The 144,179-nt window shown below is 43.3% G+C and overlaps 3 protein-coding genes across 4 annotated transcripts; 1 reads left to right on the forward strand and 2 right to left on the reverse strand.

Annotated features, from left to right (window-relative positions):
- The first annotated feature begins 494 nt into the window (after positions 1-494).
- Positions 495-16,221, forward strand: ATP6V1E1 (ATPase H+ transporting V1 subunit E1). The gene is made up of 9 exons (XM_066633326.1): positions 495-626; positions 5,318-5,383; positions 6,319-6,428; positions 7,824-7,890; positions 10,575-10,664; positions 11,898-11,966; positions 14,529-14,623; positions 15,172-15,259; positions 15,656-16,221. The coding sequence occupies exons 1-9, from the start codon at positions 594-596 to the stop codon at positions 15,716-15,718; spliced, it is 681 nt and encodes a 226-aa protein (XP_066489423.1). The 5' UTR covers positions 495-593; the 3' UTR covers positions 15,719-16,221.
- A 337-nt stretch (positions 16,222-16,558) lies between these two features.
- SLC25A18 (solute carrier family 25 member 18) lies at positions 16,559-30,994 on the reverse strand. 2 transcript variants are annotated; one of them, XM_066633324.1, is made up of 10 exons: positions 30,813-30,994; positions 29,020-29,121; positions 27,787-27,909; positions 27,358-27,413; positions 24,711-24,801; positions 23,744-23,862; positions 22,205-22,394; positions 21,527-21,681; positions 20,206-20,281; positions 16,559-18,991 (listed from the first exon to the last, which is right to left on the reverse strand). In XM_066633324.1, the coding sequence occupies exons 2-10, from the start codon at positions 29,040-29,042 to the stop codon at positions 18,853-18,855; spliced, it is 972 nt and encodes a 323-aa protein (XP_066489421.1). In that variant the 5' UTR covers positions 29,043-29,121; positions 30,813-30,994; the 3' UTR covers positions 16,559-18,852. The 2 variants fall into 2 exon arrangements, with proteins under 2 accessions (XP_066489421.1, XP_066489422.1); XM_066633325.1 differs by lacking the exon at positions 27,787-27,909.
- Positions 30,995-45,730: 14,736 nt separating this feature from the next.
- On the reverse strand, positions 45,731-92,568 carry CECR2 (CECR2 histone acetyl-lysine reader). Its single transcript, XM_066634161.1, has 17 exons — positions 92,504-92,568; positions 90,648-90,781; positions 89,870-89,974; positions 88,373-88,422; positions 84,541-84,710; positions 81,032-81,109; positions 69,565-69,721; positions 66,461-66,590; positions 66,174-66,211; positions 65,968-66,059; positions 64,768-64,894; positions 63,945-64,345; positions 62,121-62,249; positions 56,739-57,561; positions 50,602-52,006; positions 46,438-46,537; positions 45,731-45,791 (listed from the first exon to the last, which is right to left on the reverse strand). Exons 2-17 carry the CDS (start codon positions 90,695-90,697, stop codon positions 45,786-45,788), a joined length of 3,861 nt encoding a protein of 1,286 aa, XP_066490258.1. The 5' UTR covers positions 90,698-90,781; positions 92,504-92,568; the 3' UTR covers positions 45,731-45,785.
- Between the last annotated feature and the right edge of the window lie 51,611 nt (positions 92,569-144,179).

Here is a 144,179-nt window from a genome sequence, read left to right on the forward strand (position 1 = left end):
TCTGAGTAGATGTGCATAGGCTTGGGCTCTCACAGCACCATCCTATGCATCCCTCCGCAGCAGCAAGTTCCATTGTGGTCAATGGGGTTTGCTCCCAGGAAAGTGTGGGACTGACTCCTGGGACTGACTCCTGGAGACATGCATGGGACTGGGCTCCAAGGCTGCAGTTCTAGCCACACTTTCCTGGGAGTAAGCCCCACTGAACTCAATGGAACTTGCTTCTGAGTAGACATGCATAGGGGTGGGCTGTGAGGCTGCACCCTATCCCTATTTACCTGTGAGTAAGTTCTATGGACTATAATGGGACTGGCTTCTGAGCAGACATGCGCAGCACTGGGCTCTTGCTCAGATGGCAGCTCCATTGAACTCCCCCTCCAACCCTGAGCAGAGGGCAGAAAGGCCGCAGGCGCGCCGAACTCTTCCTCTGATTGGTGCAACACTGAGCAAGGAGGGGCGGGGCTATGACGTCAGTGGGGAGGTTGGCTGCAGCACGTGACCCCAACCGGATTTGATTGCATTCCATCCGAGCCTCCCTCTTCGCACGGATCTGCTCTTCCCTGCCTGCCTGCCAGCCGCCTGGGCCTGCCTGCACCATGGCGCTCAGTGATGCCGACGTCCAGAAGCAGGTGCTGGGGGCTGCCCTCTGGGCAGGGAGGGAGAAGATGCTCAGGGTGGAGGGGGGGAGATGAAAGGGCACCTTTGGGGCAGGGGGTCACAGTGTCTTCCCTGGCCTGCCACCCTCCCTCCTCTCGCCTTGTGGGCTTAGGCTGTAGCCCTGCACACAGTTTCCTGGGAGTAGGCCCCATTGGACACACTGAGACTTACTTCTGAGTAGTCACTCACAGGAGTGTGCTTTCAGGCTGCCATCCTGTGCACACTTTCCTGGGAGAAAGCCCCATTGGACACACTGGGACTTACTTCTGAGATGCATAGGATTGTGCCCCTAGACAGGTTTAAGTGGGGAGTTCCATTGGGCTCAGTTCAGTGGGTCTCACGTCTGAGTAAACGTATGCAGACATATGTGCATGCGTTGCACTGCCCTCCCAGGATGCAAGTCCTGTTGTGTTTAGCAAGGCTCCCTCTTCCAGGGGGGTGTACATGGGACCACTCCCCCGAACTCCACTTGATGAGCCCCCTTCTCCCATTTATCATGTGTGTTCACAAGACTGGGCTGGGATAGGGCGAAGCATGCTTACTTCAGTATTAAAGCACCAGGAACAGCACAATCCCATGCGTGTCTACTCAGAAGTAAATCACATTGTGTTCAGTGAGGCTTACCCATAGGGAAGTGTGTGTAGGATTGCAGCCTGAGTCTGCCAGGTCTCACTCCCACTGTTGAACTAGGGACTTCAGAGTAAACCTTCTGAGAATGGGATTTGGGGCCCAATCCTGTCCAACTTTCCAGTGCCTGTGCAGCTGCAATGCAGCCCTGAGGTAAGGGAACAAACATTCCCTACCTTGAGGTAGCCTCCATGACTGCCTCCCTACTGCAGGATGTCGGGCATGCCTCATTGGTAAGGATGGATGCAATGGTGCTGGAAAGGGCTGGGCCACTTGTCCTCAAACTGAGATTTGTGTCATGTTGCTTAAATTGGGGCTGGGACAGGAGGAAATAGCTGAACTACTTGAGTTGGGTAACAGTCTATCCTCCATATCCTCTTTACCCAGGCTTCACACACTGGAGAGAACACTCTGTTCCAGAACACTATTCAGAGCGCGATACCATAGTCCTCAGAGACTGAAGGATGCCAACTTGAGTTTTTCATTCCCTGTCTTATGCAAGATCACACTGTTGTGTTCTGCATGAGTTAATGTGTGAATTACCTTCTCCCCAAGCCAGATCACGAAACTGGTAACATTCTAGAGCAGTGATTTTCAACCTTTTTCATCTCAAGGCACACTGAGAAGGTGCTAAAATGGTCAAGGCACACCATCAGCTTTTTGACCATTGGTAAGGCTCACCATGCTGCTTGTTGGGGCCTCAGATCCCCAATGGCCCTATTAATATATGACAGTCCTCCAAACTCCTGGGGCACACCTGCAGACCATTCATGGCACTCCAATGTGCCGTGGCACAGTGGTTGAAAATGGGATTCATTTCCCCACAGTGGGGAAATTTTCTATGGGTTCGTTTTCAACCACAGTAGTTGAAAATGGGTTGAAAATGGCTGTTCTAGAGAAGCCCAATCAGTATGCACTAATCCCCAAAATGGAAACTGTTTCATCTCCTTTCTTATGAGTGTGCCAGGATGTTGCTAGGGGCACTCATCCTAACTGCCATGACCTTGAGTGTGTGCCCTTGGAGTGAATGGCTTGTATGCAGTGAAGATGACTAAGAAAATGTCTGGTGGTAGACAGATGGAAAATCTACATTACCCCCACAAACAAGAAACCTCGAGTTCAGTGCTGATAAATCTGGGATAGCCACCATCCTTCTTTAGTCTATATTTATAATTTCAGTTTTTGAATGAGTTGTGGCTAATACTACTTGCCAGTGACACTGGCAACCTGAGCAAGCCATAATATGGTACTACAGTTGTGTATGCGTTTTTCCTCTCTCTCTCTCTTCCTGTCTGGTTTCCAGTAAGAATAAGTGGATGCTCTACTAAGGTATAATTGTCAAGTTGTACCTGAGAGTAGACCACAGTGCTTTCTTGTAGTTCTAAACTGTTATTAAACTTTGACAGCCATAAATTACTTGGGACCAAGACTGCCTTCCTATCCAAATGAAACTGCCCTGCCTCTTAATTTCTACCTGGGGGGGGGGCCTCATGCATGCCCCCGTTATCAGAATTTTGATATGGCTTTTTCTGTGATGGGCCCCTACTTTGTAGAATTCCCCGCCATATGAAATACGTTTGTTCTCCTCCCGATTGGTGTTCAGCCAGATGTTGAAGACATCCCTGTTTGCTTCTAACATTTCTTACCTTATACTGATGTTTTTTTTCTTATCAATTATGCTGCATTTAAGATGTTTTTATTGAAATTGTTGCCTCTTGTAACTTTTATTATGTTTGTAAACTTCCGTGCATCATTTTTTTTAGAAGGATGGGGATAGAAATTTTTTAAAAATAAAGTGGATCAATTAAATTTTGAAGATAAAGCATACTGTTTTCTCAGAGGCTGATGAGCTACTGGGAGAGGGCAAAGGAATTGTCCATCACTTGTAGTGTTCACTTCCAGCTTTGGTGCCCTCCAAAAAGACAAGATTGGTTTATTTCAGCATACTATAATGGGTTGATGATAAGCAGAAGATTGCTTATGGGATTTTGACATATTGGAAGACAAAGGACTGGTGTTTGGTCCATAGGTTTAAAACTAGAAGTACCTGAAGTAAGTCTTGTAGCTGCATGTCTTAAATATCTGTAAGAGAGAAGCTGCTGTAAAATGGAGGGAGGGGGCAGGGTATACTGTGGGCATTCATGTACCATGGAAAGGAAGAACTGGAAAAACCAATGACTAACACTCATGTTAGCTGACAAAAAAGGAAATTCCTACTGGAAGTGGAGTCTTTAGACAAAAGTTGGTATCCTGTTGAGTAAAAGAAGTCTGAAATTTTTTAAAATTGGCCACCTTGAAGCTCCTTTTCTGATTGTTTTCTCTGATGGCATGTTATGTATTTAGAAGTGACAATGATAAAAACTTTAATGAAAAATGATGCCCTACAGCCATCTGCTAACTCATAATAGATATCTAAATCCATTATGATTTTTCTAATATTGTATACTACTTCAAGGGCTTCAGCAATAACTACATAAGAACAGCCCCGTTGGATCAGGCCACAGGCCCATCTAGTCCAACTTCCTGTATCTCACAGTGGCCCACCAAATACCCCAGGAAACACACAAGGCAAGAAGAGACCTGCATCCTGGTGCCTTTCCTTGTGTCTGGCATAGCCCATTTCTAAAAGCAGGAGGTTGCACATGCACTTCATGACCTGTAACCTGTGATGGATTTTTCCTCCAGAAATTTGTCCAATCCCCTTTTAAAGGCATCTAAGCCAGATGCCATCACCACGTCCTGTGGCAAGGAGTTCCAACTACACGCCGAGTAAAGAAATATTTTCTTTGTCTTAACTCTCCCAACACTCAATTTTAGTGGATTTCCCCTGGTTCTGATGGTGTTTGAGAGAGAAAAGAACATTTATTCACTCTATCCTTCCTATGCATAATTTTGTATGTTTCAATCATAGCTACATTATGTATATTAATATTTAGCTAAAATACGTCCACTCAAGTTAACATCTCATATGCAACCTCTATTTGTAGTGGAAATTTACAAGACATAGTGTATGTTTGGTTGTCCTTTAGAGCTTGTCCTGTTGACTGTAAATAGTGCCCTTGCTGATAGAACTACTCTGAGCTAGGTTTGGAATGGAATACTGGGCCAAAGGCTGCAAAGATCCAGCCAACACTGGTCAAGCAATGTTCCTTCAGAGGTAATAAGCAGAGTATACATGATTTTCATGGATACTGCCAAAGGAGGTTGAACACCTTGTACAGTACATGTTTGTACATTAAAAAAAAAAAAAACAGGAGGATTCTAAAGCAAATCTTTTTTAACTTTGCAAGCAGTGCCATGTATTGCTGTCTGAGATGCTGACTGAGGAGGAGAAACATGATTGGTAGACTCCTTAATGCTTCATGTAGTCCTGTGGTCCCTAGGAAGTAGAGTGATGCCTGCAGAAGCTCTCAGCCTGTCCCATTGGCCATGAACAGTACAGCAAAGTTCAGTTACAGTGAGATCCGTGGGGCAAGAGTGCATTGATCTGGTCATTGTGCATTTGTAACACTTGCTTATACGTGCCATCTGTCCCAAAATTATGGTAGAAGAACCCTGTACAGTTTGTGACACATTAAGCTGAATACAGCCCATCGGGGGTTCAGTAAACATACTGTCACCTGCCTGGAGCTGCAAAAATGGGCAATTAGGAGGCAGCAGTACATGGTTGGTAGGCTGTGTTCATCTTTATGGTTCATAAGCTATGTATATACCTATGCCATGTTGCTTGTTGCAACATTTAACTGGTCTAAATGTGTAGTGTATGTAAAATAATGGAGCTAATACACTTGCAGTTCTTGGACAGATTGAAGCAATAATAGCCTGTATATGTGAGGCAGTTTTTCTTTTTTTTAACAGGAATTTGCCAAACTTTGTAAAACAGCTTGGTGGTCCATTTTTCTGTCTTGGTATTCAAAGGAACACATCCAAAAAACCACTACTACTTGGTCTTATGATGATGGGGAAATTGTGTGGTGTTCAAAGACAAAAATGTTTCACCAGCTGTGAGAAATTACAGTTCTTCTTTCTGTTGCAGATTAAGCACATGATGGCTTTCATTGAACAGGAAGCAAATGAAAAGGCAGAAGAAATAGACGCGAAGGTAAATAGATAGTAGTCAGGTCTTTCCCATGTCTGGAATTCACACAAATGACCGTGGCCTTTTCTGATGCCCTAAAGCTAACTTCTGCTGAACATAGCATTTCATTATTTCCTCCATTATCCTTGAAACTATTTTATGGGGCCTAGATGTGGCTACACACCATCTTTTGACAACCATGGAGTAAGGGTTGGTCAGGTTTGTCTTGCTGAAAAGTGATGTGTAACCTGATGCTACTCCAGTTTAATCAAAAGTACCATTGAGTTCAGTGGTACTTCTAGACTGGTCCACAGAGGGTTTTAACAGCCTAATATTCCTCTTTGGTTTAACTCTTATCAATACTGATGTTAACTTACATACTCAAATAATTGTTCTGAATACACTGAAATGTTTAAAGGTCATGAAAGTGGATGCTGTTACTACCTTCAGTAAGACATTGAAGCAGAGAAAGATGTTGTATAGGAATGGACTTCTGGACACATCTGGCTTCAGATGTCTGACTACTCCATATTTACTGGAGTTTTGCAAGACATTTGCATGGTTCTCAGGTTTGCAATATGAGTAAGATTCTCGCCCTACTTCTGCAAAGATCTTTGAGTGCAAATTCTGGCACCTCGGATTATGCATTTTGAAACTGGTGGTAATCTGGCCTTCCTGGTAAGGATCTGTGTAATACTGCATGATATATACCCTATTGAAGTAAGTCTTGATATATCAGATCAAGATATTGATATTAAGATACCTGCTACTCTTGCATTGGGTAGTTGGGTGATCAGTAAATTGTGGTCAGTTTTTCCAGAACTCTGCTTTGTATAGTTTCAACTGCAATTCCATGAAACCATTTGATCCAAAGTTCAGGCTCCCTGCCTTGCTTTTTTGCTTTAGTAGCAAAAGGTGCATTTGGCCTGAATGAGATTACAACATATTCTTCTTTGTAGGCCGAAGAAGAATTCAATATTGAGAAAGGTCGCCTTGTTCAGACACAGAGATTGAAGATAATGGAGTACTATGAAAAGAAGGAGAAACAGATTGAACAACAGAAAAAAATGTATGTAATGCGAAGTGACCGAGTCCATTCTAGGTTCTCATGCCTCTGTGAATAAGTAACACCAAGAACACATTTTTGTAGCTAGTGCCCTTTTACAAATCTTGTGAATATGCATGTAAGATATTCTACATTAACCATTTCTAATCTCAGTGATAGCCTTTAGAACAATCTGGACACATGTCTTTGTGTTCCTGCTAACAGAATGTTCTCTTTACTTGGACATTTACGGGCAGTCCTGTTGGAGATTGCTTGTTTCCCACAGAAGAAAATGGTGTCTGTTTTGTAGTATAGACAGCCATATGTATCTATGGGTCACATTTTATCTCTATAAAGAGATATAAGGACAACGTACATGATGTGTATTTGTGTCACCCCCATCCCTTTTATCCTCACAACAATCCTGAAAGGTAGGTTAGGTTAAGAGAGAGGATTAGTCCAGGGTCATTTAGTGAGTACGTCTTCCTGGTTCCTGTCGTTTGCAATAATTACTACACTACTCTCAGACTTTATCCAAACATACGTCATGTAGGTTTGCATGATGACATTGCACAAATAAGGTGACTCGCACATGCAAAAAGAACTCAGTGTTAAACAGCGTGACTGTCTCCTGTGGAAGTAGCTTAAGGAATGATGGTAGAGAGTCACTGTGACACAGTGGCTGGGGATACCTGGATTCTGATTCATGAAGGTCACTGGCTGATCCTTGGGCCAGTTGCTCTGTCTCACACCTAACCTACTCTGTAGGACTGTTGTGTGGAAAAAACACAGGTGTATTCCCTCTAAGCCCCTTAATGCTCAGTTGTAATTGAAATCCCTGTCCTTAGAAAGATGGAGTTTTCTCTCTGCTTTATAAGTCAGGGGGACATTATCCAGAGACCATGGCATCTCTAGGAAGAGAGAGGAGACCTCTGAATGAAGTTCAGCCTAAAAACAAGTACTTGTGTATGGTCTATGGATTTTGTTCAGCAAGCATAGCAAAGGTCTTGAAGATCTAGCATTGTTATCAAGTGATCTCCAGCAAAATGAATTGCAGTCAGAATAACTTAGGTTGGAGCTTCCTCTCTCCCTTGTGATTCATAATACATGAGTAGTAAAAGGTGTTGCTTATTTGGAGTTATTTCACTCCTGTGTCTCAGGCAAGCTCAGATAAGTCTATAGACTTGTTCAGCAATGCAATTATTGCTGTTTAGAACAGATTATAGTGTGTGGTGTGGTGCTGGGGGTGGCAGCTTGATGGTGGATTACAGAACTCCCAGCAACAGACTGAAGCAGGAGGATCAGGCCTTTGGGTCATGGACTAAAGAAAACCTTTTGTTTGGGCCTCTTTGGAGTCAACCTGCATAATCTGTGCCTGCTGTTTCATTGTCTGAAGCATGTTTTTTGGCTGACTTGCAGTCAGATGTCCAACTTGATGAATCAGGCAAGACTGAAGGTTCTGAAAGCAAGAGATGATCTGATTGCAGTGAGTATATGTTTCTCTTTGTAAGATAATAATGGGGATTCTTGTAACTTGTTGGACCTAAACCTATATCTCAGTTTCACTCTCATAACATGATCCTAGACAGGATTGCTCAGAAGTAAAAACCATTGTGTTCAATAGAGCCTTCTCCCAGATAAGTGTATATAGGATTGCTTGCTTCTTGTGTCCTTGTCATAGAAAAGTAGTTATTGCTTGTATGTCATTCATGTATACAGAGGCCCAGAACTTTGCATTTGCACATCTCTCATTTCCTGCTATAACAGGAGGAACATGGAACAGAAAAACCATTTTTCTGTTTAATTCTCCATTTCAGCCAGTGAGTCTTTCCCCTAATCAGCAGCTAATAGTTGTACAGAAAAGTAGTGGTCTTGAACTCTGACTTAATCAGTATAGGCAGGATGGCAGTAAAGAATAATGCCTTATCTACGTGATAACTGATTTTGTTCACATTCTCAATTAGGTGGGACACTTTTGTGTCCAGATTGACCATTTTAGACTACAGGTGGGGGGGTCACATAACTGTGTATCCCCCATGCCTAGAATTCCCTGCGTATAAAAAACACTTGCATGCCAGAGAGAAGAGCTCTAGCCAACCTTTGTCTGGCATGTTGGTTTTCTGTATGCAGGGAATTCTAATGACAGTGAAGCATTCAATCTTGTGAAGCCCCTATAACCTATAGCAGTTATAGCATGGACATGGTTTATCCCCTCAGTGGGAACTAGGCTAAACACTTGGCCTAGTTTTTGCTATAGGACAACTAAGTGACATTGCAATATTGTTTCACTACTGGCTGAAGGAGACTTTCCAGAGCTAGAATTTGCTTTGATGTCTTGTTGGACCATATAGTATATGGAAAATAATTTCTTGACTAAAAAACTCAAATGTTTCAGAATATATGGAATTAATATTTTATATCTTTTAAATACTTCCACTGAATTTCTGTTCTGGAATAGGGAACATTACAAATGATAGCCATATTGTTTAGTTCAGAGATTGCACTGCTATAATATAGATGCAATTTATTTTCTAGTCTGCTAATTGGGTTCAAAATAAGATGATTTTTATCAGCTGGGGCCTTCCAGTACATTTGGTCCTCTATGCAGAATATATTGCCTACTCCATTGTAGAACAAGAAGGGTGGTACTCCATAAAACAGGCCCTTTCTTCATCAGAAGTTAAATTCCTCAATTCCTATTGTCCTTTTAAACCAAGGATGTCAAACTCGTGTCTCCCCAGGGGCCACACTGGATTCATGCACCTGCTGAGGGCTGGTGGTCCAGAGTTCCAGGGCCGCTGCCCCCCTTGTCTCTGAATGCAGCCAGAGCTACATTCCGGTGCTGTCCAGCAGGTGTTCTGATGGCCAGGAATGCCATGTGCAGCCTCTCCAGCCCTCACAGTGATGTTCTGAGGTCTCAAAAGGCCTTAAAACATCACTTCTGATATTTCCAAAAACCTGAAGTGACATCTTTCCAAGGTCTCAGCACATCATTCTGAGGTCCAAGGAGGCAGCACACAGCCTCCCCGGCTCTCAGAGCACCCTCCTGACATGACCAGAGCACAGCTGCAGTTGCATTTGGGAGGGGGTGGCCCTGGAATTTTGTGGGCCACCTGAAGAGGTTCCACAGGCTGCATGTTTGACATCCCTGTTTTAAAGCAACAAATTGTGGTTAATGATTGTGATGCCAGAATTCAGTTAATACAGAAGTGTTAATACATCTTCTTGAGCAAGAGATGGAAGGAGGCTAAACAAATCATTTTGCAATCTAGCTCCTTCTCTCTGACTTTGTTTTATTAGATGGCTCAGTCACATGCCTCTGCTTCATGAAATGTTCATCCTTCCTCTTTTTTTGTGCAGTTGGGGCCCATGGCTTTATATCTGCTAGGGCTGTGATGAAGCTTCTGGAAAAATAGTATAATGCAAAGTCATGGTTAACATTTGGAATAGTGAGGTTCAGTGGACTGCCTTTGTGATAGAGGAGTAGGGAAGTATGTGAATCTCTGCTGTGAAACACAGAGCATTCTCAGCTGACTCAGTGCCATAAATGCAGCATCTGGAGCACCTTGTCTTATAATAGTGCAAGATTTTTATTTTTCACTACTTGACATGGTGGATCAGAGCCATCATGTACACTCCTAACATGATGTGCAGAAACAGGTGAAATATCTGTCTTGCCAGTTCCCACCTTTTCCTTGCTATAGAGTTGTGCTTTGCATGAAAGCTTTACAGGAAGCTGAACTAGATGGGCCTATGGCCTGATCCAGTGGGGGCTGTTCTTATGAGCAAGAAGCAAAAACAGGATGGAACTGTGCAAATAAGGACAGAGTTGTAGAACAAAGTGAATGAATTGTAATCTGGGATGTAATTTTCATGGCAGGGAGACGATGATGATGCCTTGTCATAAACAAGTGTATAAAATAGAACTGACACTTTCAAAGTAGTGCTCATGGCGGTAAGTTCCATTTTCTCCGCTTCAGATTACTGCCCTTCAAAAGGCTGCTGCTTGCATTCTTTTCTCTTGTAAAGCTTGACAGGTTGTGGGACAAAAGCTGCAGTAGTAATCCAGGCCTATGGACTGAGCACATCTCGGGGGAGGGGGACAAAAAAGCCCAAACCTCAGAGTTCATCTACTTGGGCATTAATGACCAAGTCTTTCTCTTGCTCTAGGATTTGCTGCAAGAAGCCAAGCAGAGACTGGCTAAAGTAGTGAAAGATACTGGCAGATATCAAACACTGTTGGATGGGCTGGTTCTACAGGTAATGTTTCTGGACAGTATTGTTTGAAAAATTTATATCCTGCCCTTTCCATGCCAAAGCAAAATGCCCAAGGCAGCTTACAGCGCTCCATAAAGTACAAAAATGTCATAACAGGTAATGAGCATTAAAAACATTAATTTTAACATTGAACAGTGCAACATGCAACATAAAAATGAAAACAAAGCAAGACCTAACACATTTTGTCTAAAGAGGCAGTCAAGTCACAGCAGTATTTCAGAGGTGCAGAGGGCCAATATCTACTCAGCAACCAGACGAAACAGGTATGTTGTTGAGTCTTCACAGATAAGCCATGAGGGAGGGAGTAGTTCTCAATTCCCCCTGGAAGAGAATTCCATACTTGTGGCACCACTACAGAGAAGGCTTGCCCCCGAGCTGCCACCCCTCTCACTTGGAACAGAGGCAGCACTTGTAGAAAAGCCCCCTCAGGTGACCTAAAAGGGCAGGCTGAAATGTATGGAAAGAGGCAATCTTTCAGATAGCATGAACCCAAATCATGGAGGTTTGAACTAGCACTTTGAATTGGGACCAATTCAAATGGGCAACCAGTGTAGCTGCTGAAGCAATGGTCCAGCAGAGTCACATTCTGTAGTGAATATAACCACCCAAGCCACCACATTCTGCAGTAATTGCAGTTTCCAAACTGTTTTAGCAGGTAGAATAATGTAGAGCGCCAACTGTGAAAATACCTTGCATCTTATTGTACTCTTAGCCATGGGTGTAGATCTGCTGACATTTTTTCCAAGAATGTGTAGCTTTTATTCTTAGAGGAAAATCTAAATTCTAAGAGACTTGACATGCTCATTAGGAGCTATATTGAAGTCTGCTTTAAAATTCCTCTGTCCAGGAGGTCAAATCAGAGCTATTGTAACTCCTTAATTCTGGAGTCCAATGCCTTGAGGGATGTGCCTCAGCTGAAGTCCCGCACTCCTTTGACAAACTGATTAACCTTTTTCGTTGCTGTGCTTGAGTCCAGTGTTGGTTTTTATTTGACTTCTTAGTGATGGGTTTTAGTTACCCAGGTGCTTTTGTGACTGTTATCATAAACGTTTGTTTTTCCCCTGTATACTGTTTAACTGCTTAGATGGTAATATGACATTGACTGTACATGACATTACTGGTTACATGACAAATTTGAATTGTGGCTTACAAACTTAAGTTGACATTAAGCTTCTTATTATGAGAAAGAAATGAATTCTCTTTTGTTTTATAAAGGGATTTTATCAGTTACTTGAACCTAAAATGGTTGTCCGTTGCCGAAAACAGGATCTGCCTTTGGTGAAGGTAAGATTGCTTTGAATGAAATGGACTTGGGGTTTGAAAGTGGGTCTCCTGGGGTAGCCTTTGGCAGCAGTCAAGATCTCCAAAAGATCCATACTTTGATCTCCCAGCATTCTCATTTTTAATCTGTTGGGTGTGGAAAACTGTTGGGTGTGTGTCTCCAAATATGTTTAGAACTGTGCGGAGAAGGGGAATGCCTCTTCCCTGCACTTTTCCTAAACAATCAAAACTTTTCTTCCCTTCTCCATGTGTGGAACTCCTTGCCACAAGAAGTAGTGATGCATCTTGCCAAGATGCCTTTAAGAGGGAATTGGACAAATTTTTGGAGGAAAAGTTCATCTTGGGTTACAAGTCATGGGAGGTATGTGCAAGCTCCTGGTTTTAGAGGTAGGCTGCCACTGATTGCTAAATGCAGGGAGGGCGCCAGGACGTAGGTTGTGTATGTTGTCTTGTGTGCTCCCTGAAGCATTTGGTGGGCCGCTGTGAGATACAGGAAGCTGGAATAGATGGGCCTTTGGCTTGATCCAGCAGGGCTCTTACTTTCTTATCTTACTCCCAGAGCTCCAATTTGTCCTACTGGAAAAAAAAAATCTAGGTAGCACAGAGCTAGCATATGCAGTTGTTGACATCATTTTGGAAACTGAACAGTTGGTCATACATCCTCTGTGAAGGTGTCCTGTTATCAGGCATACTCTGAGACACATGTAACATTTTTTTTTATTAATCAAGTGGACAGTAGTTTATGGCACAACTCAATGGAATGAAATAAAGAGGAGAGGCAATGATATAGGTACTATATAGATCTTGGGGCTAAACTTAAATAAAAAGAGGAGGGGATAAAAAAAGATCCTAGACTCACACCAAACAAAAGGAGGAGGGAATAGAATTGCAAAGTGTATCATGAGTTTGATTGTATATGAAACATAAGATAATAGTGTGTATTAGGGCCAATGGTTGGGGTGCCAAAGGCCAGTGTTGCCTATCTGTACCTGCTTGGATAAGGCTTAGATTGATGGAGGGATCATAGGGTTGTTTGCCATGTCACAGCAACCTCCTGACTCAAAGGAAGTAAAAAGGCAGGAAAGGGTTTGATAAGCAAACTCAGAGGGCTAGGCAGTTGCCTTGGCCAACTTAGGGGAGAGAAGCCAAGGAAGGAGGCTGAGATTGCTTTCCCAGGGGAAGGCTTCTTAGGCACTTCAGTGGGTGCTGAGCCATGGCTTGTTGCACTTTGGGAGAAGGAAAGCTGGAAAAGAGTGGCCTGATGTCTGTGCTGGTTAGCACAGCAGTTCTTGGGTCATGAAGAGAGTAGAGTGCTTGTTGATGGGCCACACCAGGTGGAGGTGTGCAACACCTGTTGTGCAACACCCTGAAACAGATCTGACGGAACTTCTTGATGGCTCAGGAGGCCAGAATCTTGATTGGCATGTGGCTCTTGATTGAGTTTCATGAAGTTGGTGAGGGACATTAGAGCTGAAGGCATCCCTTGTGTGACAAAGTCAGGAAGCTCCCAGGATGTGGCATCACTTGCAGATCTGAATAGATGTCCAAACATGGTATGGCTTGTCATAGAATTTTGAGGCAGGCCTTCTCATAAGCTAGCAAGTGGAGAAGAAGGCTTCTTCAACAAATCAAAGTTTGGTCTTTTGCCTAAAGACTTGTGACACTTGATGCATCCCTTGACATCAGCCTAATCAAAACCTAAGATTTGCCGGGAGCATGCTTTCCTAGCAGGCATCCAGCACCTCACACATGTGTATATAAATGTGTCAGGCAACCAGCTGAGTAGCACAAGAAAATCTGTCTTCTGTTGAGTCATGCTGAGTTGATCCATCTAGCCCAGGGGTGCCCAAACTCTGGTCCGTGGGCCATTTGCAACCCGTGGAGACCCCCAGTCTGGCCCGCAGGGAGCCCCAGTCTCCAGTTAGTCTCTAGTCAGCTGGAGACTTGATGGAGACCTTTCTGGCCTGACACAACTGCTCTCAGCGCGACAGCTGAGTGTTTGACCTCTTGCACGAGCTGCGGTCCAAGGGCTCCCTATGCTGCTTGCTGTTTCACTTCTATGAAGCAGCAGTGGCAGCAAAGGAAAGGCTGGCCTTGCTTTACACAAGGGCTTTTATAGGCCTTCATTCATTCATATAAATTCAATCTCTAATATATTCATTTATGTAAATTTATTCAAATTTTAAATGTAAATTCTTTTTTCTCATACCCCAACTCAATGTCGGAGAGATGATGTGGTCCTCCTGCCATAAAGTTTAGACACCCCTGCTCCAGCCCAATACTGTCTCAGTTAACTGACAGTAGCCCAGGTCTTTCTCACACCTTGGTACCTTTTGGAGACACCAGGACTTGATCCTAAGACCATAAGGCTGTGGTTAAATCTGAGACTATAAGAAGCTTGTGTTCTTCTGCTTAGATATGGGTGACCAGAGTTCTTGCAATGTCTGCCTTCTGAGAAGCTAACTAATAATGTGGTGGCAATATTAGTTTGGATCTATGGTCTCCTCTGCCACAGAAGTTTGTGTGTGTTCCTTCCCACTGAAAAATGTCTAAATTCTGTTTCAGGCGGCAGTTCAGAAAAGCATCCCAATCTACAAAGGTGCCACCAAAAAAGATGTTGATATTCACATTGACCAGGATGTTTTTCTGCCAGAGGACATGTAAGAAAAATACTAAATAAAATAAGACTTACTGGAAGAAAATATGATAGTGGCTGAGTAGGTTAGAGTGAGCTTGCTGGTCTTGATTGAAAAGTGTCCAATGCTTAGTGCTGTTTAGTGGAAACTGTTGTTGCCTCCTACTTAATAACATTGGGTAAATTCTGTACTATACTGTTCATATCCACCTAGAAAGCAGTAATAGCATTGGGTAATCCATTTGTAGTTCCCAGATCAGTTCTTAGCCTGGAAACAGGTGGAATTTGATTTAGGCCCGAATGGGTGAAAGCATCGTGACCTGCTGGTCTGTCTCTAAAGGTGATACTGCAATCCAAGCCAAAGACTAGAGAGAATCACAAAGGGGAGAGAATGTGCTTGCTGGTGGCTCTCAGATGGGTTGTGTTGCCCTAAATCTCCCCAGGGGTTCTAAAGCATTTGTTAGTGTGTGTTTAAAAATTCCATCTATGCTATAAATTGAGACTTAAAGCCTTTGTTTGAGCAAATTGTTTCTTCTTTGAGGCTGCTGATTAGCACGTTTTTCTCTCTTCTAGAGCTGGAGGTGTTGAAATTTATAACAGCGACAATAAAATCAAGGTTTCTAATACACTGGAAAGCCGACTGGACCTGATTGCCCAGCAGGTAAGCTTGGGAATAGGCACTCTTTTTCCGAGTTGGCTGTGCATTTTTATGGCTTGTGTTCATCACAGAATCTGATCATACTGCTTTCAGCACACTACCAGACTTAGTGTTTCCTGAAAATAAGTGTAGTGTTTGTGAGCAACAAAGAGAACTGGTGCAGAGCTCTGGGGGTGCTATTGGAAATGCCAAAAGCCCCCCTGGCAGTTGATTCTGCTCAACAAAATGTGTAAAAGTGGGACTTGCTATGACAAGCCCCAGAGTAAGCATTTCTCAGTGTTATGTGAGCAAGGCATTGGGTCATCAGTATTGGCATCCTTGGTGCATCCTTTTTGGGCAATAATTAAGGATTTCTCAAACAGCCTGTAACTATCTTCTGTTTTCCCCTCCCCCCCACAGATGATGCCAGATATCCGAACGGCACTTTTTGGTGCCAACAACAACAGGAAGTTTATGGACTAAATTTCTGGGGAGCAAAGGTGGAATCTCTTCCACTGCCATAGAGAAGGAAGATGCCAGAGCATCTCTAATAAAACCATCACACATGCTTTAAAATGTGCTCAATGGTATATTGTGTTGTCCTGTGTACATGTTTCAGTTAAATTATTTTGTGCATATGTGCTGTGCTTAGCCTGATTGGAAAAGGGGCTGGAAGACCTCTGTCCTCAGAAAAATGGTACAGTATGTGAACTTCTTAAAAAGGAGGTATTCGAGTTTCTTGAGTTCAAGGGGGGATCAGTGGTCAGTCTCTGCTTTGGCCTCTTCCCTCAAGGCATGCCACCAATCTGTGCTGCTTGTCCATAATTTCGTTCCTCAAATAGCTTCTCCGTACTCTGTTAAACCAGGAGCATACATTTCTCTCAAGGGTCACCATGAACTCTTGTTAAGTTGGTCAACTCAAGACTTTTGTTCTGTATATGTGGTTAAAAAGAATTATAAATAAATATATATATGCTAAAATAAAAGGAATGTGAGAGTATGTTGCTCTGCTTTGTTGCCGTGATATGCCTATTCTTGCAGGTACAGTAGCAATTACCTTCCCTAAGTTTTTTTTTTTTTTAGTTAAGAGCATAGAAGAGACTTGCACAATGGTGGGGATGCTTATAAGAGACCTCAGTTAAATTGAAATAGTAGACTTTATAGCAAACCAAGAAACTCTGCATACTATAATGTGGTTTGATTTGTCAGAGATAAGCTCTAGGTTGTTTTCCAAAAAGACCATTGTTCAGTGAAGGTGTGTTGTAATAGCAAAAGAGGAACAACATGAGGGTTGGGAGTTTTGTATGAAGATGAAAGAATCTGTAGCAATATAAAAATGTTTATTTTATAAAACCAGTACAATTCAAGTTATTAAGATTCTGTCTCAGTAGTTCTCCCTTAAAGCTCCCATCTCATGATGTATGGAGAAATAATATACTAGAAATGATGTTGTATTCACATGTGGATTTGTTCCCCCTTCCAGCTATAGATTAGTGTAGCTCTTTTGCTTGTTTGTCCACAGAAAAGGAACTAGTGAAGAGTCAGTCTCCTGCTGGCTAAACAAAGTGTCATTTTTCTGTTCTCTAGGTCCAGAGCCTTTTAGCAGATTTTACTTTCATCTCTTTCAAGATTCTTTGCATTAGCAGGCTACATCTTTTAAGAAAAAGTGAAAACTTGTATCTAGAGGCAGTCTAAAACAGTTTTATTTGGGGGGGGGGATGTTGGTGTTATCAAAAAACAAAAATTGGTGAAAGCAGTAATATGGTGTTCCAAATCAACATTTTAATTTTAAAGCATTTTTATGAGGTGTAATCACTGTCATATAGGTGCTATATATTTCTTCTTCACTGTTTTAGACTGCCCTATATCATCAAGGAGTTGATCCATGACTTGGGATGCAAGACAGGGCAATTTCTGTTAGCTGTATCTTTAAAACTGTCAGCTTACTCTCAGAATTTCACTTTGTCTTCCAGAGAGAGATGCTGCCAAGATCCTTCATGAGTATTCATTTTCATTGCTGATCTAATGAGGCTAATAGGAGATAAAATACCTTTATATTTAAGCAACTCTATGGTGGGGGACTGTTTTGGTTTGAACAGATGTGATGGCACCGTACTAGACTCTGGAGAAAGCCCTTAGAAAGGCTCAGCCCCATCAGTTTGTGCATTAGCTAGCAGCTGCTATAGAGCTGAGCTGCTCTACCCATCACAGATGTAAAATTGGTAGAGGAACCTGGTTATGTTCAGGAACTACATTTGAAATGTATAGCTCATTAGTATATAACTGCCACATAGTGGGAAAGGGTGGTGGCAATGAAGCTTCTAAAAATGAGATTAAGAAAGTGGTGGAAAAAATGTTAGAGGAACTGTATATGAAAGATGTTCAATTGGCACCAGGCCAGCAATGGTTAAAGTTATGTGTGTATAAAGTGTCGGTTTAAGACCACCTTAAAAACACCAAAGAAAGTGCTACATAAATACACATGAGTAATTTCTTTTAGATGCATTTTTTCATGGATTTGTTGGCAGCAGGCCTGTGAAAATAAGCAGCAAATGCCCCTGTCTAGTGAAGCACATGCTTCATATGCAGATGGCCCTACTCAGAGCCATGGAGGGTAGGCTTGCCAGGGCTAATTCCTTAAAGCAGGGGTCTCCAAACCCCGGCCTGGGGCCCAGATGCGGCCTGCAGCAAGCCTCCTTCCGACCCCCCTGTCAACCTTATCCCCTGAAAGCCTCTGACCCACTCAACTGAACATGACCTGAACTGTGCTCTGTGGCTGAAGGGTGTTCTGAGGGCCAGAGAGGTTGAATGAATGAGCCAATTCATTCATTTATTCACTCATCTAAGTTCCATTTCTAATTTATTTAAATTTTATATTTAAATTTTTTTCTGGCCCTCCACATCACGCCAGATATTTGATGCAGCCCTCTGGCCAAAAAAATTTGGAGACCCCTCCATTAGAGGCCTGACATTAAATGGAGCCCCAAGAAGGGTTGTCACCCAGCTTCAATGATGGCTGGAGGCATGTTTACCCTATGAGAATCAACTGGGAATAACCTGCAGAGCTCCCAAATGCCCTGAAGCACATGAGGGCAGAGGAAGATCAGGTATGCAGGTGCTAAAGGGACTCTGTTAAAATCTTCCCTGGGGCTCCCCTCTCTGCAGCCCAGGCCCTGCTTAAAGGGTCTTTGGTGCCAGGGTTGAGAGTGCCTTTTCTCTGCCCAAGCCTCAGATTATATTCTGCACTTACATAGTATTCCTAATTTAAATCTCATCTCTCTGTATCAGATTGGTTCTCAGTGGGTCTGGATTTAAAACTAACCTGGTCCAAATAGGAAGAAGCACATAAAGCCCAAACATAAGTACATAAGTGTACCTAAATGTAGTAGGACCTACACATAAGTGAATCTGTTTAGAATTGTACAACATATGATGCAAGCTTTGCTTTAATTTACCTTTGTTCTTCAGCCACCTGTTGGATATAGGATACCATTAGAAACTGATACACAGGTGGAAGTGGCAGAGGTATCCTTATGAAGCCTTGGTTGCTCTTCCAACAGTTCTATAGAATCTGTGCAGTCTTAATCCATGGTCAGTGCAGCTGGACTGAAACCTACTCAGAATAGTCCCAAGATATATTCTCCAATGCCAATGAAATAAACCCCTTGAGCTATGCCAAACAGAGGCGCTATCACCAGTGCCCTGCATCCAGCCCCTTTCATGAAAGCAGTGGGGCCCTCACGAATCCAGACCTTTCTGTAGATGAAAAGCATACAAGTTGGTGGGTTAAGCAAGTATAGCAAGAGCAGCTTTTGTTCCTTTCAATAAGAGACTTGTGTTAAATCAATGACATAGTTCTTTCTGTGTACTGCAGCCTTCTGAGAAAGGTCTGGAGAACCTTTCCCCTGATTGCTCCCACTAAGCCTGAATTCTGCTAGTGGGAGCGATTCTACCCTTTATCAACCAACTGGACACATCAATTTTACAGTGGTTTCCTACTGCCAACACAGGCTGTGACTGATAAATATGCATCCCCAAATACATGTCTCTTGCAACAATGTCTTTCTTTGGGATCATGAATGTGGAAGTGCAAGTCTGTTGTCAAAAATGTGAATTTGGCTAGTAGAGCACACACAAAGTACAGTATGAAATCACTTCAATTTTCTGCCTCACCACTGTGCTAAGAACAATGTGTATGTTGATGATCAGTGCTAAAGACCAGTGGTCTTGGTCAGGGCAAGACTGACTTCATTACTATAGTAAAAGCTTCAGAAGCAGTTTCCTTTGTTTGCATTACAATAACATGTAGTATAAAGGGACAATAAAACCAGACTTTAATATTAAAAAAAAACAAACACAATTTAACACTCACTGGATGCTCTATCACCATCAGAGATGGGGATTTCATAGGAACTATGGGAAAAGTTTTGTCTGCTGGAAGTTGTGCTTTACCTACACATCACCTGATAAAGACCCCTATTAATTACATGGTCAAATATACTTTTCTTAGGATTGCTTTGTTGTCTTCATTTTCACTAGGTTGTGACTAGAAAATAGCTACCCATTTGTATCACTCACATACAAAATGTGGACATTGCAGAGGTCTTGTACTTAATCCAAATTCCCCATTTTATCTTCTTTTGACCTTACATATTTACATAGTTATAGCCATTCTCTGGCTCTCAACACTGGAAATGGCTCTTGAGCACCTTGGCTGAACACAGCCTCTAGCAGGGTACTCAAGCAATTCTTGCAGGAACTTGCTCCATTATCACTGTTCATCTAGGAAGAAATTAAATGAAATGGGAAGGAACAGTGTGTCATTCTGGACCCCTCTTGCCTTACTTCTGTACAGAAGGATGCACAAGTACTAACATTTGGGTCTCAGCAAGAAAACAGTGAAACAAATAAGTTCTTATTGGAAACAGTTTGATAGTAACAGGTAGGAAGCGATACTCAGCTCTGCTTACCTGGCACAGTCAATGAGCCCGCTGTAGGTATCCTCACCTAGTCCTTTCTGGAGAGTCTGTATTCGGGTTTTTAGAACTAAAACAAAGAGTTACTGATTTAAATTTCAACCTATTCAAGTTTTTCTACTTTCCAAAATGTTTGTTTCTGGTCATGAACAGAGAAGGCCCTAGCAGCAGTCAAAACAAAGAAGCCAGGCCAGATCAGAACAAAAATTCATTATTCTGTTTTGCACAATGGCCATTCAGACGCTCTGGGAAGCCATATGCAAGACATGACGAAAACCATTCCCTGATATTGCCCTCTAGCAACTGGTGTTCAAAGCACTTATGTGTTCAATACATACTCTTGGTCTGGAGGATTTATACAATTAATCACAACTAGGAGCCACTAATAGACTTAGGCTGCAATCCTAACCTCACTTTCCTGGAAGTAAGTCCCATTGAACACAGACCTGGTTAGGATTGTGCCCTAATTCTCTGTGAATGTGTCTAATCGCCTTTTAAAGCCCACTACACTAGCAGCCATCATCACATCTTGTGACAATTCCATACATTACTTAGGAATTAGTTCAGCAACCTGGTGCCAACACTAACTGGCTCTCCCTATCACTGGACTGCAGCAGCTGAGTTATAGCTTAGTGCTGTTCCAGGAAATATTTCCCTCTCTCTTTCAGGCTGGGTGGTACCAGGGAATCTGCTTAGTTGTCAACACCCAATTCTCTGTGTAGAAACAAGCATGTACGCAGTCACGTATGAAGTACAGACTGTTTTGCAGCCACTATCTAGGGGAAATGCAAGCGATGAAACAATCCTGGGAGAAACTTGGGCTGGGTTGAGGAGGCCTACATAGCTCACCTGAAGAAGAAGAATACAGGTATTTATATACCGCCTTTCTTGGTTGTCAGATTTCTCCTCAGACTTTAATTCAAGGTGGTTTACATAGGCAGGCTGTTTAAATCCCCGTAGGGATTTTTACAATTGAAGAAAGGTTCTATCTTTCAAGAACCGCACAACATTTCAGATGGATCTTTTATGATCCGTTATCACTTTCTGGCCTCCAGATTCCTCCCACACAGGCAGACAAGCAGCTCCTTCATCTCGCCAAAGAGCAGGTGGAATAACTCGGCTCAGCTTGTCAGCTGTTTCAAGGTCTCGCTATTCATGGTGCCGGTGGCCTTGAACTGGCGCCCTTCGGATGTTATCTTCAGGCAAATGGAGGCTCAGACCTCTAGACCAGACCTCCTGCCCAGTGCTGTGGCCTGTTTAACACTACCCATCACCCCCCTCTTCCCTTTTGACAGTTGCATACTCTCACACTTACCATCCAGTGGGGTCACTGCCACTGCAGCCACAGATCCAGCCACGCAGCCAGACAGGAACGAATGCAAGAAAGATGCCTTCTCTGCAGATGGCTTCTGCCCCCGCTTGTTGATATTGGCAAAGAGCGGAAAATATATAACGGAAAAAGGCACATCCCTGTGAGAAATGGAAGGGGAACATTTTTATTATATTATTATATATTATAATTATTGTTATCCCACTTGTCCTTAAGGGGTTTGGGGTCACTTTTCAAAAAGAAAATACAGAAAATACAGAGAAAATGCTTTCCTTGAGATACTGTGCATGCGAACAGCCACAAGAAGATACACTATGCTGGGATGGATACCAAGAGTTGTTTTCCTCCTGCCAAATACAGGAGTTAAAAAGTTCCCTCTTTGCCCACATAACAGGAATTTTATACTCACAACCTTCTGGTGAAGTGGGATAAACTGAGAAATAAGACTGGCTCAAGGTCACTCAGTGGGTTTCGTGACTGAATGGAGATTTGAACCCAGGTCTGTCAAGTCTAAGCCCAACACTCAAGCCACTAAACCACACTGCAGTATCTCAGGGTGTCTCCAGTAGTCTGAACACCAAAGTCCCCATGCTTCCATACTTGAGGCTACCATGGCTTGCCATTCTGTAACGTATGCAAAGGGAGTTCCCACCCTCTCTTCACCTGAGCAAGGTGGCCCCCAGCCCTTTATATAGGCCTGCTAGTCCCTGCGTCTGCAGGAGATTTCTGGCAATTGCAGTGGCAGAGGGGCGTCTGGAGACTGTTGTAGAACCAGCAGCATAATGTTGTCCTGGCGGTGAATGAGAGGTGGCAGCTGGTCCATCACATCCCACAGCCACCTGCTGGTGAGCCGCTAAAAACAAAAGAAGAAGCAAATTGTCTCCTCATTTCTTTCCAAGTCACTACATGCTTTCCCTACAAACACAATCTACAGGAACATATTTCCATCCCATGAAAAGGGATGGACTCGGCGTCTTTTGGAGGAAAGATCACTGGAGACTTGCAGCTTTTTTTTCCAGACAAACCAATAACTGTACATAGCATTAATGAGAATGTACTGGCCAGTTATGCCCTTGCATCTGCAGCGCTTGGCCCCTGCTGTCCCTGTGGAAAGCATTTATCTGAAGAGGCAAAAGCTTTGCCCTGGGATCTGACAACTCAGTCAGTCCTCTGTTTCCCTCTCCTACTCCAAAGCAATTTGGGTAGGGCTTGTGGGCCACACTTTGCCTTGGCGTCCAAATGCAGGCAACTCCCCCCCCCCCCCCACATACAAACTTTCTTCTCTTCTTTCAAGCTGGTGGATCTGTTTGGGTTTCTCCTAAGGGGGGAATCGATACTTATAAGATCAAGAAAAGCCACAGAGGAAATCTACAAATTGCATAAGTACATTCTGGTAGCATAGTTGTTTTGCTCCAAAAAAGGAGCATGGATGCTTACTGGGAAGCAAAGCTGAAGTAGGGATAGGGAGGACAGGGGCTATTTTGGAATTGACTACAGTTGTGGGTTGGCAACAAAGCCAGCCAACAATCATGGAACACTGATAATAACTTGCTGTATCTTATGTATCATTTTTTCCTGGATGTTTGTCTTCCCCACAGTCCATCTTTTCACAGTAGATGCTGACATCAATTAATTTAGTTAGGAGAAGCCTGTAAGCTCTCTTCCATTACTGGCAGAACTGAAGACCAATGCTCTTCTTGAGCACTTAAGCCTGAATTTCAGATGGTCACAATACATGTGGGTCTTACAACTTATGGTTGCAAGGAAAATTCAGCAAATTTCCTATCACCTCCGACTATTTGAGCCAGGCCCTCGCGCAAGCCAGGCCCTTCCTGTGGATCACCCCAGCTGTGGTGGGCGTCACCCAGCCCCCCCCATGGGGACAGGGTGGGCCAGTGTCCCACCTCAGTTAGCACCTAGCAGCTGACTTAGAACTGGTGTGGACCAGGGGGGATCCGACATCCTTCTGTGTCTGCCAAAAATCAATTGCAGGTGACTGGGTGTTGGGAGACCCTCACAAAAGGACTTAAATGGAGCAAATTGAGCTGCAAAGTTAAGGGGATTAGCAAAAATGCCCCCCATGCAAGAAAGGAAGTGCCTTCTGTTTGCAGCCTTGGGAAACAAACCAGAACATTTGTTGTAGAAGAAAAACAATCCTCATGACTATTGTTTTCACCTCCATTGTCCCCAACACGGTCTCACCTAGCCGACCAGCATCCTGGAGTTGAATTTTCAGCATTTCCATTGGGGATGTAACCACCACCTGGCAAGTTCCAGCTCCACAACCTGCAAGCATCTCCCGCACCAATGACAGCTCTTTTCTGTTGAAAGTAGCACAGATGCAAAATACCCAGTCAGACAGGCACTCACACAAGTAGTTCTAAGGCTGCCAACTCACCAGAAACCAAAATGGCATGTCCTATTCCTACACCTTCCAGAGCAGCCTCATCAACAGAAATTAGCGGATGAATTTGTTCATCGCCTGCAGTAAAGCACCTGCACCTGCTAATGTTTGCCATCATATTACTGTCAAAGGTACAGGAGCAGGGATCCAGTTACAATGCTAGGAACCAGACTGACTTCATTCATGACTTACACATAAAGGCAAAACCGTCAAAGGCACATCCTAGATACTTGCTCTGACCTCACAAATTTTGAGGGTTGTCCGAGATATCCTCAACTGATGCCTAAAATTGATGGTTCACCTGACCCTACTAGAAATATCCTTCACTTTCTCTGTATTTTCAAAACCTAACAAATCTCATAAGGTACAAACATAAGAAAATAACAGAAGCATAATTTTAAGTTCACTTCAATGGGAAAGAAAAGCACTTTGGAACATCTCAACGCATGCATTCTCCCTGAGGTGGCACATGTGCATGTATAGACATGTACCCATGCATGTGTACACACATACCTACAACCGCATCTTTGGAGTAGCCACAACATTAAAATTTAAATACAACACAGTGCAAAATTCCCCTTGTATCTCTCAGGACTGAAATGCATATGCATAAATACACAGGGAGTTCTAAGTAAAATTAGCCATTAGTTATTTTATTTTTCTCTGTAAACCGCTTTGTGAACTTTTAGTTGAAAAGCGGTATATAAATACTGTTAATTAATTAATTAATTAAAATTAAGGCAAGAGCATGTATTTTTCCCTTACCCTTCCTGGGAGAGCAAGTGTCGGAAGATATCATTGGCCGCCAACTTGATAGCTTTTTCAGGAGTGACAAGAGTCAGGTTTACAGCAGCCCCTGTGAGAAGATAGGAGAGGCAATCAACAGTCTTGCTTTGTGACAAATTAAATATCCTACATTGAATACATCCCCATCCATGCACCCATTATCTCACAGGTTTAGTGAAGATGACAAAAAACAAAGGGTTTTAATAGCCCTGTTAAAGTAATAGCAAACCAGGTAAAACACACAGTGCTGGACACCAGCCTAATTCATAGACCTTTCAAAGTTTCCAAAAGATACCCTTTGCTTTATGGGAGTGGCTGGAAAATAGACTCAAGAAAATAAACACTTGGTTGGCCTTAGATATTGTAATAGGAAATAAAGGTAGTCATCCTTTCTTAAAGCCCAATTCTATGCATTTCTACTCAGAAGTAAGTCTCAGTGGGGCCTACTCCAGCCTTTGGCACATTAAATTAGACCCAAGTTTTGGTATATTGCCAAAGGAGAATCAGAAAGGTATTGCAGCCTCACTTTAATCTTGTGAATTGAATTACAAATCAGAACTTGAGCTGAGACCCAGGTTGACTTTATATCATAGTGGGAAATCAGAGTTTCTCTCTAGAACACTCATTAGGCTCTCTATGGTCCTTAGGACACTCCCCCCCCCCCATCTCAAGTAGTAAAAACTAGGGAGGGCTGAACTGCATTCAGCTTTGCTCAGTTGAATCAGCCTTAAGAAGAGGGGATAAGAGTGGCTCAACCACGAGGCTGGCTGAACCACTTGCTTTGAGCAACAGACCGGTGAAGGCAGTAAACAGGCAGGGCTGCAGCAGACCCTGCACTTATCTGCCAGCTCCCCCAGCCCACCACCAGCCCAGTTGTTCTATCTGGTCACTGTCCCATCCTCTTCTCAGGCATTCTCCTTGGAAAGGGTGCAAGAAGAGGTTGAAGATGCTCACCTCCTCTTTCATCTCTGCCATTGCTGCAGTCCCTCTCCTGGAAGGAGAGTTCTGGGGGAGAGGGCTACCACTTTCTCCACTGCTTTTCCTCCCATACCACTTTTTGTAAAGCGGTTAGGTGCGGAGGACACTGAAAAGTGGAGAAGTTCTGGTCCCACAGTGTTCCCTGTCTGCCTACTTGACACAAGTCTGTGGAGAACAATGAGGGCAGTACAAAGGTGCAAGGGCCATGCTGGTATGGGTGCTGTTGCAGGGTGCTGTCGTGCACACTGGCAGGGGTGAGATAGCTGGCAGATTTGGAGGGCAGCAGAATTTGGTGCCATTTCAGATGGTCGATCAGTGGAAATCAATAGTTGTAGATCAAAGAATCCAAGATCATCTTGTAGGTCCAGGATCAAGGAAAGCCACAGAGCAGGGCCAGCTTTTAGGCAATTGTGGCAATTTCACCCAACTGGGCTCCATGCATGGTGGGGGCCCTGCACTGCCCTTCTGCCCTCTGCTACTTCTAATTGGCCTAAAATTGGGTCACTTAGGAAGCAGCTCCCACCCACTGCTGCTTCCATTGGCCCAAAATTGAGTCACTTCAGAAGCAGACGAAATTGGGCCAGTTCCAATTGGCCCAAAATTGGTGCCATGCAGACGACAGCATGCGCACCTCCCTCTTTCCTTGCTCTCACAGCTCCCAGCACCATCCTCTGCCCTGTCTTGCTCTGGCGTGGGCTGCTGCAGACAAGGCTGTGACAGGTGAGAGTCGGGGAGCGCTGCGGGCTGGGCACGCACCTTACCACTAAAGCTACAGGAGTCCTATCCACCTGCACAGAAGTAACAATTTTTTTTTTCTTGGTCAAGCTAAAAAAATTAGTAGAGAGGGGGCCCCACAAAATTAGAGGGAGCCCCACAAAAGTACTTCCAATTGGGCCCTGCAGTTCCTAAGGCTAGCTCTGCCACAGAGTGCTGTAAATGGCATAAATCAAATAATTCTGGTAGTTTAGTCTTTTCTATCTCTCTAGCAAAGGAACATGGATGCTGGGAAGTGATGCTGATGTCTAAACCGCCCACTGCTAAAGGCAGTATCTTGTTGCAGGAAAAATATAGTTGCCACAGAAGCGGCTTCCTGGCCTTAGCAGAAGTGGTATGCCAGTAAAGAGGACTGCGCCTTTATCCACAGAAAAAATAAGAAGGAAGATGTCATTGCCGTTTGTGATATCTTTAATATAATTTCTCTCCAAGCGTACAATGTGTCTCGCACCCCTATAGGATCTTCTGCTTGGGGAGGGATCATAGCTCAGCGGATTAAGCATCCATATTGCTTGCAAGTTCAAACGGCACTAGGAAAGAGCTCTATCTACGTTCCTGGAGAGCTGTTGCTAGTCAGTGGAGACCATCCGAGCTAGATGGAGCAAAAGTCTGAGACTTGGGGAAGGCAACTTCCTTTGCTTACATCCCCACGGAGAACTAAAAAGGTACAAAACCACTTTACAGCCGTGTAAATTCATTCATGCACATAATATAAAAAATACTCAATGCAACTCCAATATGTAATTTGCAATATCAAGCAATTTTCAAAACATGGGTCTTATTTTCAATGGTATAACAACAAACATTTAATTTCCCACTCTTTATTGCCACAGTTCAATAGTTAAAGAAGTTCTTCTATTTCTACAGTAGCTACCTCGGTACATGCCGAAGAATCCCTCGGAGCGGATCGTCTTCACCAAGCAATCCCGCCTAGAACGAAAGAGGTTCAGAGAAGCAAGACTGAGTCATTGCAAGACCATGACTGACCTCAGCTTGCAACTGTCATCCTCAGGGGCTCTGCTCTGTGTTCCCCCACCAACCTGGGGAATGGTAGTTGGTTATTTAGGACCCGGCCTTTGCAACAGTGCCACAAAGACCATGGAGCTCCATCATATTGTACAGGGAAGTGATCTCCAGAAAGCAGAAGGGGAGAATGAGGAAACAAGAGACAACAACTTGGAAACATTTCAGCTGTTCCCATCATGTTGAAAGGATGCCCAGTTAGAAAAATTCCCTTATTAAGCTTCAGGACTAATTTCCTGCCCATCCTCCCATCACTCCAGGCAAGTCTCAAAGTGCATACATGCCAGTGTAGACTGCTTTTCCCTGCTGGTTCTGAAGACGGGTTTTGGCCAAATCAATAGGAAAAACACAAGTCACGCCCACAAGTCCTGCTACACCTCCGTTTATTAGCTTTGCTGGAAGACTAGGAAAAAAAGAAAGTTAAACAGAGTGCAGGCAGCTGGTTTGTGTTCAGGTTCTCTGTGTGAAAGCACACTCAAAAATTCTGGTATTAGCTTTCCTATATGGCATGGTCAATCTCACAGGGTAAATGTACGTAATCTGTACTGACATACTGGCAGTTCACCAGCCACATCTGCTATGTTTTTAAATCCATGAAAATAATAATTCATCCCTGGCTCATTCTGTATATTGCATTTTTTAGGGGCACACCTAAAATGTCAAGCATGAATGCAACAAACATATTCGCAAACGCATGCTCATCAGGGAGTTGCTTTTGGCTGCAGTTCCTTGTTGAGCATACGCTCTGTGGCAAATCCAGGTGTGTGCTACCCAATGTGAAAATGGCATTGTTAAATACACCAAAGATCGTTGTTAGCTATGGGAAGAATGTATATCTCTTGCTGGTAGGTTATGAGAGCATCCATTTATCAGAAGAGAAGGGAGAGCGGCCAGCCTGATAATGCAGTATTTACAACCTCTTATTTGAGAACTAAAAGCAAACATGGGTTTAAAAAGCAGGATATTAGCCACAGAGTTATAGAGCTGGAAGGATCCTCCAAGGTCCTTAAATCCCTTGCTAGAAGTAGGAAAATCCTTTCTAGAGCATATGCTACTATGGTCTATGCTCAGAAGGCACTACTGCTGGCCCATCCATGCAGTCACCCAATGCGGATTGAGTCAGCAGCAGATTTCGAGGGTCCAAGGGGGAGGTGGATTCAGGGTGACTTTTACCCTGCGGCCACCACTGCCTTCCTCCAACCTGCCACCAGTATAAGGCACAACTATCTGCTTCCTGCTTGCTTAAGTGAGAAGCAGCTCATTCCTCTCTTTATGCGTGCCCATGAAACCCCAGAGATGCAAGACTTCCAGTTTTCACAGCAGCACACAAGGTGGAGCATAGTAGAGTTGGTGGACCTGAAACAGCATCAGGCAGCATTCTGGGTCACACTGGCCCAGCTCACATGCATCCTATGCTCCAGCCTGCACCTTTCAGACAACATAAGCATCATTTGCATTACTGGAGAGCAACATTCCATCTGTCAAGGCAACAAGCAGTAAGAACAGCACTGACCTAATCTTCTTCTTGTCACTCATTGTTCCTTGAGGATGTTGATCTTTGTTGCTGACTCAGGCAAATTCCTTCAGTCACTTTCCCTGCTCTGTCTTTGCTCAGCTGGAAAAGAGGATACCTTTATGGTCTCTTCACATATTCATTGTCAGGGATACACATTAAAGGTAACAAATTATGGTCTCAGTTCAAAAACAGGATAGCAGTTTATCACCTCCTGGAGAGGATTTCGGAGATCTTTAGTGATGTCAGATGAATTCCCCTCCCTGAACTGCTTTGCACTACAGATATTTCCTGAACTCTTTCTGGTGGGAGAAAGTCACCCTACTCCTTCCATGGACATATACTTGCCTTAGATTCAGGGTGATTAGAAAAAGGTTGCTCAATACCACTAGAATCAGATGCACAGTGGGATCTCCAGCACATTTACTCTGAAGTGTCACTGAATTGTTGCTCTGCAGCAGGAAGAAGCTATGAGCTGGTGGAGAATGAAAGGGGCTTGCGATTCATTTAGAAACCCAGACACATAGAAGCAGCAACCAGGGAGGAGTTTTTGTCCTGAATGCAATTCATCCTGAAAACTTTTGAATAAGTGCTTGGGAAATGGGGTCTTGACCAAACAAACAAACAAAAACACCACCATCCTGTACCTTGGGTGAAGGGCCCTCCATGCAAGGTGGGAAGGGAACACGAGAATATGTCCCGCCCAGGGAAAATGCTTCAGAACATTATCCAGGCATTGATCACTCAAGTCTGTATCACCTACCACAGTGCCTCTGTCCACATGAATACAAATTTATGAAGCAGCTTATTAGACTGGGCTCTGCAATCAGTGTGATAAATTGGTTCTTTGATTTAGCCTGGAGGTGGCAGCAAAAGATCTTTGGAGTGCTAGAGAGCAAGAAAGGCAGGGCATGTTCATAATATTTATGTGAGCAGGTTGGGCATGCCCTGAGGCTGCCTTTGCCATCACTCAACAAAACACCCGGTGCATTTATGATCACAGTAATGATCATAGTCTATTCAGCTGAAATAAGCTATTATATAATCTCTTTTTGTCCAGCCATGCCAAAAGATGTTAGGTAACAACTGCGCAAGCCCAGAATGAGTCATATGTCAACAATGAATCATATTTAACCACTTAGAACTATTTGGTATCGTGGTTGCTATAACAGATCTCTGCTGCTGTCAGTGCACAACCCAAAAAGCTATTACGGGCTTTGAAATTAGTTGCATTCCTATGTAAGCACTAAACTTGCAGAAGATCTGTCACTACACGGGGGAATAGTTGCATCTGAGATAAGCAAGCAAGCAAATGCCAGACAGAATGATGAATACAACAATAAAATACATGAGAAGTGCTTTGGACACTTAACAAGTGCTATTCAAATACTAATTTGTTATTGCATGGATAATACGATTTCAGTTTAGCCCTCCAAAGTTATCTATTTAACTAAACAGCAGCTGATGAACAAATCTCTCATGTAAATTAGTTCTATTACAATACACCAAACTCCACTTGGCCTTGAAGTTTATGGGGTGATCTTGAGTCAACCAATTGATATCCTAACCCACCTTACAGGGTTGTTGTGAGGATAAAAACATGGGGAGAACCTTGTGCCATACCCTGTGCTCCCTGGGGTAAGACTGGCATAGAAATGAACTCACATAATAATAAAGAATAGCATGAACTTGTAGATTGTCCCTGAAATAATAAGTATATGCGCCTGAGAGCAAAGGACACTTGTGCATTCAGCGTTGAAAAATCAAGAGAGAAAAGATGGAACCTTACCCACCTTATTTACAGGATTCTGAGCTCCTCTCTTTCTCTTTTCTCTCTCAGTTCTAAGCATCTGACTCACATCTGGATTCTTCTAGTGAACAAACCCCATATCCGGCTTAAGGGACAGTCATACATTTGCAATAATTTTTAAAACACTGTATGGAAAGAAAGGAAAAAAACTCATCCCATTGCTGGTTACTCACTGAGCCTCTCCTCTCTCAGTGAGTCTGGCAAAGACAAAGATGCCCCAAAAGGCTTCTCTTGTTGAGCAGGGACAAATGGGTGGAGAACATGCATGTTTTTAAAAAATACGTTGAGTATTTAACCCTAACTTAAAAACAGGTTTTTAGGCAAACACAGTCTCCATTTCAACTTGCTTAGACAAGTCCTGCTTCCCCAAATACCAGCTGTAATCATATCTGTTGTTACAAGCAACAATGCTTTTTCCATCACATGGTGTAGTGTAGCAACTGTGAGCCCCCATTTCCACTTCAGCTAGGAACTCACGAGGTCAGCCATTTTCAGCCACTGTGCCATGACACACTGGTGTGTTGCAAACGGTCTGCAGGTGTGCCACAGAAGTTTGGGGGCGGCCATGTATTAGTAGGGCCACTGGGGGTTGTGAGCCCCCTCCAGAAGCATGATGTGCCTTGTCAATTATCAAAACACTGATGGTGTGCCTTGATAATTTTAGTACCCTGTCAGTATGCTGTGAGGCAAAAAAGACTGAAGATCACTGCACTAGGTAGTTTCCAAACCTTAGTCATTATTCTGTCCTATCTTTTAAGAATCTTGTAAGGATTACCCTGCAATAACACACATGGGAGTACTTGAATACTCAAAAGCTCCACATAAATGCAAAGGATTATCATTGTAAGAGGCAAAGCATCACTTGATCAGCACATCTGCATAATTTCAAACTCAGGACCCAATACTATCCAGCTTTCCAGTTGCGGAGGGCTCCTTAAGTTAATGCACTTGCCTTGGGGGTGCATCGGAGCTGAAAAGTTGAATAGGATTGGGCCCTCATATTGGTTTCCTCTATTAAATTCTTGGTACAAAGTAGTGTAGACCAAAGTACCTTGAGCTCTACAGATCTTACTTATCAAAGTGTATTTTTTGCCAATCACATTACCTAGAGCAGAGGTCTCCAAACCTTGGCCCAGGGCCAGATGTGGCCCGCAGCAAGCCTCTTTCCGGCACTCTGCCAACCACTTGTCCCCTGAAAGCCTCTGGCCCACTCAACTGAACATGACCAGAACTGTGCTCTGATTGTGTCTGGAGGGTGTTCTGAGGGCCAGAGAGGTTGAATGAATGAGCCAATTCATTCATTTATTCACTCATCTAAGTTCCATCTCTAATTAATTTAAATTTGATATTTAAATTTTTTTCCTGCCCTCCACACCATGCCAGATATTTGATGCGGCCCTCTGGCCAAAAAGTTTGGAGACCCCTGACCTAGGGCAATGGTTCTCAAACTTTTAGCACCAGCAGTGGTGTAGCTAAGGGGGTGCAGGGGGTAGCACCGGGCAACATGCTTTAGGGGGGCAACTAGTTGCTAAAATTGTGAAAATCTTGGTATGTATGAATAATACAATCCTGTTATATATCACTGGAAAGGTAATTTAATGCAGAATGCAGTTAAACAAACCACATTAGAATATCTGTCTTCTATCAAAAGTTACACCCAATTAATCAGAAAACAAAAACACAACTGCCTTAAGGAACAAAAAGTGGATTTATTTAACTCAAAACTGACCTATGAGACTGATCGTTCTGGATACAGTATGGAACCAATAAGGTGTTAATATTGAGGAGGCAGGTTCCCCCCGACATGTGCACTTTTTAAAAAACTTGGGTGTGATGTCACTTCCGGTTGTGACATCACTTCCGGGACATCATTTTGAGCTCTGCACTGGGCTACATGTTCATTACCTATCCCACTGAGCACCAGGACCCACTTTTTAGAATGAGAATCTGTCAGGACCCACTGGAAGAGATGTCATGACCAGAAGTGACATCATCAGGCAATCCTGGGCTGCAATCCTATCCATACTTTCCCAGGAGTAAGTCTCATTTACTATTGTTGTTAAAAGCATATACATAGTAGCCTGTAATATAGTAGATTTGTAATATTTCCCCAAATGCAGTCACATACCATGGTAGCATAAGTCTACTATATTAAAAATAAAATATTGAAATGAATGGGGACCCACCTGAAATTGGTTCATGACCCACCTAGTGGGTACCGACCCACAGTTCAAGAAACACTGACTTAGAGGAGTCACTGCCTCAGCCTGTTGTAAACAAAACAAGGTCTCCAGTGGTATCTTAAGAACTAACAAATAGATTGCAGTTAGAGCTTGACAGTGGAATCTGAAGCACAGAAGTATGTCCCACTATGTACAATGGAATCTACTCCCAAGTCAGTGTGTTTAGATTGCAGTTCAAGTTCATCATGTGTATGTCACTATAAAAAAAATAGTTTTAAAGTGTCACAGGATTCTTGGTAGGTTTAATATAGATTATCTATTAATACATAAGTGTAAACATCAATATGCAGTGTTAATATGTTTGCTTCCTGCTTTTACCTCCAAGTCAAACTAAGTAGGGATGGTCAGTACAATTTATGCAACTTTTTTTATCTCAAAAAAAAAAATATCTTTTGAGATATATCTTGTCATATGTTGTTTAAATGAATATCTTATATTATTATATAGAAATATCAGTAATAATAAAGATAAGTGAACAGAAATACAATCCTATGCCTATATAGTCAGAGTACCACTAAGTTCAATGGGGCTTACTCCCAGGTATGTATACATAGGATTGCTGCCAGGCAGCCCAATCCTAACAAAAGTCCCGCACTGTGACAGGACAGCATGAGAATAGTGGAGGTCTCCTTGGGGCAATAGGACATTTTCCCCCTTACCTTGTGTAAAACCCCAGCAGCCACTGAGTGGGGCTACTCAGATGTGCACCAGCAATATCACTGGTACTATCTGAGTTACCCTGTGACAGGCTTGCAAACCTGGGAAGGGAGACAGGATATGGTGGCCACTGTTCCTGCCCCTCCCTAGCCTGATATGCCTCCTCCCTGCCCTCCCTTCATTCCATAACACCTCCCCCACCCTGTTCCATTCTCCTCATCCCCACCAGCCAGTGGAACACCGACCTGTGTGTACCTTACCACATGTTTGCAATAGTGCAAGCACCTGTATTGCCAGCAGTAGATGTTTAGGATTGGGCTGTGAACCTTTTAAACATTTAGTGGCAGGCTTTGCCTTTAAGAAGTCAGCTTCTGCACAGTTTGGCACATACTCAATATCCATGTTCACATGACTACATACTACTGTGCAGCAATTACATTCTTTAAATAACTCATCTTAGAATTTTTTTTCAAGAACATCTGTAGTAAACCAACTTTCAGAGACAGTTCAGCTGTTAAGATCTTCAGACTTTGGAGTTCATGTTGAATCTTTGAGTAGCATAAAGTTTCAGTCAGACATGGGACACATGCTATGTTGTGAATGGCACTTATTTCCATAGAAAGTCCAACACTGAATTTTGTAGTTTGCAGTGAAGATACAATTTCAAGCAATTAGAAGTTTTATTCAAAACTTCCACACCACTGAAGGTAGACCGTATTTTGCTTTGCATTTCTGATGTTTTTGTATTATTCAAAAGTATTTAACATAAATATTTCACATGGTATATTAGCTTGTATGTTTGCATTATACAAACATGGAATTTTTGTATAACAAGCATTTGCAGGAAACCTGTGTGAAAGTGTAAAAATGCTACTATCATTCACATGGGTATGAACTGTGAAAAACCTATAGCTACAATTTTCATATATTTTTCTCTATACCTGGCTTTCCCAGATTCTTACATGGAGTGCAAAAATTTGTTAACACTGTTAACGAGTATGAGTCACCTTTAAAACCCACACACTATGTACTGTGCCACGGTGAGTTTTATACTTAAAATAACAATAAGGCAATATCCCATGGCACTTGGGCAATTCATTTCCTTCTCCAGATTCTCTCTCTTCTTTAAATACAGTGTTTCAGCTCTGTCTGTTCCTTCAGTACATTCCAGCCCATCAATCCACCTGTTACCTCAGGGAAATATGTTTCTTATGTAAGTTGTATCTCTCTGTGACACATTTGCTCAAGGACAATTGTCACTGAGAAGTAAATGTAATTTCCTTAGGAATGTTTGGGGGGGGGGGGGAGGTGAATGCAAGATATGTTTTGCCTTCTGGTGACTGTTGTGATTGGCATCTTCTTCCTTCTGCACTAGTAGTAATAAACAAGGTAAGTAATAAAACAAGGGAAGAAGAACCATATACCACTTTGAACTCCTCTGAAGGAATGGCAGGACATACTGGTACCTGTATTAAACAAATACATGGTAACAACAGAAGTGAGATTATTGTGCACATTCTCCCCTGCAGAATGGAGGGGACCACCATGCACATAAGGGAGGGACCACCGTTCAAAGTAGAGCCCATGTTTTGCATGTTGGAGTGCCCTGACTCAATCCCTGGCAGAGCTTGATGATAGCCGTACCACTGTTTAAAATTCTGTAGTCAGCCACTGCCAGTCAGCAGAGCAAGGACTGAACAACATGGACAGTGGTCTGACTCTCTTTAAGGCAGCTTCCTATGCTTATACACATCCATCTCCCCCTTCAGGCTCAGGGAGGTCCCATATTCTAATAGTGGTGCAAGAGCCCACTTGAATGTCACATTCTACATGTGTCTGTGGGGGGTGGGACCTTTTCCTATGTTCAAGTAATGACTGACTAACCACAGATACAGTTTGGTTAGTTCTCCTTATCCACTCCCTTTTCTCACCCTGGAAAGAATTGCAGCTGCAATCTATAGTGCTCCAAACAAAGTCAAAGAAATCTGGCCTTTTGCTTGTTTGGACCATGAAAATTACTTTGCCAGCTCCTGTCCTTCAGAGGATACTTAAGAGAATGCTTGCAGAAATGACTCTATTGTTTTAGGCAACAAACAAAATGCCTCCACCTCTGCCTAACTGTTAGGCAAACTGAGATCAGCCAATTAAGATTTCAAGGGAATACTCAACAGGCATCCATCTGTCAAATTCTTCAGTCTCTCCCCTCCAAAAAGGTACCTAATAATTTCTTCTTACAATCTGAGGTCAGTTTTAGGGACAAGGATGCTGTACAATGGATCAGTGATGCTCCTTGGTGTAATCTGAAGGTACCAAGGAACTAACTGGCAACTGCTTATAATAAAGCTGAGGGAGCAGCACTTTTTGATGGCTAACAAGAAGATGGTCCATCTTGTGACTGGCTGTTTGCAGTACCTTAGCAGTGGGAGACATAAGTCTGCTGGTTGCCCAGCCTGGAAGACAGCAGCAAAACAAAAACCTTTCAAGGCATTCCTTAGGGAATGAATGGATAACAAACATTCAGGGCTGGTGTTATCATTAGGCCAACTAGGCAGCCACCAAGAACGCAGACCTGAGAGGGTTGCAATACTGAACTTTGAGGGACACAGTTTTGAACAGATTAGTTTTTTTTAACCAATGTAAAAAAATGAACTGACTTAAAAAAAAAAAAGATACATACCACAACAGTGCTAGGGAATATGACTAAAAACTTATGAAGAATTTCTACTTCAGTTAGCCTTGTCAAAATAACCTGGCACCAGCCCTGTGAAAACCACCAGATGTGGTCAGGAATAAATTCCCAGCCAGTGATTTACAGCAGGAGCAAAGCCCGACATCTCTGGTAGCAGCTTTGGTGCCCTGTTAGAGGAAAACATGTAACAAGAGCATGTGCTAATACTTTCAAGTGGAGTTGCTGTCCTGGTGACATAGCTGATTACTAGGATAGAAGGTCCCTCACTTGTCTCCTTTATCTTCAGGCTGGAATCTGCTACCAAAAAATCACTAATCTGACCTGCCATTTTTCTAGGCATGAAGGACTGGTGCATTAGGAAAGAAAGTTACAAACTTGTTACGATCCCTAGGCACAGAAAGTGAAAAGGAAGCCAGTAGGCGGAGACCATGTAGTTTGGTGGCTGGTCTGGCAAAGGGGGAGCCGAGGCAGCTCCACCCAACAGGAAAGGCAGCACTGCAGTGAGCAACTGAGAGAGGCTACTAAAAGAAAGCAGCTATTCAAACTTCTTGGCTTGCCCTTTAACATATATGTAGTTCATTCATCCTTAAGGTGCTAGAGCTCAAGTTTATTTAAAACCCGCTTCCGTGGATCTGGAAGCCTTTCTTATATCTCAGATGTGTTGACTGTGGTTTCTTAATGGTGAAGAAAGATTCTGTATTCACATGCACTGTCTTTTTTCATTATCTTCATGTATTTTGCAGCTGAGCTATTTTGATGCTTAATTCAAACTAAGTTCTGGTTCCCTACAATGCCAATTTTAGCCAAATTTGTTCCCTCTTACCACTGAATGGAGCAGCTAAGAATAGAAAACAAACTCACTTTACAGATGAGAACTTGAGAGTGGAAGATAGTGATATGCTGAGATGTGGTGGCTTCTGGTAATGACAATCTGGCCAAATAGTTCCTTCATCATATTCAAAAGTTCTTTTTGTGTAGTACAGTGTTTACCAAACTGTGGGTCAGGAGCCAATTTTTGGTGGGTTGCAAAAAGTTTTTGAGACATTAAAAAAAACCAACCACAAGCACCTTTGCCCGGTTTGCAAGAAATCTTCACTCCCCCAAATTAAAATCACATTTTAGTAATTGGCATGTCGTAGATCAGACGTGAACCGTATTCCAGCCTTTTGTCCAGCCTGGGAGTCCTTTAGTTTACATGCAGTTCTGCTCTCCAGTTCAGCCTTCTGGGTACCCTGGAATGATTGTAAAGGTTTGGGGGAACAGTCCTTTAACACCATTTCTAGGGAGAGTCTAGAAAATGTCTATACACTCTCTCTCTCTCTCTGTAAGGTCTCTAGCTGCCTCGTGAGCACAGGATCCCAAGTATTATTAATAATTTATTATTAATAAATAAAATTTCTTTCTAGATCTCTTGTCTAGTGCGTCATGATAGATTGTCATTCTAAAAAGTGGGTCCCAATGGTAAAAAGTTTGGGAAACACTGGTGTAGAAAGAATAATTTTCCTTGCAAAACTACTTCAGGCTGAATTAAAAGTGATGCTTTTGCCTCGGTTTGAAGAAGAAAAGTAGGTGTCATATACATTTTGGTGAATATGATACGCCTGTTATTTTTAGATTCTTAGCTCTTTTGGGACAGAAAACCATGTTTTCATTCCTTTGCAATGTAAACTACTTTGAGAACTGTTTAACAGTGGAATGTTCATATTCTAAAAAATAAGGAATTACAGATGCTGTCTATTGAAAGGACTTTCTACCTAGGAGAAAAGTATTAGTTACACTTTTACTCTGGATTTATTGACACGGCATCTGCCTTGGTAGACAGCAATACACTTTTGTTGAACTGTATTATGTATCATCTACCTGGTATCTATTTAGTCGCTTCTTACGACAAGTACAGCCAAACTGGGGTTGTGGAGGGAGAGGATTGCAGAATTGTGGATAGAGAAGAGATTGATCTCTGCGCATGAGCTGGAGGTTGTCCATGACTTTGTGTACCTTGGCTCAGTGATCTCCGACACTCTTTCTCTGGATACCGAGCTAAACAAACGCATTGGTAAAGCAGCTACCACATTTTCCAGACTCACAAAGACAGTCTGGTCCAACAACAACCTGACGGAACATACCAAGATCCAGGTCTACAGAGCTTGCATCTTGAGTACACTTCTGTACTGCAGTGAGTCATGGACTCTTCGCTCACAACAGGAGAGGAAGCTGAACGCTTTCCACATGCGCTGCCTCCGACACATCCTCGGTATTACCTGGCAGGACAAAGTTCCAAACACAGTCCTGGAATGAGCTGGAATCCCCAGCGTGTATACAGTGCTGAAACAGAGATGCCTGCGTTGGCTTGGTCATGTTGTGAGAATGGGTGATGGTTGGATCCCAAAGGATCTCCTCTATGGAGAACTTGTGCAGGGAAAGCGCCCTACGGGTAGACCACAGCTACGCTACAAGGATATCTGCAAGAGGGATCTGAAAGCCTTAGGAATGAACCTCAACAGATGGGAAACCTTGGCCTCTGAGCGTTCTGCTTGGAGGCAGGCTGTGCAGCATGGCCTTTCCCAGTCTGAAGAGACACTTTGCCAACAGACTGAGGCAAAGAAGGGAGGCCCATAGCCAGGGAGACAGACCAGGGACACACTATACTTGTTCCCAGTGTGGAAGGGATTGTCACTCCCGAATCAGCCTTTTCAGCCACACTAGACGCTGTTCCAGAACCACCATTCAGAGCGCGATACCATAGTCTTTCGAGACTGAAGGTTAAGCAAACAGGAGTGGGGCCATAGTGGCAGAGTATTGCTTTGCATACAGATCCAGTTTCATTTCCCAGCATTTCCAGTTTAAGAGGATCTTGGGTTGTCACAATGCAAAAGACTTTGGAAAGCCACTGCTACAACCATGGGATTAGATGCATCAGTGATCTTACTCCCTATAAAGCAGTGCATATAAGTTCATACACGAGATGAAGGACATACAGACCAGGACCAGCTGCTATTTTAAGAACATACTTTATACAAAATAACCAATTCTTATGGAAATAAAATCTACAGATCTCCAAGGATCAAGCTTTTTTTAAAAAAAGGATCCTTAAAAAAATTACCCAAACACACAATATTAAGCTAACTATTGAGGTAACAGTCGCTCTCAGGGAATCAAGGGAATCAGTAGACCAAGACAAAATATACACAATATAAAAATAAATAGCATTCCCCTTTCCAGTATTGACCAGGAGAGTTCAAACCCAGCTCTTTGCAGCAGCAAAAGAGGAATGGAAACAATCCCTGATGCTGTGCTCCATAGGTAGGGAAAGTGACCAGGGCTTCCAGGAGCAGTGGAGAAGGCAGCTGAGTGAGGTACCTGAGCCCCAGTTGGGGAAAACAGAGGGGCACACGAGAAGGAATTCTGTTAGTCACTCTCATAACATGTGTTAGCTCTCCAAACAAGCGACTTTCTTAACAGCAGCCTCTCACCACACAAATGAGTTCAGTCTGCTATGGTATGGAAGGCTCAGTCCAGCTCCCTTTCAAATCTATTTGAGGAGAAGTCTGTTTATCTAGTCAAATGCTGCCATGTGCAGCCTGGAGTATGTCAGGTTCCCCTCAGAGTTTGTCAGTAATATATTTTCACAGCTTGATGGTGAGATGCCTCTGACAGCAGCAGTTCATCGTCCTGTTGATCAGAAGATGTTTCAGCTGTTTGACAGAGAAGGATCCAGCTTGCAAGGTCTCCAGACAAATATCAAAACCAAACCAAATGCCAGCCTTATCCCAGAAGAACACTCTCCCTCCATCTTCTTATGACCCAAGCAAGCAAATTATATTCTTTACAATCTTAATTACAATAATACAGACTCTTCTAACCCCAGACCACCCAGAAAATGTTTCAAAAGTGATGGAGATTGGTAAAGAATTACTACAGCTCCAACCTTTCAACTGAAAAATCAGATTACTCTCAGATCACAAATGGATATATTCCCCCAGAAACAAGATTTCTCATTTGCACTTCTTCTAACCCCTTTCTTTTCTTCCATCCTAATTGGGGGAAAGTCTCTTACAAGTGAGTAGATAAAACTCACTGAGACAGTAAATAGTGGGCAACAGAGGAAAAGTACTCAAACTACAGAGCAAGAGCAATAGAGCAAGGATGAATAATTTCTGCAAAACCTAGGAGCAAAATAGGAAGACAGGCCTGCCTCCTGATCTATGCAGTGATCCAAGTTGCCAGGCCAACTTTTTTAGATGCCAATAGTTCCTGGATTTTTGAATTTCTGCTGTGGAATTTTATTGCTAAATAAATGTGTTAGACTACATTATGCACTAGATTAAATTGCTGAGGGAGTTTTCGAGAACTTCTTGGGTGCACCAGCGACACCTTGTGGTCAGTTAAACCATAGCAAAATCCAAAGGATTGCTAACATGACCATTTATAGATAAATTCCATAAGATTCGCCATAACCAGGACTCAAAGGATTCTGCAAATTTCCAGCCAAATAAATTTTGCAGCACTTTGGCAGCCATTACTTATTCTCTAAAAACCATCTGGTTTGTGGTCAAGGCGAAAACACATACTTAGCAGTAACAGCCGTACTGTCTGACTACTTGTACAACATTCTTGCAGAACCTTACAAGAAGACACAATATACTATACTATGCTAACACTAGAGCCTGTTGAGATGTCTAACTGGAATGAAGCCTCAAGTCACCCTATGAATGAGGCCAATATTCTCATTGTGTTGCTAATCAGCACATGAATCCTTGTCAAGAAACATCCATTTCACAGTAAAAGCTAAGTCTGAACATGCAGTTATTAGCAGGAACCCCTTTTATGGCTGTTGCCAGCTAATGAAGGTTCTCTGGCCCAAACATTCCCACAAGGCGACCACAAAGGTTGGCTGGCCTTGATTGCTAGTTAAGAGTTTGGGATCTTCTTTGACATGCTAGACTTTGGAGATGCTCAAAAACAGCGAAAAGCCTTGTTCCTTCAGAATGCTCCTGAAACATAATGAGATCCAGCTCTCTCCCCAGGGTCTGGAGAAGGGTGTGGGATTTATGCCTGCAGTCATGGTGCCCAGCAATAGCAGCTTCAAAGAGCCACCAGAGTCCATTGTGAATGCAGGGACAAAGCTCTCCACTCTTCTCTCAAGCTTGGGCTTTGTAAGTGACCCAAAGCAGTAAAGAGTTGGTAAAGTCTTCGTGGGGTGAAAATCAGGGATCTGACAGAGAGGCTGTCCAAGCTCATCAGACCCTATGGGTGCAATTCTAACCAACTTTCCAGCACTGGCATAGCAGTGCCAGTGGGGCATGTGCTGCATCCTGCAGTTGGGGGGCAGACACAGAGGCCTCCTCAAGGTAAGGCAATATTTGTTCCCTTACCTCGGAGTTGCATTGCCCTTTATGTCAGAGCTGGAAAATTGGTTAGGACTGCGGTCAATGACTACTATCCATTTCAGCTGATTCACATGGGAACCAATGACACTGCCAGACATGGCCTTGAACAAATCATAAATGACTATGAGGATCTCAGCCAGGAACTGAAAAAATTTGGTGTGCAGGTGTTTTTTTTTTTAATCAATACTCTATTTCTGCTGGTATGCAAAGAGGACAAAGAATACTGGAACTGAATGAATGGCAAAGATGCTATTTATAAAAAGGATTTGGCTTCCTTTACTTTGGGCTACATTTCCAGTATAAATGTCTATGAGGACAGATTGAAGGAGAAGATTTTCTCCATATTTAATTTGGAGAAGAGACAGTTAAGGAAATTATAAATATCTCAGAGCCTGTCATGTGGAGGAGGGAGAAGATTTGAATCCACTGCAGGATTCAGCATACACCTTGTTGGCACAGCTGCATCAGCATTGGAAAGTTGGGTAGGATTGGGCTCATAGAGTTGTCAAGAGCTATAAGATCGAGTCTAACCCCCTGCCAATGCAAGCTGTCTACAACCACAACATTCCCAATAGATTGCTATCCAACCTCCATTTAAATGCCTCCAGCAATTGATAGTCTACTACCTTCTGAGGCAAGCTGTTCCACTGCCAAAGTTCTTCCAAAAATTTAATCAAAATCTTCCTGGTCATTTTAACCCATTTGTCCTTGTTCTGCTCTCCAGAGCTGAGCTTGGGAGCTGTCTGTTACCCTGCACATACCTGATCTCATCTGATCTCGGAAGCTAAGCAGGGTCAGGCCTAGTTAGTACTTAGATGGGAAACTGCCTGGGAATACCGGATGCTGTGGGCTTATACCATAGTCTTTCGAGACTGAAGGTTGCCAACCATGCATGCTCTCCAGAGCAACCAAGAACAAATCTTCTTAATGTCCCTTACCAGCTGCCGGGGCCTGGAGCATACAGGGAGTCCCGCAGAGCCCTCTGCAGGGTTCACCACAGCTTGTAGAAAGTAAAAAAAGCTATTGTGACCCACTTCTAGTTTTGCAATTGCCGTATTCCCTGACCCCACAAAGACTTATTCTGGGGCTTGAACGCAAAGAGAGTTTGAGAACCAGTGTGATACACCAAGCTATCCTGGATAACATTCTGAAGCAATTTACTGTCAAGCTGAATGATTCACCAGCAGTTTGCTACATAGGGAACCTCTCACAGGTTCCCTCTAGAACTTACCTCTGTTCAGATATCTGCTCTTCCACACAGAGCAAACATGCAAGGGGCTTCTCAGGAATGTGTCACTTATCCCCATCTGCATGGATGATGCATGCACCAGCCCTGTCTTCAAAGAACAATGTTGAATGTGACGATTTTCTCTCCATGATTGGAACTCTGGAGTGTTCCAGGGTTTCAATGCTGCAGGGAGAATGGAGTGTGGGGCTACCACATACTTAATCTGGGGGCAGTGCTAAGAAGCATGTTTCTGAGAAGCCCCTAACATATTTAAATGCAAATGCATGAACAGGGTACATCAATTGATGGTACAATGTCACTGGCTAATGCAGCCTAGTGTTACCTTGCACATGCCCGATCTCGTCTGATCTTGGAAGCTAAGCAGGGTCAGGCCTGGTTAGTACTTGAATGGGAGACTGCCTGGGACTACTGGGTGCTGTAGGCTTATACCATAGTCCTTCGAGGCTGAAGGTTGCCAACCAATGCAAGAGAATGGAAGAATAGCCCCTACTAGAAAAGGCTAGAACAGTGGTTCTCAAACTGGTGGGTCATGACCCACCAGTTCGTATAATGCTTCCCTGTCCCTTTAAGGGGTGGGGGAAGGGGAGGGAGGCAGCGACGCGATCCCCAGGATCCTGTCGCTAAGGGGGGGTGATTTGCACTCATGTTATGTAGGCAGGGCTGCAGCAGGTTGCAGGAGGTGCCGGGAACCCTGCGCAGCACTGCACAGTGCTCCCTGAGGTTTGGAACATTAGCTAAAAGTGACCGCAAAGCACTTCCGTTTTGCAGGAGGTGCTTTGCGCCTGCTTTTAGTGAACTTTCCAAGCCTCGGGGAGCGCTGTGCAGGGTTGTGCAAGGCTCCCCGCACCTCCTGCAATCTGCTGCAGCCCTGCCTACATAATATGAGTGGAAAGCATTCCCCCTTGCCCCCCTTAGCGATGTGATCCTGGGGACTGTGTCGCTGCCCTAGCCCCTCCTCTGCAAGAACTTACTGAGGGAGTACAGCTCCCTCAAAGTTTGAGAACCTCTGGGCTAGAACATAACACCAGCCCCTATGGCATTTTCAGTTGTACAAAGGATCACTCAAATTTGAAGTTTTTCTGATTTCTGATTTTTGTTTTTCTCTCTCTTAGTTTGTGCATAGCAGGGGTGCCCAAACCCCGACCCTGGGGCCACTTATGGCCCTCAAGGACTCCAATCTGGCTCTCAGAGAGCCGCTAGTCTCCAATGAGCCTCTGGCCCTCTGGAGACTTGCTGAAGCCTGTGCTGGCCTGATGCAACTGCTCTCAGCATGACAGCAAACTGTTTGATCTCTCGCGTGAACTATGGGATGAGGGCTCCCTCCACTGCTTGCTGTTTCATGTCTGTGATGCAGCAGTGGCAGCAAAGGAAAGGCTGGCCTTGGTTTTATGCAAGGCCTTTTATAGGCCTTGAGCTATTGCAAGACTGTCATTAATTCATATAAGTTTCATCTCTAATATATTCATTTATGTAAATTTATTCAAATTTGAAATGTAAATTGATTCTTTTTTTTCCCGGGCCCCTGACAGTGTCAGAGAGATGATGTGACCCTCCTGTTAAAAACTTTGGACACCCCTGGCATACAGGATTAAAAGCTCTCTTTAAAAAAAAAAATCTCTGCATCCCACATTACCAAACAGAGCCTCTCCCCGAATTTCAGTTATTACCAATGTGCTTTCACAGGCGCCTAAGAGTCAAATTACACTGAGATCAAACAGTTCAATACACATCTTTTTGTCTTATGCTCATATTATCATAATTCCTTTAAAGGAGCTCTGAGAACTTCCTCTGTCCCACCATCAATGCTCTATTACCCTCACCTAAAGAAGTGTGTAGGGTGGGGAAAAAAGATAGTTTTAGAGATCAAGGTTTTGACACATGCTGACATACCGATGATTCCCAGTTAGATATAACTGAGAGAAAGACTACTACAACCCACATGTTTTTTAGATTTTCCTGGAAATTCCAGCTCCTGTTTCCTTATTCCTGTCACGACAGGAAGTGGCAAGGTATCCAACCCATTGACAGGAAAGGGAAGTACCATGATTTCTCCTGAGCAATTCCTGTGATTCTGAGGCACTGTGACTTGGCAGTGCCTCAGTCCCAGACTACTGATAGGTGGTGCCCTTTTTATTTTTTAATCGCAAATAGTTCAATTATCATATTTACCCTCTCCTGAATGATTTCAGTGTGACATGATTGTAAACAGTTTATGATCATTCCAGTGCTGCACCCACAACCTTTTGGGCTTATCCCCCCCCCCCCACATACAATACATTCACCAACAGAAAGTTTTCTTTTTCTTTTCTTTTTTTAAAAAGGCAACAGGTTAAAAAAATCTGTAAACTTGATTCAGTTCCAAACACATATTAATACAAGTACTATCCATAGTCTCCTGTCTTTCACCCTGAAAAATATACCTGAGTTTTATTAGTCCATGAAAGTTTAAAGTCCCTCAGAGTTCCTTTAAACCCTGAATGAAATCAAAGTCTCCAGTCAGAAACCAGTCAATAGTTTGAGACACTCCCTATATGTCACTGTGGACAGCCACATGGCTGGCCCACACCCAGGACAATTCCATGCTAACAGAAAACCACTGAGGCACTGTGTCCACCAGACCTTGGAAGCTACAAGCTGCTGAGAAAAAAGATGAGAGGAGAAAGCAGGTCCCCCTTTGCCCTTGTCTAGCTGCAGTTGGCTCTCATCTTTTTCAAATTCTTCCATCCTTGGACTAGCTCTGAAACAGATAAACAAAGGAGTGATTATTACTTGGTTCAGATGGAACTTTCAAAAAGACAAAGCTCCACACAATAGATCCACTTAGATAGTACAATACCAGCTCACACTAGCATGCACCTGATTTCAGTGCCTCAGAAAGTCAAGACATTGAGGAACATGCATCAGTTACTTGATCAAGCCTCAACAGAAATCATTACTGATTTTTTCAGAGATGCAAAGGAGCCAATATACATTATCAAAAGCAAGAACTTGAAGTAGTGAGCTACAGTTCTTGCCTCAGTTATGAATTGGACAAGTTCAGGAAAGCCCCCCTCAGCTTCCCAACATATGGGAACAAAAATGCTGGCCTGATATATACCCATTTGTTATAATGCTTACTGGGTTGTAGCCTAAGTCATGACTAAATCCCAATGAACTCAATGCAACATAATCATGATTAGCTAAATTTAGGATACAATGTCATGTATGTAACTCTTTTTGAAACAGCCAATGCACCATATAAACTATTGCCATTTTTCAGATGACTTGCAATTAACCTAGTATGGCTTGTTACTTGTGAGCAAAAAATTCAATCTGAGAAAAACTGAGCACAATCTGAAGATACAAAAGGTTGTCCCCCAAATTTGTTCTTTGCTGGTACTTACTTGATCCAGAGGCAATGCTGATGCTTTTGGGGGTGGCTGCTCTTCCTGGGCTGGTGTAGCTGTAGGCACCTTTGGGAACGGGGCTTGGTGCATGTGCATTCTGAAATCATAGAAGATGGAGAAGGAAACTTTAGTGACCATATACAATATGCACACAGTTAACAAGAAATCGTGTGTGCATTCACAGACACATTCAGTTGATGGATTCTGTGTCTGGACATGATCCAAATCTAGTTAGGTCTACAGAGTATCCACAGTTCACAACAGAATCTGATTTTCATTCAGTAACTGAACAAGGCCATCCTTTTATTTCCTCTGTCCATTGTAAGACATTTGTTTTTCAGCTTCCAGTGCTAGAAGCGCTAGAGAACCATTTCCCCCTTCTAGCATTCTAGGGTCACATTTATTTTTTACCTTCTAGCATGCACACTATGCTAGCAATCTTTCCTGTGAGCTTGTACTAGAAAACATGGCTGCCTCAATGAATAAGCTTATCCTATTGCTCTGTCCGCCCCGGGTACCACCCTTGGAGGAATGACACCACAAATGCCCCAACATCGCTAACTTCGTGGAGGTTATGAGTAACCCAATCATGCTATATACCGTTGGATGCGGAATTTCCAGGAGAATGCAATGCAAAAATTCAGAATGAAACATCTTCTTTCCATCAAAAGTTATGGCCAAAAAAACAGAAACAAAAAAATGCATGGAACCCTATGGAAAATGTAACCAAGCCATATCGCATGTTTACTCACGAGTAGGCAAGCTTGCCATAGTTCGTCGGAAAGGACAGGCTGAGAGGAATCCAATGACACCAGAATGCTTCCTATCTAATGAAAGCAGCCCCCCAAAAACACCCAAAAAGGAAGTCCCTCCCTCCAGGTAGAGGAATGTGTTGAGCTCTTTGGAAAGTGAAAGTAAGCCACACAGTCACATTTATTCGCAAGTAAGCAAACATGCCTTGGCTCCTGGTCAAGGCAGGCAAAGGGGAATGCAAGTCTAGCTGCATGGTCCCAATCTGATGAAAGTGGAGCTCAACAAATGCTCCAGAATGCAGCACCTCCCAAAGAATAAAACAGGCTTCAGCTGATAAGTCCATTTTATTTGTTTTTAGACTTGTAAAGCCAGGTGGGTCCTGCTAGTGATATGCTTGAAATATAAGAATTTACACTGAACCGGGCACTGGGGAGGGCTTAAAATCTCACTGATATTTTTTTTTGGGGGGGGGGGGGTGTTCTTGCAGGCAGGCTACAGAGAAAATTCACTTGGTGGAACAGGGCTGGCTTCCCCTTATTTAATCACAGTAGAACCTTTTTAAGTTGACCACCCAAGGGACTGGAGGAAATTGGTCAACATAGGGAGGTGGTCAACATATGGGGAAAAAAGGCATTTAAATATTATCATGTTTAACTCCCAGGACAACAAATGCAAGGCCAAGTTATTATTTAGATTAGATTTTTAAAAAGTTTTATTGCAAATATCAATGAGAATTGATCCACTTGTGATGCTTACTATTTATATCATCTATATCTATATCAAGAGACCGAGAATAAACAGCCCAGAATCAGTATTTAAAAAAACCCCTAAAATCCATAAGCTTAAAAAAAATTGTAAGTTAAAAAAAAATACTTGGTTTCATAGCAGACAGGCAGACCAATGCTATCCCTTGCCAGCCCATAGCATGTAGCATGTTACATAGCCCCAACAGCTAAAAAAAAACAAAACACTTTTTTACTTAGGTTGCCTGGCCTACACTGGGTCTTCTCAGATTCACTAAATGCCAGAAGGTGTTTGATACGGTCCCTCACTAAAAGCTGTTGAGAAAACTCCACAATCAGGGAATAAGAGGACAGGTACTCTCATGTATTGGGAACTGGTTGAGGACCAGGAAAAAGAGAGTGGGTGTCAATGGGCAATTGACAAAAAAATTGGAGAGGTGGAAAGTTGAGTGCCTCAAGGATCTGTCCTGGGACTAGTGCTTTTCAACATCTTCATAAATGACCTAGAAATGGGGATAAGCAGGGAGGTGGACAAGTTTGTGGATGACACTAAACTTTTCTGAGTGGTGAAGACCAGAAGGGATTGTGAAGTGCTCCCGAAGGATCTCTCCAAACCGGGAGAACAGGTAGCAAAATAGCAGTTGTGTTTCAATATAAGTGTAAAGCAATGCACTGGTGATGGGAACCAAAGTGAAAGGGCAGTGGCTTCACTATGCACAAGCAACCTCATGTCCCTCACAACTTGGTACATGTCCAGGTACAATCGGCAGCCAGCACAGGTCTGTCGGCTATGTGCAGTGTGTCCACCTATAAAAACCCTTTCGCATATGCGCTAACAGGCGTAGGGGAGAGATTGTTGTGTGGCTTCTTGCTTTTCCAAGATGGGACAAACCAGACAAAACACAGGCCCACAGTATCGCATTCAGTGGGCAACTTACGGAGGGTAAATTAATACTCTGTGCAATGGTCGAAGTGGTCAAGATACAACTTACGGAGGTGGTCAATATAGAGAGGTTGGTCTCCCATAGTGTATATGCAGTGTCTGTCCATACTGTGAAAATCAGGTCAACTTAAGGAGATGGTCAATATAGTGAAGTGGTCAACTTTGGAGGTTCTACTGTATTTGTTTTTCTTTAATTTAATTATTTATAATTATTTATTTTATTGTGCTTGATTATGTCACTTCCTGCCATGACATCACTTCCAGTGGGTCCTGGACAGATTGTCATTCTAAAAAAAGGGTTCCAGTGTTAAAAGTTTGAGAACCACTACCTTAACTCAAAACAGGTCAATCAGACATTCTTGGGGGAGGGGGGGTAACACCCTAGTGACCAAAATTCTGGAAATCATGGCTTTTAGGAATAATACCATCATGCTATATACCATTTGATGCAGAATTTCATCCATTGCTTTTGGGGAAATATTTACTGCATTTTTTTTCTGGCCATTATTATTATTCATTTCAAATCCTTAGCTGCTTTGAGGAAGGGTGGTATAAAAATATGAATGAATGAATAATTAATTAATAATTATGTCATACGGAGTGACAAAAATTTATGGGCCCCGGATGCCAAATGACCTAGCTAGGGGCAGGAGGTCTGGTCTAGAGGGTAGAGCCTCTGTTAGCCCAAAGGTAACATCAGAAGGTCGCCAGTTCGAGGACACCGGCAGCTCCCTGAACGGCTGAGAATGGCGAGACCTTGAAGCAGCTGACAAGCCGAGCAAAGTGATTCCATCTGCTCTTGGTGTGAGCAAGAAGCATCTTGGCTGCCCTCCATGTGAGCGATGGAGCTGCTTGTCAGCTTGCAAGAAGTGGGAGAATTGGAGGCCAGAAGTGAGACCAAACCAGGAAGATCCATTCTGAAATGTTGTTGGTTCTTGAAAGAGAGAACCTCTATGATTGTAAAAATCCCCTTGAGGGATTTAGAAACACCTGCCTATGTAAACTGCCTTGAATAAAGTCAGAGGAGTAATCCGATGACCAGAAAGGCAGTGTATAAATACCTAGTCATTATTATTTATTTATTTTAGCTATGCCACTGGGTGGTGGAGGAGGGGATTTTGAATTTGAACAAAAGAAGCCATCCATTCTCGAGATTTTAAAAGTATTGCACAGAAGTTAATAACTTTAAGATAACTTTTATAACTGTAAGATGTTTTGAAACCACCCTGAAGTACATTTGACTCATTTTCCTTCTGTTCTTTAATAAATCATGTTTCTAGCATGCTAGTGACTTCAATTCCAGCTATTTTCTAGCCAAAAAATGAATGCAGCCTTTGTGTGTTTCATTTCTTTTGTAGGTACATACAGGTGGAGCAGAGAAGAGGGAAGTTTACTGCAAAGAAATCCAAGTTAGCATTGCAGGTTTCCTTCAGCCTTAACTACTGAACTATTAACACAGTCATTATGAACACTTTCCCTCCTACAAGACCCAAGATACCCTATTTATGAATTTGCTAAAATGAAAGTGATTATGCAATACAGAAAATAGCTATCATATCTATCTCCTCTGTCCCTGAAAGGTTACTGTGATGCAATCTCACAGAAAGCAGCAGCCTGTGCAATAACAAATTCATCAGTGCTAACAGCTGTTTGAAATTTTATCTTTATGACAGCAGCCACCATTCAGTGCTCCCCCTCCCACTCTCACCCGTTTCATCTTACCCTGGTGGTCTATACATATCTGGGGAGAGTCCCCCCATACCACTTCCATGTCCTGTCTGTTCCATCATTAAGGCTTGGAAGTGTCCCACATTCTCTTCCTGGCAACGGTACAAATGTCCCTCAGAAGCAAGGCCATTAGCTTGATTGGTGGTTGAATGATGTGTCAAATGAGCATTCACTGGTGACCCATAAGCCCTGGGCTGGAAGTGACTGGCTGGATGCCGTGATGTATAAGGAGACCCTGTCTGTAGCATGACACCATGTGGCGGGAAAGCAGATGGGCCAAATCCAATCCCAGAACTCATGGGTGGTGGGGGAGAGGCATATAGGTACTCTCCTGCTGCAACTGATCTCTGCCTCTTGGTGGCTGCATTATGGTTGTCCAAATCAAGAAACTCTTTGGGACTCTCTGGTCTCTCTTGGGACTCATCTGGTTTCTCAGTCTCTGGAGGAAGCTCTTGTCCACTGCTTGGGACTTCTTTGGCACTTGCCATGTCCACTCGGTTAGGGGAAGCCACAGCAGTGCTAAGCACCTCACAGCCCTGCATGCCACCACCCATGGTCAGAGTATCTGAGAAAGGCGGCCTTGTCAGAGGTGACTGGGCAGGGGGATGCCCAGTGGGACTGGACTGAGGAGGAAAAGGCCTCTGCCAGTCTGGGAAACCCTGTGGACAAGCATAGTAAGGAGGCTGCTGGTAGTGGTGATAGGAGGAGGGAGGCTGAGGCTGGTAAGGATATGGTACTCCCTGATGGGGACGATAACGAGGGAAGACACCATGGGGGCTATTATTAGTCTGAAAGCCCCGAGCAGAAAAATGCTGGGAATGGGACACTGGAGGAGGTTTGCCTCCCATCATAGGATTAAAGCCCTGCAGTCCCGGATTGATGTGGTAACGCGTTGCTGAATTTGGGTACTCCAAACTGGGCATGTAGAGAGGTGCAAACTGACCAGTGGTGCCTCCCACTGGGCTGCAATCCATAGTAGTGGGAGCACTTGAACCCTGCCCCACGCAAGGTGCAGTTGTTTCCAACAGATTTTTGCCCCCAGCACAATGGGACTTCTCTGAGATATTAATAGCCACTGCTTTGCCTTCTGTACCACTGGATGCCTCTTCACCAACAGCACCATTTTCAGGCACAGGCCCTCTCTCCACTGCTGATACCATGTCCCTCACACATCCCTGGGTTGCTGCACTTGTATAGTTATTCTCTGTTGGCCATGGGCTCTTGCTCTGTGTTGCTTTTGGGTCCTTTTTAGTTCCAGAATCATCTCCATTCCCCTCCTGTGTCAAGCTCCGTCTGGAGCAATCCATTCGCAAGGGAGGTTTAGAATGAGGTAGCAGCTTGGGGTATGTCCCTTCTGAAACGCACTGAGTTTTCTCTTCCATTCCTGACAGAGGGTCCACTGTGAAAGTAAACAAAATCAGATGGCATTTCCTTAAAAAGATACACATGGAAAAATAGACGGAACATGAATGTGTATGTGCATCCTTCCCGATCCCTAAACTCTAGTGAACAGAGATAAAGTCTTCTCCATGGCACAACTCAAGGTTGTTGAACTTCCTGCCCCTGGAAATTTGTTTGCCTCTCTCCCCAAGTGTCTTCACTGCTATCTGAAGATCTTCATATTTTGAAGGTGATTTTTAATCTAGCCAGATGTTCTGGCAGTTTTATTCAAACTGTTTTTATCATCTCTACTGTTTTACTCTGTTTTTATTGTTTTATATAGTGGAGTTTAGACTATGTGGTAAGCCCCCTTTAACTGACTAATTTAAACTAATCACCACAACCACACTATGTTTGTACTAAAACTCCATCACCAATTAACTCTGCTAATGTCAGTAATAAATAGAGCAGGAATTTAGGAAGCTGATAGAAAAGGTACAGAACTAAAATCTGCGAGACTAGCTCAGATTTAAAACAGCTAAAAGAGCAAAGGCTGCCATGTCTCATACACATATTTCACCCATCAAAGCAGGAGGTTCATTGGATTTCTCTGCTAAACCCAGTAAGAACTCTCTCTAGGAAGTGGTTCTGTGGCAGGAATCCTGTGATCTGCCCCAACCTTTGTTTTAACAAACATTTTCTTTCTCCCTACATATTTGCTGAAAAATGTTGAATTGATAGGGCTGTCCATTGCGATATGAAGAAATAGTTTTCTTGTCTAGCTACCTCCTAGAATGACCTTTTGGAATAAGCAACTTCCTTCAGAAAACCATGTTTGCATCTTGGTCATGCCATAAGCAAACAAGGGGAAAAAACTACGGGAACCAAGTAAAAAAGACTGGTTTACCTGGTACAAGGATAATATTTTAGGTCTGTGAAAGCAGGCACAACAAAAACACACAAGAAAAACACAAAAACATAATTGCTATCACATACAAGCAACAACTTCAAAATGTCAAGACCAGTGTTTGCTGCCTTTTAATTTTGGGAAAGTTAGAAACTTTGCTGGCCGCTGCACACGGGGTCAATCCAAGCCATTCTGGTTTTTGAAAAAGACTAGTTCTAGGGAGGAAATGGGAGGTTCTTCCTGGTTTGGCCATATGTCAGACCTTTCATCTAAACAACCTGCCCCCACTAGTGAGGGAGAGCAACCAGTATCTGGATCACTGGATGGCACCAACTAGGAAGAACAATGTGACAAGCAAGAGCTATATCACATTCATATTAAACCAAGATTTATGCATGATAAAGCACTGACACAGGCAAGTCCAAAGAAAAGCCATTTACCAAAGAGAATGGCATTTATCAACATACACTGGGGACCTTGAAATGAGGAAACAGATCAGGGAGGTGACAAGGAAGGACAGGGTTGTAATCATGGGGGACTTCAATTATCCTCGTATTGACTGGGTCAATTTGTGTTCTGGTCACGATAAGGAAACCGGATTTCTTGACGTGCTAAATGACTGTGGCTTAGATCAGCTAGTCACGGAGCCCACCAGAGGACAGGTGACTCTGGATTTAATTTTGTGCGGTACGCAGGACCTGGTTAGAGATGTAAACGTTACTGAGCCATTGGGGAACAGTGATCATGCTGCGATCCGTTTTGACGTGCACGTTGGGGGAAGAATACCAGGCAAATCTCTAACAAAAACCCTTGACTTCCGACGGGCGAACTTCCCTCAAATGAGGAGGCTGGTTAGGAGGAGGTTGAAAGGGAGGGTAAAAAGAGTCCAATCTCTCCAAAGTGCATGGAGGCTGCTTAAAACAACAGTAATAGAGGCCCAGCAGAGGTGTATACCGCAAAGAAAGAAGGGTTCCACTAAATCCAGGAGAGTGCCCGCATGGCTAACCAGCCAAGTTAGAGAGGCTGTGAAGGGCAAGGAAGCTTCCTTCCGTAAATGGAAGTCTTGCCCTAATGAAGAGAATATAAAGGAACATAAACTGTGGCAAAAGAAATGTAAGAAGGTGATAGGGGAGGCCAAGCGAGACTATGAGGAACGCATGGCCAGCAACATTAAGGGGAATAATAAAAGCTTCTTCAAATATGTTAGAAGCAGGAAACCCGCCAGAGAAGCGGTTGGCCCTCTGGATGGTGAGGGAGGGAAAGGGGAGATAAAAGGAGACTTAGAGATGGCAGAGAAATTAAATGAGTTCTTTGCATCTGTCTTCACGGCAGAAGACCTCGGGCAGATACCGCTGCCCGAACGGCCCCTCCTAACCGAGGAGTTAAGTCAGATAGAGGTTAAAAGAGAAGATGTTTCAGACCTCATTGATAAATTAAAGATCAATAAGTCACCGGGCCCTGATGGCATCCACCCAAGGGTTATTAAGGAATTGAAGAATGAAGTTGCAGATCTCTTGACTAAGGTATGCAACTTGTCCCTCAAAACGGCCACGGTACCAGAAGATTGGCGGATAGCAAATGTCACGCCTATTTTTAAAAAGGGAAAGAGGGGGGACCCGGGAAACTATAGGCCGGTCAGCCTAACATCTATACCGGGTAAGATGGTGGAATGCCTCATCAAAGATAGGATCTCAAAACACATAGACGAACAGGCCTTGCTGAGGGAGAGTCAGCATGGCTTCTGTAAGGGTAAGTCTTGCCTCACAAACCTTATAGAATTCTTTGAAAAGGTCAACAGGCATGTGGATGCGGGAGAACCCGTGGACATTATATATCTGGACTTTCAGAAGGCGTTTGACACGGTCCCTCACCAAAGGTTACTGAAAAAACTCCACAGTCAGGGAATTAGAGGACAGGTCCTCTCCTGGATTGAGAACTGGTTGGAGGCCAGGAAGCAGAGAGTGGGTGTCAATGGGCAATTTTCACAGTGGAGAGAGGTGAAAAGCGGTGTGCCCCAAGGATCTGTCCTGGGACCGGTGCTTTTCAACCTCTTCATAAATGACCTGGAGACAGGGTTGAGCAGTGAAGTGGCTAAGTTTGCAGATGACACCAAACTTTTCCGAGTGGTAAAGACCAGAAGTGATTGTGAGGAGCTCCAGAAGGATCTCTCCAGACTGGCAGAATGGGCAGCAAAATGGCAGATGCGCTTCAATGTCAGTAAGTGTAAAGTCATGCACATTGGGGCAAAAAATCAAAACTTTAGATATAGGCTGATGGGTTCTGAGCTGTCTGTGACAGATCAGGAGAGAGATCTTGGGGTGGTGGTGGACAGGTCGATGAAAGTGTCGACCCAATGTGCGGCGGCAGTGAAGAAGGCCAATTCTATGCTTGGGATCATTAGGAAGGGTATTGAGAACAAAACGGTTAGTATTATAATGCCGTTGTACAAATCTATGGTAAGGCCACACCTGGAGTATTGTGTCCAGTTCTGGTCGCCGCATCTCAAAAAAGACATAGTGGAAATGGAAAAGGTGCAAAAGAGAGCGACTAAGATGATTACGGGGCTGGGGCACCTTCCTTATGAGGAAAGGCTACGGCGTTTGGGCCTCTTCAGCCTAGAAAAGAGACGCTTGAGGGGGGACATGATTGAGACATACAAAATTATGCAGGGGATGGACAGAGTGGATAGGGAGATGCTCTTTACACTCTCACATAATACCAGAACCAGGGGACATCCACTCAAATTGAGTGTTGGGCGGGTTAGGACAGACAAAAGAAAATATTTCTTTACTCAGCGCGTGGTCAGTCTGTGGAACTCCTTGCCACAGGATGTGGTGCTGGCGTCTAGCCTAGACGCCTTTAAAAGGGGATTGGACGAGTTTCTGGAGGAAAAATCCATTATGGGGTACAAGCCATGATGTGTATGCGCAACCTCCTGATTTTAGGAATGGGTTAAGTCAGAATGCCAGATGTAGGGGAGGGCACCAGGATGAGGTCTCTTGTTATCTGGTGTGCTCCCTGGGGCATTTGGTGGGCCGCTGTGAGATACAGGAAGCTGGACTAGATGGGCCTATGGCCTGATCCAGTGGGGCTGTTCTTATGTTCTTATGTTCTTATGTTCTTATTGTGGTTAACAAAGTGCGAAGTACAGGTTGAGCCTCATTATTCGCATGGGTTCCTTCCAAGCACTCATGTGGATGGCAAAAAAATGCACTATAGCAAATCAATTTAAAAAATAAAGTTGCTTTGCTCCAGTGATTTAAATACAGCCTTGCTGACCTTTGTGATGTAAGATAAGAGTCATTAAGAAGAAAATCCATCAATCCATTTAGTTATTTGAGCCATTTAGTTATTTGATTTTTCTCTGTAAACCGCTTTGTGAACTTTTAGTTGAAAAGCGGTATATAAATACTGTTAATAATAATAATTAATAATAATAATCAGTCGTCCTCCAAGAGCTTAGAAAGGAGTTTCACACAGTCCCTCCCTTCACCAATGCAAAGTGATCACCTTTCTTTCATGTGCTCGGGGGAAGGGAGGGGTCGCCTGGAGAGAGAAGGATTGATGAATTGTCAGCCAGCTGCCGCGCCCCTCTCATTGAGGAGGCTATTGTTAAAGGACTGTCCAGTTTTTTAAACTGATTTTAAAGGGATGCATTTTCCCCTTCTCCAGGGATCAGCACATTCCCTCTCATTTGCAGCGGCCATTCGTGTTGAGTCAAATCTGTGTATAAAAAATCCATGTATAAGTAGGCTGGACCTATACACACATAAAACAAATGGGCCCAAATCAGCTGATGCCAACAGCCATATTTTGTCACAGCAAAGCAGGAACATGCAATTACCTTGATTGTTTTCTGGATCTCCTGGCTGGTTGGCATCCTGAGAGTTACCATTACCTAAAACTGGTTTTGGGAGCTGAATGTTTGTAGACGCCGCATGGGCCAGCTGTGGGAAGGGTCCAGGTAAATGTGGGGGAGGAGGCTGACGAGGGTGGTAAGGCACACCTGGTGGGCATACTCGGGAAGACAGCTGCTGCATGGCAATCATCTCTGGACTGTCCATCATGGAATCCCCACCCTGGGCTCCTCTCTGCATTTGAGGGGGAGGCCCAAACAATGAGGCTGGTAGCTGCTGCTGCATTCTCTGACCAGGGCCCTTTTCTGGTTGTTGGATATAACCTGAAGGTGGAACTCCATGAGGTAGGAAACTGGGTTGCTCAGTCCACTGATTAGATGGCAAAGGTGGTCTCAATGCCCGGAGGTCCATCATATGGCTCAAAGCACGTGATGGAATAGGAGGTCGTGGGCCCATTGGAGGTTTCTTGTCAACTCCCAGAGCCATCTGAGTAGCTGCATCATGACTTCCATTCCATACAGCAGGGTGTGCTCGGTTTAGGTACTTATAAGGTCTGTACATATGGCTGGGAGGAAGCTCTGAGGTCTCTGGTTGTCGCATACGGGGTCCATTGTGCCGTGGAGAAAGAAAACCTTGCTGGAACTGCGTAGGAGAATACATGCTGGCATCTGAAGGTGGCCCACTCATTCGACCAAGCTGCAAGGGTCCAGACTGTGGTCCTATTGTGGCAACGTGCACTGGTCCTGCACATACCTGCTTCTCCGGAGCAGGAAGTCGATGTCCTCTAGGATCAGTTAGTCCAGCCGTAGGCTGAGAAAGGAAATAGAAGAAAAGAAGGCAAATCTAGTGAAAAAACAGCAACCAAACTTCACAGTATTTTGTAGCAAGAATTTAGAACTTGCAATGTAACCAAGAATCTAGAACTTGCAGTCACTGTAAACTGTCTCTAAGTATAGTATGGATAGGCTACAATTCTGTAAACTCAAGAGCAGAAATGCCATTTGTCATTAGTTTGTGGGACCATTAATGAAGAAAACATGGAAATTGTACCAAATTATGTGTTAGAGATCATGCTGATTGCAAATATTGATGGTGGGAGGCTTTCCTAGCAGAGTGGAATTAATGAAAAAATAACATGGTGGCCAGTGATCATGTTAATGAGATAAATAATTTTACTAAATTCATACCTAATATTCATATGGGATAACAAATGAAAGGTACTGTTACTATGAAGGGTAATATTGAATCAGAAATTGGATTAGGTGAAATAATTGCAAAAGGTAAATATTACTGCATTCAAAATATAATAATTCCACAATGACCATAATGTAAACTAAACCATCATTGGAGTGCCTTTTAGTTGAGAGGGTTTCTCAGCATTCTATCATCCCATTTATCATAAAATCAAGACAATTCAATTGGTCAGTATGAAATTGACACACTTTTGAGAGAGAAAGCTGGTCAAAATCTAAGAAAAAGCCTGTTTAAAATTGTTGAATTTTATCGGTTTTAAAACTTTGAATCAGTCTAGTCATGCTGCTCACAAGCGATTTTCTACTTTTAAAGCGTATTTTAAATATCTTATTTTGTCAGTTTAGATTATGTCAGAAATGATTGGCTGTATCAAGCATCTGCCCCACCACTTGTCCAATGGAAAAAAGTCACGAGATGTCAAAGTCCCCATTTGAAATTGCTCATTGCACAAAGGATCAACTTGAAACTCACGCCTGGTGGATTGAAACTGTCAGCTAGATTCTCCCCAAATATTGCTGCAGCTTTGTTTCTCCCCAAAGACTGCTGTCCCAGGAAAGGCCTCTATGAGTATTTTAAGTATGCAGGAAACGGTATGAAGGTTTGCAGCACCTGTTGGTATCAAGCCTAGTCACAAGTCCTGAATTTGGTAGGAGGTGGAGTATCTGTATAGTGCAAGGGCCATCACATCAGTCTCTGGCAAGTACATACATGCCATTTTTAAGTTAAGTAAATTTTATGCAGTATTTTCTGTTTCTTCCTAGAAACAGAACTGATGGACTGTGAATAGACACAGTCCATCAGTGTGTAACTATTGCTTTGTCCTGCCAATTGATGATAATTTTTTTTATTCTAGATTCAAATAGTTTCCACAAAAATGTTTATCAGCTCAACTTTTTAAAACATCTGATAAACATTATGCATAGTGATGTTGCTTATGTTTATACAAGGCCCTAGTTTCAATCCCTAGTATTTATTTATCACGGATAAATAACATCCTTTCTTCATAATCTCAGGGTCCTGTACTATCCTTTCTTTAATCCTCAACAATATCCCTCTGAGACAGGAGTCCAAGGTCACAAGTAAAGCTTTATGCTTGAAGAGGGATTTGAACCCAGGTCTTCAATCTCCATGTAAATTTGAGAAACATCCCTATCTAAGACCCTGGAGAGTCACTGCCAGTCAGCGTAGACAATCCTGACGTAGCTGGACCAATGATCTGCCTCACAGGAAGGCAGCTGAGTATGTTCAGCCACTCTGCTAGATGGACAAAGACAGTTTCATATGATCTTTCACTGCTCATGGAACTACAAACGGGCACAGTGAATTTTAAAAATTAAGTACCTTAGATACTCGCCTATAAAGTGGGAAACTTCTGCCAATAAATCAAGTGTAAATCATCTCCTTGCCTTATTTGTGGGCCACTCAGGGGTCACGGCTGTTCAGGCACATCTTGGCAGCCAGGAGAAGCCCAGAGGAGACCAAGAGGACAATGCAGAGAAAATTACAGGGCAATCATTATGTATAGTGATGGGCTGTGGGGCAGGCTGCAACCAAAGTTAACCTTTTCACTCCTATTGAGAAAAAAGTAAGCTAGTGTTCAACTCTTCCATTTAAATCAAGCAAGCCTTGTTCTCTTTGGAAGAATCACACCCAACCCTTCTGTAACATTTTGCAAATGTTTGGCAGAGGTCTGGTTTTTAAAACATCAGGATGTAATCTTCATTTCCAAATGAAACAAAGTCCCAGGCTACAATTCAGTGCACCATTACTTAACAATAACACCTATGGAAAGCAATGAGTCTACTTTGGAATAAAATGGGCCGAAACTATGTGTAGCTGTGCTTGCTCATGCTCATTTCTAGTTGCTTATCTCTCTGCCATGAATTGAATTGCACACTCCCAGTTATAAGTTATATGTTATAATTGGAGCCTCTGGTTTAACACATATAGCACCTTAAAGAAGGAGCCTTAAAGGAGGATTTGATTAATAGTTCTACCGGTATGTCATTTATAGTGCACTTACTCTGACAGTGTTTACAAAAAGGATGTAAATACCAGAATTTTAAGAGTTAATGAATAAAAATGTATCTTATGATCATATCTTATGATCTTTTACTATATTTTTAATAAATTAGAGACTGTACAGCTCTTGGGTAACAATTACTGATAGGTTATTTTTCAGGATCTGGCCTTGGGTAAAATCAGACAAAATTATAGTAAGACACCCCCCTAAGCTGAACCTCCAACTTATCCAAGGGTCATAGAAAATTTCATGATTTTTTTTGCTCAAGACCTTCCCTCGACTTATCTGTGACTTCGACTTATGGGCAGGTGTCTGCGGAAAATCAGCTGCAGCTCTCCATCAGCTCAGTATTGCTTCTCATAAATGGACTAGGGGAAACTTTTAATGTTTAAGTAATTTTGTGTGTGTGTGTTCAGTTTAAATTCCTTACATTACTAAAATTTATTACATGTATGTTACATTTTTTGCTGTTTGTATGCTGTCTTCTATCAAGGAACTCAAGGCCACATGGGCACTGCAATGTGCTACATACACAAAGCATGGAAATGAATGCCACAATACGTAAATACATTTCACAACATCCTTCATGTAAGTGTGCTGATGTGCTCCGCAGCACTACATGTCACAGCACTTCATATGCAAATGTGTCATCACATGCAGAAGCACACCACATGCAGTGCAGCAGCATGCAAATACACTAAAATATGTCAGACATGTGATGCACTCCAACTTATATGCCACATGCAAACATACACATCACATTTTGTGCAAACACATATTGGGTATTGTAAAACATACATATGCAGCAATACATCATTCACAAACACACGCAGCACCATACTCACACAAACTTGTGGCTAAACTACACGGATGCAGCAGTTCTCCTTCCCCACCCAAAGAACACACTGCTGCAGCTTACTCACTCTAGTGATAGCCCTTTTTGTTTTGGAAAGCTGGTTCCACTTGGGCAGCTTCAATCTGCCAAACAGACACGAGTTGCGAATTGGCACCCTTAGTTAAATGAGTGGTTTACAACTGGAACTCGGACCTCTCCTAACTTTTTTCATGTCATTTTTGACATGAACTGTCCAAAGGAGAAATTTTAAATGAATTTGGGGAGAGCAAAAGAAACAGTTACAAACAGGGTGACACATTTGATTCAAAGCAAAATTCTGAAATGTTTAAAATTCAACTGTTTTAAATCAGATTTAAAATTTGTCCAGGCTATACTACTCACATGCACAACTTCTCCATGCTGAGCGCCTTGATTTTTATGATTTTATGATAAAATCATTGTGGAATTATTGTGTTTTGAATCCAAATAATATTGATTTTGTATATTAAGCCCAAACCAATTTCTGAATCAATATTCAATTCACTGCAGGAGTACCATCTTTTATCTTCACACCCCATACCCATGTTTGGTGTGGTTTCAGTAAAATTAAACATGTAACTTGATCACACAATGCTTTCTGTTTTTTTAACTAACTCCACTTTAACAGAAACAGGCATTTCTCACCATCAAATTTAATCTGCGTTTATCCAATGAACAAATTGATACTGCTGCCATGTTTGCTTCACTAACAATCCCAAGGGTTTTTGTGCCTTTGCTGACAAACTAATATAGATATGCTCTAAACTCATGTACTGCAGAAAATCTGAAGTCTCTACATTTTTACTTTATTGGAATATATTTCTAATCTTTACCGTGGTAAAGAAAACACCGAAAATGAGTATTTTTCAAAGATCTGAAAATGACTAAATACATAAGCAGAATTTATACCACCTAGATGCAGTGATGTTGTCTTCTCCACAAGCTCTTTCTGACTTTCAGTCTTTGTTTTTTAATTCACTCCTTTCCTTATCATCCACTGCCTCCATGTCCCCTCTATCATCTTACTCCTTGTGAAAAAAATCCCAAGTTCTAAACTTGCACACAAATAGTCCCCATATACAATTAGTAAAAAAAATGAACAAATAGAAGTAACTGTTCATTTTTAAGCATAACTTTAAGATTTCCTTATCAGAGGCTGTGACATGTCCTTGCAGTTACATACTCAGGCACAAGTTCATTTCAGAGCATGTTTCTCACCTGCATGGCAAAGTGCTGGTGCTGCTGACCCGGCTCCCCAGGATGTGGTTCTGGTACTCGTGGTGATCCATATGGTTTTGCTGGATCAGACCCATGCAGAGATCCATATGTTCCTGGTACTGCTGGTCTCTGGACAGGAAAAAAACAGTTACCTGTGAGGTTTGGTAGGTGATGGAACCACTAGTCATAGCCTTCAATTGCTTCAGATCAAAGACTAAATTCAAACTGCCAGATGGGACCTATAAGTCAAATCATCAGTCAGCAGAACCAAATGCGGATGGGAATAGATCAACTACAGGCCTCTTGCTTGTTCTCCTGGGATAAATCACACAGCTACCTCTGATTCTCTGCACGTGCCTCACTGCAAAAGCATGCAGGCTGCATGAACAACTCTCACCGCTATATGCACATAAGCAGGTGATTTTAATAACAGAACTTCCTATGCTTATCACTTAACTTCCTGCCAGAATTTAAATAGCAACAATCAGGTTTTCCCTTCCTAGCATGCTGAAAACAGATGTGGTATGGAGCAGCTTAGCTACAGATGTAGGGAATAAACTTTAAAGGCAAAACGTAACAATCAAACATATGATATTCTGGTCTCTCTGACAGAGGCATCCCTGGGGTGGGTGCTGCCTTGTGTGCCGCTTACCTGCACAAGTCCAGCGTTCAGAATATTTGGGAGGTGACGTAACAACATCAACACCTCCCCCCACCTTCCGAGCTGTTGCATTGCTTTAAATGCAAAAAGCCTGCCTCAGGACCACTTTCATCCAGCAGTCTTTGGCATGCTCTGGGTCCAGTTGTTTTGTTTTCTTGCCAGCAGGTGGCAAAAACACAGTTGTTGCGGAGAGCTTGAGGCAGCTGGGTCTGGAGTGGGCCAAAGACTGCGGAATAGAGTTTCGGGTGGTGTGGTGTGGTGTTACATCCTCCTGAGGATGACATTTGATGTGGTCTGCACCACACACATCCCTGTAGTGACACCACTGGCCTCTGGAGACAATTTCTCTCAGACATGGGAGAAAAGAATCTTACATTCAAGATAAAGCTTGGCAAATTGATGAATATCATCATAGGATTGTTCTTGGGTTTGAGTTGCTGCTCAGCGCATTCAGAAAGGGTTCCTCTACTCCTATGACCTCGAGTTTTTCATTTCCTTCTCTTCAAGTATTAGTGACTGCCTCAACTATACAGAAAGTGTGGGGAGCCATGGACCCACCTACAATTTCCTTAAGAAGACTCTATAGTTAGAATGCTCATGCTCATAGTATGATTGGTTGATATATTTGAGGTTGGGTAAGAAATTCTCCCTTCCCAGTCAGATTGGCCAGTAACAAAGGTGGTTATTAGTGAAGCTTTTTACATATCCGGGATGTTTCATTGATACATTTTTGAAATACACCACCTCTCTGACAATGGCACACTGTTGCCTGTGAACTGATCTATGTACAATTAAGCAAGCAAGTGGTTGACCTTAGGGTAAGTAGTGATCCTTTTCAAATGTTTCTGTTCATTTGTATTCAGAAGATACTTTTTTTGTAGCTCCAAAAATGTTTAAACTTAAACAGTACTTCCAATTCTTGCACTTTCCAGACAAGACCTTTTTCATCCAACAAGTGCCTGAATTCTTTTAAGTTTGATATAAAATGCACCATGAAGGAAGAAAAAGATGCCAAATTATATCGAAAAGGAGGGCATAAAAAGAAAAAGAGAAGTGTGAAATAACGCAAATGCCTAACGTTACTTCCTCACATTTGTTGGGATTCTTCTGCAATATTTGCCAAAAAGCGTCATATCCTATTAGTCCATTTGATTACTACTTACCATCTGCCCAGGATGGGGTACGTGGCTTGGTATTCCACCATAATGGTGTGAGTGCAGAAAGCCTCGGCCATTAGAAGCCTCTCCAGGGGGTTTCACTGAACTGCTACTTGGATCCTCTGAGGAGGAAGAGGAAGAAATTGGGACTCGATGTTTTGCCCTATGTGGGGGAAGCTTTCCTCCATTTTGCACATGCTGCTGTCTCCTGGCAGGTCCTTCAGAGTCTCTAGATCGGGCCCAAACATTCCCTGTACTGGAACGTATGGTCCGACGGCTTCTCTTCTCTCGCTTTCCATCCTCCCTGATCCAAAACTCATCATCTGTATCACCATCTTCCCCAGGGAAGTGCTTCATCATTGCTCGGTGAAAGCATCTCTCTATGTTGAAAGCCATTTTAGTGTATTCTGAATTTAAAGAAACAAATGAAAAACTGAATTTATTGGCAAGCAGCCTTTTGAACACTTTAGTGAAAGCTCATAAAGAATAAGGTTTCCTTGTGATCACAGAATATTGCTCCAGTTCCCACTCCTTTTCCCATGCCTAGTTTATTTTACCTGTAGCCTCTTAGTTTCTCCCCTTCCTGCATAGCCAGCCCTTGCCCCACAGTTCAATTTTTTTAAAAATCTGAGTTTTGGATGCAGGCTGAATTGTGAAAGTAAATACATGTACATTTATTTCTTTTTCAAATATATGTTGAGAACAAAGAATATGAGCTTTTTCTCTTCTTCCATTTCCTGTCCAGTCCAGCTATGCAAGCCTCAGAATGATAATCTGCTTTTTGAGTAAGTTCACCCAATAGACAGAACCCACTTTCCCATGCTCTTACCACTGTTTTCACCATTGTATTTAAGGCAGTTTCTGAACATAGTTTTCATATCACCCACAAATTCTTCCTTGGTGTAGTATAGGCCTCCATTTAGTTTCTTCTCCATGCTAGAGATATCCATGGGAGTCTGAAAAATATGATAATTTGCTTCAAACTAATAGTCACTGAATCCTAGATTAATTGTTACACAAAGGTTCTTTCACTCTATCTCAGGGTTGCCCAAACTTGTGACCCTCAAGGACTCCCAATTCGGCCCTCAGGGAGCCCCCAGTCTCGAATGAGACTCTGACCCTCAAGAGACTTGCTGGAGCCCGTGCTGGCTTGATGCCACTGTTCTCAGCATGACGGCCAACAGTTCAACCTCTCACATGAGCTGTGGGACGAGGGCTCCCTTCACTGCTTGCTGTTTCACACCTGTGATGCAGCAGTGGCAGCAAAGGAAAGGCCGGTCTTGCTTTGTGCAAGAACTTTATAGGCCTAGAGCTATTGCAAGACCTCCATTCATTCACATAAGTTCCATCTTGAATATATTCATTTATGTAAATTTATTCAAATTTGAAATGTAAATTAATTCTTTTTTTTCCCCGGCCCCCAACACAGTGTCAGAGAGATGAGGTGGCCCTCTTGCCAAAAAGTTTGGACACCCCTGCTCTATCTGATCAAAAGGAGTGGACTCCATATCATCCTCTAACACAGGGGTGTCCAAACACTTTGGCAGGAGGGCCACATCTTCTCTCTGACACTGTGTCAGGGGCCAGGAAAGAAAGAATTACTTTACAATTTAAAATTTGAATAAATTTACATAAATGAATATATTAGAGATGGAACTTATATGAATGAATGAAGGTCTTACAATAGCTCAAGGCCTATAAAAGGCCTTGCACAAAGCAAGGCCAGCCTTTCCTTTGTTACCACTGCTGCATCACAGACGTGAAACAGCAAGTAGTGGAGGGAGCCCTCATCCCACAGCTCAGATGAGAGGTCAAACAGTTGTCTTCATGCTGAGAGCAGTTGCATCGGGCCAGCATGGGCTCCAGCAAGTCTCCGGAGGGCCAGAGGCTCATTGGAGATTGGGGGCTCCCCAAGGGCTTGATGGGGAGCCTCCAAGGGCCACGTGGCCCCCGGGCCAGGGTTTGGGCACCCCTGCTCTTTGGTCACTGGGTTGCAATGTGATTACAAACAATACATCATATCACTTACCTTAATGATCTGATAGTAATTTGGAGCATAGGATTCATCAACTGGCTCCAGGAATGGCCAGGAGTCCTTGTGTGCTTTCACCACATCAAGAACTGTCAGTAGCAAAAAGATGGTAAATTGTCACACATACAAATGAGACACCAATGCTCCCTTCCTCTTTCAAAACAATGTCGTCATCCCCCAAAAGGCTTGGAATAGTGACTAACCTTTGTACATGGCTGTAAACTCATCATCCAGTTCAAAGCTGCAAAGAGGAAAAACAAAAATGAACATAAAGTCTCTCAAGTCATGTTTTTTCCTCTCAGCTCTGGATCTTTTGTAGAATTCTTCACAATGCCTACTCAACTTCCTCCCACCAATTTTCCTGATTCTTTTGTCAGATGAGATAATTCATCATAGCCTTCTTCCTGCCCACAGCACCAGAAATAACTAATTGTGTGTGTACATGAATGACTATTCAATATTCATAGCCAATTCAGTGCAGTGTACTTACAGGTCCTTGGTCTTCCTCTCTTCCCTAGCAGGTGAATTGGGATCCAGATGAGAAAGCTCTGGAGGGAGCTCCTTTCCCTGGGCCAGCAGCCATGCCCGCTCTTCTCTGAGCTTCCTTCTCTTGGCTCTTTCTACAGAGAAGAGAGAAAGGCATTTGGTACATTCATACACAAAAGCTCAGTGACAGGTTTCATGAAGCCATTCCCATTAACGGGTGTCACCAACAGAAAGCTATCATCTCTTCAAGAAAAGAAGAAAGAAAAAGGTTCCTTCTAAGAAACTCAGAAGGAATGCCATGCAGCTATTTTCTTACTCTTGACATTTCACTGTGCTGTGTCAACATTTCACAAGAAATTCATTTCACCAGAGCTGCTGCTTGCCTGTGCTTACAAAAAGTTATTTAACAAGGATCCATTGGAACAATCTACTCATAATGCAAAGGACTTCTATTTACTACGTGTGCTCCTAAACAGACAGTGCCAAGAAAATTTCTGTTGCTGTTTGATAGGAGGGAGGGGACTGATTAGATGGAAAAGATTCATGCAATCAGTCTGCCCACATGGCTGCATTAGTCACTCATCAGCCACATGGGATACCATTTGAGGAAGCAGTCTCCATGTACTGTCGATGAAACTCAAGTGCTCTCTAATCAGGAAGCCCTTGCTGCAGATGGTACCAATTGTATTATGAAGGCTGATCAAGTTGGTCATGAGTGAGGTAACTTTGTGTAGCAAAAAGAGCCCTGGAACTGTTGACTGGAGTTTAAAGTAGTCCTTGTGAATATAAAAGTTGGATGAAAAATGAAGCAGGATAGTTTAACAAGCATCCTTCACTATGCCTTTGTAATAGCCAGATAGCATAGAAAACAATAGATTGCCAGTGGAAGGGTCTTGAATGATGATGACAGTACATTAGTCCCTCAGCATCTGTGGAGGTTCTGCTCCTGTCCCCCCCCCCCACAGATATGAAAATCAGTGGATGGTCAAGTCAACTTTAAAATTGTTTTTTAAAAGTTTTTTTTAAAAATTATGTTTCCTACCTTAGTGCCGCAAACTACACTGGCTGCAGAGCAATCTCTGGCCTCCTTGAAGCCATTTCCGGGTTATGCTGAGGCTTGTGACCCCTCGGTTGGCCCTAGTGCACCCCAGAATGCATTGCAGAAGTGTTTCCAAATACTTCCACTGAGTGTGCCAGGGCCAAGGGAGGGGGTTGTACGCCTTGGCACAACCCAGAAGTTACTTCTGGGAGCACCACAGACTGTGCCATGCTCCAGTCTTGGGATCCACAGATAAGGAGGAACGACTGTAATACCTCAAAGCTACCATTCCCCTATAGCAGGGTTCTCCAAGACTCCAGCCCACAGGGCTGATATGGCACCCTGCCTAATCCTTCCCCCACCTGAACGGGGTTTACTGTTCCACGGGGGAGCCTCCTTTACACACTGCCAATCTCCCCTGAACTGCAATCTGGTCAGTCAGTTCCAGGTTGTCATCCCAGCAGTCTGTGCGCCTGGATTTTCAAGCAGATGTGGTTGGCTGGAATGCAGTTTGGGGAAGATCAGAGGCAAGGTAGGAAGGCTCTCCAGTGGAATGCACTGGGGAAGCCTTTCCATGTGCACAGCTGTCTCCAGTTTGGAGACTGTTGCCCTATAGCTATATTACCCACAGGAATACAGAGGGGGCTTTAGTTCAGAACTAGAGCATACTTTGCATGCATAGAAGGTCCCAAGTGAAAACTCTGGCATCTTCAGTTACAAGAATTGGGGAGTAAGCAAAAGGGAAGTCCCTTGCTTAAAAACCTAGAGAGCATGTTAACAATCACAGTAGATAATACTGGGCTAAATGGGTCTGATTCATTATAAGACACCTTCATAAATCTGATTTATTTTTCCAAGAGGAGTAAAATCAGAATTTAGAAATGATTACTGTTTCTGAATAGGAGGAAGGTACGGAAAACAGTCACAGTCAACAGTTTTCAGATACTCAGATGGAACAGGTATGGAAATAAGATGCCTATGTAATATCAAAAATAAATGGAGACTTGGAACAACTTCTCAAAGAATCATAAGAGGCTGCCTTATACCAAGTCAGACTATTGCTCCATCTAGTTCAAGGTTGTCTACACATATCTGTAGCAGCTATCCAGGGTTTCCCAGCTCTATCTAAGGTTGCCAGGGCTTGAACCTTCAGCATACAAAACAGCTGCTCCACCACTAGGCTACAACTGCTGTCTAAACTTACATTTCCGAATAGACAGCATAAAACCTCTTATCAAGAAAATACCATAGGGGACCAAAGGAAATCTCCAACTATTAAACAGTTTCTATACCTTCACTCCTTCAGTATTAACGCTTCAAGTCCACTGGACACATTCCTCCCCCATACACTCAGATTTTCAAAGCCTTCCTCTAAAACAGCGCTTCACAACCTTTACACAAAGGTTGGGAAATGACTAAGGGCACAATCCTAACCAACTTTTCAGCACTGGCATAGCCAGTGAGGCATGTGTTGCATCCTGCAGTTGGGGGGTAGTCATGGAGGCCTCCACAAGGTAAGGCAACGTTTGTTCCCTTACCTCAGAGTTGCATTGCCCTTACCTCAGTGCTGGAAAATTGGTTAGGATTGCGCCCTAAGTCTTTGTGGGCTGTGACCAGGGAGGGGGAGCAGGAGATATAGCAGTAATGGCAATACTTGATTGTGCCATTGTCAGAGAAAATGTTTTTCCCCACTTACCAGGAGATAGCACTGGTCCTCCAGAGGGTGCGGGGCGGGGGGGCTGCGGCTCCCCCATGGGCCTCCCCGTGTCTCAATGAAAACCGGAAACGGGTTAGATTGCATCAGGGAGCTATTCTGAGGTGTGGGGAGGCGTACAGAGGGGACTGTGGGCCCCCTACACCCTCCAGAGGGCAGGCATTACCCACTGGTTAGTGAAATTCCCCTTTTTTCCCTTGGCAAATCCAGAAGTGCTGTTGCCGACTTGTTGGCATCACCAGTGTCACCCCTCCCCTTAAGAGGGAATGCAATGGTTCTAGTTGCCCTGGGGGGGACTGCAACTCCCAGGTTGGAAATCACTGCTCTAGAAAGAGGAACAAAGTAATCCATGCACCTTCAACTGCCTTGACTTTTTCTTCCATTTCTCGCTTCCTTTCCTCCTTCAGCATTTGTTCCTGCTCCTTCTTCTGAACTGCCAGAAGAATTTGACGCTCCTCTTCTTCTTCCCGTCGTCTCTGCTTCTCCATTTGGTTGAGCGACATTGGTGTCATCTGTAGAAAGAGATGCATCTATGCAAAGCAGGATTGCATTTTCTGTAAGCAATGGCCTGGATACCTCTAGAGCCTTTTAAAATCCTTCAGGTTCAGAGAACCTTGAAATGAAAATCTGAATTATTTTAAAAACAATTAAAAAATAATTTCTCTCTTGTTGCTCATTCTTATAAATGCACATCTACATGATGAAATAAATATATCATCACAAGAAATTCTGAAATCTGATCAGTGACTGCATTTCCTATCTTTGTAACTTGGTTTTACCACAAGGTAACATTCATAAGAATGAGTAAACAAGGAAGAATTTTGTGGTAACTATTGTACAATGTACACGGAACTAAATATTCCTACAACTGTGTGACATTCTTCAAAAAGTATTGTAAAAATAAAATACAGATCCAACTATGTTCCAAGCAACAACTGGTTCACCCAGAGTGGTAGTCTCCCCTTGTTATTGGGCAGGAGGTCTGGTCTAGAGGGTAGAGCCTCCGTTAGTCCAAAGATAACATCAGAAAGTTGCCAGTTCGAGAACATCGGCAGCTCCCTGAACAGTGAGACCTTGAAGCAGCTGACGAGCTGAGCCAAGTTATTCCATCTGCTCTTTGGTGTGTGAGCGAAGAAGCGTCTTGGCTGCCCTCCATATGAGAGACGAAGGAGCTGTTTGTCAGCCTGTGTGGGAGGCACTGGAGGCCAGAAGTGAAATCAGACCAGGAAGATCCTTCTGAAATGTTGTGTGGTTCTTGAAAGAGAGAACCGTTTATGATAGTAAAAATCCCCTTGAGGGATTTAGAAACGCCTGCCTATGTAAACCGCCTTGAATAAAGTCAGGAGTAATCCAATGACCAGAAAGGAGGTATATAAATACTGAGTTATTATTATTGTAATCTGTGGGAAATCAATTCCAGGATCTCCGCAAATGTAAAAAGTGTTGAAATAAATCATGGCTTTTAAAAAAATGGTCTCTAAAAACTGTTGAAGACAAAAGCGGAAAAGCATTTTTGTGAACACTTCCACGATGCATTCTGGTGTGATGCAGGGACAAGGGAGAAAGTGCCTTGGCACCACCTGGAAATTGCTTCTGGGAGCCCATAGACTGCCTTGCAACCTTCCAGTTTGCTACACTAAGGTAAGTTTTTTTCCTTTTTTTTAACATCTTCAACAGTTTTTAAAAGGACCCCCCCCTTTTTTTTTACAATGACTCAATGCAGATAGTCACATGTCAAATCTGTAGGTTGAGACAAATCCACAGGTTCAGAACCCGTGGATAAAAAAAGGAGACCTGTATTTTCAATGTTCACTCTTGGATTCTTGAAGAAGTTTGTAACAGTGCAAAGTACCTGCACTCTAAGGGCCCAATCCTATCCAACTTTCCAGCACCAAAGCAGCCACAATGTCGCCCCAATGTAAGGGGAAAAACATTCCCTTACCTTAAGAAGGCCTCCATGACTGCACCCCCCCCACTGCAGACCCCCCCCCCCCACTGCAGAATGCAGCACACACTTCTTTGGTATGGTTGCATCAGAAGTGGAAAGTTGAATAGGACTGGGTCCTAAGTCTTAAGTATGAGAACTTCATTATCCGCAGGTTTATGTATCTGTGGGGGATGGGGATGAGCGTCTGGGAATGGATCCCCCACAGATACTAAGAGTCCACCCATAGTTGTTCCAGAAGCTGGTAGCCACAACAGAAAAGTTACAATTTCACATGCTTGCTAATTCCTTCCTAGATGGGACCATACGCAGGCCTCCTTCAGAAGGAGCCTGAAGTAAACTTGCAGCCAATACATGTTACAGAACCAAGTGGCTATGTTCTGGCCTCCCTTTTCCTCCTAAAAGTTGAGCAACCGTATTATGCACTTGCAGTTTCTTTATATTTCAAGTATAATGTGCATAGTGGAAGATGGCCGGATCCCAAAGGATCTCCTCTATGGAGAACTCGTGCAAGGAAAGCGCCCTACAGGTAGACCACAGCTGTGATACAAGGACATCTGCAAGAGGGATCTGAAGGCCTTAGGAGTGGACCTCAACAAGTGGGAAACCCTGGCCTCTGAGCGGCCCGCTTGGAGGCAGGCTGTGCAGCATGGCCTTTCCCAGTTTGAAGAGACACTTGGCCAACAGTCTGAGGCTAAGAGGCAAAGAAGGAAGGCCCATAGCCAGGGAGACAGACCAGGGTCAGACTGCACTTGCTCTCGTTGTGGAAGGGATTGTCACTCCCGAATTGGCCTTTTCAGCCACACTAGACGATGTTCCAAAACCACCTTTCAGAGCGCGATACCATAGTCTCTTGAGACTGAAGGTTGCCAACGGAATGTGCATAGTGAGCATAATGGTAATAAATCATAGAGGCACAATTGATGATTGCATGATTTTACTATGCAGGAAAGGTCTCCGATGCAAAACAATTTATATTTGAAATAAGACATAGTCCTAGCCCCAGAATGTCAAGAATCTAGCAGTAGAACTAAACTATAGATGCCACATCTATCATAAACCCCTTCTTCTAGACCAGGGGTGTCCAAACTTTTTGGCAGAAGGGCCACATCATCTCTTTGGCACTGTGTCGGGGCCAGTTAAAAAAGAATTTACATGTAAAATTTGAATAAATTTATATAAATTTACATAAATATATTAGAGATGGAACTCATATGAATGAATGAAGGTCTTTCAAAAGTTCAAGGCCTATAAAAGGCCTTGCACAAAGCAAGGTTGGCCTTTCCTTCACTGCTGCTTTGCAGACATGAAACAGCAAGCAGTGGAGAGAACTCTCAGCCCTCAGCTCACGCAAGAGATCGAACATTTGCCCTCATGCTGAGAACAATCGCACTGGGCCAGTGTGGGTTCCAGCAAGTCTCCAGTGGGCCAGAGTCTCATTGGAGACTGGGGACTCCCTGTGGGCCGGATTGGGAGTCCCCGAGGCCTGTAAATGGCCCCCAGGCAGGGGTTTGGGCACCCCTTTTGGCTGGAGGATCACATCATCTCTCTGACACTGTGTCGGGGGCCAGGGGAAAAAAATTTAATTTACATGTAAAATTTGAATAAATTTGCATAAGTTTACATTAATGAATATATTAAAGATGAACTTATATGAATGAATGAAGGTCTTGCAATAGCTCAACGCCTATAAAAGGCCTTGCACAAAGCAAGGCTGGCTTTTCTTTTGCTGCCTCTGCTGCATCACAGACATGAAACAGCAAGCAGTGGAGGGAGCCCTCATCCCACAGCTCATGCGAGAGGTCAAACAGTCGCCCTCACGCTAAGAGCAGTTGTGTTGGGCCAGTGCGGGCTCTAACAAATCTCCAGAGGGCCAGAGGCTCATTGGAGACTGTGGGCTCCCTGAGGGCCACATTGAGAGGCATCGAGGGCCGCATGTGGCCCCAGAGCCAGGGTTTGGGCAACCCTGTTCTAGACTAAAGACCAAATATTATTTATGATAATGCATTCCCCAATTCTGGGAATCAGAAGAATCTTCTATGCTAGGAGCATAAAATACATTATGTAAACTAGTTATCTTGGAATAACATAGTTTATTCTGGTTGCAGCTTCTCACCTGGTTCAGATGATCAACAAACTATAGCTTGTTGGATCAGGAATATGCACCAAATTAGCACTGAACATATGCACTTCCTCCTTCCCCTAGTCTCACAAAGAAATCCACATTTGTGAAAGTACAACTCATTCTGTCATCCTAACGTTGGTTTCATACGCCCCAGTAAAGTCACAGGTTCTGGGTTTGGACACCACTGGAGCTGTGATTTAACAAAAACCAGTATTCCTTCATACAAAGAGAGGAGGGAATATGCAGGTTTAGTGCTAATTCAGCCTGCATTCCTGATCCAACAAGTCATGTTTGGCTAGATCATCTGAAGCAGGCATTTTCTGCAAAACATTTTTCAAATTTTTCATTTCTGTCAAACACACTAGAAACAGAAGAATATAGAAAGCTCTTAAGGTAAGAACTTAGCTGAAGAGACTAAAGCTTAGCTGAAGAGGCTGGAAACTGTGTTGAACACAAAAAATCACCACAGCCAATAAAAGAGTGTATGATCCCTTTCATAATTTTCTTGTAATAGAACCTGCATGTCCCATTATTTGTGCCATGGGTGTATGAAGTAGGTTTCTATATCCATTAATAGAACAGACACCCTGAGTCATCAACATTCACAGTTATACTTTTGGCTGTCACTAGATAGCTGATACTTGCATCATCATCTCTAACTCACGCAGAAATCTCTACAGCATGGATGCCTTCCTCAATGCCAACAGAAAAGCACACTGCTGAAGTAAATCTGGAGCTTCCCTCAATATGTAGATTATAAATGATAACTGAAGACTAGTTCTTGTTGAGGTGGTAAACCTGCAAGGTTCTGCTGCATTAAAAACTGCCTGAACAAAGAAGTTGGACCTCGGTATCTGTGGGGGATCTGTCCCTGGACGACCCCATGGACACCAAAACCTGTGGATAATCAAATCCTGGTCCTGGTCCATAGGACATCCTAAGACAACCAGAGGTGTTCTCCAGTTGCCATCCAGAGGTGTTCTGAGACCCACAGAGGCCTCTGCTGGCCTAAGAAAGGCTCCTAGATGCAACCAGAGAACATCTCTAGGAGCTCAGGTTTGGCCTTAGTCACAGGTTGGAACCCACAGTTAGTTAAAAGAGGCATGACCTGTCCCATACTGGGTAGAGGCCTAAACTAGAACCCTTCTTTCCAACATCTAATTTTCTTCAAAGAAGAATAATTCAATCAAGGAAGCACTGACCTGAAGTAACAAACAGCATAGCACAAATGCATTAAGTGAGAAGCAGCCCTTAGACACAAGGTATTAATTATAAACTCAGGATTAATTATCAACTGGAGTCTCCTTACTACCCTTCAGGCCCTGTACCATCATTAATCCAGAGGAAAAGCTTGCACCTTGATCACTATTGCTTCACTCTTTCACCAGCTTGTAAATGTAACCTAATGGGGCATTGATAAATTGGCAAGAAGGCAGGCTAGTTTCCACTGAAGATACCCTAAGTGCTTCTATAATTTTGTTGTTGCTGAAATGCTGTTTAATGATTTCCTTCACTAATGGTCCCTTGGAGAATCATCTCCCATCTTTGCCACAAGCAATACATTAAGGAAGTCACCTCAGCCCCTTCTTCTGTCTTCCAATAGAAATACACTGCAGCTAAACAAAAGTTTAAAAAAACCAGAGACTTGGGCTGCTTTACAACATGCCCAATACTGTGCGAAAAGCACAAGCAGGACAGAGAACTGGAACAAACACCTACTCCTCACATCAGAATGCCAGGCATCCTTTGAGTGTAATTCTACCCACCAGAATGATCTTGTGTGTCTGATGTAGTGTTGCTGCACTACCCAATTAATCCATAGTAATGCATCCCAGGAGAATAATTTACAGAGAATCAGAGCAATTCGAAGAGACCTTTTAAGACATTTAGTCCATTTTATCTCAAGACGATTCACAGGATTGTCTCTAAAGAATGCAGTCAAACAGAGGAGTACCTGAATAGCTACAGTTGGGTAAGGATTCTTATCACAAGAGAAGATCCCCAAACCCTCCTCCCATTTTAATGAATCTTTCCAAGCAGGTTTTTGAAAGCAGGTTTTAGTTAAAACCTTGGACTATTAAGGAGCTAATTCAAAACACAAGAAAGAATTCAAAGGGCAGGGTAGTTAGGAAGATGGTAAAACTGTGCACTTGTGTAGACACAGACACACCCCAGAACTGTGCATCACAGAAGCCAAATTCAGCAACCCAAATACATAATTCAGTAATTAATTTCTTCTTTCACTGGCACAAGAGAAGGATAAGGTACTATACTGCTTAGTGAACAGCAGCAGCACAGTGTTTAGAATGTAGGACTGGGACCAGAAAAGAACCATGACTGCTGCACCTTGGAGAAATGGCAGGATAACAACCCCCCAACTTATGACCTCTGCCAAATAAAAAAAAAATGAGGGCACAATACGGAATGTGCCTTGGGTTGGTGCAAGTCCCTTGCGCTGGCCCAGGAGGGTTGCAAACATCCCATAAAGCAGGGAGGAGGCAGGAGGGAGGCATTCCAGGGCAGGGAGGTGGTGGTCACAGGAATGGGCAGGACTGGGACCCAGCTGTAATGCTGGATCCCAACTCCGTTCTCTGACCAGTACAGAGTGGCAACAAGCCGCTCTGCTTTCCTTGGACTTAGGCCACCCCATGAGGTGGCCCAGGTCCGAGGAGATCCATTGGGGTTGTGGTGCCTTACCCAGGGATAAAGGGAAGAGTTTCCCCTTGCCTCCGGCTGAGCCACTTCGGTCCCCTACCTTGCACTGGACACAGTTCAGGCCTCTTGACCTGCCTGTTCCAGCACAAGATAGGATTGTAAGTAGCAGAATAGCAGTTGAGTAGCAATGTAGCAGTTGAGTAACTGCCCAAAGCACCAGCATGAACAGAGCACTATATCACATTAAGATTTAGGAGTTTCTTGACCTATTCTTTTCCCTATTTCTCCCTCTCCATACAAGTTTATTTTAATTTTTTTTTTTGTTGCATGATACATGCATGAGTTCTGGGTGTACAGGGGGATGTGTGCAGAAGCTATTTGTTGAATTTGTGCATGACATTTAAAACAGCTGTTATCTCTAATGCTGATGGGGATGAGGCAAGGCAGTGGCACTGGGATGCTTAGTGGATGATGAAAAGTTGCTGACCAGCTGACTGTCAGGTAGGAGTTTACATGGTTGCTTCCTCATGCTCAGTTTGCTTTGGTGAGGAAGTGGCAGCAAGGCATCCCATGTTCCCTGCTCTGCGCTCCCTCAATACACTGGTCACTCACACTGAGAACTGCCTGCCCCACTTGCCCATCAGCCTACCTGGACTCAGAATACTTTGTCTGTGGTCAACTGCCATAGAGGCTGCCAGACAGAGGATGAGTGGGCAGAGATTAGTGGTAGCATCAACATTCAAAGAAGGAGCTGTCCTTGAAGGGAGGGGATTCGTCTCTTATGCACCATGTAATGTGTGTGTATTTCTGCATTACTGTGGCTTTCAAAGCTGATTCTACAATTACTAAATACCAAATGAATTTCATATGTTTAATACAGAATTGAGAACTGGGGCTTATAGACTTTAGAGAAGGAGTCTTTTCAAAATAGACTGATGAGAGTAATTCTTGGGGTTCTACAAAATACACTGGCCAAATTTCTATAAGCTGAGGCCAGTGATTTTTTATGCTAACATAAGAAGAGCCTAGCTGGATCAGGCCAGGCAAAGGTCCATTTAGTCCAGCTTCCTGTATCTAAATCATAGATTTGAAATCATGGTTGTGACTGTAAGAATGTTTAACTATTGATTTTAAATGTATTGCCTTCCTGATTTACAGTTACTCAAATTTTGTCTGCTGGAAGAGATGCAAGCTTTATCCTTTAAAACATATTTTTTGGATCCAGAGACTTGTCCAACAAAGCCAGTCATATGGTTTTTCTCTAGGGGCCAGAATGTGTACACATATAGTATGCATATACAGATATGAGGCCAGTTCCAGACTTAGTATTACCTGAACTCACCTTCCTCTGTTGAAATTTAGTTTGCAAGATCCTCAGGGAACAGACCTATCGTTGGCTTATATCACTCTGTAAGACACCAATATAGATTGATGGCATTGTATGTGGAGTCCACCTGCTAAATTGTTTGACTCTGTGTCAGTCTGGGTTCAGCTGTGAATGAAGCAGGTGAACTTCAAGCTAATAAAGATTAGAATCTGTTTAGTTCAGAGTAAATCCAAAGCCAAAATATTACTTTCTGAATGCAGGCAAAACACAACAGAAGCATTTCCTTCAGGTAAGATATGTGAAAAACCCTGTTAAAGTTGAGTTAACAGTACATAGACTGTTTGCATGGAAATGCCTTTGTGCAGTTCTGCTGTAACACCTAAATACCTGCAGCAGAGGGCACTGTGGGCCAAGGAGATCAACAGGATCTAAAGACTTCTGAACTGCAGCCCTCCATACTGTCTCCTGACATAGCCTTGGCCTTGCCTCAGACATTACACAGCCCTACTCCTCTGCTCTCTATACAATCCCTACTAGGATTTCCACAGCTTCTCCTTAATGAAGGCACAGCTTGGAAGGCTTCTAATGAGGAGATAATCTGAACCACCTGTTGAGAAATATCCTAAAGGATTAGAAGTCTACTGAGCTGTTACATCAGAGACTCAAGCAGCTTCCAGATCTCAGAACTATAAGGGGTCACTTTCACAAACAAGGTATGTGCCCAAAAACAATTATGATATCAATATAGCCTTCCCAAGTTCCCTGTATCACACCTGGGCAATTCTTCCAACTGTACAGAAGCACATGTGTAATTGTAGGAATACTAGACACTTGCCTGTTTCCAGGGAAGAGGAATGCCATGTTAAAAAAAAGTTGCCTTCTACCCTGCCCTCCATAGTACAAAAACTGTGAGGATATGAAAGTTTATGAGAGTATATCACACACTTTGGCCCACAGGCAACAATTAACTTTTGCCAAGCATTCTGGTGTGTACAGCCAGTGGTATCACTAGGGTGTGTGGGAGGGGGGTGTAGACTATACTGGGTGACAACCCCCAGGGTGATAGTGACATGACTAGTGGTCAAAAATTGTAAAAACCTTGGTATTTATGAATAATACCATCATGGTATATATCATGCGATAAGTACTTTAATGCAGAATACAATGAAACAAACTGTGTTGAATTATCTGTATTCTAACAAATATTATAGCCAAATAACCAGAAAAAGAAAACAACTGCCTTATGTAACAAAAAGTGAATTTTCTTTACTCAAAACTGACCAATGAGACTGATTGTTCCAAGAGTCAACAAGGTGTTGTTATGATACAGCACGGATCTAATAAGGTGTTAGTATGAGTTAGCTCTCTTTTCCATGTATCAGAGCAAATACTAGAATTCTTATTCAGTTGTGTGAGTGACATCAAGTTGGTAACTGGTTGTTTGTTGGTTACTGATTTGTTAGACAACCTATACTTATATATTTAAATAAAGTTAATGTGGGTGACACTAGCCCTAGTTCTGCCGTTGCATTTAGGCTGTACATATGATATTGTAATTTATTCTATATGGTCTGGTATGGGAGGAGGTCCATCATGGGGGTGCCACAATGGGCTCTTGCTCTGGGTGACACAAATCCTAGTTACACCTCTGTGTACAGCAAGACAGCTTTTGATTAGCATTCATTTGTCTCTACACCCAAATTTAGATTTTGCTGCTTGCACATAAATATGTACCATCTCATTTCATGGATTTTATTATATTTTTTGTTACATCTCTCTCTTAGGGCTCCTCTATTAAAGAAGAGTAGTGGCTCTTAAAAGTACGGATACAAGGTCACATTTTTTTACTCTAATTCACCTGAAATTACTACTGCGCCTTGGCTGCATAGTGTATAATCCTGACTACACACATAAGGTTGCTTTAAATCTGCCACTCTTCTGTGGTACAGAAATGCAAATTCTTCCATTTGGCCATAAACACAAGGCTATTTGTAACCTCTCAAAGAAATCCACCCAGATCTCAACAGTTATGACAGACATTTGTAACTTCAGAGTTTTCCAATTGGTAGATCTTCATCATTTTTAATACGAGTATGTTTTCCCCACACCAACTTGCTGGGCCCAGGCATGTTCCTTTCCTTCCCACTTCTGTACACTCAGAAGGGCAACTTGCCACCCTTCAAAGTATGTGTAGTCTGGCAAGGAAGAAACAAATTTTCAGAAGGAACTTGGTGTGAAGCTCAAAATTTGAGAAGGTACTGATTTGTGGTGATGAAGTGCAGATGCAGCCACTATGTACCATCTCATTTCCCAGATGCAGAAGAAATGCTGAATCTGCCACTCATTGCTCTGAAGTGCTTCAACAGAGTCCTTTGTTTTTGAATCAGACTGAGGCAGGGAAGTTCTGTGGTGATGACAACCAGATGGCTATTTGGGAGGTAGGCATTTAGCACAGATTTGTTTCAAAACTTGCCTAAAGATTAAATGAAGACATTTTAGCAGCTTTACCTCTATTGCAAAATAATGTTTCAGAGCCTTCAAGCATATCTTTGTAGTATTCTTTGGGACTCATGAAACAAATCAGGCCTGCTTGTGACTGTAAACTATAGAACCACCTTCCTGGATCTTGGGTTGAGATGCATGCTCTACAACAACTAGGTACTGGAGACAGACTTACTATAAATCCCAAAAATCTGGTAAACGAGCTGTTGGTCTAGATGCGGGACAACTGTGTTTGAAAAAAAGTCTTCCCTGTTGGGAAAAGTGCTTACTGTTCTGCACTGCTGCATGTTTTCCCAGTCAATCTTCTTGCAAAGTCAGTCCAGCCAGCCACTTCCCCTGGAAATCTGGGGCAGAGCCTGCTGAGGCGACGGGCAGCAGAAACAGCTGCCTGGCACGACTTTGGAAGATCGGCTGGCAAGATAGCAAGCAGCAGAGCAGAACCATAAGCGCTGCTCCCAACAGGGAAGGTGATGGATCTGGTCCAAGAGTCAGGGTTTGGTGCCTGCTGTCTAGATGAATGTAGAATATTCAGTTGGCAGATGTGCACCAGAGACAGAAAATTGACCTTCACAATGAATGCTCAACAGTATCATAAATAAAATTGTTCATTTCAGGATGAATTTTTATTGGCTTGTACTTCCCACTACAAGTTTACCTCTTGAGACCCCTCTCTCCTTGAATTTGTCAAGTACTCCCACCTCCAATTTGACACAAGGATTTATTACATTAACTGACCATTCCAGGTATAGCTTCAGCTGAGGTATAGAAAGGACTAATGGTCTGCATTAGATTCTAGAGGCAGAAAGAGAGATGGGAGTTTTATTGCAGTATAGTATGACCATTGGTGGAATAATCAATTCTATGAAACTCTCAACTCTCTGGATTTCTTGTTCCCTCTAGAAGGTGTAACGTCATCACTACTTTGGCCATCCAGTTCAGATAATCAGATTGTATTAGTCTTGATCAGATCAATGTACTTCACAATCTAGTTAGGTTAGTGTCCCAGGATTTAAGAGAAAGCTGCAACAAACTTGCTGTAGGCGTGTTGTAAGAAAATAAATATTGTGTTTATCTTCCTTCAAGCAGGACTGCCCAGTGTTAAAATGGCTAGTTCTTTTGAGTAGCCTAGTTTGCTATCATAATACACTAAATGTTTGTCTTACCCATTTATTTTTTATTCTCCAGTTATGAAAATTTGCATCCAAAGATGTTTTATGCATTGGAATACACTTGATAATGGATTCTTCCATTCTCAAGAAGTCTCTTACCTCATGCCGAACTGGCTTGATGTGCTGATGATCAGACATCCACCCGGCAGAGAATTCCATCCGCTGCAGCCGTTTCTCCTGAAAAGTGTGGGGGGGGGGGAGGGGGGTCAATACAGATAAGCACAGCTCCTGCTTCAAAAGATTTACATGAGAAGCATCCAGTATTATTATTTCTACAATATTTTTCAGTATACAAAATACATCACAGTTTACTTCTCATTTATCCACAATTTGCCCATGAGGTCACCACTTCTTTATTAGGAAAGAATCATACACACACCCCAAGGAAGAGGTCTGAGTGTTTTATTGCTGGGGCTGGATTTTAAAATGTCATCCAGAACATGGTTGAAAAACCCCTGTAAGTTCCTAAATGCTGAGTCATGCTGAATTGTAGAAACGTCTTCCAGATTCAAATCTCACAGAACTGATGAACAGGACTAAAAGGCCATCCAGTCCAATCCTCTCCCCCCAAAAACCTTCACAATCTAGTAGAATACTTCAGCCCTCTTCGCGCACACACACATGCCGGAAGACAGTATTTCTTTGCACAGACAAATGCTGTCTCTGGGAAGAATGAACACTCAATTGTCAGCATTCACAATCATAGGAACACATTCTCCACATGGACAGCATTTGCCTATGCAGATAAATACTGTCTATGGAAGAGTTGGGACAGGAATATGGAGAATGTTGACAACTAGTGTACTCTTGCACATTCTTAAAGCATGAAGACTTTGATTTTTGAACTCCTGAATAGGGTTTGTGTGTCAAAAGGCAGAGAGCAAGTACACTAACATGCAGTACCAGAACTACATTCTGTGAAGACAGGGAAGCCCCCTACCTCAAATCACTGCCAATCTCACCTGAGATGCATATAGATAGGGGTGGGAGCAAACAGTAATAATGAAATAAAAACATTTACCCCTGCTAATTGGGTAAGAGGCACTTTTTCAAGTGGGTGCTGCTCTTTTTAGTAGGGGGAGAGTATCTGGCCCACCTCACCCCAGCAGTGTCTTTTCTAGTGGCTGTCTGCTGATATTCTTTTTAGATTGTGAGCCCTTTTGGGACAGGGAGCCATTAGTTATTGGATTTTTCTCTGTAAACCGCTTTGTGAACTTTTAGTTGAAAAACAGTATATAAATACTGTTAATAATAATTAATAATACTAAAAACGCATATCACTGCTTTTTTCCTCATTTTTGTAAAAAACAAACCCCAAAATAAAAAAAAAACCATTTTACTTGGTTTTTATTTATTATTTAATGGGGGTGCATGGGTAATGCCTGTGGCTGCATCTGCTTACACTATACCACTGATATTACCTACCTAGTACACTTTTAAAGCGATTATATAGTTGGTCCTCAGCATCTGCGGGGCGTTCCATTCCTCTAAGATAACTAAATCCATGGGTTTAGGCCCCCACCCAAACTCTGGATGTGACTGAAAGTGGCTTCTGGTCACATCTGGAGGTGTTCTGAGTTCCAGAGAGGCAGAAGGCACTTCCGGTCACATCTGGGAAGCCAGGTAGGGCCTCTACCGCAGGTTTGGAACCTGTGGTGAGTCAAATCCATGGGTTCCAAACCAGTGGATAAAAAGGGCCCACCTGTAATTGATAATTATAATGCAAATTTTGAATAAAACACATAACACTGCTCTCTGTACTTCTAACTTTGGAAAATTTCTGAAAAATTAAAACTGTTTTCTCCCTTCTCTACATACAGAATTTGCATTTTTAAAAGTATCTCTTTCTGTGGACTGCCACAGCCAAATCCCCCTCCTCCCTTTCCCCCACTATTCAGTAGCAAGGCAAGAATGCCATTAAAAACATCTTCTAAATTAAGGATTGTGGAGGAAAGCTTGAATCCAAATTGCTAAATGAAGACGCTTCAGAAATTCAAGGGGCAAGAATTATCTAAAAGTTAAATGTCTTTCACTGTGGATGGTTCCTACCTCTCACTATACAGTACTCAGTCCTATCTCTTTTCTCCTCCATGTGGTGGAATGCCTCATCAAAGATAGAATCTCAAAACACATAATGCCTTGCTGAGGGAGAATCAGCATGGCTTCTGTAGGGGTAAATCTTGCCTCACAAACCTTATAGAATTCTTTGAAAAGGTCAACAGGCATATGGATGCGGGAGAACCCGTTTACATTATATATCTGGACTTTCAGAAGGTGTTCGACACGGTCCCTCACCAAAGGCTACTAAAAAAACTCCACAGTCAGGGAATTAGAGGACAGGTCCTCTCATGGATTGAGAACTGGTTGAAGACCAGGAAACAGAGAGTGGGTGTCAATGGGCAAATTTTCACAATGGAGAGAGATGAAGAGCGGTGTGCCCCAAGGATCTGTCCTGGGACTGGTGCTCTTCAACCCCTTTATAAATGACCTGGACAGGGCTGCGCAGTGAGGTGGCTAAGTTTGCAGACGACACCAAACTTTTCTGAGTGGTGAAGACCAGAAGTGATTGTGAGGAGCTCCAGAAGGATCTCTCCAGACTGGCAGAATGGGCAGCAAAATGGCAGAATCGCTTCAATGTCAGTAAGTGTAAGGTCATGCACATTGGGGCAAAATATCAAAACTTTACATATAGGCTGATGGGTTCTGAGCTGTCTGTGACAGATCAGGAGATCTTGGGGTGGTGGTGGACAGGTTAATGAAAGTGTTGACCCAATGTGCGGTGGCAGTAAAGAAGGCCAATTCTATGCTTGGGATCATTAGAAAAGGTATTGAGAACAAAATGGCTAATATTATAATGCCGTTGTACAAATCGATGGTAAGGCCACACCTGGAGTATTGTGTCCAGTTCTGGTCGCCGCATCTCAAAAAAGACATAGTGGAAATGGAAAAGGTGCAAAAGAGAGCGACTAAGATGATTACTGGGCTGGGGCACCTTCCGTATGATGAAAGGCTATGGCATTTGGGCCTCTTCAGCCTAGAAAAGAGGCGCCTGAGGGGGGACATGATTGAGACATACAAAATTATGCAGGGGATGGACAGAGTGGATAGAGAGATGCTCTTTACACTCTCACATAACACCAGAACCAGAGGACATCCACTAAAATTGAGTGTTGGGAGAGTTAGAACAGACAAAAGAAAATATTGCTTTACTCAGCGTGTGGTTGGTTTTTGGAACTCCTTGCCACAGGATGTGGTGATGGCGTCTGGCCTGGACACCTTTAAAAGGGGATTGGACAAGTTTCTGGAGGAAAAATCCATTACGGGTTACAAGCAACCTCCTGATTTTAGAATGGCTATGTCAGAATGCCAGATGCAAGGGAGGGCACCAGAATGAGGTCTCTTGTTATCTGGTGTGCTCCCTGGGGCATTTGGTGGGCCGCTGTGAGATATAGGAAGCTGGACTAGATGGGCCTATGGCCTGATCCAGTGGGGCTGTTCTTACCCATGTTTGTGGTTCTCCTTCACCTATGTGAAGGTTCCCCTTCACAACCAAGAGGCCTGCTCTCATGTGTGAGGGTGTCTCAAAGGATACAAATATTCCATGTTACCTTTTGTGCAATCATGTTGCAGATCTCTGGCAAAAAGTCTTCACTCAGGAGCTTGTAGAGTTGTCGTTCTCTTAAAGATGTTCTCTCCCGGAAGCTCTCTGTGACATGCCTCCATTCTTCTTCTGTCTGACACAGCAGCCACCATGCTCCACGACCTGGTCCTTGAGAACCTTCCATAAAATAGAAATGTAGTTTTGCTAGATCAAAGAGTACATGCTGACATTACCCTAAATAAGGATCACGTGGTCTGATCATATGAAGGTATCAGACCACAGGATTTCACACTTGGCTATTTAATTTGGCGAATATCCAAATGAAATTTATATATGCAAAATCAAAGTAGATCCAGTATTTCAATTTTATCCATTTAAATCTGCAACACTGGATGGATATAATAATTACTACATAATTTCAGTCTAGAGCTAGTGTTTAGTGCCTTAAAACTGAAACAAGGATCTCAGCATGACAGCACCATTCTGCATTCCTTTTGGCATTTTAGAGATCTTAAACAAACAAACAAAAAACCATTTAAAGGTAGCCAATGTCCTCTTGCAAATTTGTATCATGAAACCTGCCATCTTCCATCTGTTTTCCATGGGGTATCATACAGCATCCATACATTGTGGGAAAGTTAAGATACAGGTAGGCAGGTCTGAATGTTGCTTATACATAGTCCTATGACATGGACATCATGAAAACTATGGCACCAGCATGAATTTGGAAAATACTAAATATCGTTGGAACTGGTAATGTATTTACATATTTTAGCCTGTTTTCACCTATATTTCCAGGTCCTTTGTATACAAAACAAAGTCTAAAAGGGGGATTTCCCAGCTATTGTGTCTGAAATATTAGGGGCCGAAAAGCATCAGTCCAATGTCCATACAATAGGAGGCCTCAACTGAAAAAATGGTGATGAGGAGGAAAGTGCAATGCCTTCTGGGAGGTCTAAGGTCCCTCTGTTAAGGAAGATGAACTCCCATGTTTCCTCTCCCATGCATGCAGAGGCAAGACTAGACATTCTTCATAGAGGATTTGCTATAATGTGCCTTCCAAGAATGCAAACAGCCAGAGATAGGAACTTGAGTCAGGTGACGAGTCCAAGTCACAAAAATGCATGTTTTTCACTGACTCGTGTACACTTGAGTCTCATGCGTTGAAGACTCAGCAAAAAAATGGGCCCCTTCTCATCCCTATGCATGCAGACTCAAGTATGTCTTTGTCTGGGCGTGCTTTTTACTGTTTTTGCAGCGTGAAAAACCTTGTGGGGCCTTCATTCAGATTGGGTGAGCAGCAGGGAATGCTGGGTGAGCAGGGTTCCAGTCAGAAGGCAGGGAAGGGTTACTGTTTGCTTTATAATGAATAGGAGGCAGGAGGAGGCTCTCTTGCACATCTCTGAAAGAACCAATGATCATTGGATAAAGGATGTGCAGTCTGGTTTTTTTCTTTGGCTGAGGTTGGGCAGAAGAAGGAGCCCAAGGGGGTTCGTGCCTTATGACTGACTGGAGAAGCCCAGTGAGGGGAAGGGAGAAGGCTCACTTACCCATCTCTGAAAGAACCAAGGATAGGAGTCTGATATTTTCTTTGGCTGAGGTAGGGCAGAAGGAGGTGCCCAAGGGGGTTCTTGGGATTGGCTGGAGAAGCCCAGGGAGGGGGAGGAGGCGGTTCATAGCAACCATGCTTTCCACCTCATGGCTCCATTGTTACTTGGGAGGAGGGAGTCTCATTGAACAACTGGCACAAATGGGACTACTTCTGAGTAGAGCTGCAAAGGATTGAGTCATCATGGTAAACCTCGTAGCTGCTGCTTCTGCTCCACTCTCTTGCAGTCCGTGCCAACCCCCTCCCACCTTGTTTACAGATGGGATGGAGACAGCGGGGGAGTGTTTAAAGAGAACTCCGATAAAAACACACACCCCAGTAGCAGTCCTGTTTTTTCCCACAGCAGGCTTTTTAAAGGGGGCAACTCTTGTCTCAAATCACAAAAAGGCAACTCAGAAAGTGCCCCCATTATGACTCATTGTCAAGTCGTGGGGGGCAGAGACTTGTGACTCAACTCAAGTCATGCTGTGCCTGACTTGCCCATCCCTGCAAACAGCTGCCTCATATTGAGTGAGACCGTTAATCCACCTATTTCACTATTGTCAGAACTGACTGGCAGTTGTTTTTCATAGTCTCAAACAGAAGCCTTTCCCAATCCTAACTGCAGATGCCAGGGATTAAACATATTACACTCTATAGAACAAAGAATGTCAACATTTCAGAAGAGAGGAGATGAACAGCCAATACCAATTTTCACATAGCCCCCATTCCTATAAATTTTTCTACTGAAAGGACAAGTGATAAGATCTGCTTCATTTAACCTTTGCTCCCCTTGGTTGGGAGGGGTAGTAGCTCAGTGGCACATGCTTTGCATGTGGGATATCTCAGGTTCAATCCTTGGCATCACTACACAGGGTTAGGAAAGACCATATCTGAAACTTTGGAGAACTGCTCCCAGTCAGTGTTGCCAATGTTGAGCAAAATGGACTTGGTCCACCTATGGGATAGGGAAGGGCACATTTCGTCGGGGCCAGATATCCAGGGGAACCTAACATCGGCTGCAGTACAATTACCAAGTGGGGGAAAACAGAAGCTAAATTGTAGATCATGCTTGAGGAAATTTATAAAAAGTGCAGAGAAATACATTGTGTACCTATTGTCCAGATCTTGTAAGCTTTGCTGGAGGTAATCAGAAATAGTTTTATAGCAGAACAAGCAACATACTGAAAAGCGAGTTGCTGACCCAGGCCCTTCTCTAGAACAGAAAGTGTACTTGTGCAGCAGTTAAACAAGGACTTGTAGTTTGAGAGAGAGATTTGTGCTTCCCTATGTGATATGCTCAGAGTCCCAGAATTGTTTGTCCATAGCCAGGAGGGAGGAACAGGCCAGCAAAAATCTGGACCATTGATTCCAGTATCAGTGGGAGCCAGTGCTGCTGGTAGGATTTATAGGTCTTAAATATATATGAGTAACTCTACTGCACACATACACACTAGAGGGCAAGGACAGTTAAAAGCCTCCTGCCTATTTTGTCTATCAAGTGAGAGCTTGCAAGAGAAATTGACTTTGAGAAGATAACCCATGACCTTGTAAGGAAAAACAACACTTTAAAGTGAACTGGTCAGTTCAAGAACACATTTGTAGCTTGTTCCACATAGGAAAAAAACAAGGTAATACTTTCATTAGGACCAACTAAACATTACAAAATAGTCAGTAAGCTTTAGAGGACTAAGGCCCTAAACCTATCCAATTTTCCAGAGTTGGTGCAGCCATACCAATGAGGCATGCATTGCATCCTGTGGTGGAGGGACAGTCACAGTGGCCTCCTCAAGGTAAAAGAACTTTTGTTCCCTTACCTTGGGGTTGCATTACTGCAGCACTGATGCTGGAAAGTTGGATAGGATTGGGTCCTAAAAACAAAAACAACAAGAAACGGTGGAGGCACATTAGAAGTGGACCTTTGTGCAATTTCAGAAACAATGAAAATGTAATTTCAGAGTTAAAACTGACACTCATGAGACGGTATATATGGGATAGGACTGTGGTTTGTGTATGGGAGGATCCTATGTTATAAATCTGTACTAGGCCCCAAAAAATTAAGTTTGGACCCTCTGGATGGACCATTGGTTTGACTTGTTATAAGGTAGCTTCATATATTCCTGTAACCCACCTGTTCAGAATTAAATGGGCAAAAGAGAGAAGGGAATATCAGAAGGTCCTCCCTCTTGAGATGTTGTACTTTTATGATTAACGTAAATTTAAACTTTGATCCATAATGGTAATACCTTACCATTTCTCATCTGTGATTCATGCACAAGTGCATTTTCTTCTGCTTTTTCTCTACAGGCAAACAAATTTTTTAAAAATGGTATTGTTAGTAAATCATATAAAACAAATTTAAACACAAATATTGTGAAATGTCACAACCATTTGTAGATAGAATTCTAACTCAGTTTTAACACTAGAAAACAAATTGCAAAATAGAGTGGGGTCCCTTAAAACTCTACCTTCAAGTTGAAAAAAGATGGAAGTTTCTAGAACTCATGATTAGCATAAGGAAACTTTATGCTAATCTACTCAAACAAGCTTTGGTCTGGGTGATGTTTTCAGTGGTCAAAGCCTCCCTTCTTCTCCCTGTTCCCCACTTGTGGTGCTCAGGGAAGGGGAAGAGCCCTGGTGCTGGAGCCTCCATCCTTCTCTGAGAAGCATGTCGCTATCCTAAGGCCCAAAATAGTAGTTCTGTGCTATCGCTACAAAAATAAAAGCCAGTCAGAGTGAAATCATTTTTCTTTAAACTGCAAGTGCCTCTCAAAAGCCTCCGGGAGGTTTTCTGAGGAGTTTGGAGGTATGCAGAGCAGTGTTTCTCAGACTATGGGTCGGAACCCACTAGGTGGGTCATGAGCCAAATTCAGGTGGGTCCCCATTTATTGCAATATTTTATTTTTAATACACTAGATTTGATGTTACTATGGTATGTGAATGCAATTGGGGAAATGTTGTACATCTGTACTTTTAACAGGTCACTACTATGTATATGCTTTTAACAATGATAGTCAATGGGACTCCTGGGTAAATGTGTTGCAGCCTAGGATTGTCAAAACTTTTCCTGCTTGATAATGTTACTTCTGGTCACAACATCACTTCTGGTGGATCCTGAAAGATTATCATTCTAAAAAGTGAGTCCTGGTGCTAAAAGTTTGAGAACCACTGATGCAGAGTATTTCGCGCCTCAGAAGACCTCCGGAAGGCACTTCTGGTTTTTGCAGGAAACTGGAAGTGCCTTCCAGATGCCTCTCAGAGGCTTCCTGAGGCCCAGGAAGGCCTCCCTGCTTCAGAACACCTCCCGGACACAACTGGAAGGTGCTTCTGGTTGCGTCTGGGAGGTCAAGTGAGGTCCTCCAGCATGGGTTGGCACTGAGTCAAATCAGTGGCTGTTGAATCTGTGGATAAGGAGGGCTCACTGTACAGGGTTGATCACATTTAGCTTAACAGACCTGTGGAAACCAGTATTTCCAAGGGCAAAACAGATGCAGGAGAATTAATCAATTTTCAACTACGAAGTTTCAGTGAGGAATCAGGTGCTCCTCTAAAGGCTACACATCAGGGAATTCATGTTCACATTCATCTCTTGTCCTTCGCTCTCTCTAAATCAATTCCTTTCTGGTCAGTACTTAAGACTGTAAGCTCTTTTACTCTGTACCGCACCATATATACTGATGGTGCTATATAAACATTTGCAGTCTGCTACCAAGGTGCCTTAAATGAATATTCCAAAGAATTCTTTTACCTCAAAAGATTCTCCTCCAGCAATTTTTTCCGTTTTGGAGGTCGCCCTCGTCTTTTTACTATTTTCACAGGTATGTTTGAAGTGCTTGTCTGTGTCCCATATCCCCTAGAAAATACAGAAATTATGTACATACAAATTAGCTATAGGACATGATAGCAGCAGGCAGCAAGAGCATGAAGGTAAGGAGAGGGCAGTGACAGTAAGAAGTATTAGAACAGCTGCTGTGACCCAGCTAGGAGAGAGATTAGCTCCATGGGAAATGAGAAGGCAAAAGGGCATAGCTGCTTGATGGGAAAGCAATTCAACTATAGCCATGCCTTGTCTTCTGGAAAGGTCTGATTCTCTGGAAAAATGTACGGGTAAGTTCTCTTGCATCAAACTGCAGGACTCTTTAGACCTACAAAAGTCCATGCTTCACTTTAGCCATTGTATGAAAGGATCACCATGGTCTGGTGGTTAGAATTGGAAGACATGGGTTCGAGATCCACTCTGGCCATTCATTCATTGTGTAGTCTTGGTATAGTCATTCACTCACCTTGAGTTCCACCAATATAAAATAGAAAAAAAAGTTGCCTTTTCTCACAGGGTTGTTTTGAAGGCAAACAGAATGAAAATGGTAAAGCACCCTGAAAATTTGCAAGTGATATTTATAAATGATCAATAGTAGCAGTTATAATCAGGATGTTAGCAAATGTTGCCGTTGCCAATCCTGTAGTCCTTGCTAGGGCAATCACTATTTTGTTCTCTAGATCCATTACCGACAGCATCCGTGTTGTACCTGTCTGAAGTCAGCTCTCCATTTGGTTTCACTGGTTCTTCTTTGTACATTCGAGTGCCATAGAAATACCAGTAGAGGGCACCATTGCTATCCTCACCCAATGGTTCAACCCGGAGACTATCTGCATCCAAACCCTGTATATGAAAGCACATGCAAGAAAAGACAACCAGTGAAAAGGAGCAATGTCATCACACCAAACCATATTAACACCCCCCTAATATCACCTGAAGCATTCATAGATACAGACCTGGGAAGAAATTAATGATTGAAAGAGTACATTTCTCCTCTTTCATTGCCAAATTTGCTTCAACATTGTGCCTTTTAGCGCTCCTGATGAAAGGTGGACTAATAGTAGCCTTATATGCAATGCAAGGCAATCATGCAGGAGCTTTGTACACATGCACATTCCACTGTAAACCCAGCATTATTTCTGTTTCTCAATATCTGCATGCCTTGATGGAGAAAAGAAGAAGTGCTCAGGCCAGAGGGAGCCGACTGAAAAAGCTCCCATGGAGTCCAGCACTTGCCTGAGTGTTTTCCTGTTGTATTTTGTGAATGTTTTGTATCCCACCTTGGGCATTGCTTTGGCAAGGAAAAGGAATGGTATAAATTCTTTAGATGAACAATCACAACCTCATTTTTGCACCTGTCTTAAAATGCTTGAATATGTAGTCTAAAGCAGCTATGGATATTCAGTCTTCAGCCTGACAAAAAATGACCAGCTGCATCAATTTACCCAGATATTTGAATGCTGTAAATATAATTAGGAGTACAGCTAAGTAAAGTTTACTAATGCTAGCCCAAAGTGGCCTACTTTTAGCAGCCATGCAGCAGGTGGGTTCACTTTCTTCAAAAGGCAAAACTCTAAAGTTTCTCAAAGACTATGCTTGACCTCAGCTACGAGCAGGTGCATCTTCTCCACCATAGCACTGCAGTAACAAGAGAAGCTTAACTTCTCCCTTCAAGTAGCTATGAAAGGTCTCTGCTGGCCTAATGGCTGCCTACACAAAATTTAGGGCACAATCCTAACCCCTTATGTCAGTACTTTCCAGCACTGGCATAGCAGTGCCAATGGGACATGTGCTGCATCCTGAAGTTGGGTGCCACTCACGGAGGCCTCCTCAAAGTAAGGGAATGTTTGTTCCCTTACCTCAGAGCTGCACTGCCCTTATGTCAGTGCTGGAAAGCACTGACGTGAGGGGTTAGGATTGCGCCCTTAGTTGATGATTATTGGCATGGAGGCATTTTACATCTGAAACTCAAAAATGGTCATCTTTGTAGATTTTGGGGAAACAGCCTGATCATGCAACTAGACTTCTGATGACTCTTGCTCACAGATGTTTATTAAAAAACTGACACACTCTACCAATACCAAAATTGTTTTTCAAACTGATTCCTCCAGGGGAGCCATTCTAGAAGTGATTTTCAGACTACAAAGCTCAGATGATTTTACTTTCCACCAGATAATTTTATCATATTAATTTAAGACAACTACTTGACAACTCTACCACTCCCAAAAATTCTTCCTTAACAGAAAGCAATGTCCAAACTCATAAACAGAAACATGAACTCCTTCATATGGCACTGATTCAGTGATTCAGTAAGAGAACAGAGGTAAGCAAGATATGAAAGGCTCAGGAGGCTAGCACATTCAATTACCATTGGTTCTCCAAAGTGAAAGGTGAAAAACACCCAAAGTAATCCAATGAATTATACTATATTTTAAATTAGCTCAACAGCCCCAAATGACTTGGAATGTGGCTGTGAATACCATGTGATGCCTTCTTGAAAGTAGATGAGTCCCATACCACTTTTTCTATATTCCTCATCCTAACATGTATTATCATCCAACAAACCTTGAGCAGGTCAAAGACATCATCAGCATCAAGTCGGTAGTCACAAAGGCGGTGCAGGATCTCTACACGAGTGCGTAGCGGTAGTTCCTGGAAAGTAGATTCTCGTAAGGGGTTGGGCTTCCCTTCCTCCAGTTCCCAGCGATAGTTGATGATATCCTCAAGGTAGCCATGAAATGTCTGAGAACTAAATAAAAGAACAAATGGCCACCAAATGACTTATCCAACCTGATAGAAAAGGATTAATACACTATGTAAGGGAAGAAAAGACGCATGACAGATATAAAAATTGTGTTTAGACAAGTAAATGTTTCAAAGTTTACCATGCTTGTTGAACAATGTTCACTAACCATACTCTGCTTCTTTCATGGAAGAATTTACATCAAAAAGGACCTCTTTTATGTAATTTCTCCAAGAAAAGAGGTTTGAAATTATATTCATGAAGACACAGAAAATGTTGCCTGAACAGATCATCAAAATGGATTTTTGGTTGCCCAGTTTTAAGAAAAACTATTTTGAAGTGAAACAAGGATAACAAAGAATTAAAATTATCAGAGAACCTGCCTTCAGAAGCAATTTAAGGAGGTGAAGCTACCACCCCACATAAACAATTCATGAATAAAGTTAGCAATCAGAAGACATTTTCAGGGAAATAAAATCCTGAAACAATTCCCTCAAACAATCATGAGTGCCACTGAGCCAAGTAAATTGATAAATGCCAGCGGTTGCCAACTTCCCTACAGTGCAAGCCGATCCACATCTACTTAGAAGTAAATACCACTAAATTTAATGGATTTACTCCCTTGTAAGCATATGTAGGATTGTAGCACTAGTTACCCAAAGAATGTGGGCAAAGTTCCTCTCTTCTTTTGCATCAGAGGGTCACAGACATAATAGTGAGTATGATGGTTTTGTGATAGAAGAGTAAGAACAATCCCCCACCACTTGTGCAAGAAGTTTCAGAAAATGTTTGTGCTTAAGATCTGACCAATCACTGTATTTTGTAATATTCAAGAACAAAAATTTCCCCAGGTGACAGTATTTATTTCCATGCCATTTCCTGCTCACTTCTGTAGATCAAAGACAGAAGATCAGGTCATGGTATTCTTTTTTCCTAGTTAGCTAGCAACCCTACTTCTAGAACATTGTGTCCCAAAAAAACCAATACAAAATTCCCTGCTTCCACAAGATAATCTGTGAAGAGGAATGATTTCAGTGCAGAAGATGCATCTTTCTCAGAGATCTGATAGCACTTGGGGGAGATATAGTCCAATATCACTCCTCTTCCTTTCCCTGAACCAGCCATGTCAGGGAAAGGGAGAAGAGCTATCAAGGGACATCCCTTCCTCAATAGTGATGAGGGACAGACACCCTCTTCTCCTGACCTCCCTATCCATGGATAGACATCCTCATTGAAGAGGCCCAAAGGTGACTGTAAAAAGTTGGACAAGGCATTTCCAATACAAATTGCTTCGCTGAGTGATTTGTGCTGCTGCTTACACTGTTAGGCTTCATGGTTGGTCAGTTCGACTCCTTTAGAGTCCATGGGTCCTTAGTCAGCGCCCAACCTCAGACACTGTCCCTGCCTTCATATCCTACTTTACATAGAACTGAGACAGACCTGTTATGGTGAATCCAGTACACCTCACAGTCACTGGGTGGGGGAATAACTTTGAAACATACATAAACTAGATAGGTACCCACCAGGTGCAGCTTCCTCACCCCACACTCAATGGCTGTTGGCAACAAAGGGGATCCCTCTCAGTTCTAGGCAGAAAGACTAGGCAAGTCAACATTTTCCAAAAGTAACAAGAACTTATTTAAGGAAACAATAGCAAAACAAAGGGGGGGAAAGGCCAGTGGTAGAGAGATACTTGCGGTTTTTGGCACAATCCGGTGGAGTGCATGATCCACTGGTGCTAGTCATCGCAGAAGTGCTATAAAGCACTTTACAACAGTGCATATGTTTGCAGCACCAGCAGGAAGCCCAAAGCACCAAAACGAAGGCCAGTGGAAGAAGCAACACCTGCTAAAGCAGGTAAGGTCCATGCTGTGCAGTGCAGGGACAGGGAAAGAACAGAGAGGGGTATAATGGGGTGGGATTGGCAATGATGGCATGCACCATATCCTATCCATCTTTCTGGGCCCAATCCAGCAGCATGGATCAACCTGGACTTGCACCAGCAATTTTGCTGGCACAGGTCTGAGTTGAGACATTGAGCAGGCTGGCGCTTACCCCAGGTCAAAGGTTATCCCAAGGAGGCTTTCTGCCTGCTAAACTTCTCCACGGAAGCAGTGCAGCCCATGCTGGCGCTGTTGCATCAGCGCAGGGATGTTCAGGAAGGATTGGGCTATCTGTTAGTTAAAACAAGAACAAGTCAAAGTAGAGATCTTGCAGTTAGAGATGAAGTGCAATAAAACAGAATGCTAACGTGACTAGTCAAACTTGGTCCCCAATCTTTCTTTCTCTGGATGATGATTTCCACCTGCCACTGCACATCTGTCTCTGAGAGCTGGACCCTAACACTAAACAATTCACAATCAGGATCAAGAAGCCAAGAGCATCTTTCAGCTTAAGATACGCCCTCCATTTAATGATGTCATCATTGCATCTCAATAGACAGATCATGGTCACTTGAGCATCCTTAGTAGCTTCTGATGTTTATCAAGTGGGCAGGTCTGGATTCATGTCAACTCCAGCAAGAGAGAAGAGCTAGGATGATGCCTTCTGGTATTAAGGAGCTTAATCCCTAAGCAATACACAGTGTGATTGGCTCATATTGGTGGTAATTCAGGAGCTCTTTCAGGATAGAAGAGGGGGTGATTGGGGATTTGCAGCACACCTGTGTTTGAACAAATAGGTCTGCTCCCATCATGTGTACTTCGATCCTGAGAGCATAGGTACTACATCTCAGACTAACTGCCGTATTTTTCGCTCCATAAGACGCACTTTTTCCCCCCCAAAAAAGTGGGGGGAAAGTGTGTGCGTCTTATGGAGCGAATACTGCAAAAAAGAGTGCATGTTGGGGACCTTAATGATGCCGTGGGGAAGCCTGCAGCCAGATCAGAAAGGGAAGCCGGGGCTGGGCTGGGCTGGCTGCTGCCCTCGCGCCAGCGAGAGCTCGCCTCCCGCCTGCCTCTTGCTCCGCCCGCTGTCGGGCTCGGCCGGGAGCCGCCGCCGCCAGGAGATGAGCTGCAGCGGAGGCCGGATTGCCTGCCCGCCCACCCCTCAGCCCTCACCCAGGTAAGACCGGCAGTGCCCGGCCGGGAGCGGAACTTCCCCGAGGCTTGGCAAACTTTGCGGCCACTGCGCTCTCGGGCTTCACTGCGGAGGGGCTGCTGCCGCGGAGCTGCTGCTGGTGCTGCCACCTGGGGCTGTGGGGCGAGCGGCGGCGCACGTGCCTGGCCCAGCCCGGCCCGCTCTCCGGCGCGCCTGCTCCCGCAGGCGTGCCCGGTCCCTGCGCCAGGCGGGCTTTCTCGGAGCCGGCTGGGCGTCCAGGGGAGGGACGCTGCCGCTCTGTCGTCCCACCTCGCAGGGCCGTTGGGAGGAGGCAGCGCTTCTCCTGCGCGGGGCGAGTATCCCTCCCTCTGCAGCAGCTCTGCGCACGAGTCGCCCTTCACCTGCTGCTGCCCGGCTCTGCAGCTGCTGGGACTGCGTGAGGCTTCGCCCACCCGGGCGGCTCCCACAGGATCCTGTTTTCCTCCTCTAAAAACTAGGTGCGTCTTATGGTCAGGTGCGTCTTATGGAGCGAAAAATACGGTATCCTTCCTGTATGTCTAACTGATCCATTTGGGTTTAATTGCAACAAATGGAATCAGATGTAGGAAAATCATTTAGCACCAGGACTTAATTATACCTTTTCTATCCATACTACAACAAGTCAAACTGTTGATTTAGCAATCCCCAGTTAATCCGACATGTTGCATTATTTGTCCAACTATCAGAGAACATAAGAGGAGCACTGCTGGATCAAACCAAAGATCTATTTGAACCAGTGCCTTTGACCCACCCTCCCCAATCAGCATGCAGTTATACACTTTTCAGAAACTTCTAAATGAAAAAGAAAATGGACATAAATGCTATCTGAGTTCACCCACACTGAAATCTCAGTTCAGCCTGCCTGACAAAGCCAAATGGCAGCATCTGCAAATGCAGCATACTCTCACTCCAACCTTCGACCCGAAAGTTTCAGAGGTCCATAGTGTTCCTTCCCCAAACCTAGAAGTCATGATATCCCTACCACACCTTTCCAAATTCTGGCAAACCTTGGAGGACTCAGAAACACGAGAGGAGGGGGTTCTCAGACACCCAAGTTCTCCTCCCCCAAGATGGCACCAACTGTGGCAGCAGTCTCTCAGGCTGTATGTGCTGCCTCATCTACTCCCTGATCTCAATTTGCCTGGTACCAGAAATAGTTGCAGTGAGTCATGCATGCACCCTAATTGTTCTCATGGCTGCACAAGATTGCTCCCTCCTAGCCAAAATGTTTGATGTTATTCCCTCATGAGCCTGAGTCCACACAAATCCAAGACAATGCTATACAATTGGTTGCAGGATATGCAGCCTTTCAGAGACGACTGGAAAAGACAATGTGAAAATCCAGCTAGGAAACAGCAGTACAGGGTGTCACTTATCTCTAATCAGAACTCCAGAGCAGATCTCAAGCAACATTTAATTCAATAAAAATTGATATTCAGGATTTACTGGATCCTAATAAAATTTATTCTAAAAATATCTACTGTCCATTCTAACCACTGGCACTGTGGACGCAACTCCAATTGTTGGCTTACATGATGTGAACTTGTCCTGGAATAGGTACTTTTTGGAGTGATGTTTCTGTCCATGGCAGCCTAGTGATGTAAACACCCCTAGCATTCATAGATATGACTTTTGTGCTAAATTGTTTTTAGTCACCATCACTGTGGCCCTGATGCAAACCGCAGCCCTGCATATCTGCTACAATGATAGAAAAGAAAAATCCAAAATTGCAGCACTATGAAGCTAATGTAACATGTAGCTTGCATCAGTCATGTATATTTGATGTTTGCAGTCACCACTGATCTGGAAACCTGTGTGTCAGCAAAATACCTATCCAAAGATTGGTATTCTTCCACCATTCTACAGCCTCCCCCTTTTTTCTTTACTTCTTTTTCTAGTATTTCCTTTAATTAATTTCAAATCACCACCATCTACTTCTGTGGACCTGTTAGCCTGCAGCATCAGATTCTCAACCATTGAATGAACCACCACAAAAAACAGAGAGAAATGCTCATGCAGTTAAACAATTACTTTTATGACTCCTTCACATCCAAACACTTAATGATTTATCATTCCCTGAAACTGCTGACATCAACAATCCAATTAAGAGTCTCCTGGACCGGATTTCCTCAAATTTCCAATCACTCAGTGATTAATGACACACACCCCTCTCTGAAACCATTGACCAGTTAAAGACTGTCATCAGCATTCAGTTAGACGGTTGTAATAAAAATCTAAAAGACATTTCTTCAGCCTGTATTTTTGTCATAATTAAGAACTGGGAATAAAATAGTTGAAACTTAGTAGCCTGGCAAAGTTTTTTTTTCAGTCCTATATTAAAACAATGTTGGGAGAGTACTCAAACTTCAAAAAAGTTTTGAGTATCAAGTTGTAAATTGCTACTTTTTGCCTGGGTACTGTCTGGGCTCTCAACTGATGAAAAGATGTTTAAAAACCCCAAAATTAATTAATTACATTTAAACATATTTACAAGTAGTAAAACATTTGTAGACCTTTAGGGGGAAAATGTGTGAACTAATTTACAGTTTATTAAACAAATACTACCCTTTGCTGTTGGAAGCAAAGTCTATACATTGTTAATTCAAGACACTTAATCTGCAATGCTTTTGAGAGGATGGGGGAATGTTTAGGTTGGGCCAGCCATTTTCAACGACTGTGCCGTGAAGTATGTCACTAATGGTTCGCAGTTGTGTCACAGAAATTTGGGAGAGGGTCATTTATTAGAAGGGCCACTGGGCGATTTGAGCCCCCCACTGGCAGCACAGTGTGCCTTGTCAATTGTCAAAAAACTGATGGTGTGCCTTAGTGCCTTGCCAGTGTGCTGTGAAATGAAAAAGGCTGAAAATCTCTGGGTTGGGCTATAGCGTTTGGAGAATTGCTGCTGCTGACTTCTCTCTATTGTGATGAGTTTTTAAAAATGAAATTATATGCTCTGTGATTATTATTTATATTATATTGGATGCTAGCTGTTGTTATTTAATTACCTATTTATTTTACATATTATATTATTATATATGCATGGCAAACACATGTTTTCAATCATATAGAAATACATGATTTATGTAGCAGCATCAATGAGCATGGTGCTTTACAACAGAAGAGAAGCTAGGGGGCTTACAATCAAAAAGACATGCTGTGGAGTCAAGAGTTGGTCACAGTGCCTTATCACATGCACATATCATGGCAAATGAGTTTGTACCACTATATAACACAACATTCTGGTCCTTTACTGGGACAGAAAGGCGGGATATAAATTTATAAATGAATAACATGAGTGAACCTGCCCTTAAGTTGATCAGTTAAAGCTTTGAGTCCTAGACGACTTGGGAGAATCAGTATATGGTAGGCATCCCCAGCAAATGATTAATTTTGAGATCCTGATGAATCAAGTCTGAAATGGCTAACAGTAACAAAATTATTTTGCCCTTTGTATGTGTAAGAAAAAGTATATGTTGGGTATAACATAGGTTGAAATCTCTCTCTCTCTCTGTGTCTCTCTCTCTCTCGGTGCTCTAGGCAAACAGATCAAGCCATGAAATTCCCCATTTCCGGAATACTGCAAGGATTTGAACATTTAATTCCCATTTCCTCTGAGGAAAAGGGTCTGTTGACTCAACCAATCATCTTGAATATTTGAGATTGACTTTTACATAAGTGGTTAAAACCAGAAGCTTCCGCCCTTCTGCCCTGTGTAAGCCGCAGTGAGCCTCTATTCTTAATAGAGCACTCCAGGTTCCCTTGTCAATTTGTGCAGACTACCACTGCATGGTTGTCGCTTTGATTCAGGCTATAATGAGAACCTGAAATGAGAACCAGATGTTTGACCAAATTTCTAGTTACCCTCAACTTCAGCTTTATCTTTCCTTGTGCAGTAACCCATTCCCCAGATAAGCATAACTTTGACACCTTCCCAAACAAAAATATTAATTTTATATATTACTTTAAAAATGCCACTGTTTGGAAAAGCAAGAGTTTAACTGTAAGCAAAATGGTTTCCACACTTTCCACAACTCCATGAAAGAAGAGATAAAGGGTAATATTTACAAGAATGTGGGAGGAAGTTGTTTGGTAAAAAAATATAAGGGGGTGGGGAGTTTGGACTACTAACCATTATAGTCAACTACGCTTGCTAGTGTTTAAATTCTGTTCATAATAAAGTCAGGTTTTTACCTTTTACTCTACAACAGAATAATTTCTGCCTCTTTTTAGTTGTGACAAAAATAAGAACCACTGGCATTTTTCTTTGCAGAAAATCCAATGGTACTTCCCCCTTACAATATTTCAGAAATGAAAGTCAGAAACAGAATGATTTCTGTTTCAACAGAAATGAATTCACCAGAACTCTATGATAATAGAGCAAGGAAGTGGTTAGACAAAACAAACATTCTGGATAGAAAGCACTTCCTCTCTTCTCCTCACCTCGAAGCTTGTCAAATGGGAAACTTTTCCTTTTCAAAGAATATTCACTTTCCACATATGCTTGTCCTTCTAAAGGTAGAACCAGGCATCACATGAAACATGGCACTGTTTTCTCCATAATGTCTAGTCCAACCCAATGGCAGCACACCCCAAGGTGGCACTGACAGTCAGTGCCAGTCGCAAAAGGTGCTCTAACAATGTGCCATTTGGCACCCTGCTGGCAACACTAGCAGGAAAGCTTGCTCCTTCCCACCTGCTCCAGCACTTCTTCCACTGCTCGCTGACAGTGGGAGAGGCAGAACAGGGCAAAACAAGGGCAGGGTGGGAAGAGGGGTGGGGAGTGGTCAGATCAGACCCAGGAGGGGGCAGGACTGGTGGTGCCAGTGGCGCTGATATCCTAACCCCCTTCCTCGACCTGATCCTGCAGCACAGGTTCATATGAACCTGCACCAACTATTTAGCTAATGCAGGTTCAAGTAGACCCCTCCACACCACAAAGGAGTACCCTCGGATAAGAGAACAAGTGTTCCCTTACCCAGAGGAGACCTCCTGTCCTGCCATTCATCATAGGATGCAGTGCTCACCAATTTGGCACTGCTGCATCAGTCAGGAAGGGAAATGGATAAGATTGGGCTGTAACTCCTCTTGTGTCAGTTCAGTTCAGTAAGACCTTTATTGGCATATGTTGTGTCATTATGCATTTCACTGCCCCACATCATCGGCTATCACTGATAGAGACAAGGAAATGCTCAGTACAGTGACATGGAAAAAACTGTGCTATGTATACAGAGAGAGAGAGGGAGAGAGAGAGAGAGAGGAGCTGACACAGAACTGCTGCTTTTGGCAGTGTTCCTTGTTAAGGCTCACTTCCACCTTTAACCAAACTGTCAAATTTGAAAAAATCACTTCCACTCTCCTTGGCTTTCACACTACAGCAATTTAGTTCATTGATTGAGCATATTACTACTTCCTACACTCTCCTGCACTGTTTATATATAGTGACAAATAGATCCACGACATGTGATAACAGTGTTTATTACACTGCTTTATCAATAAAGTTTTTGCTGATTGCTCATATGTTCGCTAACCTTATGTGAGTTAAGTGAAACATCCAAGATTGTCTCCTAATACAAAGGACTTATTCAGAATGTATTTACTTGTTTAGAAAAAAGCTGACCCATATACCATAGCAGGGAAATGATTTCAGGAGAGCAGAAAAGCAAAGTTAAATAAAGGAATCCCTTTTGCATCCTGCTCTCTCCCACAAGCCCTGAACAGCGCTACAAGACTCTCAGGCTGGCCTCTTAACTCTGGTGACAACCTGCAACATTGTGTAGTAGTCCCCACTTGTTTTACAATAGTAAGCACTTGTATTGCCCCTTTAAGCACACGGCATTGCCCCTTTAGTGAATGGTTCAAGCTCGAACCATTCACTAATGAGGCTATACTATATCTCCAAAACTAGACATGATAGGGCAAAACGGATGCCATTTTTGGAATCGGCACCCCAAATTCATATCAAACCACCATAAAGTTTGAGAAAAACTTTTCTGACCCTCAATTTTGTAGGCCTATGTAATCATCTATGCCAGTGGTTCCAAAATTTTTTTAGCATTAGCACCCACCTAAAAAATTTATTTTACCAGTCATTCAAGTCTCTGTGGCTATGGTGATTGGTGCTCCCCCCAAGTAGCAGGTCAGTTAACCCTTGATGTACATAGCCTAATCTTCTTATCAGCTTCTCAACCAACCAAAAATTGGGTCGTGACCCACTGGTAGGACACAGATCCACAGTTTGGGAACCGCTGATCTAGGCTGCTGCATTCTGTTCCAGCTAAAGTTTCCTAATTATTTTCAAGGAGCACAGAGGACCTCACATATATATGATAGTTGTCAAAATGACAGAATGGTCATATCCTTCTCTTCCAGGAAGGAGATTAGTTGGCAATTTCAAAGTTGACACAATGTACCGCACTATTGCCTCAACCTGGAAATCTAGGAGAAGGACAAGATTCCAAACTATGAGATCACACACTGACTCCCAAACAATGAACCTGCTCTTTCTGGAGAGCAGGATCCTATCTAAAATTAGCATTTTTATTACATAAACAGAACTGGCACAGCCCCAAATGAGAAGTTCAATTTTGTCTGTACTAAACTTCGATTTTAATCTCCATATAGTTCTTCATCAACCAGAGACAACCACTCAGGTATGAAACCACCACACACAGGAAAGAAAAAACAGAACCTTTGACATACAGCAACCCAATTGAAAACTTCAAGTAAATGCCCTCAACAGGTTCATGCAGTTATTGAAAAAGATGGGGAACAGAACGAGCTCCAGGTGACATGCTAGTTCAATGATTCTCACCTTCTGAAAGCTCCATGAGTAATAGGAGCAGTTGAACCACTGCAAAAGAGAGCCCCCCCCCCCAACTTCATTCAATCCAGAATGAATGAGAAGTCACTGAGAGGTCAAAAAAAAAAAAGAGATTACTACTTATAAAGCACATGACGTGCATGGTGCTTTACAGAGCAACATCAAATAGACAAGTCTCTGCCCTGAAGAGTTTACAATCTAAAATTTAATAAAGGCAAGTGTAAACATTGCTAATTGGGTAAGAGGCACTTTTTCAAGTGGGTGCTCTTCTTTTATTTAGCAGGGGGAGAGTAACTGGCCCTCCTCAACCCAGCAGTGTCTTTTCTAGTGGCTGCCTGCTGGTGTTCTTTTGCATATTTTTAGATTGTGAGCCCTATTGGGACAGGGAGCCATTAGTTATTTGATTTTTCTCTGTAAACCGCTTTGTGAACTTTGCTGAAAAGCGGTATATAAATACTGATGACGATGGATGATAAAAAACATGGGGAGAACATGTACTTAGTTGAATTATAGGTACTTTGGCTGTTTTAGTCAGTGAAGACTTGGGTTGCGTTAAAGTCTTCACGGAAACAATATGTTTTGAAAAAGAATTTGAAGAGAGTCACCTTCATACAGGTGCTCTTGAAGGATGATCTAAGCATAAGGGACAGCATGGAGAAAGAATCATTTGGGGGAAGAAAAGATCTCGCAGTAGCTAAGGGGAGTAAATCCCAAAGGGCAGTCATGGGCAGGAAAATAAGAGCAAAGAGATAAGGACAAAAAGCAATGGAACTCTTTTAAGGTAAGCATGATTTTGTCTGGATTTGAAGTGGACATCATTGTCATTTGGCAGCAAAGTTCTGGCTAGAGACAAGGCAAGGCCAAGGAGCAACAATACAAGATCAGAGAGGAGGGTAGTAGTAATGTAAATAAAATATGACCAGATAACGAAGCAGTTTTCATATTGGGACAGAGCATTCCTATATTGTTGCAATGTTGTAAAGCTTTCTTTCTTTAAAATTCATATGGTTCATTCTGGAATCTGGGTCCTCTGGGCAGAGAACCCTGGATTTGGTTACACATTAGTAACCAAATTAATTTGGTACCAACTTTCAAATACTGACAGCATGATCATTCATGCAGTATCATAGAACTGGAAGGTGGACTTTTTTTGTCAGTCCATGGAAAACAGCATTCATTAATGTAATCAGAGAATACTAGAGATGAAAGAGACTGTTGAGGCCATCTAGTCCAACCACCTTCTTAGCATAGGGAACTGCAGCATCCCTGACAGATAGCCATCCAGTTTCTGCTTAAAAACCTCTTGTTTCTCTCACCAAGGGGCGCAATCCTAACCAACTTTCCTGCACCGAGGTAAGGGCAGTGCAGCTCTGAGGTAAGGGAACAAATATTCCTTACCTTGAGGAAGGCTCTGTAGCAGCCACCCCACAATGCAGCACATGTTCTATTGACACAGCTGTGCCAATGTGAGAAAGTTGGATCTAAGTTGACTTCCCTTTCAACTCAGTGGTTCTAAGTCCTGCCCTCAAGAACCACAGAAATCAAGTTCTTCTCTTCTTTTATGCAACAGTCCTTTCGATACCCAAAGATGCCTATAATCCCTTAGTGTTCATTCCAGGCTAAATATACAAGATTTTAAACTGATCCTCGTAAGATTTGGTTTTCAGAACCCTCATCATTTTAGTTGCCTTTTTCTGAACCAAGTCCAACTTATCAAGGCCCTTCTTAGTTTTATTTAATTTTAAAAAGTGTAAAACAGTGGGATTTCACAGAGATTGCCACATGCCAAGTTTTTACTTGGATGGAAGAGGGCAATTTTAGTTTGGGAAAAGTATTCACTTGAACATGAAAAAACTACGATATCTAATATTTATTTCTCAATAGCAAAAGGGAACATTTTTCTAATGACAGCCAAGGTCGTGAACACTTTATGAGGAACCACTTGGCAATATTTTTTCCAGAAATGCAACTTGTCTAGAAAGAAATGAAGACTATTGGGAGGAGTCTAATGTGTGTTTGAATGACCTCATTCAGACATCATTAGTAGGGTCAGGAGAAGCAAGGACTGTATCAGGAGGAGGAGAAAGGGAAAAACCTAAGGGATGGCTAATGTTCTTTCCCCTACAGCAATCAATCTATCATGACTTGTCAAAAAAGGGCTTGTTTCTGATTAAGGTCAACCTAATCTGAGTTACAGCTGCAGGCCTGACCCCAGACAGCCACAACAGAGCTCTTTGCTTATCTTTGGTGGGGGGAAGGAAGTCCAAAGGGAAAGACTTGTAACATAGCTGCAAAAGCTGTTAGCCTCTGAAGAAGCTAAATCAAGCAAGATATTAGTCTCTGCAGAGAAGAAATTACAGGCACACTGTACGTTTTTCAAAGTCTTGTATCTGTCTAGCCAAAATAAAAGAACGTTTAAAAGGATCATTATCTAATTTCCTTCAACACATTCATGGAGGACAAGTCAATCAATGACTATTTGCTATGATGACTAAATAGAGCTTTTATGTTCAGAGACTACTGCCGACTACCAGATGCTGGGGACCAACAACAGGGGAGGGCTTTGCCTTCGTTGCCTGTTTGTGGGCTTTCTGTAGGCATCTGGCTGACTGCTGTTGGAAACTGGGTGTTATGCTGATTGACCTTTGCTCTGATCTGACAAGACTCTTCTTCTGGCAGAACAAGACTGATGTAAGCAGTGGGTGCACAAAATGTCAGCCTTAGGCCCAGAACAAACGTTCCAAAACCCACATAGAAACCAGGATTTCCAACGGACATAGAGCACATTTGTATGCAAAACTCATGAGTTTCATTATTCATAGCTGTTTTCCCAAGGAATTAAAAAGTACTTCTTTTACTTCTAAGTCTGCAAGTTTGGAAAGTTCCATGTAGGTTTAGAATGTATAGTTGGAAAACTCATGTGGTAGTCCAATATCTGTGCGTTTTGAGTCCTTGGAGAAAATATGGCACTCTAGACCAGGGGTGTCAAACATAAGGCCCGGGGGCCGAATGCAAACCGCAGAAGCTTTATCTCTGGCCCCCAACTCTCAGCTGCTGAGCAGTGCTAAGGAGTTACTGCTGAAAGAGCAGCCCACATGAAATTGCGCTCTCCACTGTCTTGAAATATGATCAAGATTTGTGTATTTTCTCTTCTGTCATTTGCAGCTAATGAGTTCCTAAGTGAGAAAAAGTGCTTATTTTTGGTTATGACCTGTTTAATGACATCACTTCCTGCCTAACAACATCACTATAGGCCCTCAGCAGGTATCACAGATGCTATCTGGCCCTCTGTACGAAACGGGTTTGACACCCCTGCTCTAGACCATCTTCTGGTTGAGCCTTCCACCACCAGAACTCATCATTCTCTTGTTTTCGGCCTTTAAGGGCAGCTGTCTCCTCCCACTTGCTTGTGGCAAATAGGAGACACAGGAGCAAAATTGGCTTTTGCGTGATCTTTTGGCTTTGTGAATCTGATTGGAATCTCCAGAAAGAGGGGGAAGCTTCCATCCTTTCCATTTGAGACAGCTAAGAACGAGGACAGGCAGCTCCCTTCACACAGACTGCCTAGGGGAAAGGTGCTGCAGGTGCTAGTCACCTCCTCTGATGGTGGCACCCATGGCACCTTTTCCCCCCAGGCCGAAAGAGGTAAGGAGGAGGAGATGCCAGCACCCACAATACCTTCCCCACTTCTCCCTCCAGCATCACTCTGAACAAGCAAGAAGAGAACTGAAGCGCTGAAGGGGCTCTGTTGGTGGCAAGGGTGCTCTCATGAATTTGCACCCACTCCGAGGTACCTCGCTACATGACACATTCAATGACAATGCTACACTTGCCTACTCTGAAGAAAGACCCATTATGTTCAATGGGGTCTAATCCCAGGTGAGTGAGTATAGTAGCATTTCCAAACTCTCTGTGATCGTACCACTGCCTGGGGGTCAAAGGGTTTTTAAAAAAAAACTTATATGAAACATCAGCTGATTTTTGTGACAAAAACTGGTTGTGGCCAATTTTTAAATATTTTTTGGTGTTTGGAGGTGCGGGGAGACCTTCAGAGGGGTCAGCAGATTCCCTGGACCCTTTCCAAGAGGCTGGCACAGCTTCAGGAATAAAGCTTTACCCCCACTTCACTGCCTTCACCCTCTTACCCTCCCTCACCCCTTAAGGGGGCAGACACAGGGCTTCTCTGACTGGGGTATCATGACACTGGGAACCTCTGGTGTATAGGATTGCTGGCCATAGATCTAGGGGCAGGGTACAAATGAGAGTGAGGTGGTGGTGGAGAATGCTGGCATCTTATTAATATGCCCCTCCAGCATCTTGTGGAGTCAATTTAATCTTTTACATTTTTGTTACATAAAAAAGTCTTTGCTTTTCTGAGTGTGATGTGAGACAGCTGTGTGAATGAGCATTCCCATGTAGCTGTTTTGGGGCACAATCCTATGTCTGCTTGCTAGGTGGCAAACCCCAAAGAGTGTCCAGGGGCTTGCTCCTACACATGTGGGTCAGCCCTTAGTGCATACTAGCATAAACACAGGTCACAAGCCTATGCATACTTACCTGAGAGTAGACCCTGTTGAATACAGTAGGACTTAACTTCTGAGTAGAAATGCAGAGGATGTGCTGGCGGTAAACAAGCATGTAAATCCTGCTGTCATTTGCACGTCCAGCAACTGTGCTGCCTTCAAAAGGATAAACTCTCTGGGTAAAACTCCCACCCCTTTCAGCTGGCTAGATGCAATAGAAGGCACTTCCAGTCGCATCCAAGAGGTCTCCTTCAGACCCTCCAACTGGAGGTCAGCACCTGTGATGAGTCAGGTGCTGACCCAGAAGAAAAAGAGGGCCAACTACATCTCACAGTGGCCCACCAGATGCTCAGGGAGTACTCAAGACAACAAGATAGATACCTGCATCCTGTTGCCATTCCCTTGCATTTGGTATTCTGAGGTAGTTTACTTCTAGAACCAGGAGATTGCATATACTCACCATGGCTTGTATCCTGTGATGCAATTTACTCCATAAATATGTCAAATCTCCTTTTAAAGGCATCTATGCCAGATGCTATCACCACATCCTGTAGCAAGGAGTTCCACAATTACATGCTGGATTAAAAAAAATAATTTCTTTTGTCTCTTCTAACTCTCCCAGTGCTCAATTTTAGTGAATTCCCCTGGTTCTGGTGTGGTGTGAGAGGGAAAAGAACATCCTTCTATCCACTCTGCCCATCTTATGCATAATTTTATCCATCTCAGTCATGTCCCACCCTCAGGGGTCTTTTTTCTAGACTAAAGCCCCAAATGCTGTAGCCTTTTCTCATAAGGGAAGAGACCCAGCCCACTAATTATTTCGGTCACATATTCCTTCTTCAATGCAAGAAGCATGCTCAAAAATTTCCCTACTCTTGCTTCCTCTCAAATAGATCTCTGTAACTAAAAACTTACAGACAGGCAAAGAAGCTGTTGATACAATGACTCCTACAGATAGAATTGAAACATGGTTGGAGCAGAGCAAAATCCCTGGGGAATCTGGGAGAATGGAGAGCCGATGGGGGCCGTCTAATCTAATAACAGATCACAGCACAGACACATGTATGGGCTTGACAGAAGCAAATGCAGCCACTTAACCTAGAGATGACAGCTGAAGCAGGCCAGTTTCACTATAATCCAAAAAAAAAAAAAAAGCAAGTAGGAAAGAAGGAGGAAGAGCAGTGAGGTCATTGCCAAAGCACACAGCTAGGAGAGACTGGATTACATGGGGCTGATTCCCACACCCACAGCACAACTGTCTGACAACAGTCAACTGTATTCCCTCTCAGCCATACAGATATCCTTGCACCCATATTTACCTGAAAGAAAACATTCTTAGGAGCTCACAGCCAACTCCAACATATGCTACAACATATCAGTCATTTGTTCCATTCATTTCAGCTGGGTCAGATCCTGAAATAACTTTCCTTAATGGGGGGGGTGAATAGGCACCTTAGGATTAGCTAGATCAGGCCTATAGATCCATAACGCAGAGCATTACAATGCTAATCCCGATTACTATACCTCACTATGGGGAGGTGCTTGTTGGGAATTTTTAAGCTTAAATAATCTATGGTGGAAAAACTGGTCTTTGTAACAAAAATATTTAGCGAAACATTTTCTCAAAAATATGAAATTATGGATTGAGAGGGAAAGATAAGACTTTCATTTTGGACAATATTGAAATGACAGCAAAGAATATTAATTACATACTGTTTTTTTCTGAAATGATGCAGAAGGTCTGCATTAGCTATTAACTAAAGCTTCCTTAGTGTCAATTTTATTTGCTGTGCATGCACTCATAGTATGCCTTGAGGACATTATTTAAAGATGCAATTCTGTTCAGTGACAGGACAGAAGAGGGAAGGCTATCTTCAAAGACCACATTTTTCAAATGTTCACCACAGTAAACACAAGTAATGTACTAGTTTGGATGCTTGTCATCACCTTGTTAACTTCTTATCCAATTCCTCCTAGGCTAGTGATGGCTTTGTTCTTGACCTTAGAGCAGTGGCATAGCAGGGGTTGCCAGTACCTGGGGCAAGACAGGTATTGTATCCCCTAATGCCTAATCCATGGACCACTGTAATTAAAGTAAAATGAATTTAATGCTAGTATATGCTAATTTATTTAAAATTGCCTGGTTTAAATTTGTGCAAATTTTTCAATAACAGTACTGAAATCTACGTTGAAATCTCTCTCAGTTGAAAGTATTACTAGGTTACTCAGGCTGCAATCCTAACCACACTTTCCTGAGTAAGCCCCACTGAACAAAATAGGACTTACTTCTGAGTAGACCTGGTTAGGATTGTGCCCTCAGTCTTTCTTGGTTCATTGTAGATCTTTGATGCATTTTGATTAACCCATTTCTACCCAGGCCATAGGAGTACACATTTGATCCCTCTTGCGTATATGCAACATTGGGCAGAAATGGCTTTAAGTTTTGAGAAACTTCTTCTACTACTGGTAGTTGAAGCAGTGGTAGTTAAAAAGATTCTTAATGTCACTGCAAAGTTAGGCAAACTCTCTTGCAGCTTCCACTTGTACTGTCCAGTTAGCAATCTGCTTATCAGGGCTGGTTTCTTTACACAAAACTAACTTCCTTATACAAGAGAATTTGGTGACAAAAGCAAATTCTTTCTGCAATCATAGCTCCAGCATTCAACTCTGTGTACATAGCATATGTGTGCTGAACTTGTTCATTAATAAAATCATCTTTCCAGTATCCAACAATGCCTGAGTTTGCAGGCAAGCAAATTTTGCACCAAGGGCACCTGCACCTGTGCCCCTCCATGCTACGCCACTGCCTTAGAGGCGAAGAGCCAAGTTGTTTTGGGACCACATACCCCTGGGTCATGATGTCACCACATCATTACTACAACAGCTTGACTAGGGAAAGCCCAATGTCACAGGTTCAATGCATGTGCAGAAACCCCTTTTCGGGAAAGGAAAGGTTGCTCAGAAGCCTCTTGAAGAATGAGTCTGTTTCAGCATAGCCAGGGTATACTGACAGTATTGACCATGTCATTCTTGGGTTCAAAATGTACCATCAATTCAGCTAGACGCTTAAGTCTTTTCCTCATCACATTTTACTCTACAATGTTCTATCACTAAGGTCCAAATCCTAACCCACTTTCCAGCGCTGGCATAGCTGTGCCAATGGGACGTATGCTGCATCCTGCAGTTGGGGGGCACTCACTGAGACCTCCTCAAAGTAAAGGAATGTTTGTTTCCTTACCTAGGAGCTGCATTGCCCTTATGTCGGTGTTGGAAAGTCAGTTAGGATTGCTCCCTAAGTCACTATTGCTTCATTCAAGGATAACATCCAGGAATGTAGCTATGGGTAGAATGTAAAGTGGAATAAGGACCATATAACATTATAAAAATGAGATCATAAGTTCATGTAAAAACTTAGCTAGAAGAGTCATCCCTGCTTACTGGATGCTTGTGATATCTGTGAAATGTGCAGTTTTACCAGGGCCTAAATATTAATGTTTATTAGGACTCATTTATTAGCTTGCTTTTCACTCAAGAATGACCAGTCACTAATGGGAAGGAAAAGGCAAACCTCTTTAATCTTACCTTCCACTCATTCACCTAATATTTTCACTGTTTTGTTCAAACACAGCAGTCAGTCAGAACCCTCTGAAGTCTCTAATTGGGCTCTACTAGTACGCAAAGCAAGTATTAGCAAGAGAAATCACACATATTTGTTACTTTGAACTGTCTTATCAGTCTCCTTTGTCTCACTCTCAGGCAAAGGTATGGATCTCATCCATCTGATTAATTTAAAAAGAATCAGGACCCAAATAATAATAGGACATGCAAAAGAATGTATAGGATGTTTAAACATTTTATTTATTTTATATAAATCCCCAATCTTATCAAAAGTTATCAAAATGGCTTACAGTAAGATAAAAACATCATAAAACATATACAAGTGTTCCATTTTTTACAGCTACTTAGTGAACATTTAAAGTACGTAAAACACAGTAGTAAACCTTTCCAGTGTTCCACAACACTACTGGGGGAAAAATATTAAAGTATTAAAATATAACTATTTTGCAGGATACACATCAAAGAGACTGTTTGAATCATATTCATCCCCACCAAAACATACTGACTAATCAAAAACGGCAACTTTCTAAGCAAAAATCCAGGCTCATAATACAGTGGCACAGTCTTGACACATGTTTTCTCTCCAAGACAAATAGGCAAATTAACCTAAAGTACATTTAAATTGTGTACCAGAACGGTTCTCAGTTAGACTTCCATTTCCACAATTACTTTAGAGTACATTATAATTAGAGAAGTACTTTAATCATGCAGCATACAAAAAACAATGGCCAGGCAGCTCCAGCCCAGTCAACAATTTTTACATGCTGTGCAAGAAAATATAAATAAATAATGAGGCACATGTTGCAGATGTAAATCACGATGTAAAAATTAAACCATTCTCAGGTGGGCAGACAATATTTATAGCAAGGAAAGCAGATGCAGTTGTATCTTCCTGACACTGCCATGTTGATGAAAGCTCACGTCCTTGGCTTAAAGTCTAAGGCACAATCTTCTTGATTGAGCACCCTTTCTACTCCTCCTTTCAGCCAGAAACTGCCATTCAAACAGGAATGTGTCTTAGAATATACAGCCTTGGTCTCACAGATATGAGAATTAAAGACAAATACATGAGAGGAAGCTGCTGAGAACTTCAAAGCTCAGATGCATTATGGCAGAAGGAGGAAGCCTTTTAGAGTAACAGGCTGCTTTTTTTTACTTTCTATACCCAACGATCAAGTGGAATATCCATCATCGGTTTCACCAATTCCCTTTTTTCTGCCAGGTCTGTTCATGCTACATTATAGGAAATTAAAATGACATATCCTACACAACCGAAAACAGGTAGAATACCAACAAATACATCCTGGGCCAGATGTATTAAATCAGCAGTTCCCAAACTGTGGGTTGCAACCTGGATTTTTGGTGGGTCACGAAAAACCTACTATCTGAGCAGGGGAAACAAACAGAGGTTATTTTTTCCTGTTCTGAGGCAGCACAGAAAATGAACTATTCTCCGAACAGGAGAAAAGGTGAAAGAGCTTATGGGAATTGAAGTCTTTGTGAGGGCTTCTGCTATGGAAGTTCTATACTCCTCACAAAGCCTACACTTCCCATAAACTCCTTCACTTTTCTTTCTTTATTCTCGTTTGGAGAATAGTTTTGTTTTTGTGCTGCCTCAGAACTGGAAAAAATAGCTGTTTCTTCCTGCTCAGGCGGGTTTTTTGGTGACCCGCTATTTTTCCTGTTTGAAAAAGAGGAAAAATAGTTCCATTTATGTGCTGCCTCTGCCAATATTAGCAGAGGGGTAGCAGAGCTCTTTCTGGCAGCTGCCATCTGGTGGCAGGATACTTTCCCCCCTGCAATGCCCCGAATGTTGCTTTAATCTGACCATTGAGATTGATTGAGGAATCATTCTGGCCATTGAGGAAGATCGTAGCTCCCACAAAAACATGGCCCCAATTGGGATCCGCCATCCCTTCAATGCCCTGGATCAGGGGTGCCCAAACCCTGGCCCTGGGGCCACATGCGGCCCTCAAGGTTTCTCAATGTGGCCCTCAGGAAGCCCCCAGTCTCCAATGAGCCTCTGGCCCTCCAGAGATTTGTTGGAGCCCACACTGGCTCAACGCAACTGCTCGCAGCGTGAGGGTGACTGTTTGACCTCTCACATGAGCTGTGGGATGAGGGCTCCCTCCACTTCTTGCTGCTTCACGTCTGTGATGCAGTAGCGGCAGCAAAGGGAAGGCCAGCCTTTCATTGTGCAAGGCCTTTTATAGGTCTTGAGCTATTGCAAGACCTTCATTCATTCATATAAGTTCGTCTTTAATATACTCATTTATGTAAACTTATGTAAATTTATTCAAATTTTATATGTAAATTAATTCTTTTTTTCCCTGGCCCCCGACACAGTGTCAGAGAGCTGTGGCCGTTCTGCCAAAAACTTTGGACACTGCTACCCTGGATCAACAGAACATTAAGTGTATTGGGGGAGGACATGGAAGTTGCTGGGAGGCAGCCACCTGGAGGAATTCCAATGCTCCTTTTCAATTTTAAAAACTGTTGAAAAGACACACTGCTCTGTGGTGCTTCAAGGTAAGCCCCACCCCCCCATTGACAAAAACGAAATAGGGATAGTGAACAAACTGAACGATCCATATGCTGTTCAGTTTGATTCTAATACAGACCTTAATTTAGAAATGAATAAAAATTGAGCTGGATGACCCCAATTTAGTTTAATTTTTTTTTTACTACTATACAACCAGGAAGAACACCTTCTGGGTCAACTCCCTAAACGGGCAAGTGGCCATGGGCTCAGATGGGGGGGGCACATGGGCCTTGAGTACAAGACTGAAGTCCCATGTATGGGATCCAATGTATGAGGGGGTGAGGAGGATTTCTCTCAGAAACCTCTTGACATGGGGGTGAAATGAAAGCCTACCGCCCCTCTGTTGGCCCAAAATGGAGGCTAGGGCTGAAAGTTGACATTTAAGTGTGCTTGTTCCCAGGCCTTTCTCCAGGCTGGCCAGTAGGTCACCCACCCTTGGTGCTTTGGGTTCCATTGACTTGTAGGTGTCCCCATCAATGAAGGTCCTCAAAGTTGTGTTGACCCTATTTGTTGACTCTGCCCAAGAGAAGTGTAGCCAAGACTGCCTCTGAGTAGCCTAGGTTACAGAGGCTTTGCCGCTCACTGTGGACAAAGGACTGGGCCTTGGGACGGAACATCGTCCCTCAGTGTGAGGTAGTTGCTATGACATCTTCAGGTCTATGAACCACAGGTACCTGGGCCAGTGGGGTGCTATTAGTACCACCTCTATCTCCTGGAGGAGTTCTGGTATTAGACCAGTGTTTCTCAACCATTGGTGCTTGAGGCTGTGTCTGGTGGTACAAGTAGGACCCCCAAACCCCTACCACCAGGCAGCAAGACCAGCAATGCTAAGTAACAATCAGCAGGAGGAGGTTTGGCTCAGCAGGCAGAACTCCAGTGTGCATGTTTAGGCAGTGGCATCGCTAGGGGGGTGCGGACCACACCGGGTGACGTGCGGGGGGGGGGTTGACGTGCACTGGGGGGATGACGTGCTAAAATCACAGTTTTAGAAGCAACCCCAACATGCCATATAACGTTGGATGCGGAATTTCCAGCAGAATGCAATGCAAAAAACCAGAGTGAAATAGCTCCTTTCCTTCTAAAGTTATGGCCAAAAAACCAGAAAGAAAAAAAATGCATGGAGCCCTATGAAAAGGGAGACCAAGCTGTATTGTGTGTTTACTCCAGAGTAGGTATACTTGCCATAGTCCGTCGGAAGGGGCAGGCTAAGAGGAATCCAATGACACCAGAATGGTCCCTTTCCAATGAATGCAGCCCCCCCAAAAAAACACCCAAGAAGGAGGTCCCTCCGTCCCAACTGCGAGTGGATTGAGCCCTATGGACAGCGAAACAGCCTCATGGTCCCATTTACTCGTGAGTAGGCAGATGTGCCTTGGCTTGTGATCAGGCCAGGCAAAGGGGAATGTGAGGACACCAGAATTGTCCCAATCTGATAGAATTGGAGCGCAACAAATGCTCTAGAAGGCAGCCTCCCACCCACTAAAAAGGACAAAAAAAAAGAGACTTCAACTGGTAAGGAGAAAGTTTTCTATTTTGCAATTGTAAAGTCAGGTGGGTCTTTATCTTGATATGCTTGAAATAGAAGAACTTTAAACTGGGCACTTGGGAGGGCTGGAAATCTCACCGATTCTTTTTTTTTGGGTGGGGCGTTATTGCAGGCAGACTACAGAGAAAATTCACTTGGCAGAACTGGATTGGATCCCCCTTAATTCTTTTATTGTAATTTAATTATTTATAATTATTTATTTTAATTTGCTTGATGATGTCATTTCTGGCCATGACATCACTTCCAATGGATCCTGGACAGATTGTCATTCTAAAAAGTGGGTCCTAGTGCTAAAAGTTCAGCACCCTCCTGGATTTAGTGGAGCCCTTCTTCCTTTGCAGTATACACTTCCACTGGACCTCTATTACTGTTGTTTTAAGTAGCCTCCATGCACTCTGGAGAGATTGGACTCTTTTTACCTTCCCTTTCAACCTCCTTCTAACCAGCCTCCTCATTTGAGAGAAGTTCACTCGTCGGAAGTCAAGGGTTTTTGTGAGATATTTGCCCGGTATTCGTGCATGTCGAAACGGATCGCAGCATGATCAGTGTTCCCCAACGGCTCAGTAACATTTACATCTCTAACCAGGTCCTGAGTACCGCACAATATTAAATCCTGAGTCACCTGTCCTCTGGTGGGTTCCATGACTAGCTGCTCTAAGGCACAGTCATTTAGCATGTCAAGGAATCCAGTCTCCTTTTCGTGACCAGAACACAAATTGACCCAGTCTATATGAGGATAATTGAAGTCCCCCATGATTACAACCCTGTCCCTCCTTGTCACCTCCCTGATCTGTTTCCTCATTTCAAGGTCCCCTTCCGGTTTCTGGTCTGGAGGACGATAGTATGCCCCCAGTATTACATTGCTCCTCAGGCCTGGTAATTTAACCCAGAGATTCTATGGTGGAGTCAGATCCGCCTTCAATCTCTACTTTGCTGGATTCTATCCCTTCTTTCTATCCCTTCCTTAACGTAAATGGCCTTCTATCCTTTCCTTCTATCCCTTCCTTAACGTAAATGGCCACCCCACCTCCAACACACCCCTCCCTGTCCTTCCTGTAGTTTACAGGCCGAGATTGCAGTATCCCACTGATTCTCCACATTCCATCAAGTTTCTGTTATGCCCACTATGTCAATGTTTTCCCTAGTCACCAGACATTCCAGTTCTCCCATCTTTGCTTGGAGACTTTGCATAAAAGCATTTGTACATGAAATGCCCCAGGATGGGCTGCTTATTAGCTCCTTTGTCCCCGCATCCTCTCACTGTGCCAAACCATCTATCACACTACCATTCCTAATTTCTTCTCCTACTCTGCTCGTTGTTCTGTAACCTCCCCATCCTCGTCCCATTGGGATGAGGAGTTCCAAACCGGATGCCCCTCAGCTCCTGTCGGCCTTCCCCCAGGGACCAGTTTAAAAGTTGCTCTGCCACCTTTTTAATGTTATGCGCCAGCAGTCTGGTTCCATTCTGGTTCAAGTGAAGCCCAGGCCCCTCTTGTCCCAAAACATTCCGCAGTGCCTGACAAATCTAAAACCCTCCTCCCTACACCACCATCTCATCCATGCATTGAGACCCCTGATCTCCGCCTGCCTAGCTGGCCCTGCGCGTGGAGCAGGTAGCACTTCAGAGAACGCTACCTTTGAGGTCCTGGCTTTCAGCTTCCTACCTAATAGCCTAAGTTTGGCCTCCAAAACCTCCCAGCTCCACTTGCCCAAATCATTCGTGCTGACATGCACCACAACCGCTACCTCCTCCCCAGCACTATCTACCAGCACTGTCTAGATGAGAAGTGATGTCCGCAACCTTAGCACCAGGCAGGCAAGTTGCCATGCGGTCCTCACATCCATCGCAAACCCCCTTCTCTGTTTCTAATAATCGAATCCCCCACTACAAGAAGCCCCCAAACCCCCTCCCGCCGAGGAGTATCCTGAGTGCGTTCAGATACGGGCCCGTCCCCTGGAGAAGGGGTTCCCCCTAGGGGATTGTTTCCCTCTTCTCCAGGATGACGTCCTCCAGCCCCGAGACTTCCCACCCGGGCAGCTGAGGAGCTGCACGCCTTTGGTTGGGATGAAGCCTGATCGTCCCCAGAAGTCTCCCCACGGTCCTTCTCTGCCTGCCTCTGCTTCTCCAGGTCGGCCACCAAGGCTTCAAGGGAGCGGACACATTCCCTGAGTCCCTGGAGCTCCTTGCACTGAGGACACACCCATGACTTATGCCCCAGAGACATATAGTCATACATGTTGCACTCGATGCAAAACACTGGATAGCCCCCACCCTGGTGCTGGCTGACTGCATAGCTTTTTTTATTTGGTTTGTTTTTGTTTGTTTAGGGGTACTTAAAAACCCTTCACTGGTTTGCTGCCCTCTTCGTAAGGGAAGAGAAGAGTGGTGTCTGGGGCCCTGGCTTCCTCACGCTGCTGAACTCGCACTGAGGCTAAACCCGCAGTGCCTTACTTTGATCCCAAGGCACTGGGTTCCCCAGAGACCACACAAGATTCTGCAGAGAGGCTCACGCGGTGGCAGGCACTAGCTTTATACCCCTAGCTGGCTCCTCCTCCTTCCCTCCTTGCTGACTGAAAGGGGGCTGGTCTTCCCAGGTGAGATTACAAAAGATCAGGAAGACAAAAGGCTGCTGATGTAGGCTCTGCAGGCTCCTCTGGGGTGCTTGGATTTGCCTAATGGGGCTCATCACCTCCTAAAGGACAATGACTATGCTTAATTTCTAAGTTTATGACTATGCTAAGCTACATTGTCCCGGCTGGCTGGGAATGGGCTCTTCCTAGGTTCTTACCCTCCTAATTCAGTTCTCTTAGGCTGGACTGTTTTTTAACCTCAAGCTGCTTTTTATTTGAGTTTAAACTGCACTGGTTTAAGAGTTTTGGGGGGCTTGGCAGAACTTACACACTAAAGGTTTAAATCCTGTTTTGCCCTGTTTATAAAATAGACACCAAGTGTACTTTCTCCCTCTATTGCCCTCTTCTATGTTTAGTTTGGGCTCTAGAGTCTTATTTAAATTATACCTCCTGCTTTTATTAAGTGTGCACCTTTAATTTATTTATTTATTTCTCTCACCTAGATCCTGTGTCCCAATTTACTGAACCTTTAGATTATGTTCTAACTTGGATTAAGTTTAACTTGAGTTCAGTATAGGGTTAATTTAAACAAAGTAGAAAAACTTGATCTACTTTATCCTCATGTTTTATTTACTTTACCAAGTGCCTGTACCTTGGGCCCTTACTCACGAGTAGGACTCTGCTAACTTTGATAACAAAGTTATCCGCTTTTATTGGAAGTATTTCTCTCAGTCTCTTATGTAAGGAAAGAGGATTATCAGCAAAACGCTGATTTGTTTCTCCAGGACCCATGTTCCAAGAGAACTGTGTAACAATTCCCTTATAAAAACCTTTTATTAACAGTTGGGAATATTACATCATCTGAAAGTTCTATGTTCCCTGGTGGTGTAAGTGGATTAAAATATTGTTGAAATAGGAATATATGGCCAAACACTAGAGCAGTGATTCTCACCCTTTTCAGCCCACCCACCAGAAGTGATGTCATCAACCTGGAGGTGATGTCATGGCAGGAAGTGACATCATCGAGCAGGAAGTGACATCACTGTGATAAAACGACATCACTGTTCTTACCTAGGAACTCAAACTGTAAATGACAAGAAAAAATATTCCAGCTCAGAAGCTTCTTCCAATTCTTCCCCCTCCCCCCGCTACCACTGTACCATACCAGAAGTAAGCCCTTCTTACTGCCCATTGTGTTAAGTTGGGAACATCATTTAATGTAGCTTTGTGATATTCTCCAAAAGAAAAGGTCCTTAAATCTTATTACTCACTCCCTGGAACTAGCCTGGGTCATGGTGCTTTGGAGACAAGGATGCCAGCAGGTGAAACAGTGTTTGGGCGGGCATAGGGCAATGTGGAAGTCAGGGCTCCTGAGTTTGCAAAATTAATGACATGATTCTGTGCTCTGAAAAGGTTTGGTGTTTATATTTAAAAAACAATTATCCATTTCTACTGAATATCTTAATGCTACCAGGAATAAATATGAAAATTTAACAACCTACATCTGTAAAACCACCACCAAGAAGTAGGAAGTTTTAAACATATACGAGAACTGTCAGCTGGCAACAATAAAGCAAAACTGGTGAACGACCACAGCAGAGCGGTAACTCTCTGAAGATTGAACCAGAGATACAAGCAAGGATCTTGCCTGTCACTCAGCTGCCAGAACAGCCACCACCATTCCCATCATCAGTACTGCACCCCATTTCACAAATTACCCTGAAGATTCCAAATGCTTCTCTGCCAAATACACTGACTTTACTTTCAGTTAACTTCACATACAAACTTAAAGATAACCAAAATCATGGAACTGGAAGAGGTCATCTAGTCCAACCCCCTGTCTGTAGCTTCTCAGATATATGTTCAGAGCAGAAGAGATGACCAAGGCACTTGGAGAGATGTATCATATTTGTTTGACTACTTTTAATGGTGTGCATCAGAGAAGTGTGGGGCGGGGCCACGGAGCATCCCCCTCACAGCTGGAAAGATAGGGATGCCCTTCTGTTCTCCTACCAGCTGCTAAAAGGAGCCAAACAGTGGGGTAGCTATATTGGGAGCGCTCGCTTGTCCTGGCCTCTCCACTCCCCCTCTTGCTTAGCTGAGCATGTAGCAGCAGAGTGTGGTCACTGAAGCCTCCTCTGCTGCCACCCATGGTCCCCACTCCAGGGCGCTTTTCCACTCCCCCTCTCACCTGGCTGAGCGCGTGGCAGCAGAGTGTGGGCACTGAAGCCGCCACCCATGGTCCCCACTCAGGGCGCTTTTCCACTCTCCCTCTTGCCTGCCTAAGGTTAAAGGGAGCCAAACAGAGGGGTCCTGCATGCACCCAAGAATGAGGGAGCACTCACCTGAAAATCTCCAGGCGTGCTCTCATCTCCTCTCCCCTCCTCTGAATGGGGCTGGGCAGCAGCACACTCACAAAGGAAAAATGGCATGCTGCCTGACCTGCGCATGTGCAAGTTGCTCTTTTTGTTTGTTTACTCTGTGCCTGGAAGCCTAAAATACGAGGGTCGCCCAGAAAGTAATACACCACATTTTTTTTCTCAGCCTACAGTAATGGTACGAATGCGAAACTTTAGATATACGTTAATTGAATTTTCAGGAGTGCGCACACAAATTTTTGGTTTCTTCAGACAGATAGCGTAGCTGCAGCAGTGTTTCGAAATGGCATCTGTAAGTGATGTACGTTACAAGCAGTGTGTCGTCATTGTATTTCTCACTGCGGAGAACTGTTGGGAACATTCACAAATGTTTGTGTACAGTTTATGGAAAATCTGCAGTCGACGGAAGTACGGTTAGTCGCTGGGCACAGAGGGTGAGGCCATTAGAAGGCAGTTCAGCAGAGCTCCAAGATTTGCAGCGTTCGGGGCAGCCATCCACGGCTGTCACACCTGACAAGACGCAGCTTACTGATGTGCTCATTCGCGAGGACCGACGTATAACGACTAGGCAGTTGGCGCTGAAGCTGTCAATCAGCAAAGGAAGTGTGGATGCAATCATCCGTGCTCTTGATTACTCAAAAGTGTGTGCACGATGGGTTCCGCGCTGTCTTATGGTGGACCACAAATCTCTCAGAAAAAACATTTCTTCTGAGTTGCTGAAACGTTTTGAAGATGAGGGGGAAGCGTTCTTGTCCAGGATTGTGACAGGTGATGAAACCTGGGTTCACCATTTTGGAATGGCGTCATCCTCAATCTCCACAGAAGAAAAAATTCAAAGAAACTGCTTCTGCCGGTAAGGTCATGATCACTGTGTTTTGGGACTGTGAGGGCGTCATACTCATTGATGTGATGCCAAGAGGCAGCACCATTAATTCTGAAGCTTATGTGAAGACATTAACCAAACTCAAGAAGCACTTCCAGCAACTTCGGCGCCATAACAACCCAGGTGAATGTTTGATTCAACATAACGCTCCGCCTCACACAAGTTTGAGGACTAACACATCACTAAACAGGGTTGGACTGTGTTAACCTATCCACCCTACAGCCCTGACCTAGCTCCCTCAGACTTCCACTTGTTTGGGCCATTAAAGGATGCCATTCGTGGAAGACATTTTGAGGATGACGAAGAGGTGATTCGCACAGTGCAGAAATGGCTTCGTGACCAGAACAAGGAGTGGTACCGACAGGGCATACATGCCCTTGTGTCTCGCTGGAGGAAGGCCATAGAACTGGACGGAGATTATGTGGAAAAATAGGGAGTGTAGAAGAAACATCATTCTTTCTTGTGTGTAAGTTTCATTGTGTTCAATAAATAATTGTTGAAGAAAAAAAATGTGGTGCATTACTTTCTGGGCGACCCTCGTAGCTCCCAAAAAGGGTCTGTTTGCCCTTTTTCAAAATGGCGCCACCTGGGTCTACTTGCCTGTTCTCAAAATGGCTCCGCCTGGGTCTACTTGCCCTTTCTCAAAATGGCACCGCCTGGGTCACTTTACCCTTTTTCAAAATGGCGCCACCCAGGTCTGCCCTTTTTCAAAATGGTGCTGCCCACTTCATTTTGCCCTTTTTCAAGATGGTAGCGACCATCTTATCGTGAACCACCAGAAATTCAATCGCAACCAACCAAGTGGGTCGCAACCCACAGTTTGAGAACCTCTGCACTAGAGGCTACGATAAACAAAACAGAGGAACTTCCTGTGGGTCAGCCTGATTGGGACATGAAGGTACGAATACTATAGATCTAGGGAGGCTGTGAAGTCGCCCCTTCTGACTGCTATCAGTATGGACTGGTGTCTCCATTTGGAAGTACTGTTTCTTCATCCACTTGAGGTAGAGGATTGCCTAATATCTCCTGACTTTGGGGGCGACAATGAAGAAATAGGAGTAGACCCTGGTTCTGGTCTGGAGGAAGAGGTTCTAGGCTCTTATCTGGGCAGTTGATTGCTTCCAAGATCAGCCTGTGTTTGTCTTTGCAGGCAGGCCGGCACAAGTGCACAAACCTGTCCCTCAGAGTCACTAGTAGCTCCAGCACATAACTCTCCTCTACCATCTCAAAGAACCAGTAATACAAGGTTGACTCTTCCCACTAGTTCATGAAGGTCTGGAGGTAGCCGCCCAAGGGATGGACAGCAGCCTCAAGACATCATGCCAGCATCTGGAGGTGGAAGGAGGGATGCTGGATACAGGTTTTGTAGCTGGGCTGGAGGGTTGCCACCTTTTGTGGCTTGACTCTTTTGTGGCTGATATGGAATGTTCTTTCTCTGTGGGCCCAAAAGGAATAGCATGGCTTGTGGTGTCCATTCCTCTTGCTGCTTATAGGAAGGGCCTTCTTTCCTCGGTCTCCACCAGGATGGGGGGGGGGGGTCTAGAGTGTCTGAAGAGTTTTCCCTCTGGGAAGGGAACCCCCACAAGCTTTCCCTGTCAGGCCACATTGATGTCCCAGTGCCTCAGACAGGTGCTATGAGCCACTACAGCCACCACAAAGGCCTTGGAAAAGAGCTGCAGGGCATCCATGGAGGAGTCAGCCATGAAGGTAGTCACAAACAATACTTTCTTCAGTTTATCCTTAATCTCCTCAGGCATGGATGTGCCTGCTGCTGTCAGGTTTTGTAGAGGAAGGTGGGAGGCCTTTGAGAAGAGGGTGTTGGCCACCAAGGCTGGAAGTGTGCCAGCAGAAGTACAGTACAGTTTGCAGAAGGATTTGCACCTCTATGAGCCTGTCAGGAGCATCCCTGGAAAATCCATCACTATGCGAAGGAAAGAAGGTGGAAGATCCAAGAACTGCACCTGCTGCATCCACCCAGCAGAGTCTTTTTCTATGGCCTCTCATGAGAGGATGTAGAATTTAGTCACCTGTCAGTGTGTTGCCCTAAACTGGGGGGGGGGGGGGAGAGAACAGCCCATTCCTTGATCACAAATGCCATGAAGAAGTCCAGGAGAGGAGAGCCTGTGGGAGCCTCCAGTTGCCTGGGGACTTCTACACTGGCCCTTTTAATCTTGAGGAGAGTGGCCGCTTCATCTGCTTGGCCCCCTTAAAGGTGTTCTAGTACTCTCATGATCAGCTGGAATATCCTTTGGAAGAATTCAAGAGGCAAGATATGCATTCCTTGGCCTCCTCATTCTGGACTTCCTCTGAGAGCTCTCCCTCTTTCATAGAGGACTTGGAAGCAGACTCCTCTATGTTATGGGGGTGCTCCCAGTCAGGCAAAGCAGGTCAGAGAGCCAGGTGGGCAGCTCACCTGCACAGATTCTGGTGCTTGTTACCTCTGTACTAACATGACACTCAATGGTCATGTTCCCATTGTATGTTGCAACTGCTGCCTCAGTGCTCTGGAGGCTTTGTAGCCATATCTGTCACTAAAGCCATGTTGGATGGCTCTCCTCTTGGCATCTTCAGCATTCCCACCATGGGCTCTCTCAGAGCTCTATACTTTGGCCTCTGGTCGACTCTACCACCAGTGGGGGGGGGGGTATGTGGACCCTTCCCATGATTCCCACTTCAGAGCCACGGCCGAGTACTTCATGGCTCTCCTTCTGCAAATGGGAGAGGAATGGACACCCCCACCCCCTGAAGCTTTCTGTGAGTCCAGTCCCATAGGCAAGTGGGTCTTTGGCTCACCACACCTGCTGAGTGCAGTAAGTCTGTGTTCTTTCCTGATACAGCATGGTGTCCTGCCAAACATGTGCAGCTAGGTCATGGCTGTAGCAAGAAAAAAAATAAAGAAAAAACCTAGAGACAATCACAGATGCCTGCACATGAGGCCAGATCAATATGAGGAACTTGGGGGTCCCCTCCCTCTCAGCGAGACTTGGATCATCTGATCCTGCTTGCCTGGGAGAAATGCCAGAAATTGAACCACCCTGAAATCACTGGAACATTCTCTATTTCTACAAGCACTTAAGTCATGGAATGAAACTACTCACGTAATGTCACTGCGCTGATAACAACCCTGAAGAAGACACGCAAGCAGATCACTGATGAACTCCACATCATCACTGTAAAGAGCTGCTTCAAGTTCCTAGTGAGAATGAGAGAAAGATAGAAAATTTTCTTCAAAAACTCCTTCCTTGTTGAACAATGCGGGAAGGTCATGTGACTTCAACAATGAGTTCTGGCAGTACTGATATCATTTGTATTATATTTGTCACCATAATTTGTATAGCATTTGCAGCATGTTATTTGTCCTTAAGCAAATGTCATGAAATCATTCTTGATTTACAGATATGCACTGAATATAGGCGTGCCCCAGTATATGCGGGGGGTTCCATTCTAGAACCACCTGTGGTTAAGTGAAACCACTGATACCAGGGAACCCCCCCCCCAACCCTGGGGACTTCCCTGGTCCTCCTAATGCCTTATAAGGCATTAAAAACACCACTTTCAGTTTTACAAAAAAATCAGTAGGGACTTTTTTGTTCTAGCTTTCATTCTGAGCCCAGCAGATGCCATGGGCAGATGTGCTCAGAAGATCCTCTGGAGGCGAGGGGAGGAGAGCTCAGGGGGTCCAAAGGACCTGATCTGCAGATAAGTGAATCTGCAGAAGCAGGATCCATGGATATAAGGGGCCCCCTGTACTATGCTTTGCCCAAAGCCACCAGTAAGATGACGGATGAGCTGGGATTTAGACTTGGGTCTCCCAACTCAAATCCAAAACCGCAACGACGTTCTTCAGTGTGGATCACCCATCCCCTTTTCCCCACGATATGGGAAGGGGAAAAGGTCAGGACTAACAACAGTTTGTACTATCCTGCAGTCTTGATTAAATCTGTTTGCTCCTTCTTGGTCTTCTGCTATCTTAATTCAGTTCAATACATTATAAATAAACCTTGAACAAGTATGATCACAGTTATCTGTAAACGATGGTTTCTGCAGACACAGAGAAAATCAACAGAATGTAGTACTGGGCTCGGAATACAACTTCTGGAGAATTCCAACTTTAAGTCAGGAAAGAAAAACAATGCAAGCATCTAGTCCTTATGTGTTGATGCTTAAAATTGTTTTAAGCATTTAATTAAAAATGCTTCAAACAAATCCTTATGGACAGTGAGCACAGATTCCCCCAGGGCTTGGTTTTTTCTTGCAGGCAACCTGAATGCAAGAGTGGAACCTGGATCAGATATCTTCGAACTATTCTCTAAAGCAGGGGTCTCCAAACCCCTGCCTGGGGGCCAGATGCGGCCCGCGGAGAGCCTCTATCCGGCCCGCGGCCAGTCTCTGCTCCCCTGAGAGCCTCTGGCCCAGCTGACCAAACACAACCAGAGTTGTGCTCGTGGGGCGGGAGAATGGGGGTCCATTTAAGTGTGTGCGCTTTATTTCTTGGAGTGTATTGGTGCTTGGAGACATCCTGGACATTTGAACCCATTCATTCATTCATTTCAGTCATTCATCCAAGTTCCATCTCTAATGTATTTATTTAAATTTTATATTTAATTTTTTTTTCCGGCCCTCGACACCATGCAAAATATTTGATGCAGCCCTTTGGCTGAAAAGTTTGGAGACCCCTGCTCTAAGGATAAAGTCTCACCAGACTACTATTATTTCAAGCAGTGTTCTAAAGAAAAGGCAGTCAATTCAGCTAGTTGCCTATTAGCCAACTTAAGCCTGATGTTTGGGCTCCCTTGGCTGAGTGGATTGAATGGCTGAATCTTGATAGCAAAGGTGAATTTACTTTTATTGCCCCTTTTGGTGTTAGCATAATCGATCATACATTGGTTTCACCTTTTTTACTCCCTCTGATTACTGACATTGGGCCACCCTTCTATAGTGATCATCTTCCTCTTGGCTGGTAACTAGCGAACAAGACTAGTCTATCTCTTCAGGGCCCTTTAGACGGGACACAGAATGCCTCATTTAGCTTAATTTAGAATTAAATGAGATGAGAATACCAAGGCATTATCCAATTCTAAAGTTAGCAAGAGCTGTCCTTTACAGGTTCTTTTATTACAAGACATGACCCAGTCTGCTTCTGTTCAGTTGAATAATTATGAGATTCTAATTAAGTTCCTTGTGGACACGCTTGGACAGCATATCCTTCCAGCTTGAGAGTTAAACTGGGCAACGACTGCTAAGAATATGACCATGTATGTAAAGACAACAAGGGCTCTAAACTCCCCCCCTTACTTTAGCACAAGGCAGCAGTTAGTGGAGGCAACCAAGTGTAATTTGCAACAAGCATGTCAGACTTGTTGGCACCACTTGATGAAGGCAGTCCTATCTGAAACTCTTCTAAGAATCCATCTAGGGCTGCTTAACTCCCACAAGCCCTGGTTCCATCCTTCTGATTCCTGCTCAGACTTGGGAATCTCACTTGAGGAAGCTGTTCTTGGATGACCGTCTGCAGAAGTCTTCACTTAATTCTAAAGTGCTGGAGAGATTCCAATAAGGCCTCCAATTGACACTGATGAAATAGAGGTACTTATTTGTCAACTGAAGACAGGGAAAGATAGACCCAATAAAATCTCGTTTGACCTGTTAAAAGCTGCACTCCATTGGTGGGCCCCATTCTTGCAGACCTATTTACCTACGTGGGCAGAACTGGGATTATGCCCAAGTCTTGGTCCCAATCAATTGTAGTACCTATTTTTTAAGAAGGTGATAGCAAGATCCCAACAAACTATAGTGCGATAAGTCTTCTTTCAATTCCAGGCAAATCATATGCATCCCATCTCTTCAAAAGGCTCACAACATGGGTAGTGGACCATTACATTCTAGGTCCTGAACAAGCCGGATTCAGGTCAGGTATATCTGCAACAAACCACTGCCTAGTTCTTTCATACTTAGCTGAAAAGCAGCTTACTGGCTTGCATTCCAGACTGTTCACAGTTTTTCTAGATATTAAGGCTGCTTTTGACATGGTAAACAGAAAATTGCTATGGTCCATGCTTTTTAAGTTGGGCACTGATACTAGGTTACTGTATTTAATCCAGAGACTATACTCCCAAAACCCTGTACCAGGTCAGATTAAATCTGCAAGGTTAACTTTCTGAGTTAATACCTACCTGCTTTCTACCTTTGTTAGTAAGGATGTTTTGCTCCCTTACTATTCAAAATTCAATCTGTTTATAAATGATTTATCAGCGCATTTGGTTACCATAGACTCTCATAGCCCCAAACTTGGAACCCTGTCGATGCCTATATTACTCTGTGTTGACAATATGGTCCTAATTTTGCTGACCTGTATAGGTCTGAGATAGCTGATTACTGGCTGCATTGAATATCCTAACAACATTGACCAGCAGCTCAATTATGCTAAATCAAAAATCCTAGTATTTGAGCAGTCCTGGAAACATTGCTCTTGGCTATTCCATGGCAAATCTATCCAACAAGTTAAAACATTCAAATACTTGGGTGTAAATTTCCATTATAAATTATCTTGGACTTACTATTGGCTCCTTGCAATTAATTCTGCACTTTTTCTACACCTGAAGCAATTCATATAATGTATTTTTAATGACAAAACTCTGCCCAACTTCTGGCATCCAAACTTGGCTAGTTGAGGTTGAAATAATCCATTCAATTTTTTTTGTATAAGATCTTTGGTGTTGCCCATTGTGTTTCTTATGCGGCTCTATGCTTCAAGGCTATAGCATGGGCCAGATTTCTTAAATTCTGGTTCAATGTTTGTTTTAAAGTTGAGCAGGCTTCATTTCTTAAAGTCATGTTATCTGACTCCATGCAACTTATGGGCTACTCTCTTTTCATTTTTAAAATCCACTCTATTGGGCTTTCGGGTGACCAGCTGGGAGCAGGAACCCCGAATACTTCTTTAAAGAGTCTTTTGCTTAAACTACAGGACATTGAAAGGTAGGAAATTTATATAGCAGCAGCCAAGGTTTGCTTTCCTTCTCACCTACAGTTACCAATTACTTTTGGACATACCTGATTCCTATATCTGATTGAAGACCCCCAGATCTGTCATGCTTGTACGTTAGCACGATGCAATGTCCTATATCCCTGATTCCTATATCTGATTGAAGACCCCCAGATCTGTCATGCTTATACGTTAGCATGATGCAATGTATTTCCATCAAAAGAGCTGTATGCTAGATTTAACTGGAGCCTGGTGGTTGCCAGAAGCTGTGACTGTAACCTAGAGGTTATTGAATCATGGCACATATTGCTTTTATTGTCCTTGGTATGACATTTTACTTACAGTTTTTCTGAATTCATTACTGACCTGTTACTCGGGAAATTGCAATGATGTAGTTCCCTTTGCATTCCCTTCTTTCTACTTCCTACTTCTACTTCTTTCTACTTCCCTTCTTTCTAATAGTAAACCAACCATTACTCAATTTGCTTGATTATCTCTATGCTATTATTCAAAGATATCAAGTTAAATCTGCTGCTCCTCACAGAGCTGCTAATATATGAGCTTGTGGGAACCCTCATGTTAAGGGAAGGTCATTTCTGTTTATTTGTATTTGTGCTTATGCCTAATAAAGGTTAAAGAAATGAAAATTGTTGGAAGATACTGATTAAACTCAGCTGCCAGAAGGTTTGTTGAACAAGATTTCCAATGGTCAGAAGCTAAGCTTTAGGTGCCATGCATAGTTTCATGTTCCCATGAAGCACAATCAGAATAAATTATGCAAACCAGCAAAAATGGCAGCATAAATTATGCAAATTTGCTAAATTTACTCCGGCTGCTTTTCTTGGCAAAGAAACTGGATTAATTTGGCATGTAATTTTTTTTTTGAAGTGCAGAATACACACAAACCCTCTTAGAGGTGTCTAATTTAGCACTTTGTACAGTTTGTGTGTTATATATGGCTGAGATTTGAAGGATGGGCGTACATACATTTTTCTCAGAGCTGCTCTCCCAAAAGCTACTCCACTCTCCAGATTGCACTTTAAACACAAAATTTAAGAAGCAGCTCAGGCAATTTGGAACAAGAGCATTTTAACAGTACCATAGCTGAGCATGCATTCACCCTCCCCAGCTGATAGTGGTTATTTAAGAGATTATTTAACTAAAATTTTAAACAACTTTATACAAAGTGGTGCACAGAGTAAAACATATAACTAGAAAAAATGAAAACAGTTGACAAAGAGCAGAGAAAATCCCAGCAGCTTCAATCATGTCAGTAAACAGCAGAGATAAAATATTACAATCACTCAATTAAAAGCTGAGTGGAAGAGAAAGGTCTTACTTGAAGGCATTCAGTGTGATAGTGCAGCTGAGGCACTACCACAGAAAAGGCCCCACTAAAAATTTCAAATGCTGTAACTATAGGCTTATAGTACACTGGCTCTCCAAGTTACAGGCATCTGAAGTATGGATGACTGTGGCTGCAATCCTAACCACACTTTCCTGAGAGTAAGCCTCATTGAACAAAATAGGACTTACTTCTGAGAAGACCTGGTAAGGACTGTGCCCTGTGTTGGTGCTTTTGGGCAGGTTTTCACACAGGTATGATAACACTGGACTGGCAAGAACCAGCTGTTTTGACTACACATGTCTCAACTTGCACACAGACCTCTGAAACCTAACCTTATACACATTGGAGAGAACTTACAACCCAATCCTACTTAGTCCTCTGAATGATTAATCCACCTTTAATTGCACCAAAAGTGACTAGCAGGTATTAACCACTAATCTTCATTATGAGATCTTAAGTATGCACCTTTTAAAAGGCTGTTTTTAGTCTGTCTCCTTTTGTTATTTCATATTTATGAAATAGAAATTCAAAGTCTGTCTCCTTTTGTTATTCTCCAAATTCCTGGTGTGTATCAGCCTTCCTTGTAAGATGTGTGACAGCACAGCTTTACTGGAAACCCCACACACTTGAAAACAGTTGCTGCAATACCACAACAGCAAGCATGGTGACTGCATAGCCAGCAGCTGCTTGGCCAGGTTGAATCATGTAGGAAGCAGCTGTACTTGAACCCGCTTCCATCAGTCTGTTTCCTTGATATCCCTATCAGTGCTTCAGAGCATTCCAAATGAGTATGACATCATCACTGAGCACTCTGGATGGATAGTAATGCCTACATAGCCATCATAGGGCTCCACACACTAGGAAAACACTTAAAGGCAACATTGGTGAGTGTTGGGCAGTCAGGATACACTGTGATATATCTATAGAGGGGAGATAGGAATGTCTTTACAGGTACTTTCCAAGCATTTGAATATATAATATTCAAACAAAAATCTACAGTCAGTTGTCTTTATATGCAAATTCACTATCTGCAAATTGACTCAACAGTGAGGGGCAGAATTGTCACCTACCTCTCACTATCTGCAGCTCTGTTCTCATTATCTGCAAATACTTTGAAGATGTACTCAGGGTGGAGAGGCCTGGCGGAGCTATGATTAGGCAGGTGGGATGGGGCACTGGCCTCTAGAAGGCTATCTGAAGGTTGCTCAGGGTTCAAGCATAGGGAAGAAACCAAGAGATATGTGAAGGAGGAGGAAGGGTGAAGCAATCCGCTCCCCACTGCTGAACTCTGAAGCTTGTTGTTCGGCCAGCAACCTTCAATGAGTCCAGGGATATCCAGCACAGAGGAGGAAGTATCAGGTATTGGAAATGTTGATGAGCCCTTGCTATCACCCAGTCCCGTAGGCTTCAAGTTAAGATTCATGTTCATAGAGTGTGTGGCTGAGGTATTCAATCTGTGCGTTCCGCCTCCCTAGTGAGGCATGGCTAGCCTCCAGGGGCATCGCCAGGCATCTCTGGGAGAGAGGTGGCCAGCAGCTGCTCTGCTCTGCTGCATGTGCTGTCTCCTGACTTGCCGCTTTTCTGCAGCTGTGAACAAGGTGGGTGGGGCAGCATGAGGCTGGGAGGGCAAGTGAAACATGGTGGGGGGAGGTGGGAGAGAAGGCTAGCTGGGCAGGCAGAGGTGCCGCATCTCATCATGGAGCTCTCTCCACGTGCAACCTTGCCCCAAGGACTACATTTCCCAGTGTGCCCCTTGCCCTGGGCATCCTGGGATTGGTCAAGGCTGCTTGGGAAGGAAGGAGCCAGCCTGCTCCTAGTGGGGGATGTCCAAATGCCCCAGCCTGCATCCCTCCGTCTTGCCTGGGGGGAACAGGGGTGGCATCTGCATGCTGGGTGTATGTAAGTGAGCAGCCCCCATCTACTTTGGGGTGAGTTGTAATCTTGCTCTATGTGGCCGCAATCCTTTCCACACTTTCCTGGGAGTAAGCCCCATTGACTCAAATGGGGCTTACTTCTGAGTAGACCTACATAGGCTTGGGGTCTGCGTCACCTTAACCTAGGATCCTCACCATTCTCTTTTTCCTCCCCGTTCAAAAAAGAAAAAAAGCCACTCTTGATGGCTTTGTCTCCAAAAATTGATTAAAAATAAAAATCACCATTCCTTTTCAGCCATCCCCTTTTTCCTCCTGCCTCCTTTTGGGGGGGGGGGGGATGGACTCTGTTGGCTGCTATTGTAAGACAAAAGGCACAATCCTAGCCAGGTCTACTCAGAAGTAAGTCCTACTGTGTTCAATGGGACTTACTCCCAGGAAAGTGGGGTTAGGATTCCAGCCTAACTGTCTAGGTTTCAGTTTGCAATTAGCAGATACACACAAAACAAAGTCTTCCCCTCCCTCAGCAAATTCATCACTTCCCCCCTCCCTTTCCAAAACCCTCCATGTGTGCTGCTAACAAACTCAGGGCACAATTCTAACCAGGTCTACTCAGAAGTCCTATTTTGTTCAGTGGGGCTTACTCTCAGGTAAGTGTGGTTAGGATTGCAGCCTCAGAGTGCTGGCAGCCTTGTTTCTTGTGTATAATTATAACACCTTCATCCCCATTTTAGGGGTAACTGAGGTGAGGTGTTGTAATGGGGAGCCATGGCCAATGGCTACAGGGATCAGGGGAGGGGTGAGCCAGAAAAGTTCAAGAACCACTGGTGTATGGTGAAGAGGGTTCCCTGGAACTAAACCCCATTTTCCCCATAGGCTCAATGATTCAGTATCTGCTAATGTGCTAAGCTTTCCAGGAACCTAACCCTAGTGCAGAGGTTCACAAACTAGGGTGCTGCATTACCCCAGAAGTTCTGTCTTTGACCTTTTAAGGAGCAGGGAGACGGAATGCAGCAAGGGAATCCCTAGGATTGCTCCACAGCCAGGGATGACAGGGACTTCGTTTAACTCACCGGTATCAACAACCTCCTGGAGGTGTAAGGAGCCTCACAGAAGTGTCTGCAGGGCTCCCCAAGCCTCAGAAAATTTAAAAAAGATTGCAACCCATTTCCAGTTTTCAATTGTGAAAATGGAAGTGGGTCTCAATCTCTATTTTTAGGTTCTCCAAGGCTTGGGGAGCACTGCGGAGGCTTCTGCAAGGTTCCCTGTGTGCCCAGGAGGCTGCTGCTGATACTGGTAAGAAGTTGGGAACTTGAGTTAGGTGACTCAGACTCGAGCCACAAAAATGCTTGATTTGGGGTGACTCATGAGTCACACACGTTGAAGACTGGAAAAGACTCGAGTCAGGGGCCTCCTGACTAGGTACTCTTCCCCACACATGCTGACTCAAGTCTGCCTCTGTCTGAGGGTGCTTGCTTACTGTTTTTGCAGCATGGAAAACTTTGCAGGGCCAGCATTCTGACCAGCGAGCAGCAGAGAGTTCCAGCCAAGAGGCAGGAAAGGGTTAATGAATTTGGTAGGAGGAGAGAGGCAGGTGTCACGGGGTGGGGCAAGTCCCTTCCCCTTTAAGATGGGCTGGGTCAGGTGTAGGGTATTAACAACTAAGGAATAAAACCTGGGGTTGGGTGCCTGGAAAAGAGAGTGCAGGGGGAAGGAAGCTTATAGCTTGATAGTGGAAGCAATACTGAGATTTGTAAGTATAGTTTTAGCCTCTTTAAGATTTCTTGTTTTTAAAGCTATTGTGTTGCATATGAAAATGTTTTTATGGAGCAATTGAACTCCCTTAAGTTTAATAAAAATCTTTTATGTAAAACATTTGGTGCAGTAATTGACCAGGGCATGTATGATATTGGGACCTGGCTTGGAGTAAGCAAAAAAATAAATAAGCATTGCTCTTGAGGGTGGTGGAGGGGGGTTGAGTCCTGGCTGGGTTGGTGTCTCCCCTGGTCCTTCCCTACCCCAAGGGCAATGTTTGTTACATGGTGGCAGCCAGGGTTCTTAAGTGCCTGACATGGTAAATAGCAGTGGACTCTGCTAAGTGTCTGGCATGGTAATTAGTGGTGGGTACCTCCAGTGGTGAGTTGTTAGGTGGGTGTGGTGAGTCACGGTGTTTGGTGATGCACACCTGTACCTAACAGAAGGAATAGTGGTGCTGGTCACTTGGAATAGAACTGGGTGGTGCTAACCAATGATACATGGTCCTTGGTCAATTTGCACTGATTAATATGCAATTGCAGTAGCTGTTTTTTGTTTTGTGGAGTGAGGAATGCAACAGGAAAATAGCTTAGGGAAAGGAGCTGCTAAGTTACTTCTGGGAGCAGTACAATTTTCAGCTGCTGAATTGGAGTTGTTGCAGAGTTTCCCTACTCCCAAGACGGAGCGTTTGAAGTTTCATTTTCTTCAGGAGCAGTCTGAAGGAGTAACAATGTCACTTCCTAAGTATTCTGGAGATCTGGATAATTTAAAGGAGATGGAAGAAGACAGTGATGGATATGATGGTGCTGTAGGAGGGGCTCGGGACTTTGGAGCTCGCCTAAAAGTTAAGCACAAAGTTTTGCCTGATACCTCCAATGACGGAAGTGCTTCTGAGGTTGCTGGGTCTATGAAGGGGGAGTTGAGTTTAATGTATCAGCTCCTGCAAGTACAGACTCAGATGTTACAGGACCAGCGTCAATTTTTTGAGGAAGACAGAAGAGATCGTAAAAAAGAGAGAGAGTACCAGCGTCGGTTAGAAATGGAGAAAGAACCACAGATTGATCCACGTACTCTACCAAGATGGGCATCTAATGTGGATATTTTGGACTATTTGTGTTTGTTTGAAAGAGCTATGAGACAGAACAGAGTGGAACAAAGTAAATATTTAAAGTTTCTTACTCCTTTGGTTCAAGATAAAGTGGCTGTGAACATTTTGGCATCTTTATCAGAGGAAGCTACTTACCAACAATTTAAGGATGCTCTTACTCGCAGACTAGCCCTTGCTTCTGATGGTCTGCGTAGGAGGTTTCGTCAGTTCAAGAGACAGCCTGGAGATTCATTAGTAGAGGTTATATCTCAGCTTGAACACAGATTAGATTTATGGCTGCAGGCAGAAAAAGTTATGACCCTGCAGCAGTTAAGGAATGTGGTTCTTAAAGAACAATTTTATTCTTTACTCTCAGTAGATCTTACAGCTATGATAGAGGATCAGAAGCCGGATTCGCCCCAGAAAGCTGCAGATCTGGGAGATGCTATACTTGCAAGGAGACCAGGAGATTTTAATCTGCGTCGAGTCCCAGAACAACGACCACGGTTTGATCGTGGGTGGGAGAAGAGACAGTATGATATAGGCTCACATAGAGAACAGCGGGAAGTGCAGGCAGTTTCTCAGGAACTGTCAGCTCCTCGTGAGTCAAGTCGTACTGTTTGTAAAGGGCTTGGACAGTCTAAGGAAAGAGGGAGACTTCCATTAGTAGATACTGTATCCCATATTACTTGTTTTTTTTGTAAGGAATCTGGTCATGTAAAAAGGGATTGTGAGCAGTATAAGGCAAGAGGGGATGCTAAGGGTGGTCGCCCACAGGTTCGATATATTAAGCATCCATTAGTGGAGGATGTGGCTGCTCTTACAGAAATTAGAGAACAGGAGGGTGTGGCCAAAGCCTTACAAGATGTTCATGAGGAAGTATCTACTCTTACAGGTTTGGGAGGCTCTACAGTAACTGCATTGGCAAATGGACAGTCTCAAAATTTAAATAAAGATGTTGTGCCAAGGGTAGTTACAAGTCATCAGCAGGAGGTGGTTGCTGAGTCAGGAGTAGTGGCAGGAAGGATGAGTTCTGTTGAGAATACAGAGGTGGGTGTTCAAGAGGCCTTGGGGACAGTGGCACAGTGTTCAGTGAGAGTCAACACAATTTTTTTGAGAAAACCTGAAGGAAGGAGAGAGATTAGACCAGATGAGTGGATTACTCCTGAACAAAGAAAATGGGCATCTGAGCAAAGGGAAGAGGATGTGGAGTTGTTTCATGGACGTATGAAGGTCCGTGCTGTTTTAGATTCTGGAGCTGATGTGTCATGTGTATCTAGGACCTTGATTACAGAAGATATGATTTGTAAAGATGTTTGTATGGGTGCTAGGTCATATGCAACCTCAACACGTTATTTTGAAGTTGCAAAAATTCATATTAAGTTTCGAGATTTTGAGGCTCAAGTTCCAGTTATAATACATCCTGAGCCCGTACCACCTTTGATTTTAGGGGCTGATGTCCTTTGTTGTACTACGCAAATTTTAGCTATTACCCGTGCACAGGCTATATGTCAGGATGGAAGTAGTAATGTGGAGGGTGCAAGGGCAGCATTGTCTATGAGTGCAGAAAGGGTAGATGAGTTGGAAGATCAAGAACAACAACAATTGCGAGAGGCATGGACTATGGCATTGGAGAGTGAAGTTGCTCAACGTGAGTTTAGGGAATGGGTACAATCTGATTTGTCATTGGCAAGTTGTAGAGAGAAAGCAGTATCAAGAGAAGATATGGCAGAAATGAGTGAAGGTTTTTTTTGGAAACAAGGCCTCCTTTATCGGGTCTATGTGCGTAAAGGTCATTCTTCTGAATGGAAACCTGCCAGACAACTTGTTGTGCCTACTGCTTTTAGGGAACTCCTCCTGAATACTGCACATGCATCCCCATGGGGAGCGCATTTGGCAGCTAAGAGGACTTTGGCTAGATTATCTGAGCGATTTTATTGGCCTGGAATTTGGCGAGATGTTCAGCAGAAATGTAAAGTATGTCAAACTTGCCAATTTCGAGGAATACCAACTGATGAAACTAGGGCTCCATTGCAACATTATCCATTTCCCTCAGCACCTTTTGAAACAATTGCTTTAGATATTCTCGGGCCTTTGAGTCCAACTAAGACTGGGAGATGTTATATTCTTTTGATTCTTGACCATTTTTCAAGGTATGTGGAAGGATTTGCATTATCATCCATTACTGCTCCAGTAGTAGCAAAGGTACTTCTTGATTTTTCAGCACGGTTAGGAGTGCCTCGCACACTGATTTCAGATCAGGGACCTCAATTTGTGAGTAAATTAATACAAAAAATGGCAGAGATATCAGGTATGCAACATCTTCCTGTAGCAGCATATAATCAGCGTGGGAATGGGGTAGCTGAAAGAGCAATTCAGACCTTGACTCAAATGTTACGCTCTTATGTTGCTGATCATGGGGCAGATTGGGACCTGGGGCTTCCACTTTTACTTTCTGCATTTAGGGAAGCACCTCAGGAATCACTGGCTTTTAGTCCTAATCAGCTTGTTTTTGGACGCTCATTGAGGACACCCTTGGATTTACTTAAAGAACATTGGCAGGGTAAGCTTCAGCATATGCCGGTTCCAGTGAAGGACTATTTGACAACTCTTCAGTCAACAATAAAAACTGTGAGGGAATGTGCTGAAAAGAATTTGATGGGGGCACGTGCCTCTCAGAAAGAACATTATGATGCAAAATGTCGTATACGTTCATTTGTACCAGGATCTAAGGTTTTGGTGTTAAAACCGGATCGTCAAGATAAACTGCAGGGCAAATGGGAGGGTCCATATATTGTTAAAAAATGCTTGTCTAATGTTAATTGTTTGATTGTGCCAGTGGAGGGACATAAGAAACCAAAAGTTCTCCATGTTAATAGGTTAAAACCTTATTATGAACATGTTGTTTCTGTCTTAACCTTAAGATTGGAGGAGGAGGAGGGCAGGATTGATAGAGATCTTCTTGCAGAGACTAAGGAACCAGATGGGGTGGAAACAATGGAGTTGCCTGAGGATGTGACATGGAATCAACAAGTCCAGTTACGAGAAGTTTTACAGGAACATTCTGTTGTTTTTAATAACAAACCAGGCAGAACCACTCTTGTTGAACATTCTATTCATACTGGTCATAGTGCTCCTATTCAGACTAAGTGTCGTCCTTTTTCTGGGAAGTTGAAGCAGATTTTAGAAAAAGAAATACAGGAGATGTTGGAATTAGATGTTATTGAGCCTGCAGCTAGTCCATGGTCTAGTGTCCCAGTAGTGGTTGGCAAGAAGGGGTTGGATGAGAATGGAGATCCACAGTTTAGAATCTGTGTTGATTTCCGTCCAATTAATAAGATAACAACATTTGATGCTCATCCCTTACCAAGAGTGGATGATCTTTTGGACCAAGTTAGTGGAGCTCAGTATATTTCTTGCCTGGACTTATCTAAAGGGTTTTGGCAAGTACCACTAGCACAAGATAGTAAATGTAAAACTGCTTTCTCTACACCATTTGGACAATTCCAGTTTAAAGTTTTGCCTTTTGGACTTGCAAATTCTCCAGCGACATTTCAAAGGTTGATGAATTTAGTTTTGTGTGAATTTAGTACTTTTGCAATTGCTTATTTGGATGATATTTGTATATTTTCAAATTCCTGGGAGGAACATTTGAAACATTTAGATTTGGTCCTCACAAAACTCCAGCAGGTGGGGCTTATGGTTAAGTTATCCAAGTGTCAGTTTGCTAAGTCATATGTAGATTTTTTGGGGTTTCGAGTAGGGAGAGGACAAATTCAACCATTGCAGGCTAAAGTTAAGAGTGTATTAGACTGGGAACCTCCAAAAACTAAGAAAAATTTGTTAGCATTTTTGGGCTTGTCGGGTTATTATAGGCGATTTGTACAGAATTATAGCCAGATTGCTGCTCCACTTACAGATTTAACAAGAAAGAATGCTCCTGAAAAACTTAAGTGGACTCTAGCTTGTCAGATAGCTTTTGATACTCTCAGGCAGTGTTTGGCTAGGGCACCTATTTTAACTGCACCAGACTATTCACAGCCTTTTATTTTACAGACGGATGCAAGTTCTTGTGGGCTGGGTGCAATTTTGGCCCAGTATGATCATCAAGGTCAACTTAAGCCTATTGTTTTTCTTTCTCGTAAATTGCTGAAGCATGAACAAGCATATTCCACTGTGGAAAAGGAAACATTAGCTGTAGTTTGGGCAGTAATGAAGTTACGCCATTTTCTTTTAGGCACCCATTTTCAAATCCAGAGTGATCATAGTCCCCTTCAGAGTTTGGAGCGTATGTCTTCTAACCAAAGGATTTTAAGATGGTCACTGATTTTACAAGATTATTCATTTTCTATCTCCCATATTCGGGGAGTTTTAAATTCTGTGGCCGATTCATTGTCACGGAGATGGGGTCCACAAGATGATTGACAGTCCTAGTATAGGCATAGTGCAGGCACTGTATCTTACAGGATAGTGAAATGTTTATGGTTTTAATTTTAATGTGGATCTCATTCCGTGGGTTGGAATAGTTCCAGTTTTGGCTGGAATCTCTTCCAACTTGGGAGGGGCGTGTCACGGGGTGGGGCAAGTCCCTTCCCCTTTAAGATGGGCTGGGTCAGGTGTAGGGTATTAACAACTAAGGAATAAAACCTGGGGTTGGGTGCCTGGAAAAGAGAGTGCAGGGGGAAGGAAGCTTATAGCTTGATAGTGGAAGCAATACTGAGATTTGTAAGTATAGTTTTAGCCTCTTTAAGATTTCTTGTTTTTAAAGCTATTGTGTTGCATATGAAAATGTTTTTATGGAGCAATTGAACTCCCTTAAGTTTAATAAAAATCTTTTATGTAAAACATTTGGTGCAGTAATTGACCAGGGCATGTATGATATTGGGACCTGGCTTGGAGTAAGCAAAAAAATAAATAAGCATTGCTCTTGAGGGTGGTGGAGGGGGGTTGAGTCCTGGCTGGGTTGGTGTCTCCCCTGGTCCTTCCCTACCCCAAGGGCAATGTTTGTTACAGCAGGAGTGAGCTCTTTTTCTCCATCTCTGATTGGAAGGAAGGAACCACTGATCACTGGACAAACTATGGGCATTTGGATATTTTTATTGGCTGAGGGAGAACAGGAGGAGGAATCTAAGGGGTCTCTTGCCTTACAGTTGGCAGCGAAAGCCCACAGAGGCAGGGGAAAACTTTTTGCCCAGTGCTACTTTCCAACCTTATGGCTTCTCTTGGCTATGTTGTTACTTGTGGGAGGAAGCCCCACTGAATGACCAGCTACAGTGGGACTACTTCTGAGTAGGGCTGCCAAGGATCAGGTTGTCCTAGTAAGCCTCCCAGCTGCTGCTCATGACCCTCCTCCACGCTTCTGTCCCAGCTCTCATGCAGACCCTCCCACCCTGTTTACAGATGGGCAGGGACAGCAGGGGAGTGGTCACTCCAAAGTACACAGAGCTCAGTAACAGCCCCATTTTTTCCACATTGGGCTTTTTAAAAGGGGGGACAACTCGACTCAAGTCCATTAGAGTCACTAAAGGGTGACTCAGAAAGTGCCCACATTACAACTCTTTTTCGAGTCGAGGGGGCGGTGACTCAAGTGACTCAACTTGAGTCAAGTCCTACTGGGTTTTCCCAACACTGCTGGTGAGTAAAATGAAGCCCATGGCCCTGAGCAGGAGCATGATCCTGGGGATACATTCCCCCATCCCCTGTGAAGACAACTACTCCCAAACTCCTGGAGAGTTTGGGAACCACTGCCCTAATGAATAACAAAAACTGATTGTATTTATATTTCATTAATGCTCATAACATTTGGATGTTGTGACATCACCACTAAGGCAGCTCCATCTTTGGCACCTGCCAAACAGATTTCTCCTAGGAATGGGATTTTGCAAACAGGAAAAAAGGAGAAGAACTTAGGGGTATGAGTATGAATGCAAGCATCCTCCCAGAACACAGGCTTAAACTTACAAGTTTGTACTGTACATAACTTCCTTGATTCATATAAACATTGTAGAGTAAGACAATAGCTATATAGTAGCGTTTCTCAAACTGTGGGTCGGGAGCCACTAGATGAGTCGCAAGCCAATTTCAGGTGGGTCCCCATTCATTTCAATATTTTATTTTTAATATATTAGACTTGATGCTGCCTTGGTATGTGATTGCATTTGAGGAAATGTTACAGACCTGTACTTTTAACAAGCTACTATGTATATTCTTTTAACAGTGATAGTCAATGGGACTTACTCCTGGGTAAGTGTGGGTAGGATTGCAGAGCAGGATTGTTAAAAATTTTCCTGCTTGATTATGTCACTTCTGGTCATGACATCACTTCCAGTGGGTCCTGATAGATTCTCATTCTGAAAAGTGGGTCCTGGTGCTAAATGTGTGAGAACCACTGCTATCAAGGATTAACATGTCTGTGTGGCACAAACATATTTTAGGGAAACAAAGACAATGTTTAAAATTTCAAATCAAAATGTGGAGCTCAGTGCAAGCAAGTAACTAGTGTAATGTTTAATTTTTTTAAAGCAACTGTTACTTTAAGACACTTGCTGGAAGAAAAAGCAGAATTTTCACCAACTCCACTACACAGTGCTCAGGATAGGGCAACTCTCCCTCTCTACATCCCCTCAGTCTTTTGTTGTTGTTTTTTCCTTTTCTCCTTGAGCATTGAGCTGTGAGCATAGAAATCTGAACCTTGCCAAAATGCTTTGGGGAAACAGAGGAGGTAGCAAATCAGCAGTGTGTGTGCACTGGACCGGTGGGAGGGAGTTCAAAATGGAGACACACAGTTCCTCCTCCACCCCTCTGTAGAGTACAGAGTACTGGACAGGAGGAAAAAAAGCTATATTCTCCCTTTCTCCAGCTGGCGTCACAGTTCATTAGGGAAAAGCCTGTTTAATGTCTCTCCTTCCCACCCCCCACCCCCATCTTCATGACTAAATCCCTTGAAGTCTTGCAATGGCTGTTGGGAAAACACACAATAAATATAGCCAAGGTATCCACCTCCTCAACAAGATGCAGTGACCTGGAGCATGGCTAGACTGAAGGCATCAAGGTAGACAAAACCTGTTAGAACTAGGCTGAGAAAGCAATTTGCAGATCCGCTTTAGAAAACTCAGACTATAAGGCTAAGAGTCTCTCTTATTTAGCTATCACACTGATTCTTCAACTCTAGTCAAGGAACAATCCTTATCAGATCTATGAAATTGCTCAATATCTGGTAAGAAGCGCTTAGGTTCATCTGCAAAGCAATAAAAGAAGCTAGAACAATATCAAATAGAACCTACAGCAAGGAGATTCAGGGAGAATACTGGCAACTTTCAAATATTTCTCAGGATGTCAGAAATAAGATGTCTCAAGAAGAAGATAAGTGATTTTCCACACCATCATCCCCCAGGTGTGAGACAATGAGGACAAAGCTTAAACAACAGAAATGTAAACTTGTGATTTTCATGCTTGCCCTAATTAAAAGAGCTACTTGTCAACAAAATAAAATTGTTTGATGAAGTTACAGAATAGCCTAGTTTTTTCAGAAAACACTGGATAACATCAGATATCTTGCCAGGCAGCCCACTTAAAAATCCATGAGTAGAGTTCATGCTTTAAAATTCCCTTCTCTTCCCTTCCCCATAGTTCTTTCCTTCCCACCAATGCTAAAACTGTTTTTAAAAATGTGTTTATTAATAGTATAACAATGAATCATTCATAAAGGGGTACAAATTGCTATTCGGTTTTTTGGAACACTGCAAACAGCGGCATACTCCTTTGATTACGCAGAACCCAAATACAAGCTACGTGTATGCCTCAGACACTGGTAAGCAGCCAGAATGCACATAATTCAGCTCAAAATCTATTTTAGAATATTTTCATAAGACTACATTATTTACGCTTGGAATATCATACACTTGGGATAGTAGTGAGTACCTTTCAAGTATGAAATGAATATACTAGAAAGGTATTTTAAAATTCTTTGTTGCACCACTTAGGACGCAATCCTAACCAACTTTCCAGCACTGAGATAAGGGCAATGCAGCTCCAAGGTAAGGGAACAAACATTCCCCCACCTTGAGGAAGCCTCATTGATTGCCACCCAGCTGCAGGACGCAACATATGCCCCATTGGCACAGCTATGTAAGTGCTGGAAAATTGGTTGGGATTTAGGTCTTAACTTAAACAATGCTTTGAACCTTCTCCAATCTATGACAGAGATACGCAGCTGCTAATAACAGCACAATCCTACCAAATTATCCCCACACCGATGCAGCAACAATGGCATGGGCTACATTGCATCCCACATGGAAGTTTAGCAGGCAGAAAGTCTCCTTGAGGTACGGGAACATTTGTCCCCTTGCCCTGTGGTAAGCATCAGCCTGCACAATGGGTGAACTCAGACCTGCACCATCTACAGCTAGCGCAAGTCTGAGTTGATCCATGTTGGCAAACTAGGCACTGGAAGGGATTGTGTTCTGTGTGCCAGCACTACCTACCCTACTCATCACCTGACCCTGATCTGCCTTTTGCCCCTCAGAAGCGTGGAGAGTTGCACATGGCCCAAAAAGATTCAAATTTTTGCCTCAGTGGTCCACAGACTCCTAAAGTTTGGGAACCTCTACCATATACTGTTAAAATAGGGTCACCAGCAACTGTAACTAAAGTTTTTCTGAGTGGTCACTGATGCATTCACATTAATGGAATGTACACACATGTAGAACAATTCTCAAACACTTCCAGAGTTGTTGCAGATTTTGTCAATGGTCTTATCATCACCAGGAATGAGGGGAACTACATGTAGCAGCTACTGGCTTCCTGATCAATTCCTTCTCACTACAACCATGTATTGAAGGGTGTAAAACTTGCCACAGCCCTGGTGGAGGCATGCTGAAAGATGAAATGGTTGTGCCATGTCGTATGCTAATGCATTAGCATCCATCATCTAGAGCACAAACTGTGATGGGGAAACTTGCTTGCCTTTCTTGGTATCTTCAGAACAAAATGGAGAGTTATTGGTGCAAAACTGCTCATGCAGCACTGAATGCAAGAGACTGGTGAATGTTTAAAGAATGCAGCACATATTCCCTGTCATCCTTTGGGTCAGGAAAGAATACAAGAACAATGGCCTAAGTGAAAAGCAGAGACTATGTATGGGAGGAAGGTAAGAATCATGTTGTCTTTGTAGAAGCGACAAAATGGAGGATCAGAGTGACGTACAAATAGTTCACTAAATCATTGTGCTGTTGTGATGGCAACAAGGAATACTGGTTTCAGTATGAAGGGACAAAGATTACAACAAATGAGAGGCTCAAAGGGTGCTTTCATTAGGGAAAGAATAATTGAGAGACTCTATTGGGATGGGTGACTGCACCACTGGAAATACATCTTGGGAAATGCATAGTCATAGGGTTGAGAAAAATGCATACTCAAGGGATGAGAGAAGAGGGAAGAGCTTTGCAAGGGTTAATGGAAAGCTGAAATACCTGCTAAATGAACCAGTAGTAAACATAGGCTAATGCTGAGAGAGTGCAAACGGTAGATAATAAAAGGAAATGGGAGTGTACAGGGCCTGGGAGATTCCTTGCTGGGGTGGCTCCTTCTGTGGCCCAGCATGCTGAGCCCAACAGCTCAACTGAGGTAGGCAGAGTGGCAGGTGCAGAGCTTACCTATAGCAGATGAGGAGCTCAGTGTTCGGTAGATGCCAGTGTTCATAGGGTGACTGCCGGTAACCCTAAGGGTGAGCAAGGCATGAGAAGGAAAGATGGTGTATCAACCCCTTCCCCTGTTTGTGTCATAGAATGCCCCCTTCTGACCCCAGAGACCCATCCTGGGACACTCTGCCCTGGACCACTTGCCTTCACAGGCTGAGGAAGAACCTGAAGAGCATCCCCAGACCCATCAACTGTACAGGGAGCTATTGCTGGTTCCTATTTTCTTGGTGTGAGTACAAGTAGAAAATGCTTCCACTTTGCTTGGTATGACTTCTAGGCAGACAACTTACTTGAATTGAAGATAATTTCCCAGAGTAGTATGGAGAAGAGGTCTACGTTATGATCCTCTAAGCACAATGGTCAAGAGTTTGAGGTGACAAATTGCTCTGTATTCTAAGATGAGAAGGATAACCTTGAGTGAAACATGTATGGGTTCAAGCTTGTGCTAAAAGCAGCAGGAGGCAGACCTATGGCTGCCATGGCCAATATGATGCCAGCAGTACAGTACTGGTCCAATCAAGTCTCATCCTGTAGAGTATTCTGTGAAGAGGCAATGGTAGGAAGACTTAAAACAAGGTGCCATTGCATGCTAGTTGGAAAGCATCTACAAGACAGTTTTGTTTCATCTCTCTACTGAAGCAAAACTGTTGGCGTTGTTTGTTCAGCTACGTGACAAGGGAGACAAGAGGAAGAGTCCTGTAGCTATGAAAGATCTCCCCTGTGCTGGTATCTAGATTGTAAGCACTCAGGGCAGGGACATGTCTTATTCTGATGGCACTATATAAATTAAATAAC

The sequence above is a fragment of the Tiliqua scincoides genome, chromosome 7 (genome assembly GCF_035046505.1).
Source record: "Tiliqua scincoides isolate rTilSci1 chromosome 7, rTilSci1.hap2, whole genome shotgun sequence".
NCBI lineage: Eukaryota > Metazoa > Chordata > Lepidosauria > Squamata > Scincidae > Tiliqua > Tiliqua scincoides.

What these genes read in the sequence shown, in the direction of transcription:
- ATP6V1E1 (XM_066633326.1), top strand. Translation starts at nt 594, where the DNA reads ATGGCGCTCAGTGATGCCGACGTCCAGAAGCAG. An exon ending in CAGAAGAAATAGACGCGAAG is followed by an intron (nt 5,384 to 6,318) that starts GTAAATAGATAG and finishes TCTTCTTTGTAG; the next exon opens with GCCGAAGAAGAATTCAATAT. An exon ending in TGGACCTGATTGCCCAGCAG is followed by an intron (nt 15,260 to 15,655) that starts GTAAGCTTGGGA and finishes TCCCCCCCACAG; the next exon opens with ATGATGCCAGATATCCGAAC.
- SLC25A18 (XM_066633324.1), bottom strand. Translation starts at nt 29,042, where the DNA reads ATGAGTGACAAGAAGAAGATTAG. An exon ending in CCAGGATGCTGGTCGGCTAG is followed by an intron (nt 22,395 to 23,743) that starts GTGAGACCGTGT and finishes TTTTGTTTTTAG; the next exon opens with CGGCTCACCAGCAGGTGGCT. An exon ending in GGCAGTGACCCCACTGGATG is followed by an intron (nt 20,282 to 21,526) that starts GTAAGTGTGAGA and finishes TCTTTGTTTTAG; the next exon opens with TTCTAAAAACCCGAATACAG.
- CECR2 (XM_066634161.1), bottom strand. Translation starts at nt 90,697, where the DNA reads ATGTACAAAGAAGAACCAGTGAAACCAAATGGAGAGCTGACTTCAGAC. An exon ending in TACCCCATCCTGGGCAGATG is followed by an intron (nt 62,250 to 63,944) that starts GTAAGTAGTAAT and finishes TTTCCTGTCCAG; the next exon opens with AGACCAGCAGTACCAGGAAC. An exon ending in AGATCCAGAAAACAATCAAG is followed by an intron (nt 52,007 to 56,738) that starts GTAATTGCATGT and finishes TTACTTTCACAG; the next exon opens with TGGACCCTCTGTCAGGAATG.